Source organism: Colossoma macropomum, unplaced genomic scaffold (assembly GCF_904425465.1).
Source record: "Colossoma macropomum unplaced genomic scaffold, Colossoma_macropomum, whole genome shotgun sequence".
NCBI classification, from domain to species: Eukaryota; Metazoa; Chordata; class Actinopteri; order Characiformes; family Serrasalmidae; genus Colossoma; species Colossoma macropomum.
Window position 1 is genome coordinate 3237157 of NW_023494784.1, and position 107538 is coordinate 3344694.

At 40.2% G+C, this 107538-nt stretch overlaps 6 protein-coding genes across 8 annotated transcripts; 3 read left to right on the plus strand and 3 right to left on the minus strand.

Moving 5' to 3' along the window:
• Positions 1 to 768: 768 nt before the first annotated feature.
• nms (neuromedin S) lies at positions 769 to 8383 on the plus strand. Of its 2 annotated transcripts, none has more exons than XM_036575914.1 (8): positions 769 to 861; positions 1940 to 1986; positions 6298 to 6351; positions 6470 to 6496; positions 6612 to 6665; positions 6993 to 7067; positions 7267 to 7309; positions 8238 to 8383. In XM_036575914.1, exons 1-8 carry the CDS (start codon positions 786 to 788, stop codon positions 8276 to 8278), a joined length of 417 nt encoding a protein of 138 aa, XP_036431807.1. In that variant the 5' UTR covers positions 769 to 785; the 3' UTR covers positions 8279 to 8383. The 2 variants fall into 2 exon arrangements, with proteins under 2 accessions (XP_036431807.1, XP_036431816.1); XM_036575923.1 differs by having other exon boundaries at positions 7270 to 7309.
• Positions 8384 to 8701: 318 nt separating this feature from the next.
• On the minus strand, positions 8702 to 14837 carry pdcl3 (phosducin-like 3). Its single transcript, XM_036575900.1, has 6 exons — positions 14579 to 14837; positions 12918 to 13035; positions 12220 to 12310; positions 11562 to 11705; positions 10333 to 10541; positions 8702 to 9334 (listed from the first exon to the last, which is right to left on the minus strand). The coding sequence occupies exons 1-6, from the start codon at positions 14582 to 14584 to the stop codon at positions 9189 to 9191; spliced, it is 714 nt and encodes a 237-aa protein (XP_036431793.1). The 5' UTR covers positions 14585 to 14837; the 3' UTR covers positions 8702 to 9188.
• A 5799-nt stretch (positions 14838 to 20636) lies between these two features.
• On the plus strand, positions 20637 to 61609 carry LOC118811603 (TBC1 domain family member 8). Of its 2 annotated transcripts, none has more exons than XM_036575935.1 (20): positions 20637 to 21013; positions 36164 to 36274; positions 38528 to 38646; positions 39299 to 39527; positions 41020 to 41260; positions 48009 to 48216; positions 48769 to 48966; positions 49135 to 49290; positions 49889 to 50039; positions 50726 to 50940; positions 52684 to 52801; positions 55296 to 55581; positions 55843 to 55948; positions 56565 to 56663; positions 57164 to 57232; positions 57361 to 57607; positions 58906 to 58971; positions 60405 to 60491; positions 60898 to 60998; positions 61174 to 61609. In XM_036575935.1, the coding sequence occupies exons 1-20, from the start codon at positions 20887 to 20889 to the stop codon at positions 61546 to 61548; spliced, it is 3309 nt and encodes a 1102-aa protein (XP_036431828.1). In that variant the 5' UTR covers positions 20637 to 20886; the 3' UTR covers positions 61549 to 61609. The 2 variants fall into 2 exon arrangements, with proteins under 2 accessions (XP_036431828.1, XP_036431836.1); XM_036575943.1 differs by lacking the exon at positions 20637 to 21013 and adding an exon at positions 34178 to 34289.
• Positions 61610 to 65921: 4312 nt separating this feature from the next.
• On the minus strand, positions 65922 to 70255 carry rpl31 (ribosomal protein L31). Its single transcript, XM_036575970.1, has 5 exons — positions 70146 to 70255; positions 69092 to 69198; positions 68830 to 68955; positions 67487 to 67599; positions 65922 to 65993 (listed from the first exon to the last, which is right to left on the minus strand). The coding sequence occupies exons 2-5, from the start codon at positions 69196 to 69198 to the stop codon at positions 65962 to 65964; spliced, it is 378 nt and encodes a 125-aa protein (XP_036431863.1). The 5' UTR covers positions 70146 to 70255; the 3' UTR covers positions 65922 to 65961.
• Positions 70256 to 70289: 34 nt separating this feature from the next.
• Positions 70290 to 82309, plus strand: cnot11 (CCR4-NOT transcription complex, subunit 11). The gene is made up of 8 exons (XM_036575957.1): positions 70290 to 70604; positions 72723 to 73064; positions 73354 to 73518; positions 74072 to 74224; positions 75589 to 75791; positions 76486 to 76688; positions 78694 to 78790; positions 81773 to 82309. Exons 2-8 carry the CDS (start codon positions 72746 to 72748, stop codon positions 81968 to 81970), a joined length of 1338 nt encoding a protein of 445 aa, XP_036431850.1. The 5' UTR covers positions 70290 to 70604; positions 72723 to 72745; the 3' UTR covers positions 81971 to 82309.
• Positions 82310 to 85073: 2764 nt separating this feature from the next.
• lcp1 (lymphocyte cytosolic protein 1 (L-plastin)) lies at positions 85074 to 107237 on the minus strand. The gene is made up of 16 exons (XM_036575983.1): positions 107112 to 107237; positions 100548 to 100637; positions 100052 to 100215; positions 98525 to 98648; positions 96518 to 96650; positions 95375 to 95456; positions 94317 to 94482; positions 92504 to 92646; positions 91967 to 92062; positions 90708 to 90903; positions 89950 to 90028; positions 88812 to 88926; positions 88596 to 88729; positions 87798 to 87918; positions 87547 to 87671; positions 85074 to 85597 (listed from the first exon to the last, which is right to left on the minus strand). The coding sequence occupies exons 2-16, from the start codon at positions 100609 to 100611 to the stop codon at positions 85465 to 85467; spliced, it is 1875 nt and encodes a 624-aa protein (XP_036431876.1). The 5' UTR covers positions 100612 to 100637; positions 107112 to 107237; the 3' UTR covers positions 85074 to 85464.
• Positions 107238 to 107538: the final 301 nt, after the last annotated feature.

A 107538-nucleotide genomic window follows, 5' to 3' on the forward strand; every position in this document is an offset into this window, starting at 1 on the left:
TCACCTTAGGGGCTCCATACAAAGACAACTCAAAGTGCTTTACATAAATAAAAGCAAGAATAAAAACAGTATAAAAAACATGAGAAGAATATGACATACATTTGATATACGAATCAATAAAAAAGAGCATAACCTCGTAAGAAACTCTAAAAGTGGCACCACACCTGCTAGAAAAACAAGCATGGACCAACATGGCTGATCACCCAAACCAGTATATGTTGTGTTTTGGGTGCTGCTGGTCAGCAGCAATGGAAGTTAATATGCTGATGACCACCAAAACCAGAATATGAATATGTTGTGTTTTAATATGGGTATGTTTGACCATACTAGGGTGACCAGCTAAACCAGAACCAGACCAGCACTAGACCAAAATAAATCACCATGAAATACTTGTTGGTCTGTGTTTGTTCTTTTAGTGGGGACTTGAATAAAATGTTATGTCCTCTGTACTTTCTTGCGCTTTTGTTGTTTTTTTAGCCCTTTTTCTCCACAGCTTAACCTGTCTAAGGAAAACAAGAGTCCTGCTTTATTAATAGATCTAACTTCGTACAATTTTACATCATTTATTAAACACGTAAATTGTTGTTTTTGGTTTTTTCCTCACAGCAGAGACAGAGGCGTGTTATTATAATGAGCGCGGGGGATGGAGGGAGGGGGGGGAGGGAGGGCGCCGCTCATTGGTCAGGAGGGAGTCGCTCGAAGCTGATTGGTCGGCTCGGGCGCGAGTCCCTGCATTTTTATGAGGGAGAGTTTGGCGGGCAGGTCGCGCGACGCTGTGAGGAGAGATGAGCTTCAGTGTGGCTCGGCTGAACGTCCTGTACCTGCTGCTGTGGGGCTTCAGCGGGCAGCACCACACCGCAGGTAGGGGGGGAAAATAAGACTTTTTGGAGATGAAACATCACTTCATCAGCATGTTTTTAAAATTCTGACTGAAAGTTTAACTTTGTGTGTGTTTTAATGTTCAGTAGAGCGAAATTTTACCTCAGTTTTCACGTTTAACTTTAGTACACGTAGCTTAGCTAACGGTTTCAGTTCGAGTACACTAACGTTACTGTAAATGCTCAGCACCCTTTAAATCAGCACAGTTCTCAGATTGTTGTTCGTGGGGAGATTTTAACAGATGAACATAAGATAAAGAATCAATTTTACCTCAGTTTTTATACCTAACTTCAGAACTGTCCAATTCGGTTGATACTGGTGTGAATTTTAAGCACACTTTAGATTAAATGAGCAAAATTCTGTTAGTTTGTGGGGAGAATTTTTTATGTTTTGGTTACTTCGGTTTTTATACTTAAGTTTAGACCTTTTTAAGTATAAGTAAGTATATTTCTGAGATCTGTCTATTAATTTGTCTGTTTTTTTTCTTTTTACAAATATTTTACAAACAAAATTATACATTTTTTATATTGCTTACTTAGCAGAGATGTAAACATCCTCAAAACATTACTATTTTAACTTTTTTCCATAAATGTACTTCAGACGTCTTTCAGTTTGATAATACCAGTATTATTTTTTACACTTAAGAGATTACAACAGCACAGTTTAGAGATTAGATACATATGTTTTGATTTTTAATCTGAATTTAAAAATGTTTTAAGTTACTTTTCAATTTTTATGGTAGTAAGTTTACAGTGACAAACATTTTACCTCAATTTTCATCCCCACATCAGAGATTAACTGCAGGTTTATTTACATGTTTTTTTTAAAAATAGACAAAACTATCTGTTTTGTAACCACTGTTATCAGTTATTTGTCCTACTTACCTGAAGTGAAAATAAAAGCTGTAAAATGAAATTAAAAATAACATTTTGTTCAGCAGTTATCATGCATGCCAGTTTGACATACTTTATAATTGTTCCACTTTGATCATACGAGCAAACTTTAAACAGAGTAATTACTGAAGCATGTTGTAAATAAGAATATTCTTGCTTGTTTTCAGAAAGTTATCCATTGACAGACTGTGAGGAAGATGGAGATTATATGCAGGTAAGTGTTTGGTTGTAATCAGTCTTTTACAAACCATCACTTTATAAAAACATTCTCCTTTAATTTTTTGTGCCAGCCTTGTCCATCTTATCTTCACCATTACCCCGTCCTCCTGTCATTTCTCTCACAAGACGTTATACATTTTACACTCATTCATTCACTCCTTCAGGAAACCGCATTACAGGGGACTTCCACCCACTTTTCAAAATTCAAAATTTCATGGTTGAGATGTAAAGTCATTCAGAGTGGTTTGTTGTTTAATGGTTTATTGTTGGGGACCTTATTTACTATTCCAGAACCACCAGTCAGCCTATACTGTGAAGGTGTAAACTGTAAAATTAGTTAACTTTACGTATAAAATCATGCAAATGTATTGCCTTAAAAAATGAAGTTACTCAGCAAGTTCAAGCTTTAACAACGTTTTATTTGATTTATAGTTATTTTTTAATTTTCAGTGATCCACATTTCAACAGCTAGTAAGTTTAACCCAAACAGCACAGTCATTTTAAATGGTTTCAGTTGAGATGGTTCTTCAAATGTTCTTTAGTAAAAGGTCTATATATAACCATGAACACTCAAATAACCATTTGCATGTTTAAAGTTCTTTGGATCGTGAAATGGTTCCTCACATTGATGGAAAATGTGTTGTGTATGTTCTATACAGAACCTTTTTTGAAAATGGTTCTATATAGCACCAAAAAGGGTCTCTGCTATTGATATACTGTCAAGCTTGTAACAACAGAAGAATCCTTTTTGGTGCAATATGAACCCTTTTCAAAAAGGTTCTATATAGAACCATATACAACATATTCTCCATCAGTGTGAAGAACCATGTCATGATGCAAAAACAATTCCATTATTTTTAATATCATGCATTTTTGTCATTGTGTTCAGGAACTGTTTGAGGGCTGATATTTGCCACCTGATAACATTTGTGGCTACAGGCTGAACTGATAAAGCTGAACACAAAACAAAAACACGTAAAAATGCATCCAAATGTAACATTTTGGCATGAGAATGTAGAGAACTTTGGCATGAGAACTTGGAAATAACACTATGCAAAGAGTAGAAAAATAAGAGGGAACTAACATAAACCAACAAAACCAAACGCTGGAGAGCAGTAGGACTTATCCAGATTAATAGATCCTAGATTTGCATTAACAGATGAGTAAATTTATGTTTTGTAGTGTACACCTTATGAGTTTTCATATGTCATGTTGATGATGGTAAAATAATGGTAAATCTGAAAAAAATAGTTTTCTTTGGGGACTATTTTGCTTTACATCATGATGCATGTATCCCTCCACCATGAATGGATTAAAAAAATATGTGAAACAATGTCTGAGACATCAGGGAGTGTATTCATAACCATTTCAGATCATAACTTTCTGTGAGGGAATTTTAATACATTGGTGGCCAAAACTTAATAGCAAAATTATCATAAAGCATCAAGCATCAGGCAGCTGATTTCATTCAGTAACGTTCTGCCAACTGTTAGAGGCATTAAGGCATTTCAGACGTCTGGTTCCTATCAGCATGACTGTAAACCATTCTAACTTGGTATGTTTCTCTGGATTTTTGTAGAATTTCACATCAAAAAACATCAAACGAATAACTTTATTTACATCTTGGCCATTTAGTTATGGAATATTTTGGAAAAAATGTTGGAATTCCACTTTAAGGTTTTGTAATATGATTGTTGTCACAAGCAAGTTAACACTACTGCATTAATATTTGTATATCTTAACCCTTTAATTATGAAGTAATATGGAAAAATCTCTGAAATACCTCTTAAATATCACAGTCTGGAGAGTTTTATTTAGCTGGATCAAAGGACACTGACCTACACACAATTTTATAGAGATTTAAAGGGATCTTTATTTAGATTAACAAGCCATATTGAATTTTTAAGCCATAAGTGAGAAGCATACAGTCATAGGCAAAAGTTTAGGCACCTCTGGTGAAATTAAATGTTTTATTTATTTTATTAGTGAAAATAAATGAATGCATCCTCTACATTTCAATGCATCATTTTTGCTTATCTGCTGAATTTGAAGGAAATGAAACATAAAATATGGATAATAAGAAATAAAATATGACCTGTACAAAAGTAATGGCACATTATACACACACACATACATACATACATCCATACGTATTGGGATAGTGAGGTAAAATGATTTATTTTTGGTGTGCATTTGCATTTCAGATAAAAAAAAGATAAATATGAGGTTATGTTACAGAATATTTATGCTTTTATATCTAATAATTTTTATATGTGTTAAACATGTTAGGAAAATGTCATCTTCAGATTTAAACAACCAGTTTAAACTGAGGATGAATATTGGGACAACTTCATTTGAAGCACATTACATTTGTGTAACGTCAGTGTTTGGTCACCTACCAAGCAATAAGTGCCCAAAGTGTAAAATTGTTCAGTCACCATCTTCCCTTTTCTCATGTTATATGGAGTCAGACTCTCAGAGAAACTAATGACTGCAGTTACCACACATCAGAAATAAGACTGAGCCTTTCTTTCTCTCACACATGCACATATGTGAGTCACGCTATGTAAGAGCCTTGCTTCCACAGTAACATGTCAAGATGTGAATGTCACGATGAGTCATTTTCATAGTGTCCTGCCTTAATTATAAATCACACTTTTCTTTTTTTCATTTCTGACTTATATCTTGACCTTTAGGTACCTGTCATACCCATAATAAGATTACACTCCTTAGCTAAGTCTCTCTCTTTCTGTAGACATCATGCAGAGTTCACCTATCTGTGACCCATTCTTCCTTGGTTCAGCTAGTCACATGTTGAAATTGTGTTACATTTCAGTTTTAAAACCCATATTGCGCTAATACCTCACCATTTAGATGCTATTCAGGAGCATGTTGCCTTTCAGCGTGCAAAAGCACAACATTTCTTTGTCTTATCTGACTGAAAAATTGTGAATTTGAAAGTAGAATTAAGCCTTCAGTCCTAGTATTAGATGTCAGTTTAACACTAGGGTGGGGAACTGTGTCCAGCACAGTTTGCTTATTTTCCTTGCGACAACAAACCAAACGAATCTGGAAATTAACTGGTAAGTTGAGTCACCAGCCTGGTTTCACAAAACAAAATCAAAAGTTTGGTAATTCCATATAAAAAGAAACTCTCTGAATGGCAGAAGGCAGTGTTTAGCTTTGTTTAATCAGTTCCATTCAGATTTATTTTTGTTATACATATCGAATGTAACAAAGTATGGAGCAACAAAGCCTGGCTCTACCATTCCGATGCTCCTGTAAAGCTAGAGTGGCTCGATAGGAGTCAAGAACATCGGGTATTAAACCAAATTAGGCCTGCAGACATCCTGCACAGCTCCTGTGCAGTCCTGTACCTTCACAACTTCAACCCATACCCTCATACTTTCAGCGTAGTCCTGAACCACCTAACAGATTCCTAAATATTCAGCTTCAGAACAACCCTGTACCCTCACAGCTTCAGAACAACCCCGTACTCACAGCCTCAGAACAACCCTGTACTCTTGCAACTTCAGAAAAACCATGTACCCTCATAGTTCCAGAACAACTGTACCCTCACAGCTTCAGAACAACCCTGTACCCTCACAACTTAAGAACAACCCTGCACCCTCATAGCTCTAAAACAATTGTGTACCCTCACAGCTCCAGAACAACTTAGGACCCTCACAGCTTCAGAACAACCCAGTACCCTCACAGCTTCAGAACATCCTTGTACCCTCAAAGCTTTGGAACAACCCTGTACCCTCATAGCTCTAAAACAATTGTGTACCCTCACAGCTCCAGAACAACTTAGGACCTTCAGAGCTTCAGAACAACCCAGGACCCTCACCACTTCTAAACAACCTGAACAATTCTGCACCCTCACAGTTTCAAAGCAAACCTATACACGCAAAGCTTTAGAATAACCCTATACCCTCACAGCTTTAGAGCAGCCCTGTAGCTTCACAGCTTTAAAATAGCCCTGTGCTCTCACAACTTCAAAACAAACCTGTACCCTCAAAGCTTTAGAACAACCTTGTACTCTCACAGCTTTAGCCATGACCATGTGCAGGCAATTTTAGCAACAGTGTTTTTCGCAGTCTATTTAGATCACCAGTCTGCTATGCTGAATTTAAGAGGGTCATTTGTTCTAAAACAGAGAAATATGACAATTTTGACACCAGTAGAACACACAGTGAGGGTAATGAAAATCTGGATTTTCTGAGGCAAATCAGGAGCATTGACAAGTATGAGCCTCACGATTTGAGCAGAAGACTGACATTGAGGAACTGTCTCTCTGCTGCAGGGTTCTGCTGTGCAGAGCACTCTGTGTGGACTTGTGTGGCAAGACCAGAACAAGGTGAGAAGTTGCATGCAGTGTCTGTATGTGTGCGTTCTTATTATTAGTACATTATCACATATTTTAACACTAGTACCCATTATCTAATACTGAATATTTGCGCATTCACGTTTCTCAGGAGCAGATCCAGAATGTTTTCAAACGGGTTAGTGTCATGCATTACTCTGTATCCGCACCATGTTTTTAATCATTTTGATTGCACATACATAGAAACTGACTTTAATACAAATAGATCATGTCTTCGTCTGTTTTCTTTTCAGTTCTTGTTTCACTATTCCAAGGCACAGAATTCAGTCGGCTCTGTTGAGAGAGAGGTAAAGCGGTCTTCAGTTTAGAGCTGGGCTATACTGATTCATTTCAATATCACGGTATTAGATTATGTTTAAATAAATTTAATGAGATCATTCTTCTGGAATGCTGCTGAAACAGTCTTACAAACCTGACATAGTGTGTCACAACAAACCTTTTGACAACAGGAACAGCACTATGGGCATTATATCATGAATCTATCAAATATATCACTAAAAATTACTCTTAAACTGAAAAGCAATATCACAGTGTGTCAGGTTAATATTTTCAATGTTTGTATGAGAAGTTTTTGTTTACTTGAACTGTAACTAAGTTGTGTATTATTTGTCTAGTCTCACTCTGTCCACCCATTGATGCGTCTCTCACCTAAGTTCACCCAGCGCAGAAAGAAACAGCAGGTGCACTCTGTAAGAATCATGCAGATTTCTCCATTTTGTTTCCATCTGATGAGCTGATTTATGTAAAGTAATCTGACTTCAAAATGCTACAGATTGTCTTCTAATCTAGCCACTAAAATGAGGAATTCTGAAAAGCAATTCTGAAGTCACATGATGCATTACATTCCTTGCAAAGGTCTGTTTGTGTGACACTGTCTTTCTCTTAGAGAAGCTGAAGACGGCGTGCGGTCGTTCAAATAGATTTGTGCGAGGTAAGCACCATTAACCTGCACGCAAATGAGTTCACAGTCATCACTTTTCTCTGTGGTTCTCAGTTACATCAAAACAAGTTAGTATGTATCAATACTTCCAATTTTTACAGTGTCATATTTCTATGCATAGAAAATTAAAAATGCAGTTTTAATCTGACTTGGCAGAGGTGCATTCTTAAAAATTGCTCAGGGGATCCAGAAAAGATTATTTTATTTGGAGCAATGCCCTAGAAGAACACCTCTGTAAACAATCATTTTGGTAAATGAGATGTGCGAGTGTGAAGAACCTTTTCAAATTTTCTATACCAGTTAAAGGTTTTCCATAGAACCATACATGCATTCAAGCCAAGAACCATTAAGGAACTTTTATTTTTGAGACTGGATAGAGTACCCAAAACCACATACAAGGAAAGCTCTTACTTCAATCGCTCAAGTAGAAAGTAGCCTACCACAAAACAACTTCAGTCAAAAAAAAAGTATCAAGACAAATAACTGCAGTGCTGAACTGCCATAAAGAACTGCAGAAAAACTTCTTAGAACATCCAGCATCTATCAGCTTAGGAACTGAGGTTTGTTAGGCTCCATTTTTCTCTTTTTTAGCCTTTTGGTCTAAAATAAAACACCAGTGCTCCAAAGTGAGAGGAGTTAGCAACAGTAAATCAGTTCAGGAGGTGAAGAGACTCAGAGAAGAACAAATCAAAATTTTACCTAAACACTTGTAACTAAAAGTAGAACTAGTTACTACTCATGTCAGGTACTTAGACACAATTCAGTAAATTAATACTAGAAGGCTTTTAAGCCCTGAAACATTTTCAATTCCTGAAGTCAAGTCAGACACTAAGAAACTGATGTATTTGCAGCGTCCATACAAATACATTGCCTGTAGTTTATCTGTTCTTCTTATATCTGTTTCTTTACCTCTGTGCAGATGTGCTCTGTTCTTTATTTGGATGCTCATTAGAACCGTAACATCTGGAGCTGGACTAGGACTGGTTTCTTGGCTGAAATGTTCTGCCAGATGTTTTGGACTGTACTTCACACTCAATTCTGTAAATAAATGTAATCTCATGGGTGTGTGTGGTGTGCAATAAATTTGCTCAATCTCTCTTCGTCACGTATCATGCACACATACATCCCGTGACCTCAAAACTGTAACTAAATCATCTCCAACTCAAAGAACAATCCTGGTCATCCCCCTGATCCACACTACAATTGTAAATGTAAGCTTATTTCCAAAGCATCTCTTTTTTCAGAATTTATAAGTGGAGACCAACTAAACTGCCATCTTACATTTTTTTTCCTTTTGTGTTTTACTGACTTTGTGAAGACATCTGGACCTGACGGGTGTAGAAATACAGCTACAGATCCAAAAGACAAAAAAACTGAAAACAATCATAAATCAAGTGTTTTTATGGTGACAGCCAATGATAACATTTATATAAAACCGTTTAGACAATGATGATAAACATGTATAATGGATTATACATGCCATAAATAAAATATTCATCTTGTATTTATCTTTATCTGGTATTTCTGGTAAGTGTCAACTCAAAAATCCTGTTGTCTCCGAGGTCAATGCAGTTCTTTGGGCACAGTTCTTTACCACTAGAGGGAACACTTCCTCCAAATATGACAAGGAGAATATAAACATAGGAGTGTGTTCATGATATACATCTCTGTTCAGCGACACTAACATTTCACACTTTCTTCAAAACTGACAACAGCTGTGTTGTCGAGGGGAACATGTTGGAGCATTTGGCTCCTTGGATATGAAAAATCCTTGGCACCATTAGAAATGCATTTGGCCGAGTCCTGTTTTGTTTTCACATGTCAACCTCCATTTGTCGGGTCTCTATGAAGGCACCCATGGGATGGAGGCTCAGTCCTCGTCAGATTCGTCGCTGTCTCTGCGGCTGGGCATTGAGCAGCGGATGGATGTCAGCAGCTGATCCTGGATCTGCTTCCTTGGGTTCTCTTCCAGGTCGGTCTTCACCGCACCACTTTCTGCCAGCCGCCACTCCAGCTCTGGTGAACAGACAACCGCAACAGAAAGATTAACACCACAACCACCTGAGATTGGAAGCTTTAGATGTTAAAATGACATCCTGCCATTTTATAGTCTTTTTTACAAAGCCCAGTTCTGCCAGAGCAGGACAAGCTTTGTCAGTTTCGTAAGACGTTCTTTTAGCACAGAGTAGCAACGGGTTGCTTTTAACATTGACCTCTTATTGACCAGGGTATGTTTTGGTTTTTCCATCTGAATTTACATGACCAAATCGTGAGGCAAGTTATTCAGTAACTGCATGAAATAAATGTAAATTTTAATTTTCTTTAATTTTTTTTTTAAATCTCCCCTCAACTTAACAGAACGTGTTTTATGATCATACACGTTGCTATATGCTTACAATTTACTGCTGAAAGCCAAAAATTAGACGCTCTTTGTATTATTTTATACAAATAATTTTTACAGAGCAGATCACTGAAAAGACACCATCTGTTTATAGTTTATAGCCCAGATTTGTGAAAAAATGGGTCGACTTTCAGTAGGCAAAAAAAATGTGACAACTGTGTGTTCAGCTTCTTTTATTATAAGGGTTTAAAATTACATTACCCATCTATTTGACTGGAAAGAAGACAGTTAAAGCTCTCATATGACCCCCACTTTTTGAATGTAGCTTATGAAATATGAAAGTTATGAAAAATATGACAGTGCGTTTTGGAACCACCGGTGGTCTCAAGGAGTTGAAGAGGTTAAATATTAACAAATGTTGTGATACAATGATACATTTGAATAATACTGTGATATTAAATGTTATCAGTATGACTACAAAAAAGATTTCGAATGTACTCTCAAATCACTTCTTACACTTTCTCCAAAAACACAGTAAGGGTCAGTTTCCCTGTCAGGGTTTAGGCCTAGTCCTGGACTACATTTTCCTTTCAGTGGAGAATCTTTATTCAGAACGCTGAATAGTCCAAGACTAGGCTTAATCCCAGATTCAATATGTATAAAACTTACATACCATCACACTTCAGGTTCATGCCTCCGAAAACAAGGGGGCCGATGAACTGGGCCTTCATCTCTCCCTCGAAGTAAACAAAGATTGTGGGAAGGTTCCTGTCAGGGTAGTTGGGTATGCAGGTGGTGGAGATGGACTTCAGGAACTTTGTTTGTGGGAACTTTCGGGCCAACTCTGAAAGGTGCTGGTTTATGAGAGTGCACAGTGGGATGCTGGGAATATAAAGGTCAAGCTATTATTATTTTGATATACAAAGAAATACTAAAAATACCTGCACAGCATATATTTTTACTTAAAATTTTCAGCAATAAAAAAATTAATTATTAAAGGACCAAAACTAACTTGACAGAATAAAGCGACTAACAGCTTAAAAAGTGACAAAAAATAAATACTGAAAAACTTGCATTCAGTTTATTAAAGATCTTAAAGAGGAACTCCATGAATTTTTCAAAATTTTTGCATAGGTAAATAGTTAAAATGTCAACAAAATCCTTCAGAACGGTTTAGTGTGAAATGTTGCATTCTAGAGAAACATACAGAGCCAGAATTGTTCACAGCGGCTGGTGAATCAGACGTCCACCTCTAAAATCTCCCTTACAAAAAGTTATTACATGAAATGATTATGAATTCACTGCCTGAAGTCATTGTTTTACAGTAGCTTTGTGAAAGTTTTAGTCTAAAACGTTTTTAAATCAATTTATTTAATCCATTCATGGTGGAGGGGTACATGGAGGGTGTTCTAAGGCAAAATTGTCCCCAAAGAAAACTTATTTTTTTCAGATTGACCACATTTTTCCACCATCAACACTACATATAAAAACCCAGAAGACACGTGTAGGTTCACTGTTGGTTTTGGATAGTAAATAAAATTACTATTTCTGTTGTAGACATTGGCATTCCTGGTTCCTGTCACCACCACTGTAAAGAAATCAGTCTGCGAGTTTCACTGCAAATGAACCATTCCACATCAAACCAATCCGAATGACTTTGTTTACCCCTCGACCACTGAATTATACAAAACCGTAGAAAAATCAATGGAATTCCCCTTTAATTCCCAATGACACTCTCTCTTCCTCTGTCAGACAACCTTTTGGGCCTTTTTTTTAAGGTGTGGGGCCCTTTTCTAGAATGTTGTGTCTGAAAAAAGTTCAAACACTGCCTGGTAGGCTTGGCTTGGAGAGAGGACTGAAGGCACTTTTTGCAGCACTCCTGTGATAAGACACTATACTCACCCTGGTTTGTAGAGGTGCAGCACCACCCAGATGCCGGTGCCAGCCTTGTTCACTTCCTGAACATAATCCTGACCAGAAATCTCCTTCACTTCCCCGAACACATTCTTTATCTGGTTAGCTTTCCACTCTGCAAGCCTCTTCTGCCTGAGAAACAACAGGCAAAACAAAACATCAATAAAGACTACATAACATGGGGTTTAGCTTGTTCAGTCATTATGAGGTGTAAACTTGCATTTAAGTGCAAAATTACCCCAAATGTAGCTGTTAAGCCAAGATCTCTGATATGTGAAGATTTGATAACCAAGGTCTGCTTTTTTAATTTTGCACAAGAGCAATGACGCTAAATAATGGAAATGTCCAATTAGCATGGTGCTACATGCTTGCCTAAATCATAAAGTTGCCTCAAACTATGTGGACCTGTAATCTCTAATAGACTTAATTATGTGGTTTCTGTCACCGTATGACATTATATATCACACAGACAAAAGTACATATCTAAAAAAGGCAATAGCACTTAAATTTTGTCTGTAATTACGATATTTTGAGTTAATGGGGGGATAGGGTTGGTGAAGGGGGTTAAAAACCAAATATCAATTTAAGACGCATTAATCACTAACTGCTGTATCAATGCCATTTTAACGGGTCTGGCAAAACTCACCTGTACATCTCTATGGCAACCTCATCCTCGTCACTGAACTCATCCTCATTCTCCTCCAGCTCCTCCAAGGTCATGTTCTCATATGTCTTCACTAGAGGGAACAAAGGAAACAAACAGGAAAATCAGGGCCAGTTTCTACAACAAACCATTCAAGGTGAAATCAAACTTAATAAACCACGTACGTCTCCAATGATCATCTCTCTGAGACACCACAGGGTCTACTTCTGAAAGCTCTTAAAGTATCCACACAGTCCTAAGCCATTCTAACGAGTATATTAAGCAACTGTAAGTGCACACTTACACACTTAGCTGACAAAGGCGTTCAACTGCACATAAAGAGCTTATATAATCACCACAGAAAAGCACTGCCAATAGAATGAGATGCTCTAAGGTCACCATGCACTCTAAACCAATAAGCTCTCGGCTGAGTTTTGTGAGTGGTGTTTGTGCTCTTGTGGCTGAATGCAATCAAATCCTCATAGAAATGTTCCAACATCTAGTCTAAAGCCTTCTTAAAAGAGTAGAGGCTGTTACTGCAGCAAAAGGGCGAAAAACCTCTCAATTAATACCCTTGACTTCAGACGAAACGCTGGAGAACATCTACAAACCTTTGGCCATAGTGTTTGTTAGAGGTGGAACACAAGCTTGTGGTCATTACATACACTTTCATTCAGTTTTCTGACACTTAAGAATCTTACCAATGGACTGTTGCTGAATAATCTGCTCTTCTTCCTCATCCTCCTTCGGCGTCTCTTTAGGAGGAAGGATGCCCTTCTTCCGCAGAATATCATTCCACTCAGTGTCTTCGTTTGGGTCCTACAGCCGAAATCATTCACATACAGCATGTACATTGTTTTATAAAAGGTTCAGAGGAAAATTGACCTCATTTACCCAAATTTTCTTCTTTCCCTAAATGTAGTCGATCACCCAAAAGATGTTTGGTGTCCGAAGTTTGCTTCTTGAGTTTTGCACTGGTTATGTACGTAACAAGTACTGGAAGTCTGTTGTCAAGTACAAACAAAATGCAGGCACCAAGATGGCTGCTATGGTGTTTACCTATATGATGTACTTCCATCTATTTTTATGGATAATGAGGAAATCTGAAAAGTTTTGATTCTTTTGGAATTCTTGTGTTTGAAACAAAGATTTTAAAACAGTTCCAAACATTGTAATGATCACAAACTTACACATAAAAGAAAACTCTTTTAAAAGAGTTAAAAATAAATATTATTTAGTCATTTTTATTTGTTTGTTACAACCAAACTGAAGGCAAAACAGAGAAACTAAACACGTTCATGCTTAGGATAGTAAAACATGTAAAGTGCTGTTGGAAAAAAAACATTGTATCTCCATTTTGGTCTTTTTTTTTAAAGTTTTTGGCATGATTTAAAAATGCCTTTTGCCCTTTACACTTTCGGTAAATTCCATGATGAATGGACCAAAAGAAACAGCCCAAAATAACCTGGAAAAAATTTTTGGTTCCATTCACTTACATTAAAAGTACAGTGTGTGTGTGTGTATATATATATATATATATATATATATATATATATATATATATATATATATATATATAAAATGCGTTGCTACTTGTTTTTTTGAGTCTGTTCTACTCACTAAAATAGTTATACTTTAATTTTTGCCTGAATTAAGTGATAAACAAGAAGACAAGTAATTATAACTTGACTACTTAAGTACAAGTAATGTGAGGGATTTCAGTGCATCACCTTCCATTACTTGTAGCCTCTTAGCTCCAGTGCTAAAGCTAAAGAACCAATTTTCAAACACCAAACATGTCTGTTTGACGACATTCGAGGTAAGAGATGAGGAACTGTATAAATCTGTGTAAAACATCCTAAATTAACAAATACGACCCTCAAACAAAAGAGTTAAAGTGTGTTCACTTCAACGTAGTAATAATTCAGGTAGAAATAAAGCAGCAACCTTAAAAATACAACTTAAAATGAGGCTAAAAACTCTACGTTTAAAAGTCATCGTGAAAAAGGTCATAAATGTTTCGTATTCGGTCTGTTAGACATTTTAAAACAGACAAGGCGTCTAAAACTAAACGCAGTTTCCTAAAATAACCTGACTAGACGAAGCAGGTTAGCTTCTATTTCGAATTTTCCCGTTCCACCTTAAATGGCGCAGCAGTTACATTCGGGCACCTGAGGCATCCGAATGAAACTGCGGGGCGATTTAAGGTGGAACGGAAAATTCGAATGGGACGCAAACTTCAGCCTCGTCGTGTGTTTTTCATCTTTAGAGGACAGAAAATAAACCCAAATCGGGTATTTAACATCTACATGAACCCGTTTCTGAACTAATTAAGCCAGAAATGTGATTTTTAGAGACAAACCTGCATTATTTCGTGTTTTATCGCTCAGTTCCTCTCAGTTCCAGATCTCTCTGACAGACTCCAGCGCAGAAGGAGCGCCGCTGATTCCCGTCCGACTGGAAACAAGTCCGCACAAACTCGCCTGGTTTTTCTCCTGTGATTCAAACTCAGGTTCTACCCCCGATGTGCGGGTTTTACATAGAGATAAAAACGTTTAGAGGGGTAAATAAAAACGTGAAGTGCTCTGACAATGTTTAACCTCTGAAAGGTGGTGAGAGTGTGACTCAGTGGGACTGTAATATGGGTGGCACCGATTCAGCATGACCAAATAAGGAAATGGAACGTACCATGTGCAGGGTTAGGGTTCAGAGGGAGTGGGGTGGGGGTGGTAGGGTAGGTGGGTGTTGGTTGAGGGGGCTGTGGGGCAAACTCCAATCTGGGGGAGCAGTTTGGAGAAGGGGGCTGTTGGGCCATGTGTTCCAGCCCATGCTGTCCTGTCACTCAGGGTGGGACACCAAGACAAACAAGGCCTCCTGCCGTCATCTCTGGGTGTTACGAAAGAGCTCCCTACACTCTTAAAAAAGACGGTTCTTCAAGGGTTCTTTAGTGAAGAAAATGGTTCTATATGGAACCACGTACGCTCAAAGAACCCTTCGATGATTAAACAGTTCTTTGCATCATACAAGGGTTCTTCAGATTGATGGAAAATGTGCACAAATGTGCTATAGACGGTTCTATATATAGAACCTTTTGAAAGGGTTCTATATGGCACCCAAAAGGGTTCTTCTACTGTTACAAGCTTGACATAATAGCAATAGAAGAACCCTTTTGAGCGCTATATAGAACTATTTTCAAAAAGGTTCTATATAGAATCATTTACAGCACGTTCTCCATCAATCTGAAGAACGCTTTCACGATTCCTTTAATCATGCAAAGCGTTCTTTGGGTGTTCATGGTTCTATATAGAACCATTTTCTTTACTAAAGAACCCTTAAGGCGCCATCTTTTTCAAAAGTCTACACTCTTGAAAAAGATTGTTCTTCAAGGGTTCCGTAGGAAAGGGAATGGTTCTTTAGACCCATGAATTCTTCTTTGCATATTGAAATCGTTCTTCAGATTGATGGAAAATGTGCTGTATATGGTTCTATTTAGCAGCAAAAAGGGTTCTTCTAATGTTCGACATCATAACAATAGCAGAACCTTTTTTGGTGCTATATAGAACCACATACAGCACATTTTCCACCAACCTGAAGAATAATTTCACCATGCAAAGAATCATTGGTTCTATACAGAACACGTGGTTCTAAATAGAACCATTCCCTTTACTAAAGAACCATCTTAATTACTGGTGTAGTTCAGTAATTAGGCCAAGACCCCTAAGCCCTGTGGTCCTCCTCCAAGTCCATACTTTGTTGATGTCAACAATGTGCTAACCTGTAGGGCACGAGATCTCAAGTGTACTTTGTTTTAAATGTGTGCATTTGGGACAGAATCGAGCGACATACAGACTCTGCATGCGCTCCATGCGGCATTTCAGTCATACTATTATATCACTACAGCATCTCCATTTTTGTCGTTTTTCAGTTTTTGACATAATTTTAAAATTCCTGTTGCTCTTTACATTGTGTGTAAATTTCATGATGAATGGACCAAAAGAAACGGCCCAAAATTACTTGGTAAAAAGTCTGGTTCCATTGACTTACATTATAAAGTATGTTTTTTCCTCCTCCTGTAAAGTTACCATTTTGAAGATACGAGGTTTTCTTCCGACAGCAGTGTTATTTTAATGAGCTAATCTGCTTATCAACAGTGTCTAAATTCAGATTACAGACATGATGCAGACCAATGAAAAGTTAATTTAATAAACAAAGGCTGTTTTTCTGACTATAATCTCCATAGAAAAGCACTAAACCAGTAGAATGAGATGCACTAAGGCAGGGGTGTCAAACTCAACCACCAAAAAGGGCCAAATCTGTAGGCCGGCTGTGTTTTTTATTTTATTTTTACTTACCATTTTGCCGTGACCCCAACTGACCATTGTTTGTTCAAAGTATGCCAAAACTACAACGACAAAAATAGGCACTGAATATTTGAACGATTCAAAAATAATTTAAAATAAAAACTCATTGCATTACATTGCAGTGCATGCTGGGAACTGTAGTACAGCTCCTGGTAAAATGGGCTAATGTTAATTTAAAAAAATTGAAAAATTGAAATAATTTTGCAGGCCAAATAGGATTGCGCCATGGGCCTGACTTGACCCACGTGTTTGACACAAGATCTCTAAGGTGACCATGCCCAATGACAAGTGTTGGCTAGAGTGCTATAGCACTCTAGAGTGATTGCACTCCATCCAATGCCTTTGGGATGAGTCGAGTGGTGTGGTTTGCTCCAAGTATCTTCCTCTCTACCATGTTGTCCAGACAGTTGTAAACAAACCCCACCACTCTGATTGGTCCTCACCTGCATCTCATGGAATTTTGAGTAATAGGCTGCAGTGTTGTATGCCTCACCAAAGGCTGCGGTAATGGAGCACAGAGGGCACTAGTGAGCACCCCTTTGAATAGCTGCATGAGAAATGGGACACCTTGAGTGCACATTCAGTTGTGGACTGCAGGACCATGAATATGCCGTTTGGGACTGGGCTTTAGTGTGGAGGGCAAGAGATCACAGAGGTGCTGGGGTTAAATGGGACAGACTTGTGCACTGCACACCCTGCTGAAAACAACAACTGGTCTATGCTTGTTTATGTTGGATAAGCTGGTCACCCTGCATGGTCATGCTGGTTGACCAGCATACCTGCATCTAAAACACAACATATCACTACTGTCGGAGCAAAACCTCATCTCCGTTTTTGCCGTTTTTCAGTTTTTACATAATTTGAAAATGCCTGTTGCCCTTTACCCTGTGTGTAAATTTCATGATGAATGGACCAAAAGAAATGGCCCAAAATTACTTGGAAAAAAGTCTGGTTCCATTGACTTACATTAAAAGTAAAGTAGGTTTTTTCCTTCTCCTGTAAAGTTACCATTTTTGGAGATACAAGCTGATTTTGCTTTTGTATTATGCTGCCTTCAAGTGCTTCTCAGAAGTTCCTACTTAGGACTTTGAACTCCGAAATGAGAAATGGGACACCTACAGCCACTTTTGCTTGCATTTTGAAATGAGGACCCTCAAATGAGCCAAATGGGTCAGGGCTTTTGATGACCCATAGACCCATAGATTTTTTCCAATGCACATTTTTCCCCAGAATGTCACTGGGTCTCCTGTTCAGTGTTTAAGATGTAAACAGAGTCAGTCAGAGTTGTTTGGTGTGAAATGGTTCAGATGTCTTTACAGTGGTGGTGATAGGAACCAGGGGTCGCCATGACTACAACACAAATATAGACATTTTATTTACTATCCAAAACCACCAGTGAACCTGCATGAGTCTTCTGAGCTTTTATATGCAATGTTGATGATAGGAAATAGTGGTAAATTTGCAGTAAAAAAGTTGTAAATCTAGAAAAAAAAGTTTTCTTTGGGGGACTATTTTGCCTCACAGCACCCTGCATGTATCCCTCCACCAGGAATGGACTTTCAAATATGTTTAAAGCCAAAACCTTCTCAAAACTATTCTAAAACAGTGTCTCAGACATCAGACAGTGAATTCATGTAGTAACTCTCTGTGAGGGAGCTTTTTGAAGATGGACGTCTGGTTCCTATCACCACCACTGTGAACCAGTTTCTCTAGAACGGAGCATTTCACTGAAAACCTTTCTGAAATGATCTTAACCATCTAATTATAGATAAATAATCGAAAAATGCCTTTTAAACAAGTCACCAACTGCATATTCATTGGACTCTTTACTGTAAACTTTACAGTTTTATTAAAATTAACATACGGAATTAAGTTCTGATGCACTAAAACTCTCAGATGTGCTCTTTTTCTGCGGTTACGTCACTAAGAAGCTTTTAAAAGCTTCCACATAAACATTTTAGGTTGGAAATGAAGCTTTGAAACCTGTAAAACTGAAATACTTTACTAAATCTGATCATATAGAAACTCCACAACTGGAGCGGGGCAGCATTCACACTTCCGCCTACAGCCTACAACGGAAGTGCGGGAACATCCAGCGATATTCTTTTTTTCCCCCACCCGTATTCCGGCAAGTCCCGCCCTTCCGCGCTACGATCAGCCAGAAGTCCAACCGCGTTCCAATCTGCGGTCTAGTGTCCTAACTACAGTCTCGTGACCTAGTGGCTCACTTGATGGCAGTGTCCACCAAACGCTTGGTGGACACTCCCCTTAAGTGAGCCACTTGTTAGAGCGCAGGACCGTGTGGTTTGGAACACGCTAGCAAGGCCACTGGGATTCTACGCACTTGCTAAGCGTACTAGTTACAACACGAGTGTGCGGATTGGAGCGCAGCCCATTAGCTCTCACTCAAGATTCGAGGCTCTTTATGGCCTCAGAACAGCTCTGTGCGTCTATGAGCCCATAATAAACGATTAATAATATGGTGAGCAGTAAAATAAGGGTAAGATAGAAGATGCTGAAACAAGAAGACACTAAACGCTTCACATACTTAGAAGTAATTAGCTGAGAGAGATTGGGACGTAACATAATAAAGGCTTTAAACTATGACTACTGGCTTAGTTGTGCATAACAAATAAATAAATAGTTAAAAAGTAAAAGAAAAGGAAAAATAGCAAAGTGATACAGTCTCACGAATATCGTGTGTGTGAGATAAAAGGCCTTAAAAGCACAGTAAAATGTACGTTATGTAAGAATATGGCTTTGTTTAAAGGGGATTTATTTTAACTATCTGTTGATTCCAAACTCAGTTGATTCTGAACAGTGGTGGGGTTGGAGGATTTGGACCAGGGTTAGGGCTGGGAGCAGGAGCAGGGTGTAGGCCCTGTGTGTCAAACACAAGGCCCGCAGGCCAATGTCACGGGCCTGACTTGGCCCACGGGCCTTGTGTTTGACACATGGGGCCTACATTATGAGTTTTTCCTGTGCTTGTCATTAATAAGTCCTGTTAGCTTGAACCCAGCCTAAAGTCTGCACACTTGTAAAATCTACAGGCCTGTATCACCACAACATATATAAGAAAACACATTGAGCCTCATTCACCAGCTATTATATTAATTTTCTATTAATATTAGCCTGTTTCACCCTGAGATGTACTACAATCCCCAGCATGCACTGCAACTTGGTGTGTGCTCTAAGGGTCAGTGGTTACACAAAAAGAAAAGATGCCTGGTGTCCAGTTCAAGCAAATGCAGTTCAAAAGGCAGGTTAAAGAACACTTTATTTTTATTTAGAATTATTTTTGAATATGTATTCAGTGCCTGTTTTGCTGTTGCAGTTTTGGCGTATTTTGAGTAAACAATGGCAATAAATAAAAACACAGCTGGCCCACAGATTTGCTGCGATTTTTTAATGTGGCCTTTTTAGTGGTTGAGTTTGACACCCCTGATTTAGGCTATAGAAATCAATAATTTAGATGTATTAAAAATCGAATCGACAGATATCTGTCAGACTGAAATAATCTGCAATATGAATCCTTTTAATGGTGAGTAGTGAAATTCAAAAAAGTATAGATGCACAACCTATGTATACAAACATATCTGCAGAGGTGGGTAATCCATGTCCAAAAAGTGAAAACCCTCCCCAGGACTTTGTTCCAACTGCTTGACTTCCCTAATTTGCTCAAACCAGCAGCGAAGACGTTCAGGCAGTTGGAACAAAATCCTGGGGAGGGTTTTCACTTTTTGGACCTGGATTACCCACCTCTACACATCTGTAGCCTCCCACCTCTGGTTTACTCTACGGACCTGCGCTCTTACTAGAACTGAATAGATGGTGTACGAGTGTACGTCAATTGGAACACAGCCCTTCGCAGGAGCACGTCGCTGATTGGCCAGTTAAAACGTCGTTCTCGTCACCGTAGCAACAGCGGAACACAATGGAACAGCTGGCTCGCTTCTCAAAGTTCTACGGTTGCCGTGGTGATGGGAGTGACTTCTACACTAGCCAATCAGCGGGCTGCTCTTGCGCACTCCCTACTAGCCAATCCCAGCGCGGGAAGGCGGGCCTTGCCTGAAAACGGGTGGGGAAAAAACACGGCGCAGCTCCACTCGGGCTGCGACTGAGGAGACGGAACAAAAACATGAACCAAAAGTGGCCGAGAGCTCGAGGAGCTGCGTGCGGCGCGCAGAGGCGTCCAGCACACGGGTAGCTGTGTTATGGGCGCCTTATCACTGGACTCGGGCCTTTCTTGAAGCACAGCAAGCGCGCAGGACTGCCTTCGTCTGGTTGTCTGGCACTGTTTTCGGGAAGGATGTGGCTGACTCCAGAAGAGGTTGCCCTGAAAAACGCCCTGAAGCTCTGGGTCACGGAGAAATCCAACGACTACTTTGTCCTGCAGCGGAGGAGGGGGCACGGAGACACTGGGGGGAAGATCACAGGTACAGCACTCACCTTTTTCCCAGCTCCAACCTCCCAACCCAACCTACCGCTGCTGGCTTTGGGAATCTGGCAAATAAAGTGGGGAAAAGAAGATCAGACTGAGTTCATGTCCCACACCCTTTAAAAGGGGTTTTTCAAGGGTTCTTAAGCAAAGGGAATGGTTCTGGTGGACCAAATGGTTCTTTGCATGGTGAAATGGTTCTTCAGATTGATGGAGAACGTGTTGATGTCAAGCTTATAACTCTTTCTGGAGCTATACAGCATAAACTATTTCCAATGAGGTTCTATGTTGAACCATGTTGCTGTTGTTGGAACCAAACCTTGCATGTCCATTTTTGTCGTTTTTCAGTTTTTGACATAATTTCAAAATGCCAGCTGTTCTTTACATTGTGACAAAACTTCATGATGAATGGACCAAAAGAAACGACCCAAAATGACTTGGAAAAAGGTCTGGTTCCATTGACTTACATAAGTAAAGTGTGTTTTTTCCTTCTCCTGTAAAGTCACCATTTTGGAGATACGAAGTTTTGTTTCCGACAACAGCGATGTTCAACACGTTCTCCATCAGTCTGATGAACCATTTCACCATGCAAAGCATGAAGTGGTTCTTTATAGAACTCGTGGTTCCAAATGGAACCATTCGCTTTACTAAAGAACCCTTGAAGAACCATCTTTTTAAGTGTGCAGATTGTAGGGCCTGGAATTATGTAGCACAGTTGTTGGTATTGGGGTCAGTGAATGGTGGGCAGTGGATCTTGCAATGTACAGGTTGAAATGAAGATTGCGTTGAGTTTATCTTCAATTATTCCTTATTTTTGAACATCGTACTTATAGACAGGAGTGAATTTAGTGATTCTGGGGCTCTACGCTCTAGGCCAAAGACAGGAATGAGGCCACTGGGACCCCCTGGATGCCCATTTTTAACCCTCATGTTATCTTCGAATTTATTAACATCTGTTATCCTTGGGGTCAGTTTGACTCCAGCAATTTAAACCTCCAGGAAATATCAAAGTTCTGGTGGGAATTATGTTTTCCCTCCCCTATGTGGTGTGGATTATCAGTGGTTCTCACCATTGTCCAGAATATCTGCAGAAGTTTTATGAAGATTATAAAACTACATGTTATAGTGACCTGAATATCATCCAAAACAACCAATGATGTCAATGCAAAGTCTTGAGATTTTGTTACAACTCAAATAGTGGCCTTGCAATGAAAACAGTTTTGGGCATGATGGATTGAAGATTGCGCTGATGTTACCTACCAAGTTAGAAACTGTGAAAGCACTGTAGTAAGGAGTTGTGGCCATTGTTGTCAGGGAAGAGTGTCCAGTTTTAGGCCTGGTTCTGAAAAATGTCCAGATCTTGCACATTATAAAAAAACAGGTTTCTATTGGCATCAGGGTCAGTGGAGTCCAGATGTTGGTACTGGTGAAATGAATCTTTGAAGTGAAGAGTGAACTGACAATGTCTACCAAGTTGTAGGGCCTGGAAACATCGTCGAACATAGATGTTGCCATTGTTATCAAAGACCGACATCCAGATTTTGGTTTGATACAAGTAAAATGGTGGTACTTCCAATGATGAGCATGATAAAGTGAAGATTGAGTTGAGTTTGTCTCCCAAAGAAAGCAAATTTGAGGGTCTTGAGAACGTTACACAACAGTTGAGTTGAGGTGTCAAGGGGTCTAATTTGTCTTTAAAACAATAAATCATGGAAAATTATCATTGGTTGTCATCAACTATAATGGAAAACTGAATTTTCCCTACTTTTTATTAAAAAGAATAGTCTAATACAGGTCAAAACATACCACTCACTCCTCAGTCTATACGGTCCATCTCTGGAAATTAAGCTGCAAAATCTGCCTGTTTCAGCCCAGATTGCTGTTTGAACAACAGAGAAGAGCTCATTTACATATATCAGTCTTAAAGGCACAGTAACAAAAGCTGTTTGTTGAATTCTAAGGCGTAAAGAAAGGTTGGAAAACTGCCGTGTAAAAATAAGTAAATGAGTAAATTTATAAATGAGGTCAAGATTTTGGAAAACGTGGCCCTTAAAATGGAAGAGATTAAGCACATGACAACATTCATTACACTCTGTTTACAGGCGGTCAGGCCTCTCCTACAGCCCATGTGATTACCTTTAAGAATGTAATACTTTATCCAAACTAAGGGCTTATGATAAGCCACTTACAAACAGAAACGAGCGCTCGCGTAAGTCTTTTGTGCTTCACTCTCTGGGTTTGTGGACGCTGTGGAAAATAAAAAAAAAAGTTGCATCCTGGTTGGGCTTTTGTTTTAGCCGGGGAGTTTCCTACACCGGGGACGAGTTTGGTTTGTAGAAAAGGATCCGAGCTCACGTCCACAACAGCTGTCTCGTTTCCAGAGAAAAAGGGAGTGAAATAGATGACCAGACAAGTAGAGAAATAATGACTGCACTACAAGAAAAAGTAACCTTTGCTGAAAGCAGTAAAAAATAACTAGTAGAAGCTCAAATGTACCAGCTTGAATCTGCTTAAGTACTGAGTAACTTGTATAACTGTGTAGAACTACTCCTGTCAGCAAAGGAGCTATGAGGCTAAAACTGGCTTCTCATTTGAATTTTCCATTCCACCTTAAACGGTGCAGCTGTTACATTTTGCCGCCTCAAGTAATATCCGGAATGAAATTCTATCAAAATCAACATCCTGATTGAAATTCTAATGAAATTAATATCCACAATGAATTTATAATGAAATTAATATCCCAAATGAAAATTGAATAAAATTAAAATTCAGAGTGAAGCTGTAATAAAGTTAATATCCAGAGTGAAGTTGTGATTAAAAAGAAATACTCAGAATGAATTTATTAAAAAAAAAATCCAGAATGAAATTAGAATAAAATTAATATCTGCATTGAACTTAAATTAATATCTTGAATGAAATGAAAAACAATAATAATATCAAGAATGAGTTCATAATAAATTAATATCCTTAATTAAATATAAATAATAATAATATCAAGAATTAATTTATAATCAATTAATAACCCGGATGAAATCAGAATAAAATAAATATCCAGAATAAATTTGTGATAAAATTATATCCAGAATGAAATTAGAATAAAATGAATATCCAGAATGAATTTATAATAAATTAATATCCAGAATAGAATAACATTAATATCTAGAATGAAATTTGAATAAAATTAATATCCAGTATTAAATTATAAAAAAATTAATATCCAGAATGAAATGTTTATAAAATTAATAGCCAGAATTAAGTTCTAACAACATTCATATCCTAATATTAGAAAGTGGTGATCAAATCCTGAAGTAGATAACTTGCCAAATATTACAGTAAATAGATCATTGTAGAGTAGAATTTACAGTATAGCAAGTCCTTGAAATACTGAAAACAACATCAGAAATACCTTGTGGTGTCTAGTTGAGATCAACATCTACATTGTGTAAGTTGTTATTGTATATAAACACACAAATTATCGATATCAGTGTTGCAGATCTTTTGATTGGTAGGGTATGTAATTGAGAAAATGGAGCTCGTTCATATCTGCCTCTGGAGAGAAATTTGGGAAGGGAGCAAACTGTAAAACCATTTCCCTGCTCAGCTTCTTCCGTTACGGCTCCCTGGAGCCCCTTTAAGGAAAGTCCAAACTTTCTGTTGCGTCACTGGTACAGTTGGCACCAGTCCAACACCCAGTATGAGCGTTACGCTGATGCAGAAAATGCTGGATCTGCTATTGAATGAAAAAAATCACAAATTTGATGAGTTTTGTAATAAATGTAACCCGCAATATCACAGACTTGCTTGTTGCGCACAATAAAAACAGAGCAGATCATGTGATAACAACAGTAGCCACAATGTTACCATAGGAACAAGAAGCAGCTCGATAAGGATTATTACAGTTCCTTCATTTTAAACAGTTCCTACATTTTAATCTGTACGTGCACACATTCGTACGGAGACCCTAAGGGGCCGTGGTTTAAAAAAATAAAAATAAAAAGGTAATGACATTGTGCTCTCTCGCAATGATTTTGCATTCCCTTGCAATAATTTTGTGTTTCCTTGCAATAATTTTGCATTCCCTTGCAATAATTTTATGTTTCCTTGCAATAATTTTGCATTCCTTTGCAATAATTTTGTGTTTCCTTGCAATAATTTTGCATTCCCTTGCAATAATTTTGTGTTTCCTTGCAATAATTTTGCATTCCTTAATTCCTTTCACAATGATTAGGTTCTCTCGCAATAAATATGTTCCTTTGCAATAATTTTGCATTCCCTCGCAATGATTTTGCATTCTCTCACATTAATTTTGTGTTCCCTTGCAATAATTTTGCATTCCTTAATTCCTTTCACAATGATTATGTTCTCTAACAATAATTGTGTTCCTTTGCCATAATTTTGCATTCCCTTGCAATGATTTTGCATTCTCTCACAATAATTTTGTGTTCCCTTGCAATAATTTTGCATTCCCTTGCAGTGATTTTTGCATTTTCTCGCAACAATTTTGTGTTCCCTTGCAAAAATTTTGCATTCCCTCACAATGATTTTGCATTCTCTCGCAGTAATTTTGCATTCCCTCATAATGATTTTGTGTTTTCTCGCAATAATTTTGTGTTCCTTTGCAAGTGTTTTGCATTCCTTTGCAATAATTTTGTGCTCTCTCGCAATAATTTTGTGTTCTCTCTCAATAATTTTGTGTTTCCTTGCAAGTGTTTTGTGTTTCCTCGCAATAATTTTGCATTCCCTTGCAAATGCCATGGATTTTTGCAAAACATTTGTGAGAGAATGCAAAAATATTTGCAAGGGAAAACATTCTCAAGGGAATGCAATATCACTGTAATGTGTTTTTTTTTTTTAAACTGGCACTTTAAGGGCTCTGTACGTTTGCACTGTAAGTGATAATTCTACATTTTTTTGTGTGTGAAACAGTTCAACTGAATAAAAAAGCCACAGCCATGTTGTTAGCTGGGTATTGCTTGCCTTTAATTACCTTTGCTTACCTTTAGATTTCTATCTTCAGTGAAGTGCTTATTGATTTTAAAAGAGGATATCAGGTCGACACTTGATTTGGTAAGGTACCCGTATGGGTTCTGGATAATAAAGTGGTAACAGGCCATCTATTTCTTTTCCTTTAAAAGCCTGCAGGCCAGAGCTGTCATTGCTGAGTGATGTGGTGGAGCCTGCTGAACTGTACAGTGCACAGAGGAAGTAGCTAAAGCTGCGTAAACAAATGGCATCAATCAGAAGTGGGTTAAATTCCTCACACCGTGTGACTCATTTACTCATTTACTAATGGAGTCGTTCATGTTAGCTTATGATTGACCACTGAATGCTGACACAGAGACCTGCAGCCATTGAAAGCTGTTATGTTAGCATTAGCTTCCAGTTTAGACTCTACTGTTTCTCCTGTCTGTGGTTTTATTAGCGAGACGTTTATCTCCAGAGCGACGGCCGCTGTGGAGAGATTCACGATGCGGTTGGCTCCTGGACTGATCTTTCATTTGGTTGCATGAGCTTACAGCGTTGTAACCCGAGGGAGTGGTGGGTGAACAGCTGAGACTCTGGGTGAAGTTATGCTAACTCAATTCTAGCAAAGTCTTTATAGTCCAGTCTGTCCACTCCCTCGGTTATTTACAGCTATAGAGGCCAAAGCACATTCATATCAAACATCTCAAAGGACAAATCTGCTGATTAGCTTAGAACTTGTATAACTGAATATGGATAAAATGACCTGAACTCATTGCAAAGCTGATCTTAGATCAGCGCTCTCACTCTGAGATCCTTAAGAAATATGGGTTTTAAAAATGCATTGAAATCACTGATAAAATCAGACAAAATCACAAAATAATTGTGGTGTTTGGCTCAAACAACACCAAAAAATGCCTTTTCAATATGTTGTTTACATGCGTATATTTCCACAACATGGGGGGATTTTTGCCACATTTACCAAGCAAAGGAAAGTGGTCGCGTGCTCCTGGATGTCTGCTTACAAAATTTTAAAAATTTTCAGTGTTCATAATTTTCAGGGTCTACTAGAACAGATTTACAGCTTCAGTGTTCCAAAAACACATTTTTCCCATACTGTACATCTCAATTCACCTTCTGTCTGAAACGCTCTGTTAGAGCTCCTGTGCCTTTAAGCCCCGCCTCCTAATGAGCCCTGAATAGAGTGCTCTGATTGGTCAGACTCACCCTATTCTGATTGGTCAACCGTCAGAGTGGCATCCTGCTACAAGCTCCGCCCCAACACTGCTGTGGCTGTTCTTACAACTTACTAACTCAGTGCCAACTTGGTGCTAACTGAGTGCGAACTCAACCTAACTTGCAACTAACTCAATGCTAAATCAACCTAACTTGGCCAACTCACTGCTAACTCACTGCTACCTCAGTGCTAACTCAACCATAGCTTGCTACTAACTCAATGCTAAATCAACCTAACCTGGCTAAATCAGTGCTAACTCTGTGATAACTTAAACCAAACTTGCTACTAACTCAATGCTTAATCAACCTAACTTAGCTAACTCACTGCTAAATCAGTGCTAACTCAACCCAAACGTCGTACTAACTCAATGCTAGATAAACCTAACTTGGCTAACTCAGCTAACTCAGTGCTAACTGAGTGCAAACTCAACCTTACTTGCAACTAACTTAATGCTAAATCAACCTAACTTGGCTAACTCAGTGCTAACTCACTGCTAACTCAGTGCTAACTCAACCATAGCTTGCTACTAACTCAATGCTAAATCAACCTAACTTGGCTAACTCAGCTAACTCAGTGCTAACTGAGTGCGAATTCAATCTAACTTGCTACTAACTCAATGCTAAATCAACCTAACTTGGCTAACTCACTGCTAACTCACTGCTAACTCAACCATAGCTTGCTACTAACTCAATGCTAAATCAACCTAACTTGGCTAACTCAGCTAACTCAGTGCTAACTGAGTGCTAACTCAACCTGACTTGCAACTAACTCAATGCTAAATCAACCTAACTTGGCTAACTCACTGCTACCTCAGTGCTAACTCAACCATAGCTTGCTACTAACTCAATGCTTAATCAACCTAACTTAGCTAACTCACTGCGAGCTCACTGCTAAATGAGTGCTAACTCAACCCAAACGTCGTACTAACTCAATGCTAAATCAACCTAACTTGGCTAACTCAGTGCTAACTCAACCCTACCTTGCTACTAACTCAATGCTAAGTCAATGTAATCTGGCTAAATCAGTGCTAGCATTGCTGTTTTTCAAAGAAAATAGGCAGAGTTTTGAGCTGTTCCTACTGAAAAAAAATGAAAGAACCCATTAAAAGTGTCTGCTGGTTTCAGGTTTTGGCGCTTTATTTTTTTGTACCTTTTGTCTTCTGATAGACAAAATAAAATTGCGAAGGTTAGTACTCTCGGTCCAGTTACTGAGGACCGTTCGTTTGCCAGTGGAATGACCCAGGCTTATGATTGACTAATGACTGCTGAAATGGTGGCCTGCTGCGAGTGAAAGCTGCCTTGTGTTATTTTTAACCGGGGCTCGTTTCTTCGTCTTCCTCTTTCTGTCTCGCTCAGCAGCTGAAGGGGAAACGTACAGCTGTTGCCCCATGCGCAAGTGTATTTACTCAAGATAGCGACGAACAGTGAGCGATACGGCGGACGGCGGTTCAGCGCAGCCTTTCATTCGCGGCCGTCTTCAGTCACATCAGCGATTCCATTAAGAATGAACTCATCATGACCCTCAGAAGATTAAAGCTGTCTGATAAACTCACTTCTTTCAACTTGAACTGTAAATTTGCTCTTTTTTGGCCTCTTTGAACAGCCAAACTGAGTGGAGTTGTTAAGTAATCTGTAATAGACTTAATAGAGTTTCAGACACTGTATGATCTAAAAAATATCTATTATTAAAAAGCAAAAAGTTTGTAGCTAAAAACAGTAGCTAGAGGGGAGCTGGTGAGCTCATTAGCTTAGCGCAGGTTTGATTCTGACTAACTCTGTATTTAAAGTGGACCCTAAAGAGTTTCTGTTTGGGCAGTACCCCACTGGGCTACCACACAGATAACCTGACCCCAGCCCACTGTGGGTCTCTTCAGAGTGGGCCCACATCAGTCAGCCCACTGTAGGCCTTTAATAGATTTGGGTGGGCAGTACACCACCGGGCTAGCCCACACATAACCTGATCCGGCCCACTGTGGGTCTCTCCAGACTGGGCCCACATCAGTCAGCCCACTGTAGGCCTTTAATAGATTTGGGTGGGCAGTACACCACTGGGCTAGCCCACAGATAACCTGACACAGGTTGGGGTGGGCAGTACGCTGCTGGGCTGGCCCACAGATAACCTGACCTCAGCCCACTGTGGGCCCTTTATGGATTTGAGTGGGCAGTACGTTGCTGAGCTAGGCCAGAAATAACCTGACCCCGGCCCACTGTGGGTCTCTCCACACTGGGCCCACATCAGTCAGCCCACTGTGGGCCCTTGATGGATTTGGATGGGCAGTACGCTGCTGGGCTAGCCCACAGATAACCTGACACAGACCCTCTCTGGGTCTCTCCACACTGGGCCTACATCAGTCAGGCCACTGTGTCAGGTGGACCTGTGTCAGGTTATCTGTGGACTAGCCCAGCAGTGTACTGCCCTAGCCCACAGATAACCTAACACAGGTCCACTGGGGTCTCTCACTCTGGACATCTTTCAGGCCACTGTTGGCCCTTAATGGATTTAGGTGGCAGTAACACACAAATAATGTGATTTTTCAGGTTGTTTTGTTCTGCGTTTGTGCAGATCTCCTCATGAGGGGGGCTTTCCCCACTAGTACCACAATATCATTAACCTTCTCCACTTGTGGCGTAAACAGCGAGCTGATAGGCTCTTCTTATTGAAGGGCGGGACTTTCTCCGTAAACAGACACCACATTGAGCATTGTGAGCTTTCCCGTTCATATTTTAACCACTGACCATCTCCTTCTTTATAATGTTTCTGGCTGCTATTGTGCTTAGTTTTTCTGAGGTTTTTCCCGGCTCTGATTTTTTTCCCCTCTTTTAATCAGCACAGTGAGCTTCCACACCATCAGTCATTGACCCCTTTAACCCTCTACTGCATGCATTATGAGAGCAATGTTTAAAAAATGTTTCATTCACTTTTTTGCATAAATGGACCTGATTATTAAAATACAAAAAACAAAACAAAAAAAAGTGTGAATGGATCTTTTTGTTGCCTTGAAGCAACATTGTGTGACAACGGAAAAAATGATAGAGTGTCAAGAAATATAATTTTTTTGTCTACACTTCTTTAAATGTAAAAATGATCAAATTTGCTTTCCAGTTTCCTAAATAAATAAAAACTCTAAATTATTCTAAATAAAACATAATTCCAAATGGAAAAATATATATAATGACTGCACTGTTCGCTCACGTGGCTGTTGTTTGCGACTGTGACGCTTTGTTTACGACTAGCTAAATCCAATCCACAATGTTGCTTCTAGGCAACAAACATATCTCAACAGTTTCTACAAATTGTTTATATGATTGTGAATGTAAATTAATTTTACACTCTAATAGATATGAATCGTATTTTGGAAAGGATGAAAAATTGTTTTCTTTTCTGAGGGACACTGTCTGGTTCAGTAACGTGTTGTCCAAAAGCTGCACCATCAACAAAAAAAGTTTCAAAATGTCCAAAAGATTCTAATGTGACCAAGTTCACGCCTTTTATTGGTGTGTTCAAACTCTTCCCTTAGTAATTAACGCTTTCATGATCAGTTAATACGTATCGTATCATTGTAAAGTGAGAAAACTAAGTTTGTTGCCCTGAGGCAACACCATGCAACAGTTAAACGTAAATGGGTGGAATATGTTTATTTAACCGTTCAGACGTAGAATAGAAATTTGACATCATAATTTTGAAATATTATGATCATTTTTCATACCGTGGTGTACCTTATCACTGTTACACAGCCCTGTCCGAGTCACAAACCACATAAGCAAGTCTGTTCGCTAGCACCATGCTAACTGGTGATGCTAGTAAGTTTCCATGACCTGTTAGCTACATTAGCCTCGTAGCTCCAGTGCAAAAAGTAAAGAAGCAGTCTTCAGACACCAAACACGTTTTGGCTGGTCAGCACCTCGGGGGGTAAGCGAGGAAACATTTGTGTGCATTTGATTTTTGGCCAAACTTTTCGTTTGCCAGTGTAAATGTGTTGAAATTGTGTTCAGCAACACTTTCAACACCAGTTTTGGGGAAAAGTTGAGACTTTTGTCTGCTGGTGCATTCCAGGCAAGTCCATATAGTTCTCCATGACAAACAAAGCAGTGGACTGTAAAAGAGTACTATTACACTGCAGACAAGTGTGCATTTGTGTTTGGAAATGTCTCTCTCTCTCTCTCTCTCTCTCTCTCTCTCTCTCTCTCTCTCTCACACACACACACTCAAACATCAGATATATATCTCCACAGTATATCTCCACTCTTTGTCCTCTGCTATGTACACAAAGCTGTGGCCTGTTCAAACAGGAACTCTTTTCTTTCCCCTCTCCATCTCTTCTTCCTCACTTGCCAAACAGGTCTGAGGTCCCACCATCTTCCCAAAAACTCTGCTGAACAGAGTGGGACTTTACTAGAATATTCCTGCCTCGGGGACCTGAGGCACGGCCTGGGGCAGCCGCTTTAGATGACTTTGAGTTGCAAATGTTTTACAGTGACATGGAGGCCTACATCTTTGTGCTCTCTTATATAGATGCAATACTTCTGCAAAAATCAAACGTACAGAGATTCTACAGGGGCTGTGTTTTTTTTCCTCATTGTTCACTATCAAGGTTCTTTTTCATTTATCAAGGTACAAACAATGTAAATATACCCTCAAAGGTACAACAGTGGATTTAAGGTCTTGTAAGGGATTGTGTACATTAAATACGTTTTCCAGGTGAAAAGTACGTATTTGTACCTTTTTATAACTGAATGTTTTAAAACAGAACAAAAAATAAAAAGCCTGGAGACGAAATGGGGTGTGTGGAGTCAGTACAAATTAGATAATACAACCCCATTTCCAAAAAGGTTGGGTTGCTGTGAAAAATGTAAATAAAAACAAAATGCAATGATGTGCAAATCATTTAAATCCTATATTTCATTGAAAATGCTTCAAAGACAACATATCAGATGTTGAAACTGAGAAAGTTTATTTTGAATTTGATGCCAGCAACACGTTCCAAAAAAGTTGGGACGGGGGAAAGAAAAGGCTGGTAAAGTTGTGTAATGCTAAAAAAACACCTGGTTGATTGGCAACAGGTCAGTAACATGACTGGGTATGAAAGAGCATCTCAGAGAGGCGGAGTCTTTCAGAAGTAAAGATGAGGAGGGGTTCACCACTCTCTGAAAGACTGCATGATCAAATAGTGCAACAATTCAAGAATAATGTTTCAACATAAAATAGCAAAGAACTTTTGCTTTTCATCATCTACGGTACATAATAAAGAATCTGTAGAAATCTCTGTAAGGGACAAGGCCAAAAAAACAGTATTTGCTGGTTTCAGGCGGCACTGCTTTAAAAACAGACATGATTCTGTAGAGGAAATCACTGCATGGGCTCAGTAACACTTCTGAAAAGTGTTGTCTATGAAAACAGTTCGGCGCTGCATCCACAAATGCTAATTAAAACTCTTAAACGCAAAGAAGAAACCAGATATAAACAGGATCCAGAAACGCTGCCACCTTCTCTGGGCCAGAGCTCATTTAAAATGGACTGAGGGGAAGTGGAAAAGTGTCCTGTGGTCTGACGAATCAACATTTGAAATTCTTTTTGGAAATCATGGACACTGTGTCCTCTGGGCTAAAGACCACTCAGCTTGTTATCAGTGCACAGTTCAAAAGCCAGTATTCATGATGGTATAGGGGGGCATTAGTGCACATGGCATGGGTGACGTGCTCATCTGTGAAGGCACCATTAATGCTGAATGTTATATACATGTTTTGGCAACATATGCTGCCATCCAGACGACGTCTTTTTCAGGGAAGGCCTTGATTATTTCAGCAAGACAATGTCAAACCACATTCTGCATGTATTACAACAGCATTGCTCCGTATTAAAAGAGTCCGGGTGCTAAACTGACCTGCCTGCAGTCCAGACCTGTCACTACTGATAATATTTGGCACATTATAAAATGAAAAATATGACAAAGGAGACTCTGAACTGATGAGCAGCTGAAATCCTGTATCAAACAAGAACAGGAAAACATTTCACTGTCTAATCTACAGCAGTGTCTCCTCAGTTCCCAGACGCTTACAGAGTGTTGTTAAAGAAGAGGTGATGAAACACAGTGGTAAACAGGCCCCCGTCCCAACTTTTTTGGAACGTGTTGTTCGGCATCAAATTCAAAATGGGCACATATTTTTCAAAAAACATAACATTTCTCAGTTTCAACATTTGATTTGTTGTCTTTGTACTATTTTAATGAAATATAGGGTTTAAATGATTTGCACATCATTGAATTCTGTTTTTATTTACATTTTTCACAGCATCCCAACTTTTTTGGAAATGATGTATAATTTCAATAGATTATGGTAAAATTATGTTCCCTGATTAAAGGTACTGAGATGTTCCCTTGAGGGTTCCACCCCAGTGACAAGAGGGGGACTGCCCCAGTGACAGTTTCGTGTCTTTAAGAGTGTACTGCATTCAGTTAGTGGAAATGAGTGGGTTACTACTGTAGCGGTGGTTCTTTTCATGAGGTTTTACTTTCTCTTGAACTTTACTCTCTGTCTGTCCATGTGTCTCTTCTCATCACTCCTTTTCAGCCGCAAGCTCATCACAGATTTAACTGGCGCCGTCATTAGAGCACTTATACCTCTGCGATCTGATTAGCTCTGTAATTGAGAGGCATCTGTGTTCCTGTTAGGAAAACGAGGCCTCCTTTTATCATCACTCTTCTGTAAGAAGCCTCTTCTCTGCTGTGCTGTTCTGCACTAATGCTTCAAACCTCAAACCGCTCCACAGAGAGGAAACATCTAATTAAAAAAGGCACATGAGCTCGTTGTCAAGTCGTGACCAAAATGGCATGACTCATATTAGTTTTATTTAAAGAGACAGAGACCAAGGGGACCTTTCCTTCAAGAGAGTCTACTCAAATTTTTTTATTTCCAGAATGGCGGCCGCTGTGGAGCGATTGACGGTGCAGTTGGTTGCTGGAATGATCTTTCGGCTGGTTGTGTGAGCAGAAGATGCTACAGCTCAAAGAAACAGTGGGTCAGCACATCAGACGCTGAAAGAAATAATGCGAACTCAGTGGTAAACCATCTCTTATGAGGTGCGTGATTCCAAAGTGGAGCAGCCTTTGTCGGCACTGTGTGCTTCATGTCTCGAATGGTGCAGGAAAAACTAAAAGACTTGAAGTCTGGAGAATATTGTTGCTCTAAAGCGTTCTAGATTCGATTGTCCTAGTCCGGTTGTTTCAGAGGGGGAATTTACTAAAATATACACAAGTGAAAGTGTATAGTAAATAATTAAACCAATACTTTGGCTTATTTGAAGTATTAGTTAAAAATAGCGAATTTAGCTGCATTGATTCTTGAAATAGGCAAAGGTATTTTGCTGGTTGAAAAGCTAATTTCTCTAGATAAAATTAGGTAAAATTAATTAAAAAAATCATTATCTTCAAAAGGCAAGGTTTATGTTTTTGTAGCGCAGTTGATGAAAAACCATGGCTGGCTGTTGAGGACCATCAGCAGGCTGTTGAGGATCATAAGTTGTTGAGGACCATCAACTGGTTGTTGAGGATCATTAGTTGTTGAGGACCATCAGCAGGCTGTTGAGGATCATTAGTTGTTGAGGACCATCAGCTGGTTGTTGAGGACCATCAGCTGGTTGTTGAGGATCATTAGTTGTTGAGGACCATCAGCTGGTTGTTGAGGACCATCAGCTGGTTGTTGAGGACCATCAGCTGGCTGTTGAGGATCATTAGTTGTTGAGGACCATCAGCTGGCTGTTGAGGATCATTAGTTGTTGACCACTGGCCTGTTGTATACGATCACTGGTTGGATGTTGGGATCATTGGTTAGTTATTGTGGACCATTGGCCTGTTGTTTAAAGACATGAGCTTGTTGCCGAGGACCATTGGCTGGTTGTTGAGGACCATTGGCTGGTTGTTGAGGACCATCAGCTGGTTGTTGAGGACCATCAGCTTGGTTGTTGAGGACCATCGGCCTGTTGTTAAAGACATGAGCTTGTTGCCAAGGACCATTGGACCATCAGCTGGTTGTTGAGGACCATCGGCTGGTTATTGAATCATTCTGAGATTTAGACGCAGGTTAATCAGCAACTCTGTGCATTAGTGACATATTTAAAGGAGATAATGGACACAACTGTTTAAGCACAACACATGCTGTATTCCAATTGACCGGTTCCTTTCCCCTTAGCTCCACAAACATATATTACCTTATTGGTCTACCTTGTAGATGTAAAGTCAGGGACAGCAGCTCATGTGTGTCAGCATAGTTTGTGTCGGTCATCCTCTAGTCCTTCATCAGTGGTCACAGGACGCTGCCCACAGGACGCTGTTGGCTGGATATTTTTGGTTGGTGGACTATTCTCAGTCCAGCAGCGACACTGAGGTGTTTAAAAACTCCAGCAGCACTGCTGTGTCTGATCCACTCAGACCAGCACAACACACACTAACACACCACCACCACGTCAGTGTTACTGCAGTGCTGAGAATGATCCACCACCCAAATAGTACCTGCTCTGTGAGGGTCCATGGGGGTCCTGACCACTGAAGAACAGGGTAAAAGGGGACTAACAAAGTGTGCAGAGAAACAGATGGACTACAGTCTGTAACTGTAGAACTACAAAGTGCACCTATATAGTAAGTGGAGCTGATAAAATGGACAATGAGCGTAGAAATGTGGAGGTGGTCATAATGTTATGCCTGATCAGTGTATGTTGATATAGCAGAAAAGAGACACCAGTTGGGTTGGCTTTTGTACACAGAGCGGATTCAGTTCTTGGAATCCCGTTAAACCTGTCCTGAAGAATCTTTCGTGGGAAACTGAACCGTTCGTCCAGTTGAGGAACAGAGCTGAAGCTAAAAGCCCACAAAAATGTAGAAGAGAAGGAGAAAAAGATGAGTCAAACTGTTACACGTCCACACCCAACACGATATGAACAATGTTTGTCTGTGTGCAGGAATGTTGGTGGGGGCCTTGGACACCATGCTGGACTCCAACGCTCGAGTAGCACCATTCCGGATTCTTCTGCAGGTGCCGGGGTCACAGGTCAGCTGGGTCATCGCCAGTGGTGAGTAGTCTTCTTTACGATAACATTAGTGTGGTTATGTTTGAACACAGGAATGACCAGAGAGGAGACAAATAGTTTATATAGGGCCAGATTTTCTGAAACTGTTTGCCGTGTTGCTAATGCATTTTTCATGAGCACACGAGGGCGCCACTGAGCTGCAGTGTTTAGCGCTCCTGAATTACATTGATTGTTAAATTTCTGCAAAATTAAATGGTTAAGACGTAAACTGAGCCGTTCAGAGTGGTTCGGTGTGAAACGCTCTGTTCCAGAGAAACTTACCGAGTCAGAACTGTTCACAGTGGTGGTGATAGGAACCAGACGTCCACCTCTAAAAGCTCCCTCTCAGAAAGTTACTAGCTACATGAAATGGTTATGAATTCACTGCCTGATGACTGAGACACTGTTTTATGATAGTTTTGTGATAATTTTGGCCCAAAACATATTCATGGCCTAGACATACATGCAGGGCTGAATAGTCTCCAAGGAAAATATTTATTTTGTTTAGATTTGCTACAATTTTATTTACATATAAAAATGTTGTTGATGGTAAAAAGTTGGTAAGTTTCTCTGCAGTAAACCATTTTTTATCAAACCAAATATGCATTTTAGAACATGATAATATTATGCAAACTAACAACCAGGAGTGATTTTCCAATATGAACTGCCCAAAAATTTGCCACATCATTCACTTAAAAAGTTCTATCATATAATTATCATATAATTCAACTAATTTATTAGAATTTCCTCCACTTTTATCTATTTATGAGTTTCTTTTTATTGCTTCGTTCACTTTGGGCTGAGTGTTACTCTTCCCATACATAAAAAATGTATCAAATACATCTTTAAATGCTGAAAATGTCCAGAAATGTTTAATTTACTTTTGGAATTAAACAAAATCCTATTTATACACCAATGAGCCAAAACATTATGACCTCTCACAGATGAAGGGAATAACGTTGATTATCTCGTAACACTGGTGCATATTAAGGTCTGGGAAGTATTAGATGGTTAGCGAACAGTCGGTTCTCATAGTCGAAGTCTTGGATGTGGGAGAAATAGGCCTGAGTGACTTTGACAAGGGCCAGAAGACAGGGTCAGAGCATCTCTGAAACGGCAAGGCTTGTGGGGTGCTTTTGGTCATCAGTGGTGAGTACCTGCAGACAGGTCGCCTGATTCAATTCAAGAAGGATGCACAACGTGAGACAAACCTAGTTTTCAGCTCTCTTCCTGAGTTTTGTGCACTTCTTAGTAAATCTGGCTTGTAAAGCGAATATAAACGTCCTGGCTGTTTATTAGAAATGTCCTTTATTTTCCTTTTTTTACTTTATTTTTTACTTTATTTTTCTTATTTCACAATTATCACTGGTAGACCTCGAAAGAGAAAAGACAGAATAATCAAAAAATAAACAAACATTATTAAAGAGATCTAGTCTAGTATCCAACTGCTAAACCGGACCATTTTACAATCATCCAGGGTTACACAGTAATACATAACATAGACATGCATACCCATCACCTTTTACATATCCTCTTAATTGCTTACCCTGGTTGCCCAAATATTTTAAAATCCATTTCTCCCAGTATTTTGTAAAGCATTCCATCCTTAGTTTTAACATAAATGTAAGTCTTTCTATTGAGTAAATTTCGTGGACAATTTCAAACCACTGTTGGGGGGGGTCCTGCTGCATCCACTTTGTTGTTATGGCCTTTTTACTAGCTACCAATAATATTTTAAGCAGGTATTTATCGTTCTTCCCTACTAACTGGAGTACTTTCCCAAAATAAAGATTCACCCATGAAAACTCAGACATAATTCCAAATAGGTCTCCAGTGACATTCCCAGTCTCTTGCCAAAAAGACTTATTGGACAGCCCCAAAAATGATCAGCCATTTGTGTATCACACCATCCCCTAACGCTGTCCCTGGCCAAGAAATGTCCTTTCTTGTAACTCGCCTTTGCTGGTGAACAGTTACAGACTGTAGCTCATCTGTTGATGCACAGTTTGTGTTTGCCATCCTCTACGTCTTCATCTGTGGTCAGTTTCTGACCACAAAGCCACTCTTGCCTGGATAAAAACAGAAACTGACGAACGACGAGAGGGCTCATGAACTGTGTAGCAACAGATGGACTACAGTCTGCAACTGTACATCTATACAGTGGAGCTCAATGTGGCCAGAGTGTGAACCGATGGGCTTCTAATAAAGTGAATGCACAGTATGTGTCTTATGTCTTATATGTGTGTTGGTGTGCAGGAGCCACAGCCGAGGAGGTGCAGAAACACTGGAAATGGCTGGATCAGAACTTGTTGCCATACATGTCGGTGTTTGAGAACAAACAGGATGCTGCGAGCTTTGCACAGGGCAAAGTCAAGGTGCTTCCACACTCAAATTACATAGGAGTTCATATGGGTGTAAAAGTCTTCATCATTTCACAAACATAGATGTCTAATAATCTCACACGGACACCCTTGTGCACATATACAACACATTCATACGCTTACACATTCATATGGTTTTTGTCGATGCTGATATTTAGGTCATTTGATGTTTGTTTCATGTCATTATTGCCAATATTTTTCATAATATTGTAAAATCATAATGTTTTTAGGGGGGGGGCTTTATGTAAGCCTATTAGGTTTTTGCCTCTCCCTGCACTGTATGTTGTCTTTGTCTATTTGTGTGTATTTTAAATTGGGCAAAAAATAAACTACAAACACAAACATGGAAATATTTGTTATAAAGTACTCCAGAGAACGCACTCTCCACTGCTCCACAGCCCAAAGCGGGGGCTTTATACCCCTTTAGCCCACGCTTTGCTTTGACCATGGTGACTTTAGGCTCATGTGCAGCTGCCCCAAGAGTCCAGTGCCATTCATCACTGCTTTTATATGGAGATTATCTACTGTGCCAACCTAAAGTAGCTGAATTCACTCATTAGATTAGGCTGTCTGGACTTAGAGTGTAAAGTTCACAAAACCTCTGGCTGAAATGATCTAATGTGGCTGTGTTTGTGTGTAATGCCAGGGGCTGATAGCTGAGGAGGTTCTCGGTGGGCAGGCTGCGCTGGAGGATGACCCGACCCGCTTCAGGGAGGTCCTGGCCCGGTTTGAGCAGCGGTTCGGTCTGCCGCAGCAGGAGAAGCTGGTGGCTCATTACTCCTGCTGCTGCTGGAAGGGCCGAGTGCCGCGGCAGGGCTGGCTCTACCTCTCCACCAATCACCTCGCGTTCTACTCCTTCCTGCTCGGGAAAGAAGGTGAGGGGAACAAAAGACAATTTAGGTTTTTTTTGTTTTGGTTTGTTTTTTTTGCTAGTGCGTACATTCTCACACTATAAGTATACGTTTTAGTATACTATCTCAACTTAAAACTTACCTCTTAAGTGTTTAGTCATATTGTCGGGAGATTGTGAGTGATGCCACAGCCATACATGGCTGGGAGTCCAAAAGAGCATAACTAGCCACGTTTACATGCAGCCCAATAATCCGTTAATAATCGGACTAATAGCTCAACTGGAATAGAATACGTCCATGTAAACACCTCAGTCAGACTAGACTAGTCTGATTGAGGCCATTCGGAATACAGTGTCTGTCCAACTGATCGAGGTGGGTAATCCTGTAGATAATCTGTTAAATAGAAGAATAATAATCGTGTAAACGCCTGTATCTGATTACATTCCCTATCGGAAAGTTTAAGTCCGTTCTGATCATGTTCGTCGCGTCATAGTGAAAGTTTATACCGTTCAACATGGCGGAGCAGAAACTGGTCTGCAGAGGAGACGAAGTTTATGCTCTGATCTTTAAAAGACGGTGGTGGGACGGACGTCCAGCTTATGTGTCTCAGAGCACGACGTCTTCCTCTCGGCCTTCTTTAATAAGGACATGTGAAGGACGTTTTCCTGAGTCTGACATCATTTTAAAGTCATTAAGAACACAAGCGCTGCTCACTGCTGCTCATCTCACTCTGACTGGACTCACGTGATGCTGGTTGTCATAGTAACGGCTACACTAAGTGGTTCTCTACGCATATGCGTAAATTTGGATCGGATTGCTTGTAGTGAGCATGTAAACAGAGATTTTCCATCAGGTTCTTGAGTAGAGTGAGAATAAACACCCCAGTCTGAATCTGTAATTGGAATGAATTCAATCAGATTGGCAAGAATCTTAGCATGTAAACACAGACAGTGTCCTCTCTCTCTCTGAGTGGGTCCTAATTCTCTCCCATCTCTCGGCACGATACTAGCCAACGCTGGCATCTGTTATTTGCTGCAGCAGAATTTGCATTTAGTATCCTACTCCAAGCATGTTGAAGTCCAGTGACGATAGCAGTTTGAAAAGATGTGGTGGAACTTCACGTGTCCCAGAGGAAACAGGTGGTAGCCTTAACCCTCCCAGCTTGGTAGCATCGTGTGATAGTGGGAGACCCAGCGGGCGAGTGGACTTGGACGTAAATAAATTGGGGAGAAATAATAATTTTAAAAGTAACTTATCTCTTTTTCCAGTATTGTTACCTTTTCTATGAAATAGCACTTATGGAAAATGTACAGATGTGTGGACCAAATTCAGGCTTCAAGCTAGCTGCTACTGTTTGTAGGTATTTGACACACTTCAGTCCATGTTTATAGATGCGTATATGTCAAAAAACACATAAACAAGTCTTATTTGAGATTACTTAACAACTCCATGTGGTTTGATGTGCATAAGTGATGATTCAAGCATGCACTTAGCACCATGATGGACTGTATTGCAGTGAAGCTGCTGGTGCCGTGGGCGGAGGTGACGGGACTGGAGCGGGCGTCTTTAGGGCTAATGACGGACGTTATCCGGGTGCGGACGCGTCAGAGGCAGCGCGACTTCTCCATGTTCCTGAACGTGGATGAAGTGATGACCGTGATGAGCCAGCTGGCTGACCTCGCGCTGCGCAGACTGCTGGACAGTGGTGGGCTGGAAGTGGACAAGAGCCTGCAGCAGGCCACCAATGTTACCAAAAGGTAAGATTAATGACAAATAAACACACACAGTTCATAACCAACCAACACCAGTTTAGTTTCAGATAAATAATAGTTTCACTATAAAATTGGTTCTGATCTGTTCATCCTGTACAGCACTATGAGTTTCAAATAATTAGCATGAAGGTGTAAAATATGAAGAAATGTTTTTTTGTCCAGAATGAACAGAACTGTAGATTTCAGTATCAGTGAGAAAGCTGAAGAACATCAAGACTAAAGTCCTAATAAAACGAATATCAACAACAACAACGTCTCGTATTTCAAAAGCAGAGATCAGATCTCAAAGCAGATAAAAAATGAGTGTAAATGGATAACTGTAGTGTCTTGAAATATTGACTAAAATCTGAAAAATACCTTTTGGTGTCTATTTAAGTCTACGGGGCATTTTACTGAAGCAAACAGAAATAAGAGATGAAAATTAGCAAAACAAACAAAGAGGCTGCTGGTGTTCTCAGAAGAATGGACTGGCCACCCCAGAGTCCAGATCTCAGCATCACTGATTGTGTTTGATTACTTCAGAAAATGATCAACCAGCTTCTAAGACTGAACTTTGGAAGTGTGGAAAAACATCCCTGCAGATTTCTTTGATAAACTGAAAGTGAGTTTCCTGAAAGAGTAGAAACTATAATCATGGTCTCTGACTTACAGGGTACAGTATAAGTGGTTCTAAACTTTGGAGCTGTAGTGTATAAAACATGTTTTTTTGCCAGATAGATAGATAGAAAGAAAGCAAGAAAGAAAAAAAGAAAGCAAGAAAGAAAGAAAAGAAAGCAAGAAAGAAAAAAAGAAAGAAGGAAAGAAAGAAAGCAAGCAAGCAAGAAAGAAAGCAAGAAGGAAAGAAAGCAAGCAAGAAAGAAAGAAAGCAAGCAAGAAAGAAAGAAAGCAAGGAAGCAAGCAAGAAAGGAAAGAAAGAAGGAAAGAAAGAAGGAAAGAAAGAAGGAAAGAAAGAAAGAAGGAAAGAAAGCAAGCAAGAAAGAAAGCAAGCAAGAAAGAAAGCAAGCAAGAAGAAAAGAAAGCAAAAAAGAAAGAAGGAAAGAAAGAAAGCAAGCAAGAAAGAAGGAAAGAAAGAAGGAAAGCAAGAAAGAAAAAAGAAAGCAAGAAAAGAAAGCAAGAAAGAAAAAAAGAAAGCAAAAAAGAAGGAAAGAAAGAAGGAAAGAAAGCAAGCAAGAAGGAAAGAAAGGAAAAAAGAAAGAAAGCAAGAAAGAAAGCAAGCAAGAAAGAAAGCAAGAAAGCAAGAAAGAAAGAAGAAAGAAAGAAAGCAAGAAAGAAAGAAAAAGAAAGAAGGAAAGAAAGAAGAAGAAAGAAGCAAAAGAAAGCAAGAAGAAAGAAAGAAGGAAAGAAAGAAAGAAAGCAACAAGAAGGAAAGAAAGAAAGCAAGAAAGCAAGCAAGAAGGAAAGAAAGCAAGAAAGAAGGAAAGAAAGAAAGCAAGAAAGAAAGAAAGAAAGAAAGCAAGAAAGAAAGCAAGAAAGAAAGCAAGAAAGAAAGCAAGAAAGAAGGAAAGAAAGAAGGAAAGAAAGAAAGCAAGAAAGAAAGAAAGAAGGAAAGAAAGAAAGAAAGCAAGCAACAAGAAGGAAAGAAAGCAAGAAAGCAAGCAAGAAGGAAAGAAAGCAAAAAAGAAAGCAAGAAGGAAATTAAGATCTTTTTTTATTCATTGATTGATTGATTGATTGATTGATTGATCTCAAAGGGAAATTGCAGTGTTTCAGTAACAAGACATATAATTTCACATAAACTTACATAAACTATGCAGAAAATAAGAAATAGACATAAGTTAAGTATAAGAGTAGAATTAAAGTATATCTATTTGCATATTTACATAGCATATGAGACAGATTGGTTGTATTTGCATGATAACAGGCACTGAGTGGGATGAGGTAAACTAAAAGCACAATGAGTCTAGAACGAAGACGCTGCATGTTCTAGACACCTAAGATAAAGATTAAATAAGGAAAAATAATGAACAAGAGAGAAAGAAAGAGAACAACTAAACTGAACGGTGCAGTATTCTGAGTGAAGTAGTTACTGCACAGCTTACTGCAGTCAGTGTGAATTTACGGTGAGTTTAAATGGGTCACAGTGTACAGACAGTCATAAGTAGATAAACCAGCAGGTTCCCTTTTATGTACTCTTTTAAACCTGGTTGAAAGTGTGAACACTTGTGTTTTTTGGTTTTGTGTGTGTGTGCAGAGTAAATTACAAGCTGCGTGTGAAAAGCAGCACCGCTATATTTATGAGACCGATGCAGTGGTTTCTCTTTCACTTCAGTCCCAACTGCCTCATTCCAGACTGATCTGGTTTGAGGGCCCTTTAAGTTAGGACACCAGCGTCTCCTTCCTTAAGCCATCGCTGCTGCATCAGATGGTCCTCATTAGGCTGTGCTTACAAAGAACTTGGCGATCGCAAACATTGGTGACATCAGTAACCCTGTTTGTTTGTGTTCAGGCGAACTTGCTTTGACCACTAACGTTAGCATATTAACTTGATCATTTTTGCCATCTTACTCATCCCTCATTTGAAAACATGTACATAAAACAAACACAGATGTAAGAAAATGTGTATGGTTTAAAATATGGCCATTTAGAAACATACAGTCTCACTGAAACTGTTAGCCAGTTAGCTGGTTAGCTAGCCTAATCTATTTTGCTACCTTCCTAGCAATAAAAACAGGCATAATACAGTCTCTGTTTACAGATGGAATCAAGTGTATATGGTCTAATTGGTGACTGGCTATTGTATTAACCCAGACAGCAAGCATATATCGGTCCACTAGCTTAATAAGGTCGGCACCCCACTGACTGTTTGCCGCTGCTGGTCCACCCTCAGACAGTAATCTGGTAATCTGTCCTGCTGACAAGGTCTAACTAGTTTTTAATCTCCTCAAACAGATTTTAAATGCACAGAGCCATTTATAAAACTCAGACAAATATTGCAAACAACTGAGAAAGAAAAAAAATAATGACTAGGCCTGATATAAAACGATTTAATAGAAAATGTTGTTGACACTGAGCTGGATTAAAATTATTCACTAAACTAATTTACAAAGTGTAACTAAAGAAAGGAAGGAAGGAAAAATAAGTAAGCAGGACTGTAAGTGGAACATGAGTGATGGTAAGTGGAATTTTGTCTATTACTCTGCTTAACCACTGGTGGGCCGCCTGGAAAACGCTGAGCAAAACGTCAGTGGACCGCCAGCTTTGTAATCAGTGGGCCGACGGTGGTCCACTGTCCTCTTGCTATCAGGGAAGAAAAATTAAATAAAAAAAAGCTACCATATTCCACTGAAACAGTCATGAAAGCTAAAAGTCAGTAACAAGTCTGAAGCTCTGTTATCAAAAGTTAAAGATTTCACTTTTACAATAACTGACCCTTCACTAAACCCTTAAGTACTAATTGTGGATTAGTACAGACTGTAAACAGTTAGCATAGAAACTGTGTGGTCACTGGCACCTCTAACAAGCATTGAAAGGTTCCAGATATCCAAGAGTTTAGATGGTGAAGCGAAATTTAGACTTAAAAAGACTTAAGACTTGTGAAATTTCAGACTGAGAAATAAAATCTAACAAAACTGATTAAATGAGCAACCTTGAATTAATAAAACCTCTAATTTCCAACGTTACGTGTGTGACTTTGTCAGTTTTGCCACGTTTACACGTCATTGCTGCAGTGTTGTCAGGTTCAAAATGGCTTCAAATAACCAGCCTTTACTACAGAAAAACCTTCAGTCTGAAGGACAAAACAGAGGAACTACTTGCAATAAGTGTGGCTTAAAAGACAGAGAAAAACAACTAGAAAAGGCTGGATAGCGAATAGTTGGGATAGCAAGTAGGCTAGCTAGTTTAGTAGCTATTAAGTTGTCAGCCAGTCTAGCTGAAGTTGTAGCTACACATCACATTCCTTTACAGCTTTAGCTGGATTAGCTGTTATGCTAGTTAGCCAGCATATTTGCTGTACAAATTACAGACTAATTAGCTGTTGTTTTACTGTAAACACGGCACTGACTGCAGGTAGCGCTTCAGCTCTGTCCTTCAGTCTGAAGGTTTTCTATAAATGTTCATTATTGGAAGTCGTGTTGAACCTGACAGGTTTGTAAGTAGGGTTTACTTTATACAATGCAATGAAAATTCTCTGCTAAAGACTCGAGACTCAACTGTGGTAAAAAAAAAAAAAGTCTTACAGAACATGTAGGTTTTGTCTGTGCCAAACCATATGTGTGTGTGTGCGTGTATATATATATATATATATATATATATATATATATATATATATATATATAACCGCGACCCTATCTGGACTAAGCGGTTAACGATGATGATGATGATATATGTATATATATATATATATATATATATATAGATGCTGCGTTGTCTGTTGAGGTGATACGTCTGTGCATCCGCCATGTTGGAGAGGTCAAGATCTGCTTGTGAACAGATTCACTTGTATTGAGAGACGATGAGTCTCAGGATTAAATCAGCCACGACTTCCTTATTACTCAATCGATTTTCACCACATCTATTTTGTTATAATCCTCAGACACAGATTAATCTAAGCTGTACGGATCTGCTCTCTGTACCTTTTATTACTTTAATAACTGATTGTGATAATTAGCCGTCCAGACCAGCAGAAAAATATTCAGTCTGCACCCGACGTTAAAAACCAAGTCAACATAAACATAATCACACACATCAGCAAATCCATCAATGTGTGAATCACTTCTAATCTTAATACACATAATAATAAAATAAACCCCCAAAACACACAAGCGCCAGCTTCTTGTTCAAGTTTTCCCGTTCTACCTTTAATGGTGAGGCAGTCACTTTTTGGTGCCTGAAGCTGCACCATTTAAGGTGGAACAGGAAAATTTGAACAACATGCTGGCAAATAACAAGCTAACTTCAGGTTTGTGTAAGAAGGTTCTAACGTTAATCTGTTATGAATATCTACACGGATTAAGAAATGCTATAATTTACTGCTACAAAGCTTTAACCATCATTGTAAATTAATAACTGCTACATAAAGTTAAGATCCCCTGAATAGACTATTAAATGAAATAAGCTTAATATAAAACTAGAGGAAGAACAATCACATCAGCAGGTTCTCTGTGCATCACCAACCACACGGCCATATCTACACAAACATCACACAAACAATACACATCACACAGACATGAGTGTGGATCACTGCGTTCCCTCCGTTATATAATCCTATCCCACTTTCTGAGAGTAATATTCCTGAAATAGTGTAATTTTGGACAGTATCTTTCTTAAACTGCCGCTCTGTGATGGTACTGAATGCAGTCCAGCAGCGATGTTGACCTCCCTAAAATGGCGGCGCTGTTGACGTGCCTGGTTGGACGCAACCCGGCATCTAGACATGTATATCTATGATGCCAAACTACGGCGCTAAGTTGGCTAGCTAACTAGTCTTACTTTTTAATGAGGCCTTTCTTTGTTGACTTCAGTCGCAACTGGTCTGTTCCAGAATGATCCGGTTCGAGGGCCCTTTGAGTCAGCGCACCACTGTCTTCTTTCTAAAGCCATCACTGCCATGTTGGATCCTCATAATTAAGCTATAATTGCAAAAGACTTAGTCATCAGAAACATAATCAGAAACATCAGAAATCAGGGGCCGTATTACAGAAAGTTCTTAAGTCTGAGATCATATCTTATCTGCTTTGTTGTCATGTTAAGGCTGAAGTTAGGACAGAAGCCATTACAGAACAACGGTTCTTAAGTCTATAATCTTATTTCCAGATAAAACGGTTTTACAGAAACATCCTAAGCTGCCAAAATATCCTAAATATTTTCTTAACTGTAAGATAAACCCCAGAGTCTTAACTTCTATGACTATGCAGTGTCAGGCAGCACAGTTCACTATAACCAGCATAACGACGCTACATTTATCTACACTGAAAACGCTGCTTTGACTTGTGAGGTTTTTTCTAACAGTGTTTAAAACCTCAGACGCTGCAGATTCGATCTCCACCGCCCCTCTGATTACCTTCGTGTGTTAATGTTGATGATGAAATATTACAGTGATGGTGGTGAATAACGAGGAGACGGAGCTGAACGTGTGTCTGTTTATTAGGAGGAGTAACGTTAGCGCGCTCGGCTAAAGCGTTTGGGAAATGGAGACTGGAAATGGAGACTGAAACTGGAGACGGACGCTCTGATAAACAGCACAAAGCGCTGAGACGATATTATTAACTTTCAGTTTATCGTGCTTTAGTTTTATTTGACCTTTTTTTACATCAGTAAAGGTAGCTAACGTTAGCTGTCTGGCTAACTAACTTGATTACATGTTTACGTTTCAGCTGTGCACGTATGGTCGGTTGCTAGGCAACAGACAAGACAGTTGATTGTCGACTTCAGTTGAGTAAGTTAAGATTGCCTAACTTGAGATGAGAAAGGCTGTAAGATAAAATGAGATTCTTAAATTAAGGTCAGATTTGCTTCTGTAATACGAATTCGTGAAAATCTTATTTTGACTTGTCAGATCTTAAGTTAAGACAAAAAGACAGGAGGTTTCTGTAATACGGCCCCAGAAACATAGGTGATATCAGGAACCCTGTTTCCATGTTCAGGCGTATTTACTTGGTAGTGTTAGCTAGTTAGCTAACCTGATCTATTTTGGCAGATGTATAGCAACAGTGACCGAAGTGGGCCTTAGGAATGGGTCAGAGTTTGAAATGTAGCATGAATATCAGTCCTAATCTGAATGTGTGTGTCTCAGGGTGCTGGAGCATCAGGCTCTGCGGCAGTATGTGCTGTCTCTGTTCGGGCTGCCGCGCTCGGAGAAGCTGCAAGAAGTGATGAACTGCTCCATGTGGACGCCCCACGCCCGCTGCCACACACCCGGAAAGCTCTACACCACTGACAACTACATGGGCTTCAGCAGCCGACAAGAGGGCCAGTGCACCCTCCTCATCCCACTCGCGGAGGTACAGCACCATTCACACGCATACATTAGACCCTGACTGTATCTTTAATGATCTGTTTGGTCCCTGACTGTATCTTTTAATGGGTGTGTGTGGGCCCTGACTGTATCTTTAATGGGTGTGTTTGGGCCCTGACTGTATCTTTAATGGGTGTGTTTGGGTTGTGACTGTATCTTTAATGGTTGTGTTTGGGTTGTGGCTGTATCTTTAATGGGTGTGTGTGGGCCCTGACTGTATCTTTAATGGGTGTGTTTGGGTTGTGACTGTATCTTTAATGGTTGTGTTTGGGTTGTGACTGTATCTTTAATGGTTGTGTGCTCCCTGACTGTATTTTAATGAGTGTGTTCGTGTCCTGACTGTATCTTTATTGGTGGTGTGCTCCCTGACTGTATCTTTAATGAGTGTGTTTGGGTCCTGACAGTATCTTTAATGGTTGTGTGCTCCCTGACTGTAGCCTAATTAGGCCCCGAGTGTAGCTTCGATGATGTTTTGTGTCTCAGCTGTATAATGTGGTTGTGTTTACACTCTGACTGCATCTTTAACGTCTGTGTGCAGGTGCAGTCCATCGAGAAAGCGGAGAGTACGAGTGCCCTGCCAAACCCAGTGATCATCAGCGTGAAGTCGAAGAAGGCGTTCCAGCTGATCGAGTTGGTGCAGCGGGACGAGCTGGTGGAGAACCTGAGCGATCGGCTGAGGGCCCTGCACTGGAGGCAGGCTGTGTTCAGGGGTAACAACCAGCGCAAAAAATCAATGGTAAATCTTTGGGCTGATAGCAAATCAATTAGATCCATTAGATTCAAGAAATATCACAAAGCTGAATGGTTAGAGTGATGATTGGCTCCATTTGGAAATAGCATGTGGATATATTTGTCATGGAAAAAAAACATTCAGCTCTAGTCTCAAGCAGATTGTGTTTTCCAGGTCTCCTCCACTCCGTACTATACATTCTACTATGACGGAGCGAGCTCAGAGGAGAACGACGAAGTTTCTGACGAAACGCTGCGGAACACGGTACTCACCGAAGCGCTCATTACCACCTTCCAAAGCAGCCAATCACAGTCCCCCAACAACAAAACTGTGAGTATGGAGCCCTGCCATTCGCTGGGGCTTTCTGCACAAACACACAGTTAATTGTGGCTCATTGAAGCCCTGACCGACCCAAGTTCAGAGGATAAAGAGTGTGTGGAGCTGTTTGCTTAAGCTACTTTTAATTTATATTCTTGTTAGCACCAGAGGTTAATGATAGCTTACTGAGAAGGCTAAACCACTGGCAATTCTGGCTCACTGCTGCCTCACTGAGGCAAGTTTAGAGGCGAAAGACTCAAATCTGAGTGAAATTGAGCGAGAGGTGCTGGAGTGACAGATGGACAGAGCTCACAGAGGGAATTTATTTTTAATTCTGCTCAGTTTGTTCCAACAGAGGATGCAGGATAGTGGGGGAAGGGGCGGGGTTTAGAAACAGCACAGCAAGGGGGCGTTTACAGTTTGCATAATCATGCATATTCATAGATTGTTGCATTCTAAATGAGTGTCGAGGTTTGACCATTTTTAGTAGCTTCTTGGGCGAAACGATAAAAATATTTAACTATTTATTATTGAACATAGATTTTTTGTGTATTATGGTTTATGATTTAAGGTGGTACTTTAAAATTTTGACTTGATTTTGTTCCTAAAGATGTCAGAGCAGCTGAGGGTGCGGTTGTGGGGGGATCACTTTGAAGAGTTCGGCCGCGGCGTGCACATGTTCCGCACGGATAAAATCCGCAAACTGGTTGCCATGGGGATCCCGGAGTCTCTGCGTGGAGAGTTGTGGCTTACCTTTTCAGGTGAGGGAGAGAGAGAGGTGTGTTTGTGTGTGTGTTTGTGTTGGTGTGTGTGAGAGCTGTCTTTTAAGGGGGGCGGGATGGAGGGGGGGGTGCACCTGTTGAGAAGAGGGGATCCCCACCCCCCCCCCACAGTGTGAGGCTGAAATATTAATAAAAGCTCTTAGGAAAAACGACAAAATTTGTAACTTTTAACAGGTAGAGTAACACCTTTAGAGGGGAACTTGCCCTGTTTCTGTTTTGAGTCTTTTATTTTGTATCCCCCCCTGATAAATTAAAACAATGTACCCAGCCCACAAATAATAAAGTTATGCCCATAAAGTGTGTAGTCTGTGACAGTCAGGTATACTCCATAACTATTGGGAAACAACTAGGATTTGCATATAATCACTTAAACATGCATAATGAAACATAACAGACTTATTTGGCGGCTACTGCTGGTTTTCTAAGTGAAAATAAGTGAAAACCGTCATCTGTTTTTCCACATGCGCAGACTGAGGAATCCAAGTAAGAGTTTACATGCACTGAGAAGTCTAGACCATAGTCCGATCTAAGAAATCCGAGTGTGCTGAATAATCAGATAACTGCAGAAATCCAATTATGAATTTTGAGTGCATGTGAAGACGCTCATTGAGGATTATTGGAAGTGAAATGAGTGTAACGTTATTGGATTGTTCCGTGTTCCACAGACGCGTGCTCGTCGCTGGCCGCCCACCCGGACTACTACGCGGATCTGGTGAGCAGGTGTATGGGGGAAACGAGTGTAGCGACGGAGGAGATCGAGCGGGACCTGCATCGCTCGCTGCCCGAGCACGCCGCCTTCCAGAACCAGACCGGAATCGCAGCTCTACGGAGGGTCCTGACGGCCTATGCCCACCGCAACCCCAACATCGGATACTGCCAGGTACGCAGCATGCAGGATGATTAAAAAACGAAAAAACGGATGAGTACGCACTTAAAAAAGATGGCTCTTCAGGGGTTCTTTGGTAAGGAAAATGGTTCCGTATAGAACCATGAACGCTCAAAGAACCCTTTGCATGATTAAAGGGTTCTTCAGGCTGATGGAGAGTGTTTTTATATGGCTCTCTATAGAACCTTTTTGGAAAGGGGTTTAGATAGCACCAAAAAAGGATTCTTTTATAGATACGATGTCAAGCTTTTAACATTAGAAGAACCCTTTTCGCTGCTATTTAAAACGATCTACAGCACATTCTCCATCAATCTGAAGAACCCTATCACAATGCTAAGAACGCTTGATTCATGCAAAGGGTTCTTTGAGTGTTCATGGTTCTATATAGAACCATTTTCTTTACTAAAGAACACTTGAAGAACCAATTTTTAAGAGTGAAGGTAACAGGTGATTGTTCTAAGGTAAGAACAGAATCTAAACACACTCAAGAGCACAAAGGTGAGAACAGGTCTGCGCTTTAAGAACACGTCATGAATCTGACGGAGACTTTTTCGCAGGACGTTTCTCAAGAACACATTTAAGGAAGAACTTTGGAAGATATTTGGCCCAGTGTTTCTCAACACACGATCACAAGAAATGTAGGGATTTCACCATCTACAGTCCATTATGGCAGTATGAGTATATCTGGACTTTATTCAGTTGTGTATTTGCAATTGCATTCCCAATGTAAGTGTGCATTATTAAAGAAATAATTCAAATTCAAATGCAAAATGTGTATTTGCATTTGCATTTCTGTGCATAATGGCTGTTAATGTGGAAAAGCACTTTCACAACCACATCAGTTAGTGTCCTCAGTTCCGAAACAGTTACTGACCGTTGTGAAAAGGAAAGGTGATGTAACACAGTGGTAAACACCCCTGTGCCAACTTTTTTGGAACATGTTGCAGGGATTAAATTTAGAACAAGTGTATACGAAAACAATAACGTTAATTAGTTGAAACATTAAAAATCTTGTCTTTGTACCATTTTCAGTTGAGTACAAGTAAAAAAATGCAGATTTGCTGATTTTGTTTACAGGTTCAGTCCCAACCTTCGGCGATTGGGCTTGTAAAAATACACAGTACTTGAGTTTAACATGAATAGTTATATAAAATCTATTTGCCGTTTGACCCTCAGAACTGGACCACCACTGTGGAGGGATTCTGTAGCTTCACTCTGCATCGTTACTGGTTTGATAAAATAGCTTCACTAAAGAAAAATATTTTGAAAATCACCACCACTCCACTGGGTAATATGCAAAACTCCAAACATTAGAATAGTAGTGTAGTTAAACTAATAGCCTCATCAGAGACACTACTGCCCAACACTGGTCGCACACACACACGTACACTCTCGTCCAGCTGGCAGCACCTCACAGAAATGAAAGTTCTTGGCTGAAACTGAAACCATCATTCAGGACACATTCAGTCGAAAAACGAGAGTGTTAAAACGTGTTAATTTGCCTTTTTACCATTGAAAAAATTCTGTGTGTATTTTTTAGTTTTTTAGTTTTATGCACTGTGGGAAAGCATTACTGGTGCAAGAGAGCAAAGAAAACACAAGAAAACCATCTTAATCACTGTTTCTAATTCTCATTACCGCTGAAATCTGTGAGTAGGTGTGTCCAAACATTTGACTGGTGTGTGTGTGTGTGTGTGTGTGTGTGTGTGTGTGTGTGTGCGTCTATCCCTCTTCCAGTCCATGAACATCCTGGCTTCTGTGCTGTTGCTCTACGCGAAAGAAGAAGAGGCTTTCTGGCTCCTGGTCACTGTGTGCGAACGGATGCTGCCTGATTACTTCAACCACAGAGTCATTGGTACGTATACACTGCCTGTCCACTTTATTAGAAACACCTACCTTGTACATCCACTAACTGGCCAGTTTATTAGAAACACCCACCTTGTACGTCCACTTACTGGCCACTTTATTAGAAACACCCACTTTGTACGTCCACTTACTGGCCACTTTATTAGAAACACCCACTTTGTACGTCTGCTAACTGCCTGCTTTATTAGAAACACCCACCTTGTATGTCCACTTACTGGCCACTTTATTAGAAACACCCACTTTGTACGTCCACTTACTGGCCCCTTTATTAGAAACACCCACCGTGTACGTCTGCTAACTGCCCGCTTTATTAGAAACACCCACCTTGTACGTCCTCTAACTGGCCACTTTATTAGAAACACCCACCTTGTATGTCCGCTAACTGGCCTCTTTATTAGAAACACCCACCTTGTACTTCCGCTAACTGGCCGCTTTATTAGAAACACCCATCTTGTACGTCCGCTAACTGGCCACTTTATTAGAAACACCCACCTTGTATGTCCGCCAACTGGCTGCTTTTTAGAAACACCCATCTTGTACTTCCACTCACTGACCACATTGATAGAAACAAACACCTCGTACATCCACTAACTGGTTGATTTATTAGAACCACCCACCTTGTACGTCAACTTACTGGCCACTTTATTAGAAACACCTACCTTACTGCTCCATCATATAGGTGTACAGTCATATACTGTTGTCCATCTGCTGTAGCCCATTAATCATTGGTCAGTTTCTGAACACAGGACCACTGTTGTCCAGATATCACTTGGGTGGTGGTCCATTCTCAGCATAGCAGTGACACTGACTGGGTTGAGTGAACCATCCCCAAAAAATATCCCACCAAGAGCAGCTTAGAAGTCAGAAACTGGCCATTGATGAAGAGATGAAGGGAAGGCTAACACAGACTGTGCCTCAGCAGATGGGCTACAGTCTCTGAGGCACCAGCAAGGTGGTACGGAGAGGGGTTTCCGATAAAGTGGCCAAGACGTAGCTGTTTAAATAGTTTGGGGAATTTTATCAGAAAGTGCAACTTCATCAGTGACACAGAACAGACACAGAGGTGTTTCTGCACCAGAGCCGCAGTCACACACCTGTGTACTGATAGCGTCTGTATTTTTATTCATGTTTATTTGTAGAAGTTGCGCAAACAGTTGCTGCGTCGCCACACCTCAGCTCACTTCCTGCTTCGCTGTTCCGCTCTAGTGACTTTTTTTTGGTCAGTGTTTACACCACCAGACCTCTGTGCGTATGTGTGTATGATGTGTGTGTGATGTGTGTGTGATGTGTGTGCGCGTCAGACAGACCAGTGCTGAGGGCAGGATGTGTGTGTATTTATATACATTACTCAGGGTTATGAACAGAGACTGGCCACTAGGGGTCTCCACATAAGTGGTTTCTTGAAAATTAAAAGATGTCGTTGATTTTGGCAAAGATAACGGTTTCAAAACTCAGCAGTCACATAAATACAGAAATTCCCAGTGTTCTCTCCAAAGCCCCGCCCCCAACACGCATGCACCACCTAGACTTGAACACCTGAATGCAGACATTAAAGTAGTTGTTCGTAGGGCCGACCGATCCAAAGAAATAGTCACTGATACTGTTTTTAAGTAGCTAACAGTTCTGAAAACCGATATCGACCAGTTTAATTTTACATGGTCAGAAATTAAATATAACATATTTAATCAACATATTGATGTTTTAATTAAATGAGGTATGTAAATTGTCATTTGATTGAAATCTGTAACATTGCATCGACCAAATCAGATTTCTGTATGCAAATTATCAGACTGTACAGATTCTCTCTCTCTCTCTCTTTCTTTTTCATCACTCACTCTTACTCTCCCTCTCCTTTCTCTCTCTCACTCACTGTTCTTTCTCTTCTCTATTTCTCTCTCTCCGTCTTACATTCTGTCTCCTTCCTGTCTCTGTCTCTTTTCTCTCTTCCCTCTCTTTTTCTCTCTCCTTCTCACCTCTATCTCTCCTCTCTTTCTGTATATCTCCCTTGCTCCACTCTCTCTGTCTCTTCTCTCATCTGTCTTTCTTTCTCTCTCTCTTTCCTGTCTCTCTCTCTCTCTTTCCTCTCTCTCTCTCTCTCTCTCTCTATCTCTCTCTCTCTTTCCTGTCTCTCTCTCTCTCTTTCCTGTCTCTCTCTCTCTCCCTCCCTCACCTCTGTCTCTCTCTCTCACCCCCTCTCTCTTTCTTTCTCTTTCACTGTTCTTTCTCTTCTTTATTTCTCTCTCTCTTCATTTCTATTCTCTATTTCTCTCATTCTCTCTCTCTCACCTTTCTCTCCTTCCTGTCTGTCTCTTTTCTCTCTCACCTCTCCCTTCACCTCTCTCTCTCACCTCTCTCTCTCCCTCTCCCTCTGCCTCTATCTCCCACTCTCTCTCTCTCCCTCTCCCTCTGCCTCTATCTCCCACTCTCTCTCTCCCTCCCTTTCTCTCTCCCTGTCTCTCTCTCTCTCTCTCTCTCTCTCTCAGGTGCTCAGGTGGATCAGTCCGTGTTTGAGGAGCTGATTCGGGAGCGTTTGCCGTCTCTGGCCGAAAGCGTTCCTGATCTTTCTCCTCTGGCGTCTGTGTCTCTGACGTGGTTCCTCACGCTGTTCCTGAGCGTCCTGCCGTTCCGCAGCGCCCTCTGCGTGCTCGACTGCTTCTTCTACCACGGCATCAAAGCCGTGTTCCAGCTGGGGCTCGCCGTGCTGGACGCTAACGCTGCCGAACTCTCCGCCAGCACCGACGACGGACAAGCGCTAATGACCCTCACCAGGTACAGTTACGCCTGAAAGCATAAAACAGAACGATGTTACCTGTAGAGTGTTAACTTATTTCCACTTAGAACAGAACATTTCAGAACACACTTTTGTTTTTGACCATGTATGATGCATTATTTATACAAATTTCATGTTTCATGTCTGTGTGCGTCTGTGTGTGTGTGTGTGTGTGTGTGTCTGTGTCTGTGTCTGTGTGTGTGTCTGTGTGTGTGTCTGTGTGTGTGTGTGTGTGTGTGTGTGTGTGTGTGTGTGTGTAGTTTTCTGGAACAGGTCCGAGACGATGAGGAGCCGTGTGTGTGTGCTGAGGAGGCGGGACCTGCGGGACACACACACATCACTGCGCTGAATAATGATGCGTACGAGGTGAGTGTGTGTGTGTTCAGATCTGAATCTCACAGGATCATAGAAAACACAGTCGCATGCAAAAGTTTGGGCGCCCCAGTCAAATAAAAGTGAAAATAAGTGAACACGTCGTCTACAGAGACACACTCCTGCACATTTTAATACACAGTTACTGCTTATTTGCTGAATTTAACATATTGGAAAAAAAAGAAAACGTATTATAAAATGTGGCCTGTGAAAATGTTACGGCACATTTTATATTTTGTGCATTATTTTTTCATTATGTTTTCCAGTTTGTTATTATAACTCCGCAAATAAACGGAATTTGTGCACAAAACGTTGCAGAAAATTGAGTGCGTTCTCTATAAAGGATGTGTTAACTTGTTTTGTTAACTTTCTAACTTAAAATATGTAGTTTGACCGGGGAGTGTTCAAACTTTCATAGACAGCTGTTTAAATGAAAAAAGCTTACAGAGTAACATCTCTATTTTTCTCTGTATTATTTTCGTTTTATTTTATTGAGTTTTGTCATCCCCAGATTGTATTTTTTAAATTTTTTTTTTTTTTAATTTTTCAATTTTTAATTTTTACTATTTTCACTAGTTTGTTGAAACTGTTGCTCTCGGTGTTTGTATAGAAATTTGGGGACCTGACTGTGAGGCAGCTGGAGAGGATGAGATGCAGACACAGGATCCAAGTGCTGCAGAGTCACGAGGACACCACCAAAGAGAACACAGTGAGACACACTACACACACACACACACACACTATGGCCACTTCATTAAGTATAGTTCTACAATTACAGACTGTAGTCTGTGTCTGATCCACTTGTACCAGGGCAACACACACTAACACACCACCACCACGTCAGTGTCACTGCAGTGCTGAGAATGACCCACCACCCAAATAGTACCTGCTCTGTGAGGGTCCTGACCATTGAAGAACAGGGTGCAGTGAAACAGATGGACTACAGTCTGTAACTGTAGAACTACAAAATGCTCCTAGATGGGAAATTATGCATGTAGCTTTTGTGAAAAAACAGTTTACAGAGTCTGGACAGTTTTGTTGGTTCTGTAGGTCAGTCTTGTTTTTGTTTGATCAACTACAGTCAAAATAAACATTTTAATAAAGTATATTTAGAAGTGAAAACATAAGAAAGCTGGTGACTGTTATTGTGAGTTTGATCGCCCCCTTGTGGCTATCTGTGATTGATGCACCTCTCCTGTGTCTCTGTAGTTAAGGCTGGTCTCGCCTGACGTGTCCCTCTCTCAGGAGGACCTATCCGGTCTCTATGACCTCTTTAAGGTGGGTCTGACCGTCAGATGCGTTCAGTATCTGTGTATCTATCTATGTGGGAGGATTAGTGCGTGAATGAGATCTTTTGCTGAACTTTCTCTTTACATTGCAACGCATGGACTGTGTTTGTGTTTCAGACAGAGCACTTCATCAGTCTGTACTGGGGGGACGGTGTCTGTTCGACCCCCCCGGAGCCGCGGGCCGTGAGCCGTGGTTACACTGAAAGTTATCACGTGGACTGTGCTCAGTTTAAGAGCCTGTACGCGCTCCTGGCTCCGTGGCCTTGCGGCTCTCACACGGACACGGTGGCCCAGAGGACCTTCACCCTGCTGGACCAAAATAGACAGAACCGCATCGGCTTCACACAGTTCGTCCGCTGGCTCGGTGCGTACGCTGCCTCCTTCTCTGACTTCAACTGACTTAAAAATCACCTTTTAATCACCTTATGGCCGTAACACACCAAGAGCACAGCACGAACAGGAATTTTTCACACAAAAACTGTAGATGCCGGACACTACATGTTGTTTTTGGAACTAGCTGTGTTCTAAAGGTTATGCACTATAGAACCGAAACAAACGAATGGGCAGAATGTCTTCAACATTCAGAGACTTCCTTTGTACCTCACAAACTAGGCGAACGGTGAAATTAAGGTTTTGGAAAAGCGAAAAGAGCATTGAGAGTTTCGCCACCTCATTCAGGAGCTGAAACTTCGCAGTTTGAGCTAATTCGGAGGACAGACTGATCTGTCTGAAAAATCCGGGTTGCTGGAACAGAACTAATCTGTCGTTTTTATTATCTCACATGCTAATGCCAGAGACAACGGTGATTGGTTGTGTGAGTTCAAATTGCCAGCAAATGTTGGCAAAAATTGAACAGAGGGTGAAAAAAACAACACATTTTCCAGCATCCTGAAAATCACTGATGTTTTGGTTTGCACGTGTTCGATTAGACATCCAAATAAATAACTTCTGATTATTTGAAATCTATGAAGTCTGACATATTAAATTATTTACTTGTCTGCAACTAAATTAATTTAATCAATCAATCAATCAGTCAACCTTTATTTAAACTCGAAGTACATTGAGCGAGACCCTCTTTTACAGTGTAGCCGAGCCAATACAGAAATCAGGAATTGAGAAGTTGGATAGTAAAAACATTACAAGTGCTAAAAAGTAATAGTAATCGCAGTGCTAAAATTTGATAGAAAAAAAGTAAAGACATCAAATAAAGCATTAAAATTATAATAGTATATTAGCTTAATAAATGACAGATCAGAAAATGATAAAACAAATAAATAATTAATGTAATAAATAGAGAAGTAGAAGATTTAAGGCAATTTGGCAGTAAAAAATAAATATAAAGAATAAAATAAATGAAAAGAATAATAATACATTTTAAATAATAAAACTGAAACAACAGCTAAAACATACCAAAATAATATTAGAAAGAAAAATATAAATAAAATGGAGTAAAACAGCAAAGCTTTACTTTCCTGTAGTGAATTCCAGCCGACTGGTGCATATAGAAAATGTTGGTTTTATTGATTTATTGAAAATATTATTGAAAATGTTGAATTTGAACTTTGAATGGCAGCGAACGTCTGGGAATAAGGCAAGTTTTTTGGTGGGTGGGGCTGGAAGTGTTGATGATTTGTGGTCATCATTTCTTCTCATTCTCTGCAGACACTCTGTACTGTGAAGACTTTAATGAGAAGGTCAGGCTCCTCTATCGTCTGCACATTCCCCCAGGTGAGCTAACACTCCAAAAAGACTCAAACGAACCTCATACTGTACTCCTACTGTACTCTACCTGAATATCAGTATTAACAGCTGTATTAATGTTGGAGTCCTTGTTTGGGCTGCTTTTCTTTTGCGTCATTAACTGCAAATGTTGTTATCAATAGCATGTTTCTTGCATTCAAGGATGCTGCTGCATGCTAACTGGCCACTTTAACAGAAACCCTTCCCTTGTAGCTCCACCTAGTTAGTGAACAGACAGTAGTCTAGAGAATCTGGTGCGTTTTGTCACTTAACATACTGTTTGACTGACCAGCCAGGCTGTTTTGAAAATTAGGCTACAACTGAAACACACCAAAGCACAACAAAGTGGTAAAAACACACAATCAAATCAGAACTGCTTGCAAAAAACGTCTTTCCTATTGGACAAATCAAAATGGAGCAGAAGAGTGCACACACAGGGACATGCAGGGACCAGCCTACACAACTGACAAAATCCTGATAGTTGTGGTCAGCTTACCGTGCAATAGATATCAGACAGTCCAGACAGTCTGTAGGTAGACTATATCTGACTGTGGCTCATCTATGGATGCACAGTGTACGTTAGCCATCCTGTAGCCCTTCAGCAGTGGTCAGTTTCTGACTGAGTCAGATATTTTGGGTGGATGGTCCAATCTAAGCCTTGCAGTGACACTGACATGTGTAAAAACTCCAGCAACACTGCTGTGTCCAGTCCCCTCGTACCACCACATGCCATGTCATTGTCAGTGCCGTAATGAGAATGGACCATCACACAATAATATCTGGACAGCAGCCGTCCTGTGGTCAGTGGTAAAAATATGGATTTCTAATAAAGTGGCCAGTGAGTGGAAGTACAAGGTGGGTGTTTCTAATAAAGTGGCCAGGTAGTGGAAGTACAAGGTGGATGTTTCTAATAAAGTGGCCAGGTAGTGGAAGTACAAGATGGGTGTTTCTAATAAAGTGGCCAGGTAGTGGAAGTACAAGGTGGGTGTTTCTAATAAAGTGGCCAGGTAGTGGAAGTACAAGGTGGAGGTTTCTAATAAAGTGGCCAGGTAGTGGAAGTACAAGGTAGGTGTTTCTAATAAAGTGGCCAGGTAGTGGAAGTACAAGGTGGGTGTTTCTAATAAAGTGGCCAGTGAGTGGAAGTACAAGGTAGGTGTTTCTAATAAAGTGGTCAGTGAGTGGAAGTACAAGGTGGGTGTTTCTAATAAAGTGGCCAGGTAGTGGAAGTACAAGGTGGGTGTTTCTAATAAAGTGGCCAGGTAGTGGAAGTACAAGGTGGGTGTTTCTAATAATTTGGCCAGTTAGTGGAAGTACAAGGTGGGTGTTTCTAATAAAGTGACCAGTGAGTGGAAGTACAAGGTATGCGTTTGTACTGTTGTGGCTAGTGACTGTATATGAATATATTTTTTGTTTTTTTTTAGCTCTGACCGAGAATGAAGATCAGTCTTCTCTGGTGAAGAACCCCATCCTTTCCACCACCAGACCTCTCTACGTGGACCTGCCCAACGGTACCAACCCCACCCCAACACAGCAGAATCAGTTAAAGTGAAACAGTAACCAAAGTGTGATATCACAGACTTGTAACTGTGCTGTACTGAACTGTATCACGCTGCTCAACAGAAAAACACCCTAGAGGAAAGGGCCAGTACTTATCGATACTCTTATTGATACTGCTCTCCATAATTTGGTGCAAAAGCATGCAAAGACATGAGATGAAAAGATCTGAAATGTGAAAAACATGTGGAAAGGCTGTGGTCACCTCGCTACAGTTGAAAATATTAACAACCACAAGCAATACGAAATTAGGTACCCCTTGTTATTATACAGTTGTTGTTATTATTATAATGCCTGAAGCAGTGCAACATACTCATTGGATGGTATTGTGGGCTTTGAACTGTTCTGTCTGTCGCTCAGGGGAGAGGAAGAGCCATGAGGAACAACTGAAGCAGATGCTGAAGGACTTGGCCAAGGAGAAGGACAAAGGCCAGGAGAAACCCCTCCCTCACATGAACCAGGTGAGATCAAATTGGGATGATCTGGTCTGTCAGGATTACTTGATGAAGTATGAATACAATGTTACAGTGGTTTCTTTAAGGAACCTATGAAGAACCCATCAATTCCTTCAGCATAGTCTTCAACACTGCTTTCTTTCAAGATCATGACAAGGTGACCGTGTCCTTTCTCCAACAGCGGGAGTTCGTCCAGTTTTGCAAGACGCTGTGCAACATGTTCCACGGCGACAGTGCTGAGAACGAACTCTTCCAGGCCATCGCTATGGTCACCAGCCTCGTCCTGCAGATCGGGGAGGCCAGGAACAAGGCACGCAGGTCGGGGGCCGAGCCGAAGGAAGGAGAAAGTCCAGATCAGGCAGCCTCCAGCGTGTCTGAAGGAGAAGGTGATTGGACAGCAAGTTTCGAGCAGATCTTGGCCTCGCTGCTCACCGAGCAAGCTCTTGTCAACTTCCTGGAGAGGCCTGTGGATCTGAGTGCAAAGATCGCTGCTGCAAAGGAGAAGCAGTACCACGTGCGGGCCGGCCTGCTGATGATCCAGCACAAGACCAGATGAGACTGACTGGTCTTCTAAGCTTCTGGACTGAGTCGGAGTTGCAGTGCTTTGGGTTTGTAGAGAGGCCAGGGTGTACCATGAAACAGAAGAACCCATGGGGAACTAGCTAGACTGGGAACCTGGTGAAATGTACATCCTTGAAGGACCATCTAGTGCAGTGATTGTCAATCCTGGTCCACCAGGAGGACCCCTGGCCTGCAAATTTAGGTGCTGTCCTGCTCTAACGTGCATGTCTATGGAAGCCCATTCCTGCCACATACATAAAATTTATAATCTACTTACATATAATAATATATAATTCATATTTATAATATAATTATTGACTTACTGTCTTGAAATAATTACTTCTTTTCTCAAAACATTGACTTTATGCTTTGCTTTAAGGACTCATTTTCTGAAAATATTGACCAAATAATTTGGAGGTACTCAGTTTCTCAATTTGGAGGTTATTCAATTTATTTTGGGATAGTAAATCGTTATTACAAGATACTAACTCTTATTTTGAGACACTAAGGCACAATTTGTGGACAACAAGTCATTATTTTGAGACAGTAAGTCAACACATCATTATTTGAAGATAACGTCTCAAAATTTTGACATAATGCTATCGCTTAAAGTCATTTTTTTCCTCATCTACCTGGTGGGAATGAGCTCAGGAAGGGCTAATTAGCTGACCAGCGTTGAAGAGCAGGGGCCTCCAGGACCAGGATTGAGACCCACTGATCTAGTGGACCCCAGTGACCTATTGATACTGGGCCTATATCAACAAGTAATGGCTTTGGGACCATTGAGGGAAGCTGGTCTTTCTTTAAAAGCTCGTAGTATCCAAAGAGAGGACACTTCATTCCCAAGTCCAGCACCGTAGCTGATTGTCCTTCACAGCGCTTGCGTTAATCTACACAGAGTTAAGAGTTTACCTACACACGACGTTCAGTTTAACTCATACTTGTCTTTAAAAACAATGAAGAAAGTGGTTACTTGCTTTGTACCAGGCAGCACAACTCAATGCCCAAACACAGGAACTGAAAACTACCAACGCAGCATTAACAGACATGTGAACAGGGAACTTGTAGAGAGGAGAATTCCCACTCTGTAATATCTTCTGGGTTTCTCAAACACTAGGGGGCGCTCCTAACGAGTCCAAAATGAATGGGTTAAGATGGAGCATTTGAGTAAAATCATGGTTTATAAATGCTGAAACATTTTTAATGTAAAAGAATAAAATCATTTCCTGAACACAGAGCAGCATAAAACATTTTAACACCGCTGTTATATTTTTAAGAGCTTTTAAACTCGAATTATAGGAGTTTAAAACGGCAACTCGTGTACGTTCATGACGTCAGTGAGCGCGAACAGCCAATGAGCTGCTCCACTCACCAACCAATCAGCACTCAGTAGCAGTAATGTTAGCATCCTGCTGCCCAAAACTCGTTTGCTGTAGAATAAAGGAAACATACAGGTGAGTTTTCTTTGCTTTTTTAGTGAAACACATCCTTCTACTTTCTAAAATTAAAGGAAAGTTCTGGGCGAGTGATTAGAAACTATTTTAACGCTCACTCGCATTCATTGAGGACTCGCTCGCCGGCGCCCTCTAGTGTTTCGCAGTCCTGTTTTTGATATAATGGGAGAAATAGGAAGTGGCCAGGCTCCTCATAAACTGGCTCTGATATGAACACCAAGCGATGGTCAGTTTTGTAATACAGCTGTCAGATCTTGCACGTTTTAATAAGTCATACTAAGTGCTGTGAATACATGAATCATGAAAGTAGTGCCTTAACCATCAGCTGCCACACTCCTATGCTAGTGGTGTTCGCTGTATAAATGCTACTCTAGTGTTATTTTATTTTATTATTATTGTTTTTGTTTCTTTACTGTGAAGTTGTTTAACAGACAACCCTCGGCCAAGATGAAGTGACCTTCCGCATCCTCGCCAAGCTCAGTGAAGTATTACGTTGCATTAAAACAATCAGTCCTATGCTGTAGTATACACTCTTAAAACAGATGGTTCTTTAGTAAAGAAAATGGTTCTGTATAGAACCATGAAGACTCAAAGAAACCTTTGCATGATTAAAGGGTTCTTTGCATGGGGAAACGGCTCTTCAGATTGATGGAGAACGCGCTGTATATGATTAAATATAGAACCTTTTTCTATTGTTACAAGCTTGACATCTCAACAATAGAAGAACCCTTTTGGTGCTATGTAGAACCGTTTTCACAAAGGTTGAAAGATGAATGATGCAAAGAACGCTTTAATCATGCAAAGGGTTCTCTGAGTGTTCATGGCTCTTTATATTACCATTTTCTTTACTGAAGAACCCTTGAAGAACCATCTTTAGATCAGGAGTGCACTATTTGGTGATTTACCTGGTGGGTGTGTTTGAGTGAGGACACAACCACACTGTGCTGGACACCAGCCGTCCAAGAGTTGTGCACACTTAAAAAAGATGGTTCTTTAAGGGTTCTTCAGTAAAGAAAATGGTTCTATATAGAACCATGATCACTCAGAGAACCCTCTGCATGATTAAAGGTTTCCTTCCATGGTGAAATTGCTTTTCAGATTAATGGAGAATGTGCAGTAGATGGTTCTATGTAGAACCTTTCTGAAAAAGCTTGACAGCGTAACAGAAGAACCCTTTTGGTGCCATATAGAACCATTTCACGAAGGTTTTCCTTCAATCTGAAGAACACTTTCATGATACAAATAACCCTTAATCATGCAAAGGGTTCTCTGAGTGTTCATGGTTCTTTATATTACCATTTTCTTCGCTAAAGAACCCTTGAAGAACCACCTTTAGATCAGGAGTGCACAACGTACAGCCCAATTTGGTGATTTACCTGCTCAAACACACCTGATTACATTCACATTGATTGCCAGGGTTCCTCAAGGGTTCTTTAGTAAAGTTCATGGTTCTATATAGAACCATGGACACTCAAAGAACGCTTTGGGTTCTTTCTATTATGATTGGAGTTCTTCAGATTATTGGAGAATGTGTAGTAGATGGTTCTACTATTGTGACAATGCCAAGCTTGTAACAATAGAAGAACCCTTTTCAAAAGCATTCTCCATCAATCTGAAGAACCCTTTTATGATGCAAAGAACCATTTAATCATGCAGTCATTCTTTGAGTGTTCATGGTTCTATATAGAACCATTTTTTTTTACTAAAGAACCTTTGAAGAAGCATCTTTTATAAGGGTGTAGACTATGTACTTGTATCTGTAATGATTAGTGGTGGGCGATATGGCAAAAATACAGCATCGCGATACTTTGAGATTTTCTCAATATATAATGTTTAGTTTTTCTGAGGTTTGATGAATTTAAACAGACAGTGGTGCAAAAAAATATCAGAAACTACAAATACACTGATTAACAGGACAAATTATTTTCTCTTTAGACTGTACAATATGCTCAGAAAAGCCACAATATGCTCAGAAAAGCAGTAATTTTACCTAATTTATTACGGTAACGAAAGAGTGTCACATTGCCCACCTCTAGTAATGGTCATCATAAATCTGTGGCTGATAAGGGATCTTTAAGATATAGTTTAGTATCTCATTAACAGAAATCTGCACTTTGACATCTCTGCTCCTCTTTAAAGAACGTGCCTTCAACATTCACCTCTGTTGCGTTTTTCTGAATGTGCATAGCTTTAAAAAATGTTTTCTACTTTTTCTTTTAAGACCAACTGACATTCGGCTTTACTGATCAGACATTGCAAGTGCTTTTAACACAAATGTGTTTGAGCGTATTATGATGTACTTTTTTTTAAATATATTATTTTATATGGGCAGGTTTGATTTCAAAATAAACACCTACAAACTTTACATACACAAATTAATTCTTCTGCAGGATTGTGCAGTGAAGACCCAACACTTCTGTGCTGGGGCAGCGGTCAGCAACTGTCCTCCTGGGGCCGTATTACAGAAAATTAAGTCTGAGATCATGTCTCTTTAAGATCAACCCCAGAGCACCTTAACTTCTGCACTGCTGTGTCTGATCCACTCAGACCAGCGCAACACACACTAACACACCACCACGTCAGTGTTACTGCAGTGCTGAGAATGATCCACCACCCAAATAGTACCTGCTCTGTGAGGGTCCATGGGGGTCCTGACCACTGAAGAACAGGGTAAAAGGGGGCTAACAAAGTATCAGAGAAACAGATGGACTACAGTCTGTAACTGTAGAACTACAAAGTGCACCTATATAGTAAGTGGAGCTGATAAAATGGACAATGAGTGTAGAAACAAGGAGGTGGTCAGAATGTTATGCCTGATCGGTGTATAACAGGACAGCTAGTATCTGACCAGGTAACTTCAGTGCATTCATCCCATCTTTCTGGAAAAGGCAATAAAAACACCAAGACAACCAGAATCCTTTTATAAATTTATTCCAACATCCATGAAAAGAACATTAGTTTTCATCCACATTGACGGTCTGGAGACCTGAGGAGAGAACAGAGTGAGACGGGTTAGATTTTCTACATCTTCAGCATTAAAATACAAACCAGAAGAATCCACTGAAAGTAAAACCGCGCTCTCCAACACCGAACTGCGAGCTCTCAAATGTAACCCAGTCTGGTGCAACTACACCATCAGGACTTGAGGCTGCTGTGTGAACAGCGGCTTCCAAGTAGGGCTGGACGATATTGAGAAAATTCAGTATCTAAATATCAATATTTCAACTGATATATTAGCATTAATACAAGTTAATGACGCCACTATTCCTGCTCCTAAAAGAATCTCACAACCCTGATAGCCTGTTTTGATTGGACTTCTACTTTTGTTTACAAGTAAAATGTCAAACAACTTCTCTAGAAACATTTTTATAGATTTTACAGTCTCTACTTTCAAAATAACCTGAAGCGTCCAGCAAATGAACACAGTGCAGATCAAGTTTATCTACCAATGCGGTTGAAACTAACATTGGTATTGTGTGGCACCAATATTGGTGTGGACTACATCACTACTTCTAACGCACCGTCCCCTTAGTTTAGAACAGAACAGGCTAGAATGAATAATCAAACGCGTGGTGAAAACAGGCATAGCTACTAGTGGGGCACCAGTCGTGAACATGTGACCAAAGACATTAAAAGTCACTCAATAAATGAAGCACATATGCAAAATACAACGATTAGTATAGGTTTTATCATCACTTTGCAGTCGGGACTCTTACATGCACACAAAGCAGCTCAGCAAGCCTGTGTGCCAGAATTACGCACCTCTATAATTCACGTCTCTGGGGGTATTTTAGGCATAAGGACCCGAACAGAAGACAACATTGTATAGAAACAATATTATATAGAAACACTATATAGTCACCCCAGGAGTCAGAATCGACTTGACAGCACTTAACAAAAACAAAACTGAGCAAGGCACTTTAGCCACACAGTGAAACTGCCAAATAAGCACTTAAGTGTAAGTTTAGCTCCATTTTCCACCTTGAGATTAAGCTTTATTCATCACACAAATCAAATCGGCGCTGCTGCCATGGTAACGCTGAATGATGGTGGAAAAAAGCAAATGAATTCCGATCTGTGCATCACATTAAGGTCGCATGGCCACGAATCGGATACATATCCAATCTAGGACCACATATGAAAGTGGCTCAGGTCGGATTTGAAAAGATCAGATTTGTGTCCACACAGCTCCGAAAACATCAGATCTGAGTCACATTAGGGCAAAAAAAATCGGATTTGTGGCACTTCAACCTGGTAATGTGAACGTAGCCTAAATCGCACTAGTCTGAGACTTTTGTCCATTTTTATATGCAACACTAAGTTTATTATTTGTTAGCAACATTTGCCTCCAAATGTGTCTTAGTCGAAAAATAGCTTTACTGCTGATGTTTCACTTAAGACACCTGCCTAACCAGGTAGCAACACCTGTTTAAGTCGGTTAAAGTAACGTATTGTGTCAAAGTTGGCACAGAAACTCACCTTTGTATGTGGTGACGGGAACGTATGTGACGAGGGTGTACAGTTTGTTGGGGGAATCTTCGTCTTCATTGCGTTTCCTGGAGAGACGCACACGCATGCGGTACGGGACGTTCCTGCGAGGACACAAATCCATGAGCAATGGTTTACAACGTGAGCCCTGCACTCGAACGATCAAACACAACCCAACTCCAAAGAGGCCAGACGAGTCCAGCCTATAGAGCTGAACTCACAAATTGCATCATGATACACATTTGAGCCATCAATGATTTCATCAGTACATTAACACTGAACGACTGGATGTTTCATTTAAATTTGGCTGCTTTTTACCCCAGTTCATTCGCTGAAATCCCCACTGGAGTTCAGGTTGTTGTGAAATGTATCTTTTTTATTTGGCTTAGTTGATTTCATACTGTATCACCTAACCTGCACCAAATTATTCACATGTTCACAGATTTGAATATTACAAGGATCCCAGCGCCCCTACTCGTACATTTGCCTCTTTTAGTGCCAAAAACGACCAACCTCAATCTTTACTCGTCTATCGTTATGTAATATCCGTATACATCACTCAAAGTATATTCTTGATACAAAAATATAAATGTCCAGATGCATCAATCAGAAAACAAAAATTGTCTCCTTATGGGCGACTGATTTAATTATGAATCAATCTGAATTAAAAAAAAAAAAGTGCTGATTTCTGGCCCCACATCCAGCGGTCAATGCGTCAAAATCAAATGCATCGATTCGCTGGTCTGCCATTATTAAAAGCAGCTCATGCTGCAATATCTGCAACGCGCAACTGTTACAACCAATAATATAGACACAAACACAGCTCTGATGTGCTGTTAGAAAAAGGGAAAAGCATGCACTGATGTTGGATTCCTTCATTTGGTGCAAACCATCATAAAAATGTGTTCCCACCAGCAGAGGACTAAACTAAAATTCACTTGAAAGTGGACAGAGTCCCACAATTGTTGGTGAACCACAAAATCAGTTGTCTGGTCTGCACTCAAGTACAGGTAGGAGTGTTCACACCTGTCAAAATGAACCGAAATAAAGAGGATTTAACTGGTCCACGACGAAAAGTACGGCGAAAGCACCTTCGACTTGGCTCTAAAGTGGTGTGACTGCCCCATCCTGAACATAGTGACCAGCATGACGGGAAACATTTAAGAGAAAATTTGTGTACTCTTTTTGATGCTGCTTATGCGGCACCACTCATACTGGAGCATCTTGTCTGTTCAAACCCACTAAACTCTATAAAAACAAAATATCCTGATATTTCTGCCACTGTGTCCACCTCTACTCAAACCCTATCAGGAATGTTTAACTGAGATTATTACCTGACTCCTTTGGCCCACACTGCCTTGTTCAGACGTGTATCGATGCGGACGTCAGGGGTGCCCATCTCCTTCACGGCAAACTTGCGGATTTCTTTAATGGCGCGAGGTGCTCTCTTCTTGAAAGAGCTGCGATGGAGGAAAGAGCAAGAGCTGTTTTAGGACCCCTGAGGCGCACTCATGATCTTAGTTAACCCCGAAAGCACAAGCGGACTCAACCTGAACGAACCAGCCCAAAAGGGAAGACGTGCTGTTAGTTACTTACATGCCATGGATGCGTTTGTGGATGTTGATGGTGTACTCCCTGGTCACCACCTCGTTGATGGCAGAGCGCCCCTTCTTTTTCTCTCCTCCTTTCTTAAGTGGTGCCATCTGGAAAGACACAGCATTTAGAAAAATTTAGTTTGGTACACTTATTTCTAAGTTAACTTGCACAAAACATATTTAAAGTGGGCCAGTAGCTACAACCAAACCTCAAGTGCCCCAAATACTGAAGGATTAGTTCCCCTAAAAAAGATGCACCAGTTTCCCCCGTTATCCTAAAAGTAGTCAACTGGCCGACATGCTTGTCTTTTTGCAGCAGAGCTATGTGACTGATATAAAGCAAGACATCCATAGGTGACAGAACCCCTTTACTTGTTGGCTACATTAGCCTCGAAGCTCTAAGGCAAAACTAAAGAAGCTGACTTGGCAGAGTAACTTACATTGAGTTAAGCTGGGGGGGGAAAGGGGCAAAGTAGATTTTCGGTGAACTACCCCTTTAAGAATGGCAGTCTTCCAACCACTACACAGCACTCAACCCAGCATAGCCCAGTCAACCTTAAATTCACTCCTTCAAACGAGGCTGAAGTTGGCTTTTTATTCGATTTTTCCCGTTCCACCTTAAACTGCAGCAGTCAGTTTCAATGTACTGCCGCACCACTTAAGGTGGAACGGGGAGATTCGAATAAGTAACTGATTTGAGCTTCGGCTCCTTCAACAGCAAAGCTACTACAGCCCTGTTAAACCCAGTAACCTTCATTCATTTAACAAAATTAACTTCTAAAACCTGTTTTAGTCGCTCAGCTCTACTCATTTGTAAATATTACCATACCGCAGCGTTTTAACGCCATCAGCCAACAGCTAACAGGCTACACCGCTAGCCTTCACTTTTATCAGCCAAAACACATCATTATACCATACAAAAGCAGCCCAAACGCGACTACAGTGGTACTTTAATGTTGTTGAAACACATATCGATATAAAATAATGCTATTTTTCATTAAAAACAGGTCGGATGGTGGTGGATTAGTGAGAGACTTTGCCTCCGCGATACTCACTGTGCAGGACGAGCGTCGGAAAGGAAGGTGCACCGCACTCTGGGTAATACAAACACGACATCCGGGTCGTTACACTGTGGAGACGCTGATTTATTTCTCTTTATCAGCTCACAAACTCACACTTTCATATCCAGCCCATCTAAACACAGACCCCATCAATAACACCCCTCTGAACTCAGTATGTGGACAAGCATTCAATATTTTTAATACTATTTTGTGTCTGAGCGCTGAATTCGAGCGGAGGCGGCTCGGACTACAACTCCCATGGTGCACCGCGCCACCTCCTGTTTAACCGTCGCCTCGGTTTCGAAGTGGAGAAAAGAGACGGAGTTTTTCGCCTTTTTGTGGAGCTTTCTTTGTATTTTTGTCCGTTTGGTAATGTTCGTTTTTTCAGAGATGATGTACTGAAGGCACCGCCGGAGGTGAAGCTGTCCGCTTTCAATGAAACCCGAGCCTGAGGTAGATAACGCTGGTTAGCTTAGCATTCCTCGCAGCTTTGGCCACATATTTAGTCGTAAATTTAGTACAAGTTGAGCATAATTTTAGCATTTTCATATTTCATGTGCTCATTAATATGAATGTGTCTTTTAAAAACGGCCACATGGCTGTCACGAAGCTGAGGCTGGCTTTTTATTCGAATTTTCCGTTCCACCTTAAATGGTGCTGGAGTTGGCTAGGGTTAGCTGTTAGGTAGCTACATTCTCAATGCGACTGCTGCAGCATTTAAGGTGGACCGGGTAATTCAGGGGTGTCAAACTCAACCACTAAAAGGGCCACCTTTGGAAAAATCTTCTCAAATCCGTGGGCCAGACAAAAAAAGTTTTAATTTAACGTAATTTATAATTAATGTTGAGCTATAACCCGAGCTGGCCATTGTTTATTCATAATATGCAAAAACGTCAACAGTAAAATACAGACACATGTAGTAGACCTCGAAACATTACATGAACACTTGAAATGTTCAAAATTCAAACGTCCCCAGGTGCATTTAAACCTACCTGTCTGCTTGAACACCTGGCATCCTTTCTTTGCTGCTAGTTCATTAAGACTTGGGCTCAATTTCAGAGCTGCTGAGCTGATGTTAAGTGTTTATGTTGGTTAAACTGCAGCTGAAATGCAGTTTGGTGATATGATTGGTGTGGAATTGTGTAGAATTGAGGTGTAATTATTGTCCCATAGACGGTTGTTGGGGTAGGAGAGTCGGAGCACATTATGTTGCAGTGCATGCTGGGGACTGTAGTGCAGCACATTATGAAACAGGCTTATATTTATAGAAAACTGAAATGCTTTTGTGGGCTGGATAGGATTGTGTGGCTGGCCTTTTGTTTGATACATGGGGAGTAATTCTACTAAGCCTCATTTGTTTATTTTTGTCTAAAAGAAGAACATCTCTGAATTCGAAGTAATGAGTTTTGGTTGGTCACTGATAAACTGTAGTGTAGTAAAAATTGTATTCTTTTCATTATTGTGTAATATAATTTAATTGATCCAGAACTAACATAATGTTAACATATATTCAACTGCTGTACTCACTCTGTAATACAAATACAACTACATTTACACCGATCAGGCATAACATTATGCTTGTTTCTACACTCATTGTCCATTTTATCAGCTCCACTTACTATATAGGTGCACTTTGTAGTTCTACAGTTACAGACTGTAGTCCATCTGTTTCTCTGCATACTTTGTTAGCCCCCTTTAACCCTGTTCTTCAGTGGGTCACGACCCCTCATGGACCCTCACAGAGCAGGTACTATTTGGGTGGTGGATCATTCTCAGCACTGCAGTAACACTGACGTGGTGGTGGTGTGTTAGTGTGTGTTGTGCTGGTCTGAGTGGATCAGATACAGCAGTGCTGCTGGAGTTTTTAAACACTGTGTCCACTCACTGTCCACTCTATTAGACACTCCTACCTTGTCAGTCCACCCTGTAGATGTAAAGTCAGAGACAATAGCTCATCTGCTGCTGCACAGTTTGTGTTGGTCATCCTCTAGTCCTTCATCAGTGGTCACAGGACGCTGTTTTCTACAGTCTGTAACTGTAGAACTACAAAGTGCACCTATATAGTAAGTGGAGCTGATAAAATGGACAATGAGCGTAGAAACAAGGAGGTGGTCATAATGTTATGCCTGATCGATGTATGTAATAACGTCTGTAGAAGTAATAGTAGCTCCTTAAAAACCAACACTGAGAAAAAAGTCTCAAGGGCAAGTCTCCAGTTCTGCAGGAGAACTTCTTAATACAGCGTACAAGTCACCACATAAGACTTTATTTTTGTCAGTCCCCTGCAGATGCTTGGTAGGTTCTCCCTTTGTCTCTTTTCTTGCATTCAGGTAAATATCTCTTAAATTTACCCTGTCATTACACACTTTTCTCACTACAACCCCAACCTTCACCTCAATCTAACATCTAAACCGAACCGTAACCCTGTTCACAATCAACTGATTTATCCCAGATAGTTTGTTAATAGTATGAGCATTTGTAGATTAGCTGTAGGGGACCAACACAGCACAGAGAGAATAGGATCGCTGCCATGCTGTTAGATCTCTTTACTGTCTTTTTTTGTTTTAACAGTGATAAACAGCCAGAGAGAAATCATGACGCTGGCACCCAAAGAGCTGTCCAACCTGCTGGGCATCATCTCGGAGGATGCCTGCGGAAACACCTTCGAGAGCCTCTCCAACGCCTTCCATCACTGTTTCGGTAAGGCTGAGCACTTCCGGGTCGGCTCTGTGCTGGTGATGCTGCTCCAGCAGCCGGATCTGCTGCCGAGCTCGCCTCAGCGCCTCACGGCTCTTTACCTGCTCTGGGAGATGTACCGCACTGAGCCGCTGGCCGCCAACCCCTTCGCCGCCGTTTTCGCCCACCTCCTCAACCCTTCGGCCTCGGGGGAGGAGCAGGAGAAACCTCTGTCAGGTATGAGCGAAACACTACGTTGATTTAATTGATATTAGGCTTGACCAATGTGATATTTTTGCTGTTGGTACTGATGCTGATACTGTTTTTTAATCATGATAGCCAATAACATCAGCCGATATTTTACATTAATATACTGAATTTTAATTTTGGACTCCAGTAGTTAGTTAATCAGTGCTTTACTGACTGATAATAGTCAGTTCTCAGTTGTTACACTTCTTATATTCAAATAAACAACAGAAACTCACAGCACTGTAAGTTATTTACGTTGTAATGTTACATTTTCCAGGTTTTCTACCACCCATCACTCACCCGGAGAAGTTTTTCCTCTCTCAGCTGATGCTCGCCCCTCCTCGGGAGTTGTTTAAAAAGACACCACGGCAAGTCTCCTGCATGGACGTGGGCTCAGCACCACAGGCCATCGACATCAGTGGGCTGCAGCTGGCCCTTGCAGGTGAGAGAGAGAGAGAGAGAGAGATTAGCATGGTCATTAGAATGCATCAGAAGATTCAGCTCCATAAATTTCAGAACACTAGAATCCATTGTAATAGTATTAAACAAGCACTTTTTTTTTGGCCGAAATAAATTGATCTGTTTAATTTCACATGTAAACATTTAATTTTTTAAATATAGGCAATAAAAAACATGTATTTTTTGTTGTCTGTAGTTCACTGCTGCATAAATAGTTCCTCTAGTCACATCTGTGCATTCGGTGGATTTTTCAATTCGTTCAATTAAATCAGTAATCAAATCAAATTGTGACGACATTTGAGATTTCATAAGGAGTCTTAATCAAACTGAATCGTTGTAAGTTCTCAGAGTTACGTATGAGCTTAAACATTTGGTCCCACTTGGTCCTTTTTTCTGTTCAGTTTAGGTTTTTAGGCACTTGTGCAACGGATGGAGGTCTATTTTTTCAGCCTTTAAGCAGTAAAAGAAGTTGTTGCTATTTTGATAAAAGATATTGGAATTTTTACGTGTGCATGTTTGTGTGTTGTGTGTTTTAGAGCGCCAGTCGGAGCTGCCCACTCAGAGTAAAGCCAGTTTTCCCAGCCTTCTCAGCGACCCTGACCCAGACTCCTCCAACTCAGGCTTTGACAGCTCTGTGGCCAATCAGATCATAGAGTCAATGGTAACTGGACCACGTCCTCCACTGGAGAGTAAGTGACCCAGGAGCTTTTACAGTCAGATCTGAGTTAGCTGTCTTTGACTTTTATTTTCATTTTTTGCTGAATTGGCTGAGTTGTGACATCAACACTGTTGTCAACATGGCAAAGGATAGATGCGAAAAAGCAGTCAAATAAAGTGTGCAAATAAAATTTCTGATAGTAATCATAAAGACAATTTAAACATGTAAAGGTAACCCAAAATTCATTTACGCTTTGTTTGCGTTCAGAAACGACAGTGAAATAGTCTAAAACTGATAGATGCCAGCTGGCTAACAGACTATGACACCCATTTCACAACCTCAGAGTTTTGTTTATCTCACACACAAACCACACAAACACACATCAGGTGAACGAGTTCCTCCTCAGAAAAAATCCCCATCCCGAAGCACTTAAAAGTAGCGTTGACTTACCAGTTAGTGTGCTGCGAACTGCATTCCTGAATTAACTGTGTCATGTTGTTCAGTATTTCTGATAAACTTGCTAAGGTGTTTTCTGACTCTATATGATATACTGTTATCCATAAACTTAAACTAAAGTATGTTGTGTAGCTAAAACCGATGCACTCAGACCAGCACAACACACACTAACACACCACCACCACATCAGTGTTACTGCAGTGCTGAGAATGATCCACCACCCAAACAGTACCTGCTCTGTGAGGGTCCATGGGGGTCCTGACCACTGAAGAACAGGGTAAAAGGGGGCTAACAAAGTATCAGAGAAACAGATGGACTACAGTCTGTAACTGTAGAACTACAAAGTGCACCTATATAGTAAGTGGAGCTGATAAAATGGACAATGAGCGTAGAAACAAGGAGGTGGTCATAATGTTATGCCTGATCGATGTATGTAAATGCACTGATTTTTGGGACATCACAAAACCTATGAATTCAAAGCAGGCTGGGCTTTTGAAACTTAGTTTCCATGTATGGACTGTATGGTCTTGAGGACGAACAGCACATTTTGAAATTTGAACAATGTTTTTATATAAACCTTTATATAAATGAGGAACATGTGTTTTATATGATGAGCCCTCTTAAGTGGGAAAGATTTTTGCCCAACTATTTAATGCATATTGGGCTAAATTTATCAAGCATCTCAGAGTAAAAATTCTGATCCAAGGTCAGGTCTCATCAGTCTGCGTAGTCCTATAGAGCACATTGTAAAAGGCGTAAAGTGGTCCCAGATCAGTGTTCATACTCTGAAAACTTTGATGTATATGTGCTATTGTCTTTTTGTTGTATGTATGTGAGGCAGCTTATAGACTGACATCTTCTGAGATGCAGTAAGTGTGTGCTTGTTGAGTGCACATCTCCCTTCCACACTCTGAGAGGCGTCTCTTGTGTTTTGCTCAGGTCACTTTCGTCCAGAGTTTATCCGGCCGGCTCCACCGTTACTGGTCTGTGAGGACGAGCTGGCGTGGCTGAACCCGTGCGAGCCGGAGCACCGCGTGCAGTGGGACCGCTCCATGTGTGTGCGCAACGGCACAGGCGTCGAAATCAAGCGCATCATGGCCAAAGCCTTCAAAAGCCCACTGTCTGCACCGCAGCAAACACAGGTAACACATTCACCGCCAAGCAGTCATCAGCCCTGCTCACTGTTTTGCCAAATCGCCGAATCGAAAAACTCATAATTGCAACTCACAATTCCCAATAGGAGGGTTTCCTAGAGGAAAATTCACATTTTAGCATTTTGACCACATGTTAAGTAGCTACTTGTAGCGTTATAGTTAGTAGTTACTAAAACATTCTCGGTAGTTACTGAATAATCCGTGGTAAGTATTGATGAGTCAGTGACAGAATAATTTTTAGTAGCTACTGAGAAATTCATAGTCAATGCTGAATAATTTCTTGCAGTTACTGAACATTTCATAAGTTACTGAATAATTAATACTAGCTATTGATTAACTCATAACAGTAACTGAATAGTTTTTTAGTAGAAACTGAGTAATTCATAGTAGAAATTGAGTAATAGTAAATATTAAATGTCATAGTAGTTATTGAGTAATTCATAGTAGACACTGAAAAGGTCAAGAAATTACTGAATAATGTATAGAAGACACTGAATAACTCATAATAATTATTTAATAATGCATAGTAGTCATTGAATAGTCCTTAGGTTACTGAGGAAGTGATAGTAGTTGCTGCATAAGTCATAAGTAATTACTGAATAATAAGCCCCAAGAGTAATAACTGAATAGTAAGGCTGTAGGTAAAGCGGTTAACTCTGTGTGTGTTCCTGTCTTTGCTAAGCTGCTCGGTGAGCTGGAGAAGGACCCAAAGCTGGTGTACCACATCGGCCTGACGCCGGCCAAACTGCCGGACCTGGTAGAGAACAACCCGCTGGTGGCCATCGAGATGCTGCTGAAGCTCATGTCCTCCAGTCAGATCACAGAGTACTTCTCTGTGCTGGTCAACATGGACATGTCCTTACACTCAATGGAGGTGGTCAACAGGTACAGCACAGCATTGTAGCGCTGCTTTATGTTCGAGTTAGAGGTGTTGCACAGTGGTACAGCAGTAGTTACAGTGCGTGTCATAAACAGCTTAAAGGAAATGGTTATAAACCCCCAGCATTGGGCTGTGGAGCAGTGGATCTGTGTACTCTGGAGTGATGGATCTAATACCTTTGGGATGATGGAGATCCAGGACTGACCAACCAACATCAGTACCTGACCTCACTAATGCTCTCGAGCCTAAATACAATCAAATCTTCGCAGTGATTTTTCAACATCTAGTGTAAAGCCTTCACAGAAAAATATGTACACCATATTTACACCAGGGGTGTCCAATCTTATCTGCAAAGGACCGATGTGGCTGCAAGTTTTCATTGCAAACGAGCTGGAGCTCACCTGATTCCACTTGTTCAATTAATTGCTCAGCCTTCGAACAACTGATCATGTGCAGTCCTGCTTTGTTGGAATGAAAACCTGCAGCCACACAGGCCCTTTGCGGATAAGATTGAACACTCCTGGTTTACACAATCAGACTCTAAATCTCAACTTAAAGGTGGAGTGTATAAGGTTTAGGGGGACCTATTAGCCGAAATAGAATATAATATAGAAAACCATGCTTTCATCAGTGTATGATCACCTGTAACTACAAATCGCTGTTTTCGTTAGCTTAGAATGAACCCTTCATATCTACGTAGCCCAGAACGGACAAACCAAACACTGACTCTGCAGGGCCTTTTCGTATTTTTATGCTGAAGTGGCAGCTTACGTATGGTGCCACGTAGAAACACTTAGAAAGAAGAAGAATCAGTGGTTGCTGCCAGTGCTGGCTGACGGTTGTGTGAACCATGAAGAAGCAAAACAAAATCAGGACAGGCGACTTAAGAAACCCTGACGGCCACCGTAGGTTCTACTACACGTTTGGAAAGGGAGGGGTGAGGGAGGGGGATTCAATTGGTCGCATTCTGCAACCTCACCACTAGATGCCACTAAATCTTTCACACTGCACCTTTTAAATATTGGGTTGAATTACTTACAGAGTGACTGAACTGAGCTGAAATATTAACTGGATAGAAATACAACACTAAGAATATTATTTCACTTTAAATCAGCTGGTTTTATTTTAACATATCCCCAAAAGTTAATTTACTGGAAAATTTAATTTTTATTGTCAGAATACAAATGTGCAAATTTTCGTTTTTGAAATGTATTCTTTGTAAGTTTTTAAAGTACATTTTTTGCAAAATTTCTACATTTCTAGTAATTCTATCAGCTATACAATAAAGCCTGCGATGCAAGTTGAAAATGGCTTCTCAGATTAATTCTCAGAAGAGATTAATCTCATTTTCTTCAAACATATATTACAGTTATGTCTCATTTACATATAATAATTACAGAGGTGCTATGGCTCTTTCATGGTTTAAGAATTTAGCACAGTATTAACAAATGGTAAAACTGTAAATAGAAACACACTGAATTTCCAAAAAATAGCCTTCATAATGATCCGCAAAATCAGTATCTTTTATTTAAAGGGTGATACGTTCTTGTCTGTTATGCACATTTTAAACTCTTGGGGCAGCTTCAGATATCACAGGCAGAACTGAAAGTGAATACTGACTAAAAGTACATTTCAGAGAGGAAAGATTTTATGCTCCGACAAAACAGCACATCCTTCTATAAATCAGCTTGTTGTAGGGATTTATTTTCATGAAACTAGTTGCCTTAAAATGAAATATTTTAAATCTTGTATTTAGATATAGTTAATTTTTCTGTTCAGTTAATTTTTCAGCAGTTACAATCAATTCTGTGAATTTAACTGCTGACAGAATTCAATTTGAGTTTTTGCTGTTGGCAGAGATGCATGGAATAATGTATAATTGCCTTATTTTGAGAGCTGTTTAATTATAGATGTGCTCGTTTGTTCAGTAATGTGTGTATTTTGTTGCATCTCCTTTTGCACATCTAGTAAGAGTTTATTGTGAGTAGAGTGTGTTTTGCTGTGCGGCAGGTTAACCACAGCGGTGGATCTTCCTCCTGAGTTCATCCACCTTTACATCTCCAACTGCATCTCCACCTGTGAGCAGATCAAGGACAAGTACATGCAGGTTAGTCTCCACAATCTCTGCACCGATGAGCATTTCGGAGTATGATGCTGGTATCGTTTATACTTGCGCTACTCTGAACAGCTGCATGTCTCGTTAAAAAGAGGTTTAGAAAAGTTCAGAGTGGCAAAGCTGTTTAAGGTTTCTCCCTGATTTCGAGAACCCAAGAATTAGATGAAGTGCTGCATGTACAGAATGTTAAATAGAGATGAAACGATATTAAAATTTCATATCACGTTTATCATGACCAAAATTATCATGATTATCAGTTTTATCACGATATTGTTCAAATGTGTTGAAAAGTAAAATAAATAAAAAAATAAATACTGATACACAAACTGAAACTCGTTTCACCAACTTTTATATTAACACAAATAGAATTGGCAGCAATATGCACTTTTTGTTTGCATAAACATTAAAAAATAAGGTCAATACAATTTTAGTATTACTTTTGTATTACTTACAATACTTGTAATACTCTGTAAACAAAATAATAGCAAATGTATTATTATTACTGTTAATAATAATAATAATAATAATTATTATTATTATTATTATTATTATTATTATTATTATTATTATTGATTAGGGGTAAAGCGCCGTTGTGGCGCTTTACCCCTAATCAATACAGCGCACCAGGAAAAACAAAATCACAGAGGAATTGCGTGACGTGCTGTGAGCTGCAGACAGTGTAGAACTCACACAGTGTGTCTTCACCTGTGGAGCTGCTTCTCTAAAAGCATTTTAAAACTAAAATATAACTTAAAATTAACATGCATCTGAGCTGCGACAGAAACACTCCTGAAGTTTAATCTCTGAAACACAGCTTTAGTTTCGATTCACAGTTGATTCACCGATTGTGACGCTAAAAGCTTCATTTTATATTATTAACGAACCATAAGCATAAGTTAAACCACACAAACCATGACATTTCTTCTATTTCGAAGTCTCCACAGACTTTTCCGTTAAAGTTAACCTTGCATTCTTGCAAGTAGCGGGTGGTGGTCGCGAAGATGACTCGTAGGGTTTGATGTGTTGCCCCCTTTCGCCGCTGTTTTCTTTAGGCCTGTTCTGCAGACAGGGTGGTCATCTTCAATTAACTTTCCTTCTGCATCCTTATAAAACCCAAAACATGACCAAACGTCAGACTTGGTCTTCTTAGAAGGCTGAAATATCTCTGAATCTCCGAGTTTTTCACACCGCGGTAATCGGCCGCGGTTTTAACGATACTTTAAAGTTCAACCGGTACTACTAACCGTCATTAATTTTACCGCGGTTTACCGTGAAACCGGTAACCGTTTCATCTCTAATGTTAAATGATGCAGTTGACAAACTCGGCCCATTAGTGATGCAGCTACAGATGCTTGTAATAATTAAAGACAACCTGAAATCAGAATGTACCTTTTATACCTTATTAGTTGATGTCCCTGGTCATTTTATCCAGTAACATAATGTTTCTCCTGATTCCCATTTCATACCTGATTCCACAGCAGTGGGCGTATAAATCCAGGCTGTGTAATATCACCTGGAATTCAAAGCCAGTAGTGAACATGGAGGACAGATGGGAAGGGAAAGTGCAGACCTGTGCCACCTGCTGGTTGTTGTTAAAAATATTTTAAATAGTCATTCTTTCACTTTTCATATTTAACTTAATACAGCATAATAGCATCACGTTTTACTGAGCCATATAACTGTACAAATTAAAATACAATCAAAATAACAAAACCCATGACTCTGTGCCAGCACCACTTCTTGGGATAGTACAGATATGATGGTGTCATCTTTTGTGCAGCAGACTTTGGCCCAGTCCCTTTTTACCCCTCTCCCCTGCCACTTAACCCTTAGCCCTCCGTTTTGTTCGTTCACTCCTAGGGGTAGGGTACCCTGATTTTTGTTAAGATAGAGGGGTAGGGCGAAGTGTTAGGGCCCTCCAAATGGGTTTTTTTCAGAGACTCCAAACAGTGTTTTGAGGAAAATATTCTATATAAATATAAATATTTTCTCCTCTAAAAAATTACAATAACCATCATATTGTCTTAGTTTAATGTTGTTTCAGTGTTTGATGGTCCTTTTCTTTATAACAAGCATAACTAGTTTGCTGATGTCTCGGTAGCTGATTTGCTAAATTTCCCGTTCCACCTTAAATGGTGTAGCAGTTACATTCTGGTGCCTCAGTCTTCAGAACTGCTGCACCATTTAAGGTGGAGCGGGAAAATTCGAACAAGAAGCTGGCGAATATCTGACTTCAGCTTCATATCACTGACGAATTAGGGGTGGGTGATAATAAATAATTGCCCCCCTCTTTGAAGTCATATGATGCCCTAAATGTAACTAAAGCCCAGCAGTGAGGAGCTGAACTTTACCCTCCTCTGCTGTCACTGCAGACTGGCAGGGTCGCCTACAGAGCAGCGCTGGTAGCTGTTAATGAAGTGATGCTCTTTTTATCTGAGGGTCCCATTTCAGAGGGAAGATTTCAACCACTACCCCTTGTAACTCAGTTCTAAAAGTCAAGGTGACACTCGAAAACTAGGGATAAAAATAAGAAATGGGACTGGGCTTTTGTGGTTCTCCCTTACTGCCAGTTATTCATGTAACTGAACATTGGGGCGACACAGCACATTATGTAATACAGCCTGTAAGGAGCATTACCTCAAAACGTATGCTTTGAACGGGGCGATCTGACCACTTTCCAGTGGCTGCAGTTATGTGATCGGCTCCTAAGCATGTGCTTGTTGATGTCTAAGGCAGCTCAACTTAAATTTTTGCATGTTCAGTTTAAGCTGGAAAGATTTTCTGCAGCTGTGTTGTTACTGTGATGATCTTTGTGGATATTTCGAGTAAATGCAAATATGGTTTGATTGTAGAAGGGTTTGTAACTCACAATGTGGGTCTAAAAAATCAGATTTAAGAACTGTGTCCAGTTTGTTCTGCTGTGTGAACAAAAATCCTTAATCCTCTCTCTTTTCCCCTCACTCTCTCTTCCAGAATCGTTTGGTGCGTCTGGTGTGTGTGTTCCTGCAGTCCCTGATCCGGAATAAGATCATTAACGTACAGGACCTGTTCATCGAGGTACAGGCTTTCTGCATCGAGTTCAGTCGGATCCGCGAAGCTGCCGGACTCTTCCGCCTCCTCAAAACCCTCGACAACGGAGAGACCCCTGCAGAAGGCAAGCCTGCCAAATAGTGACTGTTGTGGACACTCCATTAAGTTAAAGCATGTGCCACCCGGACCTTAATGCTTCCTCTGTGTCACCAAACCTGTTACACATCGGGTTTAACCTCCTTTTTTTTTTTGGAAAGATTTAGTTGTCCTTTACATTGAATGAACCAACAGAAATGGTCCAAAATTGCTTGGAAACAGACTACAATAACCTTTCTTACCATTTTGGAAATAAGGTTTTGTTCCAACAGCGCTGATATGAGCCCTCCGCCTTCTGAAAGATCTGGACTGAATTAGCCTCTTCATTTCAGAAAACTACTGTTCTATTTTGTTTTAGATAAACCCAAACATGGATTTCACCGACTCTGCTTAAGTTTGGTATTTCTGAGCTCAAAAGAGTTTTTTTTTCTAAAAAAAGAGAGACATAAAGATCTAATCATTCCCTTGGTAATTTAGCCTCCTCTCACTATAAAATCCCATCCGTCTATATTCTTACTCTTTGTTTTGGTTTTTCAGCACCATGAAATCGACTCTTACTTCACGAGGATGTTGTGTAATTTGTGGTCTTTGACTTTTTGTCTTGCACAAGGCTTTAGAGCACTGAAACAACAGGCATTTAAATCATTTACTTCTAATTTTTAATAAAAAAAGGGGGAAAATGATTAACAATATTTAAAATAAATGTTTTATCAGCATGCAGTGATTTTTACAGGCTGGGCACTGCCTTTAAACTCAACCACGGAAGCAGAAGACAGACAAATTACACAAGCACAAAAACATAGACATGCCACTGTCTGCGGTTTGCTGTTGACATTTACAATAATGATTGTGACCAATGCGACAAAAACATGCTTTTTTCTGTCTTTCTTTGATAATCATAACTAAATAGGTGGTACAGGATGACAACAGAAGCTCATAATAGTATGTGAGGTCGTCTGCTTTCTCTTCCTGAAATAGCACCGTTTAAGATTCCAGCCAAAGTCAAAGTGTTGCTAATGCCAGTGTTTCTTCTTCTGATAACCAATCTGAACATCTCAACCAGAAGTTTTGAAAAATCACCTTTAGCACCTAAGAGCCTATATATGGCCATATAGTTTAGTTTATCACTTTCATAACTACATAAATGACATCACTGAGTCATTTCTAGAAAAATAGTGACTTTTACATTTTTATTCTAACATTTTAAGATTAAAAACAGTAATAAGTCTAGGCTCCAAAGGGTTAACTGAGAGATGAATCAAACAAGTAGCTGATACGATGTCAGCCATCTGTCGAGGCAGCAAAATGAAAAATAAATGCGGAAACGGTTGACTTTGCCGCAGTTCCAGAGAGCTTTAATGGGATGAACTGGCTGGAGTCGAACCAAATCAACCTGCAAATGTCCTGCATCTCTGAAAATTACTGCAGAAGAGCTGAAGTTGAGTTTGATGACCAGTGAAGGTCCCTGTGATGAGCTATTCTGTGGTTTTTACCTGTAAAGCTAAAGCAGCTTAAGTAACAATTGTACACTCACTCCACTGCTACACTTCCTTCTCCGGCTTCCTGTAGTTGCACACATCAGATTTAAAACCCTGATTCTTGCCCACAAAGCCAAAAACGGACCAGCCCCTCTCAACCTGATGGTAATGGTCAAAACTCGAACTGTACTTCGAGCCCTTCGAGCTTCAAGTACAGCTCGGCTACATCAAGACGTGTGGAAGACAAGCATCAAGACTTTTCTCTGTCCTGGAGTCCAGGTGGTGGAACGAACTCCCACTGGCTGTCCGAACAGCAGAGTCTCTCACGGCCTTCAAACGCAGACAGAAGAACGTCTTTTTATACAGCACTTAAGAGAGCACTGAGTTACTTAAGTACTTATTGTAATGTATTGTACTGTACTTGTACTGCTCTGTGTTTAACTCTGTTTCCTTTTCTTTGGGTATCAACATGGGCTTTTGTTTCTAGCGGTATCTGAGCTCAGGACTGGCTTTCTCTCTAACCTATTTCTAACTAGCAAAGATACTTTCTCTGAGTGACAACAAAGCACTTTTGTAAGTCGCTCTGGATAAGAGCGTCTGCTAAATACTGTAAATGTAATTATACAACAGTTAGTTCCGGCCATGCGAGCTGATTGATTGAGAAACGCTCTAACCGTGCTGTTATTTCACCATAACATCACGGGTTTATTCACACACTGTATCACTCCACTGAGACGCCGTTGCTAAGCAACGACTCTGACAGCTGTAGGAGACGCTCAAGCCATTTGAACGTTTTTACTTCTTACTTTGCCACAAACAGAAAATGGACACTTTTAAGATCACATTTGACCGACAGCCGATTTGGTCAGACTCTGAAGATGAGACGACACTAAATTCCCAAACTGTCATCACCACTGAGCAGCTTTTCAGTCGGCAGCTGAGACAGAAGAACAGCTAAACAACCTGGAATCAGCCAGAAATGAACCCAACACCATTCGCCAAACTAAATGGGCTGTAAGATGCTTTACAGACTGGCTGGAACAAAACAACGTTAATACTGATCTGGCAAAAACTGACAAAACTGAGCTAAACTTGATATTGGGGCAGTTTTATGGCTCAGTCTGATTTGGTCAGACTCTGAAGATCAGACTACACGTTTGGCGAATGGTGTTGGGTTCATTTCTGGCTGATTCCAGGTTGTTTAGCTGTTTCTGTCACAGCTGCCGACTGAAAAGCTGCTCAGTGGTGATGACAGTTTGGGAATTTAGTGTAAGGAGCTGGAGAACGAACTGCCGGCTGTGCAGCGAGTGGGCGGAGCTCGTTACTCTGACGTAGCAACAAGCTGCTCGTTAAGGAACTATAATTTGGTGAAGGAACTGCGAACATTAAAACATATTAAACGCCGCGTTCACGGCCCAGTTTATTAATTTATTACTTTATTTATTTAACTGTTGTATAAAAGCAATAGACCACGAGAGGGAGTGTGTTATCGCCAATATCATCATTATTTCGTGATAACACACTCCCTCTTGTGTTTTATTGCTTAAATGTTCACTTAATGTGACCTTTTATCTTAACATTTAAACACGCAAAACTCCAGCATCAACCCTTAAGTTCCTCAGCTGAGGTCAGAGCCCATGCGGTGCAGCATTCAGAGAGTCACACGCTGGTTTTAGTAGAAAACTGTCAGGTTTTATTTCGTTGTTCCTTCTGACGTAAAGACAAAACTCTTGTGCACTGATCACAGAAATATATTCTACCTCTGTATGATTGGTAGAGAATGTGAAGCATCGTTTCTCGGCTTCTCCAGGTCACTACTTCAATTCCGTTACCCCGTAAGGTCATTTTAGCATTGGCCAAAGCTAATGTTAGCAATCACAGAGTCAGAGGGAAAAAGGTAGAAAAGAACACTGTCCATTGTCGGCCTGTGATTTCCAGGCTTATTTGTTTGCTAATAAACTGACTACAGTGTAGATATGAGCAGAAACGTATTATAGTGGTAGGCAGCTAATTCTGAATGGTATTTTCCTCTGGTCTCGAAACGTGGAAACTTCCTCAGCACTACACTCTCTTTATGCCCCGGGCCATGAGGCAGGCGAAGACCGTCATCACCATTTTGGGCTTGACCTCCACTAGATCCTCTGGAAGCGCGTACACCCGAGCTCCGATCTTTCTTGCCATGGAGATGGCGTACCTAGAACCAAACAATCACAGGCTTCAGTTGCTTATCCTTGCCCAGTAAATCTATAAGGCAAGAAACTGTGCAAATTGACCTATCAGTGCTCCACAAATGTGTTCATCCACAGCTGCTGTAGTGAGGTTGGACACTAGTGTGTCCAAAAGTTCGGGATCTATGTTTTCAACCTTATAAAATGGTTTTAGATAATCAGTAAGACACTAACAAGCTGTAAATTAAATCTGATAAACAGAGCTGTTTTACTAAATGACTGCAAGAACCTCAATAGTTAAGTTTAAAGTAAGTTAATAAATTAAAACAATTAATATACCAATAAATTAACTCTCAAGGCAATTAACTTGACAAAAATATTAATGTAAATGAAAAATTACAGTATATTATCATTCCTGTTTGTTCATAGAATTCTTGAAATATTAAACAAACCGTCTATAAATACCTTTTGGAGATTGGTTTGTCATATTTTGTTATCGCATATAAAATGGCAAAAAATTAATATTACGGCAAGTGATTCCAAACGTTTCACAGACAATGTACTTTTTTTAGTTGTCTAACCAAGCTAACGTTTAGCGTCACGGTAAATTATATGTTTTTATCAATCTGCCTGCTTTAGATTAGCTACAACAACATACAGTCTTATGCAAAAGTTTGTGCACCCCTGATCAAATTACATGCTTTATTTATTTTCTTAATTTCATATCCTCTACAGAGAACACACTTCTGCGCATTTTAATATACAATTACTCTTTACTCGCTGAATTTTACATTAAAACATAAAATGTGGTCTGTGCAAAAGCACGGTTTTATTTTTTTCCAAATGTAAAATAAATAAACAGAAATTGTGGACTAAAACTTGCAGAACAAAGTCATATTTATGTTTGTTTTCTATAGAGTATTCTCATACTTTCACTTAGAAAATCAAAAAACATAATTTGACCAAACTTTTGCATCCAACTCATGACTGTGGTTCAGCTCAGTATAAAATAGATTTATAATACACAAAATATTTTGACAAAAATGGTCTGTTTCTAAGTTGTGTGCTCATTGGGTTCAATGCAACATTTGCTAGCATTCTGTGAAGCTTGTCCAACCTTTGTGACAAGCTTCACAGAATGACATTGACTACACGTCTGACATTGACTACACAGTCAATGAGAAAACTGCTAAGCTTCAAACATGAAAGCGCTAACGGTAGTACCAGAGCTAGTTTATGAGGAGCCTGGCCACTTCCTATTTCCCCCATTATATCAAAAACGGGACTGCTAAACAGCAGAGGGCGTCTGCGAGCGAGTCCTCATTGAATGGGAGTGAAATGGAGCTCAATGGCTAAAAATGAAAAGTTAAAATAGTTTCTAATCACTCGCCCAGAACTTTCCTTTAATTTTACAAAGTAGAAGGATGGATTTCACTAAAAAAGCGAAGAAGTCTCACCTGTATGTTTCCTTTTTTCTACAGCAAACGGGTTTTGGGCAGCAGGACACTAACATTACTGCCACTGAGTGCTGATTGGTTGGTAAGCAGAGCAGCTCATTGGCTGTTCGCGCTCACTGACGTCATGAACGAAACTCGAGTTTAAAAGCTCTTAAAAATATAACAGCAGTGTTAAAATGTTTTATGCTGTTCTGTGTTCAGGAAATGATTGAATTCTTTTACATTAAAAGTGTTTCAGCATTTATAAACCATGATTTTCCTCAAATGCTCCATCTTAACCCATTCATTTTGGACTCGCTCGTGAGCGCCCTCTAGCGTTTGGGTAAACCTGGCAGACATTACAGAGTGGGAATTCTCCTCTCTACAAGTTCTCTGGTAGCGCTTCCACTGCTATGGCAGAACCTTTCAAAACTAACTCCAGCAGCTGTTTTTTTTTGGTTTAACCACTGTGTTCTCAGAATTAGCGTGGGATTCTCTTCTCAGTGTGAGAAGGACACAGGCTGGTCATGAGAACTTACTTGGCATTGTTGAGTTTCTCTTCATCCGTAAGATCTTCTGCCTTGATCAGATCGTAGCGGATTGAGCCTGGCTGGATGGCATCGATGAGGTCCAGAACCGGCATGCTGCTGCTTATGGATCCATCCTGCAGATCCAAAATCAAAGCTATATCTCACCTCAGCTTTCAACCAAATGCATTCAGCTTTTTTTTTTTAGCAAATTTCATGTCTTCACAGTTTTTAACATGGAAAAGATGAGCTGGGTGTGGCACCTTAAAACCTGAGATGGTGTTTTTGCCAGCTTCTGTGAGAGTGTTGTTCACCCATCTGACGATGGTGTCATCGTTGACCTTCTCCCCATCGCCAAGGTCCTCCAGGATGTTCAGAGTGTACCTGAGTAGCCGAGCAGACCAAGATTTTCATGTGCTTGTTCAGTTTTGGTGACAAATGGCTTCAAGGGACTGCTGAATAGTCAACAAACTATCCAGAGAGTAAACCTACACTAAAAAGATGGTTTTGCTATGGTTCTTTAGCCAAAAAATGGATCTATATAGAACGATTTACACTCAAAGAACCCTTTGCATGATTAAAGTGTTCTTTTCACCGTGAATACGTTCTTCAGATTGATGGAGAATGTGCTGTAGATGGTTCCACTTAGAAACCTTTTTGAAAAGGGCTCTATATATCACCAAAAAGGGTTCCACCATTGTTACAAGCCAAAGGACCCCTTTTGGTACTACATAGAACCCTTTTTGCTAAAATGGGAGTGTAGCTTTTTTTAACGGTTATCTCCTTCCTTGCTAACATCTCTCTCAGAGCCCAGATAGCTGAACTGAAGCTCTTATTTTGGACACATTATGAGAAGAACCAATTTTTTTTGGAAAAATAATCACATTTTGAACAGTTGGAGGTAAAAGAGTTAGAGGACGGCCAGCAAACAAGCCATTAAGAAGCCAGAAGACCCAGGATATTCTGAAGAAACACTGTCCATATGGTCATCAGAACCAGTTTGACAGCATAATGTCCTTCACATAAGGTTTTTTAACAGTGAGCCCCTCTTGTTCTCATACCTCCTCATAAGCTGCCAGAGCAGGGCGAGGGTGAGCGTGCGGTTGCCCGCGTTTAGGTCCTGCCCAGCGATTCCCACCAGAGAGAACTTAGCCTCCTTCTTTCCCAGCTCCACGGCGTAGTTACAGTTCTCCAACTGCCAGACAAAACAGAGGTTTCATAGACTGCTGGGTGCTATACAGCTACTATAGGACGGTTATGGATGGTCGTAATCCCACCTTCTTCATGTTGCTGCCCAGTTTGGGGTATGGCGGCTTGTTCACTTTGTCCCAGTCTACAGGAACCTTAATCTTCTCGTACAGCTGGAAGATAATCAGGGCATCATCCAGGTCTCTGTAACAAACACATCAAATCAGTCTTCAATATGATCAAAAGCAGCAATAAAACATTTGATGAAACTGGAAATAATGCAAAATAAAGCAGCAAGAATTACATTACAATGTTCGTATAGAACAGGGGTCAGCAACATACAGCTCTTTTACTGTCCTGTTGTGGCTCCTCAGCAGGATTAGATTTGTAGGTAACAAAGTAAAATAAAGCTCTGCTGATCGTTCAACACAGTTTAACAATAAATGGTCTTTAATGCTGACAACAGTCTCGCCTAGCTAGTAGCTAACTAACGAAAAAACAAAGAGAGAGATTTAAGACGAACATCAATAATTTGGAGATGAACGCTTATTTGCGTTTATAATCACTCCAGCTGGTTTCCTGATACGTTTAATCTGCAGTGAGAAACTGACAAACACTAAAAAGTCATGAGGCTGAAGTCAGATTCTCATTCGCCAGCTTCTTGTTCGAATTTTCCCATTCCACCTTAAATGGTGCAGCAGTTACATTCTGGCGCCTCAGGCACCATTTAAGGTGGAACGGGAAAATTTGAACAAGAAGCTGGCGAATGAGAAGCGACTTCAGCCTCGTAAAAAGTTAAATACTGAGAGACATTCGACTTTTGAGGAAAAGTTTCCTGCTGGAGATGCGAGAAAAGCTGAGCTAAAGCTTAAAGCAGTGCAGAGTAAGTCTGCCTTTTCTCTCAGTTTCTTTTTGTTTTGTATGACTGTTTCGTTGATTGTCATTATACTATTTTGTAATGTACAGTACGTCTACTGGACCCCAGGAAGAATAGCAGCTATCGTGATAGCGGCTAATGGGGATCCTAAAAAATAAACAACAAATAAACAACAAATGCAAAGCATAGTAGAGTCGAGCTTCAGTGCAGTTGGATTATCTCCCAGTTCAAACGCTTCTAATGAACATGAAAATGGTTGAATGCAGTTGAATCAGGTGTGTTTGAGTTTGAGCAGGGAGATCACCAGACTGCAGAACTGAGGAGCCCTGGTGTAAAGAGAGGCTTCGTACCCGTAGAGGTGGTTGACGCGGGGGTTCACGCCCAGAGAGTTCATCCAGTTACGGAAGGTGCGCTCCTCTCTGGTCTCACCTGCCGAGGAAACGCACAATCGATCAGATTACAGCGCTGCCAGCAGAGCAAAGGCAGGTTCTATCACTGAGCGTAACTATTCTACACCTAGAGGTGAGCAATATGGCACAAATGGAGTTTTAATGATACATGATATAACACAGTATTACAGTATTTAGTTTTTCAGACAAACAAGTGCCACATTTAAAAACATACTATCAAAATCTATGATTCAACATTTCACACTGAACTAAATCTAATTAAATAAACTAATTATGACCTCTTTGTTAAAAATGTTATATTCTCACGATAAAGATAAATATTATATTATTATATTACTATAAGATAATATTTCATGTTATTTAATCAGGCAGCTGAATATTTTCATTTGCAAATTTAAAATGCCGTTTTGGCTCTTTAAAGATAATAATGTTATTTATTTTGCAACTCTACCTGAAAGAAAAGGCTAATAATAAATTGTCCAATGACCAGTTTGGTTGGAAAGAAACTGGAATCAGAAAAAGCCCTAAAAATTAATTGGTGCATCTCTAGATAATACAATTGCAGTGATATTTACAGTAGAAGACTAAATCCATGTGGTTTTTGAGCAACATGATAAGACACTTATCTAGAACATGCTAAACTTTTGAGGCCCCTACAGAACTCTAACACTTTCTGTGCTGGTTTCAGGGGGGCTCACCCTCAATAGAGCTCCAGTCGATATCCTGGTTCTCTGGCTTCTTCAGGGCCGGGTATTTGTTGAAAAGGTTGGCAACGAAGGCCAAGTTGAGCTTAGGGTTGCCACGGACCACATCGGTGGGCATGACAAACTGTCGGCAGCCAAGGCGGTCGGCCTGATCCAGCATGCACTCGGCTCTCTTCAGGTCATCTTTCTCCTGCAGGGGGCGATGGAGAGCAGTACATGTTCAAATATGCACAGGTGTACAAGACCAAATCAAAGTCCTTATAAGAAAATCTTGGCGACGCCACCGGGCAGTTATTTCCAGTCATGCAATGCCAGACTCCTGTCTCTTTAAATGGAGAGACCTAAAAACTCGAAACTGAAGCCCAAATTACCTTTTTGAACCCACATTTGAAATCACTGACAAAATTGGATGAAAATATCTTAAATAGTTTGTAGCATTTGGCTCAAATAACACAAAAGAACAATATTGAGTTATTTCGGGTTGTTCTTGCTACCACACACGCGCAGATCTCCACCACAAGGGGGAGCTTTTCCCGCTTGCGGCTTTACCAACAAGCTGTCTCTTTTTATTGAAGGGCGGGACTTAATACCGGCACCATGTTGAGCGTTATGAGCCTTCCCATTCATTTTCCAGCCAGTGACTTGTCTCCTCCGTTATGCTGCCTCTGACTAAACTGAGTATACAGTATAACACAGACTGGACAACATGGTAACAGACAGGTTTCAGCTGTAAGAATTGGGGATTGCATAAACTACTTAGGCTACTAGGTTAGCGCTGTGTGCAGCTACAAACTAGTCAGGGCCTAATTTTAGTGAAACATGGTGGCGGCAGTAGTTTTTCAGTTTAACACAAGGCTGAGTGTACTTTTTTTAGTCTGAAAATACTACATAAGAGATTATTCTACTGCAGTTTGGTCTAAACTACACTAAAATATAAAAAAAGTGTACATAACCACCTCAAAATTAGCTATGCAACACTAGCTGTTCATAAAAAAATTGAACGTATTGGACACGTGCAGTCTAGCACTGAGCTCAATTTGTGGAAAATACTATTTTGGAACACTTTTTCTTTAACCATGGTAAATAACAACTAGTCAACTAGTCCATGTTTTTAAATAAGCTGCCTAGTAAATCAATAGCTGTGCAACCACTAATAAGAATGTAACGTCTAGCATATATTTATTATTCAGTTATTCGGTTTTGCTGTGCTGAGGGTTTCAGCTGTAGGTTGTGGAGAAGAGCGATCCACTCACCCTCAGGCCGGACATGTCAATGGCAATGGGTGGGATGCCCTCTTCATCTCCTTTGGGGGACACCTGGTTCAGGATGTTGTAGTAGGCCTTGGAGTCCTGAAAACAGGCAGAAAACACAAACCAAACTTATTTCTTGTCGACATGGTACACTTACAAGTAAAGATCAAAATGCTTGTAGCTTCTCACTTTAAAAGAACTGAAAAATCAACTTGACGCGTCATTGTCCAAAAGTGGACAAACGTAAGCACAAAAATCACGCTTACTTTAGCCAATATACTTTTGTCTGTTTCATAGATAACAGTGTGTCATACAGTGTAAGAATCAACGTAATCAAGTCTGTGCATGTTGAAAAATGGTGGAATAAAAGCTTCCTTTACTTCTTAGCTACATTAGACTCGAAGCTCCAAAGCAAAACTACAGAACCGTACAGGTCTTGGCCAGTTGACTACTTTGGGGTATGGGAACAATGTGTAAATTTGATTTCTAGCCAAAGTATTCCTTTAGTATGTATATATGCAGGTGCTTTGGGGTATTTACCTTAATATCGGAGCTGAAGTTGTTGATCTTGGAGCAGCCGGCCTGCTCCAGGTGGTAGTTCGCCCACCGGAGGAGCAACTCCTCAGGAGACAGCTTCATCAGATCCTCCAGATTTTCACCATCCCTCAGCAAGGCGATCAGAGCTACACACACATACGCTCAGTTCTTAGACAACTTAAATACACTATTGATATGGCAAATAACAACACAAGTTAATACGCTTTTTGAAATGTTTCATTTACGATGGCAGAGGCAGTGCAGCATGTGGCATCTTCAAATGTAGGTTATTTCATCCAGTGTATGATATTGTGCTTCTATTTTATTGTTTTTTTAAATGATTTTAGTTATTTACATATTTTTAAGTATATTTGTGAATTAGCATGTTAGCTAGTTTTGCCGACTCAGTGTTGTTTCGAATCCTACAATGTGTTAAAATCTGTAGTTTCTTCTTGACGTCAATGAGATCAGATGGAAAGACAAAGGAGCCTTTAGCTCAAGTCTCTCCTGCTGCTCAGATATTTCTCCTCAGAAAAAGTGCCCAGTAATCTCACCTGTACGGAAGTCCAGACAGGCCATGAGGTAGTTATAATTTCCTGGATTGTTATCTTGAGATCACAAGAAAGTTAAGTCGTGATCTTGAGATCATAACTAAGTCATGACCCCAAGATAATAACTTAACTGTCTTGTGATTTCAAGATAACCAAGTTGCTATCTTGAGATCATGACTTAATTATCTTGCGATCTCAAGATAAAAGTTATCTTGAGATCATGACTTAATTATGTGATCTCAAGATAACAAGATCACAAGATTTTATCATTAATATTAATATTATCATTAATCTCACTTGTACGGAAAACCAGAAAGGCCATGAGGTAATTATAATTTCCTGGATTGTTATCTTGAGATCACGACTTAACTATCTTGTGATCTGAAAATGACAAAAGTTGTTGTGTTGAGATCACAAGTTAACTAAGTCGTGATCTCAAGATAACCTAACTGTCTTGTAATCTCAAGATAACAAAGTTGTTATCTTGAAGTCACAACTTATTTACAAATTATCTTGTGAACAAATTATCTTGTGATCTCGAGATAACAAATATCCAGAAAATTATAGCCACAGCTCATGGCCTCTCCGGACATCCGTACACTCGGGCCTCCTCTTGAGTTTTAGTACAGCGCTCAATAAAGTCACACAACGCTTACCATTCCTCGTCCAACACTGAGAGCCTTCTTAGTTTTGATGCTGTGAATTATTATTATATTTTTATCTGGGTCAGAAGTACTTCACTGTCTCCTTTTGTTTAATGCTACTCCTCTTAAAGACTTAAGGATCACAATTAAGTTTCCTGAGCCATCACAGATATTTTTGAGCTATGCTCTGGAAGATAATGATCTAGAATAGGGCTGGGCGATATGACAATATATATCATTATTATGATAAATTATGTCACAATGCAATACAGTATGCTCTTCTGAGCATATCGAGGATTTCATCAGTACTTGTAGAACACTGACCAACTGCATACTGACCAAATTTGTCCTGTTCACTGGATTTAGTGCCAAATATAGTATAAAAAATCATTGTATTGAAGTTTTTGATAGTATTTTTTAAAATGTTGCTTGTTGTTTTTTTTCCTCTGATCAGTTGTCTGAAAAAATATTGTGTACCGTGTAAAAGTATCGCAATATTAGATTTTTGCCATATCGCCCACCTCTAATCTAGAATTATAAGGATTGATTATTATTGCTTATTCTTACTTAGCCAGAAGCTGGCTAAGCTGCTAGCTAACTAACTGTGCCTGCTCACTCTACCTTCATTCCTGCTGATCTCAATGTCGGCCAACAGGCCGATTTTGATGATCTGCCACAGCAGACCCAGAACCAAGTGCTGCCTGCCCTCCTTCAGGTCCTCTGCGCCAATGTTCACCACGTGGCACCCAATAGCAGAAGATGAGTTCAGAGCCAAGTTCAGATTTTCCTGAAAACACAGAAAACGGTGAAGAATCTGAGATTAAACACACATGTACACTGAAAAAAGGCACATTTGGATGAAAAAAAAGTTTTGGTGTTACAAACCTCACTTCCTTAGACGTAAATACACTGACTGGCCACTTTATCAGAAACACCTACCTTGTTCTTCCACCATATGTGTACACTTACAGATTGTAGCTCATCTGTTGCTGCACAGTTTATCAGCCCCATTCATTCATCACTGTTCAGTTTCTGACCACTAGACTGTGGATGACCAGACATTATTTGGGTGGTGGATCAAGAGCGGTTCTGTGGTCAGAAACTGACCACTGATGAAGGGCTACAGGACGGCTAATACAAACTGTGCATCAACAGATGAGCTCCAGTCTCTACTGTACACCAGCAAGGCGGAGCTACAAGGGGGGTTTCTCATAAAGTGGCCAGGGAATAAACATTTGATCATATTATACACTCTTAAAAAAAGATGGTGCTTCAAGGGTTCTTTAGCAAAGAAAATGGTTCTATATAGAACCATAAACACTGATAATTAAAGAGTTCTTTGCATCATGAAAGGGCTCTTCAGATTGATGGAGAACGTGCTGTAGCTTTTTGAAAATGGTTCTACATAGCACCAAAAGGGTTCTTCTATTGCTACGGTGTCGAGCTTGTAACAATAGAAGAACATTTCTAAAAGGTTCTATATAGAAGCATCTATAGCACATTCATGCACATTCTCCATCAATCTGAAGAACCCTTTCATGATGTAAAGAACACTTTAATCATGCAAAGGGTTCTTTGAGTATTTATGATTCTATATAGAACCATTTTCTTTACTGAAGAACCCTTGAAGCACCATCTTTTGTAAGAGCGTAGATGTACCACCCCACCAGTTGGGTTACCTGGATGGTGAAAGGGGTGAGTTTCTTCTTGTTGATGGTTCTCTCGTCGATGGTGTCGGGGACGGACAAGTTGATCATTTTACTGCAGAAATGAATGAAAAATAACACACTCATAACCAACTAGAGGAACCAGGAGAAGGTCCAGAAAGTACCAAACATATTTTCTTATTGCGGAAATACTTCAGAAGTGAAACCAGTTAATCTCAGGGGTTTCCCAGTCCCAGTCCTGGTGGCCCCACACTCACTGTACACAATATATTTGTTCTCTTTTTCTATTTTTAAACATTATGTTATAAAAAGATATATGCACTTTTACTCTGGGGAAAAAAAAAAAACCTTTTAGGTACACAGCTGGACATTAAGACCATTGCCGTACCTTGAAGGTACATTTGCATTGTTTGAACAAAAAAGTCAGTGTGGGGTTGCCAGGACTGAGTTTGGGAACCCCCGAGTTAACCAACGTCAACTGCAAGTGATGTAAAACTGTGCTGAAGTAAAACGAACACTTCAAAGCTTCTGTACTTCTATAATACCGCTCTGCATAACCACATCAAAATGAAACATCCCCTCGCTACTAACAAAGTACTTTGGTAACACTATTTGGATAGTCCACTGTAGATGCTCAGTCTATTTTTATCTAATTTTCAACTAAATACCTATTAAATGCAACTGAGCTTGAAGATGTGTGTGAAAGATTCTATTAAATCTGTCCCTAACCCTAAACCTAACCTCAAGGCAAAACCCACACCCACTCCTACACCTAATCATAACCTTAATGTTATTAATATTCAACTGAGCATCACCAGAAAGTATATGTAGATCATCTATAGGGGACCATCTAAATAAAATGTGACCAGTACTTTCTATGCATGTCCAGAATACTCTCAGTGTGCCTCTTAGGTGAGAAGAGAATCTAAACACACTCAAGAGCACAAAGGTGAGAACCGTTCTGCGCTTTAAGAACACGTCATGAATCTGACGTAGACTTTTTCGCAGGACCTTTCTCAAGAACACACTTAAGAACAAATTAAGATATAGGAGAACGAGGTCCATTGTGTTTTTCTTTAACTGTTGTAAATGATGAATACTCGAAAATCAATCAGTCAAGTGAGCCATAGTGTGTGTGTGTGTGTGTGTGTGTACCAGAGAATGATGCCATCTCCCACCGCTGTGAACAGGTCGTTTGAGCTGGGGTCCATGGGCAAGACATGTTTACAGTCAGGATCTTTCTCCAAAGCTTTGTTGACCCAGTTCACGAACGCAACCTTCTCCTCCTCTACATACACAAATGGAGAGAGCAGATATACAGTCACATACAAAAGTTTGAACACCCCCAGTCAAAGTGCATGTTTAGCTGCTTTTCTAAGTTCTCTATAGGGAACAAATGTAAACATGGCGTTCCAGTGCCATAACTCTTGCACAGGCCGCATTTTATTAATAAACAGTAACTGCGCATTAAAATGTGTGTTCTCTGTAGAGGGTGTGTCCACTTATTTCATGTCAGTTGACCTGGGGCGCCAAAACCTTTGCATAAAAATACTGTTCATTCAGCTAAATATTGGATATATAATGGTACAGTGGTGATGCTATAAAGAACTATTTCATTTGGCTTCATATTTAGTTACAAATCTATCCATTTTTATCACCGTCAAATTCCTTGATCATATATTATTGTGTTACTTGCATTATAAACCACGTATGAAGATGCTAAAGTTTTTGTTTTAATCAATTTATTTGATTAATTTCTTAATTTAACCGCTGTTTTTATTCAGGCACTTACAAAACGTACCACTGAGTGAAGTTAAAGTTAAGCCAACGGCATAGCAGTATTTAGCTATAACAATACATATTACTATAGCCAATTTATTACTAATGTGTGCAAAATGCAGCCAACTAAGGTCTGCTTAAAAGGTCATTCCACTATTCTCGCATTTAATATGCTATTTGTTATGTTATGTAATAATTTACTGAGCAGCATTAGATCTCTTAGCCTCATCAGCTTTACAGAATCAATGACTTTGTGTCCTTTTTGTGTTTTTAACCCCCTTAAATTGGCCAGGGTCCACCGGCAGGCCCAAGGTTTTATTACACACTTCTATAATAAGTATAACTCAGCCAGTTTACATTGAAGTGCCTGTAGTTACTGAATAATAAGCCTTATTGTGTAATAAGGCTGGGATTTTATGGGGTTAACCATTAATGTTCCCTCACTACAATACGCAGCCTACACTACGCAAATACATCATATAACCATTGTGGATCCCACCACAGTGACAAAGTGAATATAACTTCGTCTACACTTGTCTAAGCAGGTTTAGGCTGGTTTGGTGGTGATTTAGCTGGTCACCCAGCATGATCATACTGGTTGACCAGCATACCAGCATCAAGAACACAACGTATCGTTGCTGTCGTCATTAAACCACATATCTCCATTTTTGTCGCTTTTAATTTTTTTACATAATTTGAAAAAAGTAGTTGCCCTTTATGTTGTGTCAAAATGTCATGATGAGAGGGCCAACAGGAATGATCCGAAATTACTTAATTAAAAAATTATTTCTCCATTTACTTCCATTAAAAGCTAAGAACATTCCGTGTCCAGTAAAGTTACCTGTTTGGAGATATGGAGTTTTGTTCCGAGAGCAGGGATATGATGGTTTTGCTGGTCTACACTGGTTTTGCTAACAGGGGAATGCCTATCTTTTAAGGCTATTCATCTCCAAATTTAAGACATTTCAGCTGTTTATGTGGTGTTTTACTTGTTTTTTTGTCAAAGGTGTCCAAATATTATTTTACATTACGTCAATTGTCATTTTTCAGCTTTTGATACATTGAGTGTATTCGCATATTAGCATTAGCATCCATCGCCTCAACCCATTGTCTCAAATGGCCAGCTAAAGCTAATTCGCTACTAGTTACTATGTTCTCAACCAAAGTCATTACAACTTTGTCAGATGTTTTTTGTCTAGGTAACATTTCAGGTATGTTGGATAATTTATTTAGCTAGAATTATGACGATATATAATAAATATAAAGTTATTTATATATTTATATAATAAATATAAGTTATTTCATACAAGTTATTCCAGGATATAGTGTTGTATTTGTCAAAAAGTGGAAATATAATTTTATTTCTGGTTTTAATTATCATACCTGAGTAGGAGTGCTGCGTGCCAGACTGCTCCGAAGTTCCCGCCACGGCACAGATGCCTTCCTTCTTATTGATGGCCTTCCGGAAAGTCTTCGCCACTTCCGAGCTCTTCAGCCCGTGGAACACCTGAAATGAGAAAGAACGCAGGAAAATATCATTTTATGTACGGTTATATTTATGTCAGTGGTCATTTTACAGTTTTCTGTACATTTGATGATATTTGTAGGTTAACATGCTAGCTAGTTCTGCCGCCTCAAGCTGTTGTTTCAAATGCTATCTAGTTAACTGGGCTACAGTGTAGACAAACAAGGTTGTTCCAATTGTGTTCTCAAAAGTCATTATTCATTAGCCATTGTTCTAGCTACGTTGTTGATGTTGTGGATGCTAATTAGGTAGAATCAGGATTCACTGGTTCTCTGTAGCTAGCTTACCTACTTAGCCACCAGTGTACACAAACAATCCATAAACAAATCTGATATATAATCACATATCAGCCTATATGAACTTCCCTTATATCCTACTTAGATTTTGTCATTTTGTCACAGATATATATGTGACGTATATGCCACATTATATGAAATTAGACGTTTTTAAATATGGGTTATATGTTTCAGCCATATCAACACACGTAGTCGTGTACGTGTAACACTATTAACAACATTAGTCATAGATGGATAGAATATATCACTCATATATCGCTGTTGTCGGAAGAAACCCTTGTATCTCCATTTTTGTTGTTTATCAGTTTTTGGCATGATCTGAAAATGCCTTTTGCCCTTCACATTGTCTGTAAATTTCATGATGAATGGACCAAAAGAAATGATGCAAAATGACTTGGAAAAAAGTCTGGTTCCATTGACTTACATTAAAAATAAAGTAGGTTTTTTCTTTCTCCTGTAAAGTTATCGTTTTGGAGATACAAGGTTTTCTTCCGACAACAGCGACGTGCTAACTTCATGTTATATAAATTTTGACTTTTTGTAGCTGACAAATTTTGATTTTTTTGCTTTAAAAAATCTGTTTTCGCATCAGATCTATATCAGACATACAATATATGTAAACTCCATATTTTATGCATGTATGTATTCACCTATCAGACAAATATGTATGATCCATATATTATGCATATATGTCCAATATTTGATACTTACATATATGTACCCAACATATACCTACATATATTTTAAATATATGCTATGTTCATATATGGAAATACATCAGATTTTGGTATGGGAGAACTTTGTTGAATGCTGTAGTGATGCTGATGGCTGAGTGGTTCGATGCAGGGGGCTGGAATGATATCGCTTTTGAAGCAGAGTGTCTTAAAAAGCCGTTTTATCAGTTGTCCCGTTTCGTAGGGGAAGATTTCAAGCACTACTCCTTGTAACTCAGTTCCAAGACGCAAGGTGACACAAGGGGTAGGGGTCAAAATAAGAAATGGGATTAGGCCGTAGACAGTAGAGAAAAAGGCACACCCACAGTTTAACTCTGCCCTTGTTTATGAGAGTTTTGAGTGACCTGTGACTGACCTTTACGAACTCCTCAAAGGTGATCTTGCCGTCCTGGTTTTGGTCCATGGTCTGGCTGAGTTCCTGGATGATTTCGCGGACCCGGTACCCCGGCAGTGGGAGGTTGGCCACCTTGAACAGCTCAGTCAGCTCATCCGTGCTGATATAACCATTAGAGTCCACATCTGGGGGAAAAGTCAAAGTAAGTTACATGCAAATTAACCCTGGATGTTTATGAAACTATATAGGGTGCATTTCAAGTTGGGAACATTATAGTCATATTTTAGATATGCTTCATCTTGGGCATGGAGGTTATGATTTACAAGAGAAATATGATAAGCCTTTATATTTCTGCATTAGCATGTCAGGTATTGAGAAATGAAAGAGACCTCAGAACCTGGTTAATTTTGGCCTAAATTCTTTTCAGCCTAATGAACCTAATGAGCGTGGACAGCATGGGTGGCAATAAACTGCACATATTTTTGTTTTCCCTGACAAGCAATATGTGTGTGCTTACCAACTTTGCTGAAGGCCTCCCTCAGCTCCTCGATCTCTTCAGCAGAAATCTCTCCTTTGGCCATCTTTGCTGCTAATTAGTAAATATGACCTGTAACAGTGACACAGACATACAGAGTTTTTGAGTTTTCTGAGCAGAGTCGACAGACAACCTTGACTTTCAGCATGGCACTGTAATAGGATGCTACCTATCCAACAAGCCAGTCTGTTCATTTTCTGTCCTGCTAGAGCTGCCCTACTCAACTGCCCGACTCTGGAGCAGTGAAAATGTATTTTCAGGAGTGATGAATCACGCTTCACTCTCTGGCAGCCTGACAGATGATTCCGAGTTTGGCGGATGCCAGGAGAACGCTACATGCCTGAATGTCTAGGTCCAGTGGTCGGAAAATTTGGTGGAGGAGGAATAAAGGGCCGGGGCTGTTTTCCACGATTTGGGGCCCTTAACTACAGTGAAGCAAATCTTAGCTACAGCAGACGATCACAATCTAGAGAACCTCATGCTTCCAAGTATGTCGGGAGAAGAACCTTTCCTGTTTCAGAAGTGCAGTGCCTTAGTGAACAAAGCGAGCTCCATAAAGAAATTGTTTGCTGATTTTTTAGAATGTGACTGGCCTGCACTGTCCTGATCTCAGCCCCATCCAACACCTCTGAGATGAACCCAACATCAGTAGCTGACGTCAATACAGCAGCAGTCACACTAGACTTTTCCGGCTTGTGTCGTCTTACGAAATGGACGTGACTGATGCTGCAGTCACATGTTTGTGGTAACAACGGCAAACTGGATACTTCATTGTTTTCAATGGAGCTTGTGTCGTGCTCCAACCCCTGGGCCCCGCTGGTGGCCACGAGAGCCTTTCGGAAGGCGGGGCCCGAACATCGAGTGGCGACAAACCCCGGCGAGGATGGCGGGGAGAAGGCCGCGAGTGGGTGGGGGATGGAGCGCAAAGCCCCAGCTCTGCCGAGGGACGTGAGTGACGTCGGGAGGAGGAGGACGACAGTGCCCGCCACGAGAGGCACAAGGGCAAGAAGTGAGTCCCGAGCTCCACCACCCAGGCCCCGCCCCCCCGTTCTGCAGCGAGGCTGCTTCACTACACGTGCGGTGTAGCACGCCACAGAGCTGCAACAGAAAATTCTGCCACTGCAAGCGGCCATAGTCTGCAGACTTCAGCGGTGAGCGGAACGCTACGCCAAGAGTTCAATTTTCCCAACTTTTGCTGTCGCAGTGGAATAAACTGGATGTTGATTTTTTGGGGATGGCAAATGTTGTTGAGTTACAGATGAACCCAGTTTTATTCAACAACAATAAAAGAGAACAGAGGGTCCTCCTGCCTTTTTTCCACCTTAAAGTTAATCTACGGGGGTCCCTTGAGGTGCAACCATCTAAGCGTTGGACCTGTTATCAGGAGATCGTGAGTTCGATCCCTGGTGATGCTACATCCATCCATAGCCGGGAGTCCAAGAGAGCCCAACTGGCCTCTCTCTGGGTGGGCAGGATGGCCCCCATCTCCATCACTCAGTGTGATGCTAGCCAGCAAAGGTGTCTGTTAGCTGGCGTAACAGAACTGGTGGTTAGTGTTCTCCTCTGAGTGTGTTCAGCTGTCCAGTGACGCTGGGTTAGTGGCAGTTCGACAAGATGCGGGGGCGCTTCACAGGTCTCGGAGGAAGCTTGTGTTTGCCTTCGCCCTACTAGCGCTGGTGGTGTCGTGTGATGGGGGAGTCCTAACTAGGGGGTGGAATTGGATACGTCTAAATGGAGAAAATTGGAAAAAAAAGTCAATTGACACTGATAAAAGCTTTCCTCTATAATCATCCATTTTTGACAGCACTGCGGTCACCATGCCAACCTTTGTGGCTTCACGCAGCTGCGTACCGCTATGAGGTGCATAAGAACGCAGGAAGAGGCCGGTCTGGAAGACTGCCAACAAAAAAATGTCAGCACAACAAATAAGATATCTAACTCGCTAACCATAAACTGGAATAAAATAATTAGGATAAACAGCTTGGCATATAGCCAGCTAGCTAACAGGCTAAAAGGCTTTAGATTTAAGTAATGATTGAGCTTTTACTGTAAAACCGCAACTTACAGAATAACACGGACAGCATTTGTATTTATATGTTTTGATTCAAACTGCCAACAATCTTTGTAGCTTATATAATTTAAGCAGACTTCTCAAGCCTGGCTGAACAGCGCCCCCTGATGACGCAGTCTCAGAGTGTAACATTAATAACGGACTGTTTAAACGCCTGAATTCACAAAAAAATGGAAAAAAAACTATTTTAACCTATAATAATGATTAGTGTGGAGAGCAGTGTTGTTGCTGCTGTTTATTTATACTGCAGGATCTGTCATGGTGGAATCAGATTTACTGTCAGGTTCAAGTCTTTAATTGCAGATTTGTTAATCCGTGTTTAAAATTACAAGGTGCAACATAACTCAATTTAAAATAAAACCTAGATTATCAATCCTTGATTAGCTCAGTTAATTTAAACTCAGTCACTGGTGCAACAGAGAGCCTTAAAAACTAGTAGCGGAACTTCAATCCTAATACAGGTGGATACAGGTAGTGCAGTTCTTTCAAAATAAGGGTGATGTGAGCTCTTTTCTGTTTTTATTAGTGAGAATGTAGAGAATGTATTGTCTTCTTAGGAAACCAAGTTAAAAAAAGAACATTACAGTAATTTTACAACCCTGCTTGTTAGAAATTCTCTGAGATAGAAAAGGACCAACTTTAGTAATATTTCTCAAAAAGCTAAAAAAGCTACTTTACTGACTGTGTAAAGGATAAAACAGAGCTCTAAGGTTACACCCAGGTTCGTTAAAGTGAAACTGAAATTTCGCACATGAAATTTATTTGTCTTGGAAATCTGCGACATGAAATCTCTCACTGCGGAGAATTTCACTGGGCCTTAATGCTTGTGTAGCTGAATGGAAGCAAATTGCCACATCTGTGTTCTAGTGTTTTTAACGTAAAGCCTTCACAGAATAGTAAAAGCTGTTACTGTATGTATATTTATACTTATATGAATATCGCTGTTGTCAGAAGAAAACCTCGTATCTCCATTTTTGACATTTTTCAGTTTTTGACATAATTTGAAAGTACTTATTACCCTTTACATTGTGTGTACATTTCATGATGAACTGACTAAAAGAAATGACCCAAAATAACTTGTAAAAAAGTCTGGTTCCATTGACTTACATTAAAAGTAAAGTATGTTTTTTCCTTCTCCTGTAAAGTTACCATTTTGGAGATACAAGGTTTTCTTCTGACAACAGCGACATACTGGTGTATTTATATATATTTATATGTGGATTATTCGCCTGTAAGACCATGAACATACACATCTTTTAAGTGTGCTTAGGCCTACATGTCGCCGCTGTCTGAACCAACCCTTGATCTCCAAAATGGTAACTTTACAGGAGAAGGAAAAAAGTTCTTAATTTGTAACGGAAGTCAGTGTAACCGGACTTTTTTCCAAGCACTTTTGAGCCGTTTCTGTTGGTCCGTTCATCGTGAAATTTTAACACAAGGCAAAGAGCAACTGGACTTTTCAAATGATGGGAAAGAAGGTTTTTCTCCAGGAGTTGCTAGAATGGCCTTGTGTTGTAGTGCCTTCTGTAACTGCCTATAATTGACTTCTGTCTGCAGCTGGAAATGATGGGAACGGTTTGAGTTTAACTGTAAACTTCAGTCCCTACGAAAGTTCCTGTGTGCTGATCTCATTATGCTACAGCTGATACCGCAGTATTATATTTAACTCCATTAGTGAAAGAGAGATGTTGGCCGATTTGCATAATGAGGATGCTAATAGCGCTATGAGATGATTTATTTCTCTAAACGTGTCCCGCTACGGGCAGCGTCTCCTTTTAAGGAAAACAACAAACCTTTCACACACAGCCAAAGCAGAACTGAAAGCCTTCTCCTTCTCTCATTTAAAGAGGCACATTGCATACTTTGTCCTTCTGAGAAGCTTTTGTTTGTTCTCTTTTTAATAAAGCCTCATATCTCTGCAATAGTAACTTTGTTTCTTCGTATGTTAACATAAAGACATTTTATTCCAAATAATTCTGGGCCATTTCTATCGGACCATTTCTTATAAATTCACTACAATTTCTCTGAAACTTGATTTGGTCACTCTCATTTTTACTTGACCACCATCTGTTCTTTTTCCCTTAGAATATACCAGAACTTTAAGACTGGTATATGTAAAATAGCTGTGCTCTGATTGGCTGCCCTGTATTGCGATTCATTCAAAAAGCACTTCAGCCTGAAACACTCCTTATAACTTCAGCGTGAATGGGGGCTAAACTGCTGTAGGCTAATATATGTAATTGTGTCGATTTTCATGACATTGCAAAAATAATTGGGGTGTTTTTGCAGCTTAGTTTCCATATATGGACTGTATGAAATGGGGAAATAGTACATTTGGAAACTTTAACAGTGTTTATATACTACATCAGACTCAGAACCGCTCCAGACTGCGAACTGACCAATGTCCTAAAGGGTCTTTAGCCCACCTTTAGCCTTCAGATAGTAAATGATGTATACTGTATTTCCTTTACTGTACTGTCTTTACCCCTTAAAACCCCCAAGATAATTACATCTTACCAATTATTATCCAGTAACAACACAGACTGTGTTGTAAACTGGCTGAGTTATTCTAGAAGTTCTAGAAATACTGGCAATTTTTAGGGGTCAACAACTGACAAACTTAGAATATGAAATGCAAAAATGGGTCTGTATAGTACCAATAAAAGGTTCTATGTGTTGTAACATCGGCTGAACCCTTTCTGGTGGCCACTTTTTAAAAGGTTCTTCACAAATTCAATGCAACTTTAATGTGATTACACCAGTAAAGTGGAACGAAAAGCTTTCTCACTGTTCTCTTTTGTTCCACATATAGCCTACTGTAAACATGACAGTGCAAAAACAGACATTATAGACAGATACAGATGCTATACTATATAAGTTTTCCTTAGAAGGATCCATTTCATCATGCATAGAACCATTTATGCATTCAAATGGTTCTTTGAGTGGTCTCTGAGTTACTAAAGAACCCTCGAAGCACCCCCTTAGGGGTGTACTACATCTCCAGTGGTGGAAGAAATAATAAAACTCTTCATTTAGGTTAAAGTAGGAAAGCTTCCATTGAAAGACAGAAAAATACCCTTCAAAACTGGCTGAAACTAGTTGGTTCAGTATCAAAGGGTTTACAGCTGTTTCCCAATTCAGTCCACCGTTCAAACCACGATGGATTTCCAAACCACCACGGTTCCTTTAGCGAAAGATCTCCGCCCACCAAATCCCGCAACGGTTTGTAACGGCCTGTTTCTGGAAGCAAAACGACCAAACTCTTTGTTTTGCAGTGAAATGTGTTTACATTTGTCAGTGACATTCAACGCAGTAAGAAGTTCCTCCTCAAACGTTGTGGAGCTGAAGTTCCTCTCCTCTTCCTCTGGCTCACTGGAGGCCTCATGTAACGGCACTCTTTTTGTTTGACATGCAAATCTCGCCTATTATAAAGCCACACGGGTGTTTGTGGTCCTTCATAAGTACTCACATAATGAAGGGCATTTGCATAGCGTTGATAAAACTGTTATTTTACCTTGTTCACAATAAGCCGTTAAAATCAGTTCAACCACAAACCTTCTTTAAGGTTGTAGTTCACGGGGTAGATTTTTGCAGCCTGGCCTTCTCACACCTAAATCTTTGTTCGAGGCACTTAGTCATTTCAGACTGCTGACGCCCACCTCCAGAGCAGTTCCGCCTGCCTCGTGCTCTCGCCTTCATGCTCTTGAAATGGAAAACTAAAGAGGCGGAAGCCATTACAAGCCCTTTGAAGGTGATATCTTAATGTCACCTCTGCAACATTAACAGTTCAAACTCAAAGTAATCATATTTATTCACTTCATTTAGGGATTAGAGCAGGGATTGACACAGGCATGAGATTCTGTGCATTAAGACCTGTTTGCAGGGGACACCACGGGTCTGTGGCGTGGCACACGTTTAGCAACAGCTCAGAGGAAGAGATTAGCTCAGTGAAATGCAGATGTTAGGAGAAGCACGGCGAGCGAGAGCTTCTGCTGCTGCTGCAGGGCTTAACCGCAACTTCCTGTTCCACTTCAACTGCACAGCAATGCTTTACTTTACTACACGGTTCACTTGCCCATGGACTTAGATGAATGGTCTACAAGAACTGGACCATAGCAAGTCCAGGATAATGCTAGCAAAGCATTTGAGGTGCCAAGTTTGGTGGAACATCTCAGAACAGCAGGGTAACTGTTAGAAAGGGCACCAGTAGTGGAGCACATCAAGGGGAACCTTCATATCGTTGGGAGAACTTTCATATATTCTCAGAAATGCAACAAGAACACAATCACGAATCTCTCGCCAGGCTAACCTCTACCAAAAGGACACGAGAGCCAAGACGTTCGCTTGTATGTACCTAAGGCCCTCCGAAGTATCAGTGTACCAAAGTATCGGTGATCCCACTCAGTGCATCCCCCAAACAACCCAACTCTCAACCACTCAATGACCAACAGATGGACCAACTGATAATCTCCTACCTGTGGAAGATGCTTGTGAGGATGTCTTCTCTCTCTGTGGGTCCCCTGCTCTCTGCTCTAGACAGGGAGTGTGCAGGACTGCTGCGACAGCGACAGATCTATTCAAATGAGAGAGGAAGGAAGTGACAGCCAGCGCACCAAAGCTGAAACAGGAACGTAGGTCTTGATGGCTTTATAAGGCAATCTGCCAGTCAGCCTTCTCGCAAGCAAGGTGACGCTTTCAAAATGTCAAGGCTTCAAGACACTTCTTCCAAAAAAGTAGACTCAAGCAGACTGAGATGAAATAGATCGTCTCCAGTAGACCGAAATGGTGGCCATGCTTCATGAAACTGGAACTATCAGTGACGGACAACTGATCAATGATTAGTGTATGTAAATTGCTGGAGCTTGACCTTGGATTCACTAAAGGTATCTGCCTAGTGAGCGA

Coding starts and splice junctions, on each gene's coding strand:
- nms (XM_036575914.1), top strand. CDS start 786: ATGAGCTTCAGTGTGGCTCGGCTGAACGTCCTGTACCTGCTGCTGTGG. Junction 1,987..6,297: donor AAGATGGAGATTATATGCAG/GTAAGTGTTTGG, acceptor TCTCTGCTGCAG/GGTTCTGCTGTGCAGAGCAC. Junction 6,666..6,992: donor TCGGCTCTGTTGAGAGAGAG/GTAAAGCGGTCT, acceptor TTATTTGTCTAG/TCTCACTCTGTCCACCCATT.
- pdcl3 (XM_036575900.1), bottom strand. Junction 10,542..11,561: donor CTGCACCTCTACAAACCAGG/GTGAGTATAGTG, acceptor TTATATTCCCAG/CATCCCACTGTGCACTCTCA. Junction 9,335..10,332: donor CATGAACCTGAAGTGTGATG/GTATGTAAGTTT, acceptor TCTGTTCACCAG/AGCTGGAGTGGCGGCTGGCA.
- LOC118811603 (XM_036575935.1), top strand. CDS start 20,887: ATGTGGCTGACTCCAGAAGAGGTTGCCCTGAAAAACGCCCTGAAGCTC. Junction 50,040..50,725: donor GTTGTGGCTTACCTTTTCAG/GTGAGGGAGAGA, acceptor CGTGTTCCACAG/ACGCGTGCTCGTCGCTGGCC. Junction 50,941..52,683: donor CCAACATCGGATACTGCCAG/GTACGCAGCATG, acceptor TCCCTCTTCCAG/TCCATGAACATCCTGGCTTC.
- rpl31 (XM_036575970.1), bottom strand. CDS start 69,198: ATGGCACCACTTAAGAAAGGAGGAGAGAAAAAGAAGGGGCGCTCTGCC. Junction 68,956..69,091: donor CACAAACGCATCCATGGCAT/GTAAGTAACTAA, acceptor CCTCCATCGCAG/CTCTTTCAAGAAGAGAGCAC. Junction 67,600..68,829: donor GTGTGGGCCAAAGGAGTCAG/GTAATAATCTCA, acceptor GTGTCCTCGCAG/GAACGTCCCGTACCGCATGC.
- cnot11 (XM_036575957.1), top strand. CDS start 72,746: ATGACGCTGGCACCCAAAGAGCTGTCCAACCTGCTGGGCATCATCTCG. Junction 76,689..78,693: donor TCAATGGAGGTGGTCAACAG/GTACAGCACAGC, acceptor GCTGTGCGGCAG/GTTAACCACAGCGGTGGATC. Junction 78,791..81,772: donor TCAAGGACAAGTACATGCAG/GTTAGTCTCCAC, acceptor TCTCTCTTCCAG/AATCGTTTGGTGCGTCTGGT.
- lcp1 (XM_036575983.1), bottom strand. CDS start 100,611: ATGGCCAAAGGAGAGATTTCTGCTGAAGAGATCGAGGAGCTGAGGGAG. Junction 92,647..94,316: donor TGAGATCAGCAGGAATGAAG/GTAGAGTGAGCA, acceptor ATGTGTGTGTAG/CTCTGATCGCCTTGCTGAGG. Junction 90,029..90,707: donor CGACTGGAGCTCTATTGAGG/GTGAGCCCCCCT, acceptor TTTCCTCGGCAG/GTGAGACCAGAGAGGAGCGC.